Raw genomic sequence first — 144,179 nt, forward strand, 5'->3', positions numbered from 1 at the left:
GACGAGTAAACCACTCCATGGCTTCCCCACTTAAACTCTCACCGAAATGTGCCATCAACAATTCATCTTTCCCGCAAACACTTCTCATTTCACTGCAATAACCCCTTAGATGGGATCCTGGATCTCCACGTCCATCATACAAATCAAACTTTGGCATCTTAAACCCAGCGGGCAACTGGACGCCGGGAAACAAGCACAAGTCTTTGTAAGACACGCTCATCTGGCTCCCTATCCCTTGCATGTTTCTTAAAGACTGCTCTAAGATTTTCACCTTCTTGGATATCTCATCTTGATCCACCGTCTTAGCAGGCTTTTCAGTTTCACCGAGAGGCTCAAAATGAGGAGTGTGAGAGTATGGATCCGAGACCTTGAAAGTTGGTTCTGGAGCATAGTGTTGGGCATCAGGGATTTTGAACACAGTCTCGCTAGAAGATCGAGGAAAGGTAGCTGGTGGATGAGCTACAAAACCATGAGTGATAAAAGGAGCGCGATATGAGGTGGTTCTGGGGGGTGGAGTGTGAAAAGGTTGTGGGAATATATCTTGGACTTGTGACAGTGACAGAATGGTGAAAAGGCTTTTAGACTAAGTTAATGGGAACTGATGGTGGAGGACGCCCAATAATCTAGGCTTGGTATATTTCGACCATCTGTCCTTTCAACCTTAAGACCTCTTCTTTCAACTCAGATTCTGATTCAACAATTCCCTTAGAAGGATCAATAACCCCTGTGTCCAAGTCCTTGCTAGCCATGTCTACCTTGCTCTTTGACCTTGTGTTGTATGGATGAGTTACTTAAAAACCACAAACCAACCACCCTTATGCTCAATGAAGATAACAAAAGGAACAAAATGGGGTCATCCTATTAGCATTAGGGCATTTAACAGCTAAAAATATCACATTGTGTGCAATGCACCTAGCAACAATTAACGGTTCTAGAATGACTTCGAGGGTTACAAGGTCACTTGGCATCATACCACTTTTGTTCATTTCATTCTTCTCTTTTCTTTTCTTTTCTAGCACTTCTTGGCTTGCTCATTTTTTTTCTTCTGATTATCACTCTTTTCTTTCCTTTCATATTTCACGTCCCACAACTTCATCCTCTTTTTTTCCTTTTCTCTTTTTTTGTTTTTTTTTTATTTTTTTTTATTTTTTTGTTTCCTTCTTTTTTTTCCTTATCCTTTTAATAATAAAAAAATAATTCGATCGAATCCTATGTAGGTTTTCTACGTATCATGATGCCACATGAATCAGATCTTTGCGTAGTTTGGAAAAATCGAGAATAGACTAAACAAACTAACGTTCTTTTTTTTCATCTTAATGACTATTCTTATGAGAATAGAGAAATAAAAGAAGTAAATCTTTTTTTTTTTGAATTTTATAGACTTAATGTTCTATAATCTATTCTAAACTCAATCTTAAACGAGCATGTTTTTTTTGAAATAGATACTCTATGAGAAATTATTAAGGAAAAAAAACCCTAGAAGAGAAAAATATTTTTTTATTCTTCTTATTTTAGGAAGGAAATCTAAAGAATAAACCAAATAAAAATATTTTGAATTTTCATTTGATATCCTGAAAAAAGATTTCGAAACAAGCAATGAAAAAGATAAAAAAGTGTTTTTTGATTTCAGTTTTAGATTAGCTAAAGGAGAAACTCTAAAGATAAACAAAAGATAAAGTATGTTTTTTCTTTCTTCTATGTACAATGTCCTAAAGTTCTAGTGAAATAAAAAGAAACATTATTTTTTTTGTTTTATATATATTTCCCAAAGAACCTGAAAAGAAAATATTTTTATTGGATTTCTGGAAATAATATCTTAAGAAAACTTCTAAAGAGGTATTAAAGAAAATTCTCTTCTTTTTTTTTTTCGAATTTATAGTCTTAATACTAAAGGAAATATAAAAGCAATTTTTATTTTGAGTTCTAGATATTAATTTTCTTAAGGAAAACCACCTCAAAAGATTTTTTTTTCTTTCTAGAATTAGTATTCTAAAGAAAACTTCTAACGGAAATATAAAACGCAAAATCTCTTTTTTTGGACTTTTGAGTTATAACATACTTTTCAATTACAAAATAGGAAGTACAATTAAAAAAGACTCGACATTACTGTACAAAACTAGAAGGTAAAAGACGACATAAAAAGAAAAACAGACTCAAAACATAAAAAATAAATTTTTTAAAAATCTCCTTAAGCAACTCCTGAATGAACGATCCTGCCTGGACGGTCCCGAGGTGTCTGTCTTGTTCAAATTACGGTAAGTAGATCCACATCTATATGAGAAAACTTAAACCAACACGATGTGAGACAATAACTGTCACGACCAAGATTTTCCACCCTCGAGAGTCGTGATGGCGCCTACTCGTGAAAGCTAAGCAAGCTGCGTAATATATAATAACTACCTCTTTTATTTAGCTTTTTTAACAATTTAAATTAACATGCAATCAACAATGAAATATTAACGATAAATAAATACATGCGGAAGACTTAATCTGATAACTTAGCCAAAACCAGTACGATAATACCAACATACATCTCTACCCAGAATCCGGTGTCACAATATCACGGACCATCTACGAATATTACATGCAAATATCGGGAAAGAAAGGTACAATCTGTCTCTGAAATAAATGAAAATTCAACATAAGGATAGAAGAGAACGCCGGGACTGCTGACGCCTGCAGGACTACCTCGGAATCGCTAACTGGACTGAAGGCAGCCACCTAATGCTACAGTCCAAAAGTTGTCGCTCCGGGATCTGCACATAATGCAAAGTGTAGTATCAGCACAACCGACCCCATGTGCTGGTAAATGCTTGGCCTAACCCCGATGAAGTAGTGACAAGTCTAGGACCAGACTACCAAATAACCCTGTGCAGTTATATAATATGCGGCGAAAAATAAAACAGGAATAGACAAGTAAAGATGGGAGGGGGTACATGCTGGGGGGAAATATCAATAACAACTGTAAATTAAGAGAAAGGCATAAGGACAATTAGATTTCATAGCAAAGCAATAAGGAACTTGTCACCAATCTATAAGCATTTCGTATTATCTATTGTTGCGGCATGCAGCCCGATCCAAAAACATAATAACACTGTTGCGGCGTGCAACCCGATCCAAATATAATATTGTTGCGGCGCACAACCCTATCCAAATATAATATTATTGCGGCGCACAACCCGATCCACATATGCCGTTCTACACCAATCGCAACGAAAGTACCGGCAAGGGATCAATAACGAAACAACACTATCCCGGCAAAGGAATCGACAGTGCAAGTAATTACGTCCCATCAAGGGAAAATCAACTATAACCAAACTTGTTCCAACATCTATCTACCTCAATTAGCACCAATACTCAATATTAAGTAATTCCCGCGAGAATAATCATAATCCTTGCTCAACACAAAGAATCAACAACTTAGGTATTCGTAGGATTTATCAAGAATAAAACAATTTCAATTTAAGACTCACGGTCATGCTTGACAGCAACGTATAGATACTCGTCACCATGCCTATACGTCGTACTCAACAAATAACATGTAGAAAATAGGACACAACTCCTAATCCCTCAAACTAAGGTTAGACCATACAGTTACCTCGAACTTTCACGACCAACTCAAGCCTCAAACACTGCTTTTCCTTTAGAATTTGCCTCCATACAACTCGTATCTAGTCCAAATTGATTTAACAACATCAATAAATGCTAAAGAATTCATACCCAATGCTCAATTAGAGGTTTTCTATCATTTTTCCCAAAAAGTCAAAAATTGTCCCCGGGCCCGCTTGGTCAAAATACGAGGTTCGGACCAAAACCCGATCACCCATTCACCCATGAGCTGGAATATGTACTTAGTTCCAAAATTCGACCCCAAAACGAGGTTTAAATCCCAATTATGCAAAAAGCCCTAACTCTACCCAAATCCCTAATTTTTTACCCTTAAGAACATGATTTAGGCCTAGAAATCTAATGGGTGTTAATGGAAATTGAGGAAAACGAGTCTAAGATTACATACCTATGAATTCGTGGTGAAATTCTCTTTCAAAAATCGCCCAATTTGGAGTTTGGAAGAAGAGGTTATGAAATTTTGGTTTAATCCCGAGTGTGCTGTTTACTGTTTAAAAAATTGCTGGGCAGACCTTCATCGCGTTCGCAATGAGTCTACCGCGTTTGCGAAGAGCAGCCTTCCTCAGGATTACGCGATCGCGAGTCCTATTACGCGTTCGCGAAGGGTTGGCCCCCTTAACCTTCGCGTTCGCGGGCTTGTGGACGCGTTTGCGTAAAGGAACGATTACTTCCCAGACTAGTCCCCCATTTACGCTATGTGTTCACGGGACATGGGTCGCGTTCGCGTAGAGCAAACCCTGCCCATTTTCCCTTTCACGATCGCGTGAAGGGCTTCGCGATCGTGAAGCACAGAAGGACTGTGCATCAGAACTGCAGTTTCTGCAATTTTTCACAAGTTCAAAAAGTTCGAAACCTTCCGAAACTCACCCGAGCCCTCGGGGCTCCAAACCAAACATGCATACTAACTCAAAAATATCATATGAACTTATCCGTGCGATCAAATCGCCAAAATAACCTCTTAAACAACGAATTTAGCATAGAAATCTAAGAAAAATCTCAAAACTTTCAAAGTATCAATTTTCACAACTACAGGTCCGAATCACCTCAAGCGACTTCCGTTTCTTACCAAATTTCATAGACTTATCTTAAATCACATACAAGACCTGTAACGGGCTCTGGAACCAAAATACGAGCCCAATACCATCAAGTTCTAAATGCATTTCATTTTAGAAACTCATAAAGAATTCTTGAAAATAATTTTCTTTAAAAATTCATTTCTTGGGCTTAGGACCATGGAATTCGATTCCGCACATACGCCCATGTCCCATATTTTTCCACGGTCCCTCCAGGATCATCAATTCACGGGTTCGGGTCCGAGTCCGGGTCCGTTTACGTAAAATATTTACCGAAGTCAACTTAAATCCATTTTAAAGTCAAAATTCATCATTTTTCACAAATTTTCACATAATGGTTTTCCAGCTATGCACCCGGACTGTGCACGTAAATCGAGGTGATGCCGAAAGAGGTGTTTAAGGCTTCGAAATGCAGAATTCATTTCTAAAACAAGTGATGAACTTTTGGGCCATCACATTCTCCACCTCTAAAACAACCGTTCGTCCTCGAACGGACATTATAAGGAAGTACCTGAGTCGGGGAAAAGATGGGGATAACGGCTTCGCATATCGGACTCGGACTCCCAGGTTGATGCCTCAGCAAGCTGAACTCTCTACTGAACACACATAGAAGGGAAACTCTTCAATCTCAACTGACGAACCTGCCGGTCTAGAATAGCTACCGGCTCCTCCTCATAAGACAAGTCCTTGTCCAACTGGACAGTGCCGAAATCTAACACGTGGGATGGGTCGCCGTGATATTTCCGAACCATGGACACATGAAACACTGGATGCACGGCTGATAAGCTCGGCGACAACGTAAGTCTGTAAGCCACCTCTCCCACTCGATCAAGAATCTCAAACTGGCCAATGAACCTAGAGCTAAGCTTGCCCTTCTTTCCAAATCTCATCACGCCCTTCATAGGCGACACCCGAAGCAATACCCGCTCACCGACAATGAATGCCAAATCTCGAACCTTACGGTTGGCATAACTCTTTTGCCTAGACTGAGCTATATGAAGCCTATCCTGAATAATCCTAACCTTGTCCAAGGCATCCTGAACCAGATCCGTACCCAACAACCAAGCCTCTCCCGGCTCAAACCACCCAACCGGCAATCGACACCGCCTACCATACAAATTCTCATAAGGAGCCATGTGGATACTCGACTGGTAGCTGTTGTTGTAGGCAAACTCTGCTAAAAGCAAAAACTGATCCCACAGGCCTCCAAAGTCAATGACACAAGCTCGAAGCATATACTCCAAAATCTGAATAGTCCGCTCGGACTGCCCATCCATCTGAGGATGAAATGTTATGCTCAACTCAACCTGTGTGCCCAACTCTCGCTGAACTGCTCTCCAAAAATGTGAAGTAAACTGCGTACCTCGATCCAAAATTATAGGCACGGTCACACCATGAAGATGAACAATCTCCCAGATATAGATCTCAGCTAACCTTTGGGAAGAATATAAGACTGCCACAGGAATGAATTTTTTTAACTTGGTCAGCCTATCAATAATAACCCACACTGCGTCGAACTTCCTCTGAGTCCGTGGGAGTCCAACAATGAAGTCCATAGTAATACACTCCCACTTCCACTCAGGAATCTCAGTCTTCTGGAACAAGCCATCGGGCCTCTGATGCTCGTACTTAACCTGCTGATAGTTCAAACACCGAGACACATGTGCAACAATGTCTTTCTTTATTCTCTGCCACAAAAAATGCTACCTCAAATCTTGATACATCTTAGCGGCGCCCGAATGAATAGAGTACCACATTAGGCACACAAACTCAACCCTATATTCTCAAAACTCCATCACCACCTAAGGTAACCTGCTTGGTACCTCCGTGCTGCACCGTATCTCTAAGGACACAAAAATGGAGATCATCATACTGCCAATCACCGATACGCTCCAATAAAGAAGAACGAGAAACCATGCAAGCTAACACACGGTTGGGCGCAGAAACATCCAACCTCATGAACTAATTGGCTAAAGCCTGAACAACCAATGCAAGCAGTCTCTCACCAACTAGAATATAAGCAAGACTGCCCATACTAGTTTACTTCCTACTCAAAGCATCAACCACTACATTAGCCTTTCCCGGATGATATAAGATGGTGATATCATAGTCTTTTAACATCTCCAACCACCTTCTCTGCCTCAAATTCAACTCCTTCTACTTGAACAAGTACTGCAGACTCTTGTGATCCATGAACACCTCACATGCCACACCATACAGATAATTCCTCCAAATCTTCAACGCGTGAACAATGGCTACCAACTCCAAATCATGAATCAGTTCTCATGAATCTTCAACTGCCGCGAAGCATAGACGATGACCTTGCCATCCTGCATCAACACCGCACCAAGTCCAATACGAGACGCATCACAATAAACTGTATAAGGCCCTGAACCTGTAGGCAAAACCAACACTAGTGCCGTAGTCAAAGCTGTCTTGAGCTTCTGAAAGCTCGCCTCATACTCATCCGACCATCTAAACTGGACACCCTTCTGGGTAAACCGGGTCATTGAGGCTGCAATCGACGAAAACCCCTCCACAAACCGATGATAGTAGCCTGCCAAACTCAAAAAACTCTGGATCTCTGTAGGTGATGCTAGTCTAGGCCAGTTCTTGACTGCCTCAATCTTCTTCGGATCAACCTGAATACCTTCTGCGGATACAACATGACCCAGGAGTGCAACTGAACTCAACCAGAACTCACGCTTTCAAAACTTGGCATACAAATGACTATCCCTCAGAGTCTGAAAAACCACACTAAGATGTTGCTCGTGCTCCTTCCGGCTACAGGAATAGATCAAAATATCATCAATGAAGACTATCACGAAAAAATCAAAGTAAGGCCTGAACACTCGGTTCATCAGATCCATAAAAGCTACTAGGGCATTTGTCAACTCGAATAATATCACCAAGAACTAATAATGCCCGTACCGAGTGAGGAAAGCTGTCTTAGGGACATTGGATGCCCTAATCCTCAGCTAATGGTAGCCAGATCTCAAGTCAATCTTTGAATATACCTTGGCACCCTGAAGCTGATCAAACAAATTATCAATCCTCGACAACGGATACATATTCTTGATTGTAATCTTGTTCAACTGCCGGTAGTCAATACACATTCTCATCGATCCATCCTTCTTCTTAACAAACAACACTGACGCACCCCAAGGCAAAACACTAGGTCTAATGAACCCTTTTTCAACCAAGTCCTACAACTGCTCCTTTTACTCAGGCGAGGCCATACGATACGGCAGGATAGAAATGGGCTGAGTGCCCGGAGCCAAATCAATGCAAAAGTCAATATCCCTGTCGGGTGGCATACCCAGCAGGTCTGAAGGAAATATCTCAGGGAACTCATGAACAACCGGCACATAATCAATAGGAAGAACCTCGACACTAGAATCACAAACATATGCCAAATAGGCCAAACACCCCTTCTCGACCATACGCCGAGCCTTCACATAAGAGATGAAACTACAGGTAGAATGACCAGGAGTCCCTATCCACTCCAAACGAGATAAACTTGGCAAGGCTAAGGTCACAGTCTTGGCATGACAGTCCAAGATAGTATGGGTAAGGTGATAACCAGTCCATCCCCAGTATGATATCAAAATCAACCATGTCCAGAAGTAACAAATCTATACGAGTCTCAAGACCCCCAATCACAACTATACAAGAACAATGGACTCAATCTACCACAATAGAATCACCTACCGGTGTAGACACATATACAGGAGCACTCAAAGAACCACTAGGCATGACCAGATACGATGCAAAATAAGATGATACATAGGAGTAAGTAGACCATGGATGAAATAAAACTGAAGCATCTCTGCCACAAACCAGAACACTACTTATGATAACTGCATCGGAAGTCTCAGCCTCAGGCCTGGATGGAAGAGCATAACATCGGGGCTGGGCCCCACCACCCTAGACTACATCTCTAGGATGGCCTGCAGCTGGCTGGCCTCCACCTCTAGCGGTCTGAGCTCCACCTCTAACACATCTACCTCCACCTCTAGCACCTCTACCCCCACCCTTAGATGGCGAAGCGGGCGGCAGAACACCTGGTGCCTGAACCATAACCCGAGAAACCTACTACTGCAACTGAGTATCCACCAATCTCGAACAAGACCTCCGGATATGACCATACTCAAAACACTCAAAGCATCCACCTAAGTGTTGCGGTTAAGGAAACTAAGATTGACCCTGGCGACCTAAATGACCACCCCGAAAACTCTGGAGCGATGGTGCACTGATAGGAGCTGGTAGTGCACTATAGGGTTGTTGATCAAAATACTACGTATGAGAACTACTGTCACCTGAAGCACCATGAGAAACCTAAAGGGCTGACTGAAAAGGCCTAGAAGGATGGACTCTACCATACAAATCTCTGCCTCCAGACGAGGTACCACTGAATCGGCCTGAATGACGAGGCATCTTGCGGGACCCCTGACTACATCCCTCTGATAGAACCATTTCAACTCTCCTGGCCACATTGGCCAACTCCTAGAAAGAAATCTCACTCCTAGTCTCCTTGGCCATCTGAAGTCGAATAGGCTGGATAAGTCCCTCAATGAACCTCCTCACCCTCTCTCTCTCGGTGGGAAGTATGCTAAGAGCATGACGGGCCAAGTTGATGAATCTGGTCTCATATTGAGTAACAGTCATAGAACCCTACTGGAGATGCTCAAACTGCCTCCAATAGATATCTCTCTGAGTAATAGGGAGAAACTTCTCCAAAAATAGCTGAGTAAACTGCTCCCAAGTCAAAGCTGGCGATCCGGCTGGTCTACCCAAACAATAATCTCTCCACCAAATCTTGGCAGATCTAGATAAGCGAAAAGTAGCAAAATCGGCCCCATTGGTCTCCACTATCCCCATGTTCCTGAGAACCTCATGACAGTTGTCTAGAAAATCCTAGGGATCCTCAGAAGATGCACTACTGAAAGTAGTAGGGAAGAGCTTGGTGAACCTGTCCAATCTCCACAAAGCATCGGCAGACATAGCTGCTCCCTCACTGGTTTGAGCTACCACACCCGGCTGAACTGCTCCAGTTGGCTGAGTTGCTGGAGTCTGAAACTGGGGAGCTATCTTCTCTGGAGTGCGAGTAGTAGGAGACTGGGCTCCTCTTCCATCCTGAGAGATGGCTGGTGCTACAGGAAGCAAGCCTGCCTGGGTAACACTCTCCATAAGTTCCACTAGTTGGACTAGAGCATCCTGAAGTACTGGGGTAGCAATAAACCCCTGTAGAACCTGAGATGGGCCCACCAGAACTGTCTGGGCCAGAATCATAATCAAAGTCAACCTTAGACTCCGCCACTGGTGCTGCTGCTCTGGGCTGAGCTCTGCCCCTACCTCGGTCTCTAGCACAGCCTCGGACTCGCCCTCTGCCCTTCGTGGGAGCTGCTGTTGAGGGATCAGGCTGCTGATCGGTGGATGAGGAAGCGCGTGTTCTCGCCATCTGCGAAAGAACAGAGTAGAAATTCAATTAGCATTGAGAAATCAAACCGCATGACAGGAAAGAATAAATGTGAAGTTTTTCCTAACTCTGTAGCCTCTAGGGTATAAATACAGATCTCTCCGTACCGATCCCTCAAACTCTACTAAGCTTGTCCGTGAATTGTGAGACCTATGTAACCTAGAGCTCTGATACCAACTTGTCACGACCCGAATTTCCCACCCTCGGGAGTCATGATGGCGCCTACTCTTGAAAGTTAAGCAAGCCGCGTAATATAGAATCACTACCTCTTTTATTTAGCCTTTTTAACAATTTAAATTAACATGCGATCAACAATAAAATATTAACGATAAATGAATACATGCAGAAGACTTAATCTGATAATTTAGCCAAACCAGTACGACAATACTAACATACTACCCGAAATCCGGTGTCACAATATCACAGATCATTTAAGAATACTACATACAAATGTCTGGAAAGAAAGGTACAATCTGTCTCTGAAATAAATGAAAACAGAACATAAGGATAGAAGAGAACGCCAGGCCTACGGACGCCTGCAGGACTACGTCGGGATCTCTAACTGGACTGAAGGAAGCCACCCAATACTACGGTCCAAAAGCTGTCGCTCCGGGATCTGCACATAGTGCAGAGTGTAGTATCTGCACAACCTACCCCATGTGCTGGTAAGTGCCTGGCCTAACCCCGGTGAAGTAGTGAGGAGGCTAGGACCATACTACCAAATACCCTTATGCAGTTATATAATATGCAGCGTAAAATAAAATAGGAATAGACAAGTAAAGATGAGAGGGGGTACATGCTGGGGGGAAATATCAATACCAATAGTAAATTAAGAGAAAGTCATAAGGACAATTTAGATTTCATAACAAAGCAATAAGGAACTCGTCAGCAATCTATAAGCACTTAGTATTTTCTATTGTTGCGGCGCGCAACCCGATCCAAAATTATAATAACACTGTTGCAGCGTGCAACCCGATCCATATCATTTATCACTGTTGCGACGTGCAACCCGATCCAAATATAATATTGTTGCTACGCGCAACCCGATCCAAATATAATATTGTTGCAGCGCGCAACCCAATACACATATACCGTTCTACACCAATCGCAACGAAAATCCCGGCAAGGGATCAATAAAGAAACAACACTATCCTGGTAAGGGAATTGACAGTATAAGTAATTATGTCCCGGCAAGGGAAAATCAGCTATAACAAAACTTGTTCTAACATTTAACTACCTCAATTAGCACCAATACTCAATCTTAGGTAATTCCCACGAGAATAATCATAATCCTTGCTCAACAGAGAGAATCAACAAATTAGGCATTCGTAAGATTTATCAAGAATAAAACAATTTCAATTTAAGACTCACGGTCATGCTTGACACCAACGTATAGATACTCGTCACCATGCCTATACGTCGTACTCAACAAATAACATGTAGCAAATAGGATACAACTCCTAATCCCTCAAGCTAAGGTTAGACCAAATACTTCCTCGAACTTCCACGACCAACTCAAGCCTCAAACACCGCTTTTCCTTTAGAATTTGCCTCAAACAACTCGTATATAGTCCAAATTGATTTAACAACATCAATAAATGCTAAAGAATTCATACCTAATGCTCAATTATAGGTTTTCTATCATTTTTCCCAAAAAGTCAAAAATCGACCCCGGGCCCGCTTGGTCAAAACACGAGGTTCGGACCAAAACCCGATCACCCATTCAACCATTCACCCACTCCAACCCCAAAATGAGGTTTAAACCCCAATTATGCAAAAAGCCCTAACTCTACCCAAATCCCTAATTTTCTACCCATAAGAACATGATTTAGGCCTAGAAATCTAATGGGTATTAATGGAAATTGAAGAAAATGAGTCTAAGATTACCTAACTATATATTTGTGGTGAAGTTCTCTTTCAAAAATCGCCCAATCTGGAGTTTGGAAGAAGAAGTTATTAAATTTTGGTTTAATCCCGAGTGTGCTGTTTACTATTTAAAAATCGTTGGGTAGACCTTTAGCGCGTTCGCGAAGAGTAGCCTTCCTTAGGCTTACGCGATCGTGGGTCCTATTACGCGTTCGCGAAGGGTTGGCCACCCTGACCTTCGCATTCGTGGGCCTGTGCATGCGTTCATGTAGAGGAACAATTACTTCCCAGACCAGCCCCCTATTTATGCCATGCGTTCGCAGGACATGGGTCGCGTTCACGTAGAGTAACCCCCAGTGCTCCGCGTTCGCGATCCTTACCTCGCTTTCGCATTGAACAAAAACCACTCCTGCCCATTTTCCCTTTCGCGATCACACGAAGGGATTTGCGATCGCGAAGCACAGAAGGACTGTGCATCAGAACAACAGTTTATGCAATTTTTCACAAGTTCAAAACCTTCCGAAACCCATCCGAAACTCACCCGAGCCCTTGGGGCTCCAAACCAAACATGCATACTAACTCAAAAACATCATATGAACTTATCTGTGCGATCAAATCTCCAAAATAACCTCTTAAACAACGAATATAGCATATAAATCTAAGAAAAATCTCAAATCTTTCAAAGTATCAATTTTCACAACTACGGTTCCGAATCACCTCAAGAGACTTCCGTTCCTTATCAAATTTCACTGGCTTTTCTTAAATCACAAATAAGACCTGTACCGGGCTCCGAAACCAAAATACGGGTCCGATACCATCAAGTTCTAAACGCATTTCATTTCTAAAACTCATAAAAAATTCCAGAAAACAATATTCTTTAAAAATTCATTTCTCGGGCTTGGGACCTTGGAATTCGATTTCGGGCGCACGCCCAAGTCTCATATTTTTCCACAGACCCTCCGAGGCCGTCAAATGACGTGTCCAGGTCCATTTACCCAAAATGTTGACCGAAGTCCACTTAAATACATTTTAAAGTCAAAATTTATCATTTTTCACAGATTTTCACATAATGATTTTCTGGCTATGCGCCCGAACTATGCACGCAAATCTAGGTGATGCCGAAAGAGGTTTTAATGCCTTGGAATGCATATAGAGGCTATTTTTGCAAAATGACTTATGTAGACAAAAGGTGGCTAGAAATGCAAGATTTGGCTATGACCCCGCGAAGCCAAAAAACCTAAGTGTACGCGGCCAAATCAGAGGACTTGATTTCTCATTGTCAAGTCATTTCGGAAGAATGCCTCGAGACCCCAAGGACGGGAAGCCACGACCGAGTTCCCGACCTCGGGGCTCGTCGAGGCCCGACTCAGAGAAGATGGAGATCGAAGCCAAGACAGAAGGGGAAGCTCCCAAGGCACACGGCTAAGTCTGACAGGGTCGGCCTATCCAGAGCCTATGCTGAGGCATAGCGTCAAGCCGTCCCATCTCCATGCTTTGTAATTAATGGCCATGTGCTTGTAGCTGAGTTCCCCTCCTATATAATGGGGACTCACGCTACCTTGTAATAGACCGGTGTTGCTCCATTTCTCCACAAGTGCAATAATATACCCCTCTCTCTCTTTTCTTCCCAACTTATTCATTCTTACTAGCCCGAGGTTAATATCCATCACTTTCTTACATGTTCTTCATCACATAAGCTCAGTATCGGCCGTAAAGAGCCTTGTTTAATTATATCTTCAATTGTTATCCCATTCCGGACTATCCCCGATAGCTTGAATTTGACCCTGATTTTGACCCCGAGGTCCCCCATCGACCAGACCTACATCTGGGTAGCAGGCCCCCCGGTTCGATACTATCTCGTTTTAGCTTGCATTTCATCGTTAAACTCCATATTATTAGCATCAGCTGCTCTAATAACTAGCTCGGGAATAGATCACGTATTTTTAGACTCCCATTTACAAATTTAATTGTTGCTACCATTTTTACGGTCAACATTTTAGCGCCCACCGTGGGGCTAAAAATAATAATGATTATTTTTTTGTTAGTTTCATTGCACAAACGCACATTATCTTTCACACTTTTTGTTGCCCAAGATCCTTTGATTTCAGGTCAAAATGTTCGACTCGGTAAATGGAGTCAAGAACAACAACATCGAAAATCACAGGAAAAATAGTGTGGCTGTCCCAGCTGCCGGAGCACCACTATAGAATCCCTATAATGCGCCTGAACTGATTCTAGCGGACGTGGACTGACAGAACGCATAGCAAGTCGGCGAAACTTCTCACACCAACAGGAGCATACATCACAACGACCAACAGGAAGCTCAAAAAACCCGGCCCGGGAAGAACATGAAGTTAGTCTTCATGACATTTTTTGAAATATTGCAGGTACAGTAGTTGGCTACCACTCAAGTGTAGAGCCATCCGGGGATCCCCAACACAGTAGCATCGAGAATGGTTCACTGTGCCGAACGAATACATAAAAGATCAAATAACAACGGATAGATAACAAACCCCGCCATAACGAAGACACTGGATGATCTCTCCAAGAGAATCAAGTCAAGTTCATGGAGGCTCACGCAACAGCTCTCTCCCGGGGAAGCGGTCCCGGAACCCGCCTCACAGAAATACGGAACTCCGGAACTCCCTAGGTGCGATAGGACCTCAGATCCCAGCGAGCGCACCATCGCTTACACGTGTGCAAAGAACGATAACGACATTCAAGATGATGAGTTCGAGCCCATCCCATTGAAAAAGTTCGAGGAAACACTCTCAAGAGAAACCATAATGTGGCGTGATCTCACGAACTCACTTACCGCGCTAGCAGATTCCTCCGAAGAAGCATATGCCGCCACCATCAAAGCTGTAACGGAAGAGCCCGACACATCGAAGGCATAACAAAGAAAGAATGAAATACCACAGGGAGTCGCGCCTCATTTCCTGATAGGACGAATGAGATCTCTCCCGGTTTCGGATGACTGGGCAACCCAAGCCTTCGCCCATAGTTTAAACGAAGCATGTCTGATGACTCCGGGTCATGTCAAACGAAGCTTAACCAGATACCCAGCCAAGACCTGGTCGGATGCCCGTACCTGGCACCTGCCACGAATCAGGGCCACGGACAACCGCCCGGGAGCCTCTACGGGTCCGGTATACCCAAGCAGGATCCTAGTAAAGAGACTAATGCCAAACAGATGGAGGTACCATCCATGCGCCGCGAATGGGAGGAACGCCACAAGATGCAACCTACCTCGCAACGGTAGGGAAGTAGTTCGAGGGCAACGTCCTCGAGGAACCTTCAGTGGAACCGGATCTGACGAGGCACAACCGGCAGAGGAACCCCGCTCAGCGGAGTACAATTTCAACATTGTCATGCCGAACATCGTGATCACCATAAGCAAAACCAGGGACGCTGAACGACTCAGGCCTATTCAACCAAAAACCTTTCAAAAGAACCACAACCCAGCATAGGAACCACAGGGCGCGCGCGGCTGAGGGATCAAAAATGGCCACCAGCTCAGAACGACTACAGCCGTGCTGCTAAGTAAAAATCACTGCCAAATACAATCAAGCGGTCAAGCTCGAATCTAGCTCCAATGAAGGAAGGCAACCGGGAAGAATGAAGCAAACAAGCCATGACGTATTACCGCGATAGTGAAAGAGCGGTGACACCTTTCGAGGACTCATAAAATAAAAAGTGAAAATGTTCACCGTCAGGGAAAAACGGGCCAAGGGAAATATTTCGGAGGAAACCCTTACAACCAGGGAAAAGGGCACTAAGACTCCGCCCCGGCATCACACTAACGCATTGCCAACCCTCTCCCTCATTTGATTTATCTTAAATAAAACATGTGTTCATGAATTTAGGTGGTTCGGTCACGCACAAAAACGACGTTGGACCAAAGTCAGTGGGGCGGTCCGGACTAACAGACCAAATAGTTTCCGCATCCCGAATCCCTGGTGAATTCCAAATGACAAATTGCCTCAAAGACCATTCTCTTGATACATCCTGTCTGAGCTCGGGCTGCAACATCGATCTTTTTACCATCAGAGGAGGCGTGAAACACTGACGTCTTATTTAGGCGACCGTCAGAACACCAACCGGAGATAGCGTCGGCCCTATTTCGCCAAAAGTATGAAACCCCTCGCTAGGGGCAGGACTAAAATAAGTCGACAAAAAGCAATACACGACAAGAGGAAATTCTTCACCATCTGGCGCGTTGCCGGCATCAATGCCCCCACCCTCGAAAGGATCAAAGGGTAAGCAAACCGCATCTTCAGCCAAGCATGATAAGACACAGCGGGGGTCTGTAATAAGACTCATGCCTTGAAAGAGTAGGAACATACCAAATCTCAAAACATCGCCTACACATCCTACGGTGAGGAAGAACTGCTTTACTCCCTTGTTATTTTGTCACTAACCTGTATGCAGCAATTGGCCAGGATATTCAAAGGTTCTAACTCTACCTGAAGATCCCTAGGCTCTGAAAAAGGGCCCGTTGCGCTTTTCCCCTTATTTGAACTTCCGCCCCTAAGAGGGCCTCGTCAGCAGGATTATTAGCAGAGCAGCGTACCCCTAGGAGAATCTAATAAGATCGATGGCCTTCTTCTACAGTCCAACAACGAGAGGTGATCTTCTTCTAAGGGCACCGTCCCTTCAAGAGGACCTAGAAACGACAGACTAAGTCTCGATAGTGAATTATGTACTAGATCAAATAGTCTGAAAAGCCGAGCCCGCAAGAGCCGAGCTCACGACAATGAAACAATGTATGTCTACACCAAGCAATAAAAGGATATCTTTTCAATATCTTATTCTCCAAACAAGGAAATTTCAAGTATACTCCCGACAGGGGCCCGTCCACCAAATGCAACCCGAAATACTCGGAGACTTAACATCAACAATTTGGCACTCGCACAACCCTAGGGTCGGAACTCCGGGCTCATAGAGCCCTACAAGGCAACTCCGAGCTCACAAAAAGCGGTCTTCATGCTTAAGCAAATTCGATGACTCGGAGACTGTCATTAATCGCCATGCGCTGGAAAACCCAAAACTGTAAGACCCCTAGCGGGCAGACTTGGCGTAACCAGATCTATCCTACATTACAACAAAAAATGTAAGACATCAACAGGCATGGCAAACGGTAAGAGCTCAACAAGCATGAAAACCCCAAAGTTCAGGCTATACGTCACATTTGTAAGAGTACTGAAAGGGCATACCCTCGGTGTAGACGCTTGAACTATCACTCGGGATCAAAATGGCTCCGGCCAAACACATATGACTACGGTCAAAATGGCTGATATAGCCAAACTAATGCAACTCGGGGATTCCAGACTGCCGGTAAACAAAATCGCAGGCCACTACTTCGAATATACTTCGAAAAGAACAAGTTAAAACAGGCTTTCCTCAACAGACAAAAACGAGCTTCGACCATGTCGGCTCCAAATCACAAAGGCTTCGACATACTCAGCCTACGAGCTATAAACTTCCGAGGTGCTCTAAACATCACCGATAATGACTTCAAATCGAGGTTCTTCTAGAACCGACGATGGGTCAGGCAAAACTATTTCAAAAGACCTTAACGAGCGGAAAACAAAGCCTACAAAAAATCACATAGGCAAAAATAGCATAAGAGCCATTGTCGCCAGCTAAGCCAGCCACCGGGCCACACATTAAAAAGTCTCTACGATCAAACAGCGTAAGAGCCATCATCGCCATCTAAAAAATTGACAACTTGAGGATTAAAATGAGCTCGAATTGTAACCCGATTCGGAGACCGGATAAAAAATAGTTAACTATGCAAGCCTCCGGGCCACATATTGAAAGGTCTCAATGACCAAAATAGTGTAAAAGGCACTATTGCCGGTCTGAAAAAACCCGAGAGTCAATTGAACCTCGAGTCATAATGCGACTCGGAGACTGGACCCGAAATGGTTAAACTACAATATGCCTAAGGGCATGGCATAAATGCCACTATTTCCAGCCGAGTGAGCCTCCGGGCCACCCACCTGTAAGGTCACTTCGATCCGAAGCATAAAAGACCATCGCCGTCCGCCCATGCAGGCAGGATAAAACTTGAGGGTCAATTTAAACCTCGAATCGCAACACGACTTGGGGATTGAACCCAAAATAGTCGAAACAGCAAATGCCCTGTCACAACCCAAACTGATGGGCCGTGATGGGAACCTGATACCTTACTCAACCGAGTACCAATGTAACGTATATTTCTTATTGCATCATTATATACACGTGACATACGGGCCTAATAGGCCAACAAAATCATTTATAAACTCAAAACATAGGCCGACAAGGCCATACAATCTTTCACGTATAAGAGTCTACAAGCCTCTAAGAATACATAAATGTCATAAAGGTTGGGACAGAGTCCCGCCACACCAAACAATACACATCTAAATCATACTAACCAAACGAGCAACTCCGAAGCAAATAGAGCACACCGACATCTTCCGTTGAGCTGATAGCCTACTTGGAGGGCTCTCGACCTGTCTATCGGGACCTGCGGGCATGAAACGCAGCGTCCCCAGGCAAAAGGGACGTCAGTACGAATAATGTACCGAGTATGTAAGGCACATAAATAAATACATAAGAGACATGGAAGACATATAGAGTACATGACTCAACCTGTAAGTATGAATAACTTTGTAGATCATAAATTACTTTTAGCATCATGCATGTGTGCATGAATGTCATGTCGTGCATAGGTACATGTTTCATAACATCATCAACATCTGAGGGCATTCCATTATATCATACCGGCCATTGTGGGCAAAATCATCATCGTATACCAGCTGATCAGGTGGTGGTGCGTATATAACGCCATAACCTTTCCCATATCCCATATACATATATTTACATATATACGCGTATATAACACCATTTGAGTACATACATATATATGCATATATAACGCCGTTTGAATCATATTTCAACCACTGTGGGCAACATCATCATCATATACCAACAGATCAGGTGGTGATGCGTATATAACGTCGTAACCTTTTCCATATCCCAAATACATATATTTACATATATACGCGTATGGGTCAGTGCACATGAATGCAGTGCATAAAAAGTACATCAATAAAATCATTCGGATTGTCATAAGACCATTTTGCCTCTGAGTAATATCATAAAGTAAACTCTTTTCAACTTTCGTATTTTTCTGAGACCCATGAACAGATGATAAGACATTATAACACACGGAAATTCAGGAACACATATATCTCTAATACTTCTATGAATAGAGTCATTCATGGAATTTGTGCATTTGCACGTTCCGTTCGTATCGTATGGATCATGCCAAAAGAAAGAAGGGATAGCCTTAACATACCTGGAGTAGGAAAAACTCCGTATGGCTTCATGCTTGTTGAGATACTGAGCAAATTTCGTTCATTCTGTTCTTTGAAATTTCCAAATCAAGAAAGAATTGCTTTCTTGCTTGTTTGAATTATAACGTTACTGTTGTCATTTCCATAAGGAAATGTAACAAGACTTTGGATAGTCATTTGTTCCCTTCAAGCCTAGGTTGCCACCTAGGCATAAGTGACTATTTAGTCACTTCTTGGTTTGTGGCTCTCTGCCACGTGGTAGGGGAGGGTTAATTATTAATTTATTATCCACTTTTTAGTTAACTGGGTAATGTCCTGTTACTCGGTAATTAATCAATTACCCGTATAAATTTAAAAAAATTACCACAAATTACTTAAAATTCTATTTATTTTCAAAATACTTCATATATACTTTATATATTATACTACCGTGGTCACATGGCACCTTGCATGATACTAGTTTATAATTATCGGGTATTATCGCTTGACCCGTATTTTATTTCAAGTTGACTACTTTCAACGAAACGCGTTTTCTCTAATCCATGTACCCTCTTATTCTTCATAACACTTATTTATTGCCTGCTATAAATAGTGTAAGTACGTTAACGTCAAGATGATCTCATTCCCGATATTACATCGGTTAACTGAAAATGAAATTTTAACGTACAATACTTTAGGGTGCAATATCGTTGTAACTTAATACTGTGAAACGTGACATCACCGTAATATAATACTGCGGGACGTGACATCTCACTTCCGGGATCTCATTAATTTATTTATCGCGTATTTTCATGTACGAAAATATGGGGTGTAACATGCCCCCAAAGTCAAGAAATGGGAACAATTACTACCTGCCTGCACGTGCATAGATGATTTAAAGGCAGGAAAGCTCGGGTCAAAGCCTGACTCGGAGATTAAGCCTAAATACTAGGGCAAAGCGCGGAGGCCCCAACACCCGTTCACGTCAAGGATCGCACTTAAGATCCCCCGGGCCTGTCCGATCAGTTCTAGACCTACGAGAATCCCGTCAAACACTAAAACTAGCTTGCCTGGTCAAAAGCAATAACAAAAAAGAGATGCGGAAGAAATAAAGCTTCAAGTTTCCTCTTATCATACATACGCAAAGAAAAAAAACAGAAGGGCGCACTCTCCATCTACAAACATGCTCTGCATCTATCAAATACAAAGCGACAAAACTGTGAAATCTATGCTCTGCTCTAAAGGGCTACAGCTTGCCAGGTTCGCTCTTCGCCTCATCAGCAAGAAGTGACTGCGCGTCACGCTCGTCCGCCCTTGCTCGAGCCAATTCCTCTAAGAGAACGAAGCCCCTCACACTGATCTCCTCGAGTAATTCTCTTCGAGATCTGCAACGAACATATTCCTTGATCCTCTTCTCCCGGTTGAGGGCTTGCTTTAGCTAAGCTTGAGCGTCTGCAGCATTTTTCATATGAATTGCCATCTCCTGATCAGCCTTGGTTCGGCTTAGTGCCGCTTCAGCCCGGGCAACAAGTATCTCAGTCTTGATCTTCGAGAGGTTAGATTCAAGTTTCCCGATCATATTCGCTTGAACTTTGGCATTATTACGAGCCAAGCGGAGTTGGGCTTCGAAGGCGGGGACCTTGGCCGAGGCGCCTGTCTCCTCTAAAGTTTGAGCTTGCACCTGAGCCCTTAGCTCACCACAGGCAGTCCTGACGCGGTCGATGTCGCCCTTGAGATACTCCAAATCCTCTGTCTTTTTCTGCAGCTAATATGACAAAAAGAGGGTTAACCTTAAGGGCCAAAGAGAGGAAAGCACGAGTAGCAAAAGGTTACCTGCTCCATCAAATAGCTCTTGTAATTCGAGCTCTGGTACGCCTCATCTCGCTAGTGGAACAACTCGACCTCCTTCTCCTCACTAAGGAGCCTAAGGGACTCGCCATCACCTAGAATTTTCTGAAGCCTAGCCCCTTGACGGAGTGACTCGGACATAAGCCTATCACAGGCCTGCACAAGGAAAGCTCAATAGGGGGAGAAAGATGCGGAATATAGGAAAACTGTGCCTAAACCCACCACAAAGTGAAGCCGACGGACTTCCTTGAAGTCAGAATATACTTCTATTGATCTCGCCTCTTCGGCCCCAGAATAACCGACCTCGGGCAAAGCATATTCACTCGGAGGAACCGCCGCCCAGAAATCTGATACTTCGGGAGCAACAGACTTGGACGATGCCCTCTCCTCGGAAACACGGGCCCGTTCAGCACCACTAAAAGAACCATCGTATCGCAGTTGCCGATCCCTCTTATCGCCATCGTCCCCAGGCTCGGGGACCGACGACTCTTTCCCCTCTTCGGAAGAGCACTGTCTCATCCCAAGGAACTAACCGATATTTGCAAGCAGCGAATCCAGTACAAATGAAAGGGGAAAACGTTACCTCAAATATACGAAGGCCAAGGCAAAGGTAGCATGCGCACATACCTTGTTATTTTTCTCTCCATCTGATACGAAGCACAACTCGCCACCGACGCTCATCATAGGTCGAATGAGTCACCAGCCTCCAGACCCAACCGGGCAGGTCAAAGACTTCGCCCAGCGTCCATGAAGTTGCTGCAACAAGGGAAAAACACTATTATTCAACTGGTTTCGCTATGGGTAAAATCTGAAAAGAACCAGACGCTTTACTCACATGCATAATTCCACCCTTCGGGAAATGGCGAAAGTTCCATGGGGATAATGTCGACCGTCTGGACCCGGATAAACCAACCAGCCCACTCTTGATCCCCATCCTCTTCATCGTCAACTACAAAAAGCATGGACGAATAACACCTCAGGGTTAGCAGGCCCTGGTGATGAAAGGGCCGGTATAGCCTGACGAGATGGTTAAGCGTGAATTCAAGCCCGGACTTCTCCCCAAAGAACCTCATCATCATCACCACTCACCAAAATAATGGATGTATCTTCGCCAAAGTAACCCGATACTTCAAGCAAAAATCAAGCACAACCCTATCAAGGGGACCAAACGCGAAAGGATATAGGTATACGCTTAAGAATCCATCAATAGAGTCCGTGATTCTCTCATCCGGGGGAAGCACCTGCAGCGCGATCCCCTCGCTCCATCCGCAGTACTTTCCCACCATCTCCAGATGTTCCCCTCTTATCAACGACGCCGTCTTCAGAGCGAACTCCTGCAGTTCCTGAGCACCGGGAATAACACTCCCCACTCCCTGCCGGGCCGGCCCCGAAGTGGCTGCCATGACTATGGTAAAACTAATAGATCAGATCAAGGGCGTGCACCAACACTTTTCGCGCCTGAAGAAATGACGAACCCTATGCCAAAGCGGAAGAGCATCTATCTAAAAATAGTGAGGTCTTGTGAAGAAGCCAAAGCCACCCCACATATATGCGACAAGCAGCAATGACTCGCCAACCCAGAGTGAGCCCCAAGAAACCTATAGCTTCGATGGAGATCGACGGGGTGATACCAGGTCCCGAATGGATCCTCCGATGAGAAGCCAAGATTCGAGGAATTGTCCGTACTATCTCCAATATCAAGGCAACGCTCTACCCCGAGGATCCCCGCCAAAGAGAAATTGTACTTCGGGATGCCTTTGATGCCATCACTTAACGCGGGGCAGTACCCAATGTCATGATTCCCTTTCCAATAAAGAATAATAAACACAAGAAGCTCCGATCACGAAAGCTCCACGAAGGTCTGAGGCAGTGCCTGAGTACGGGCAACTCCTCAGCAGAAGTCTATCCTATACATTCTAAAAGGGGATATCTACATCAAGATCAAAAGGGACCCCCAGGTACCTAAAGTTGACCTTCATTCAGGATAACATCCTTGAAGGCCCCGAAATTCGGCATATTATCTCCATATAACTCGGAGGGCCCCGACATCTCGGACCTATCAGATCAATCTAGGATTGGTCCGAGGCACGACGGTGGGTTCAAAAGAGATCCATGTCGATCGACAGAGAATTGGAAAGAACGCTCACGCCCAAGTTAAATGTCAACGGTCAACAATAAAGGAAGACATTCGAAAAGCCTCGAAGGGCACAGGAGCATGCAATAACAACGCAAAGGTCAAAAGCAAAAGTCAATGGAGTATATTCATATTCATGAAGATCCACGTACAATAGCCCTCGAGGTGTGAGGCCCTGTGAAAATTTCCACTCTAAACTCGAAAGCTCGTAGTGGCAATCAGGATCATATGTTAGAGATGCATAAAAAGTCAAGAAATAATATTTTCCAGAAAAGTGCGATTCTGCGGTCGAGAATGCGGTCGCATATCAGGTATGCAGACCGCAAAGTGAGTCAGTGTGTTGGTTATGCGATCGCATAACCGATATGCGGACCACATAGTTGTCGCATAATTCCTTTGGGATTTTGTAAGGGGCAGTTCTGCGGTGCATTATGCGACTGCAGAACAGGTATGTGGACAGCATTTCTGCCGCATACCCAGACAGTGTGTTCAAGTTTTGGGGAGCATTTTTGCGGTCCATTATGCGGACCGCATGTCAACTTTGCGATCGCAGATCTGACTCGGGGCTCCTATTTTCTAATTTTTAAAACCCGACCCCATCCCATTAAAAACACCCCAATAGACCATTTTTCTATTATTTTTCACGACCTAGAGAGAGAGAGGGAGTTCTAGGGTGAGAAGGAGTAATCTTCATCAAAGTTCTTTCTAAACCCTTGCCCCAAATCCTTGAAGATTGTTAATTGAAGTTACTAGGTCTTCATCCTAAGAGGTAAGAACTGTACCCTCATCAATAATTTCAAAATTTCAGTTAAAATAGGTAATTAGCAAGTGGGTACAAGGGTATAAGGCTAGTAATTTTGCATGCACAAGAGATAATGGGGCATGGGGAGGATGAGAACTAAAGAGACAACAACTGGGGTATAATATTAAAGAAATTTCTTTCAAAATGGGGCCTAAGATCACAATCCACCTTTGATGTTTGATGATATGCTCAAACGAGCTAGAATCTTAATCTCGTCACTAATTCTTGGTTCAATTGCAATTCTTACACAATAGATTGAAGTGCTAAGAGTCCCGAAATTTTATAAGAATTAGGAGAAAGATTTATTAAGGTATGTATGGCTAAAACCCCATCTATTAGAAATTGAGCTTCATCGGTATTTGTGTGAATATGGTAAGGTTAAAGTTGAATTGTTGCATTGAGTGTTATTTTACATAAATTGGTGTTGTAACCTTATATGCGTGAAAGATGTGTCTCAACATGATAAACTTGCTATCTTGATAACTTGAAAGGGGAAAAAGATATGAATTATGTAGTGAAATGCTTAGACCTTAAATTTAGATCGAAGTTGCATTGTTGTGTTATCTATGTGAAGTCTTATCTATGGTTACAATTTAAATTGTTATTGTGTGCACCTACTGCCCTAAATGGCAAAACTAATATTGAAATTGGGAACGATGTAAAATGCGGTCTAGTGCCAAGAATGATATGATAAGTTGTGGCCTCAAGTGCCTATGAGATGATATATGTGAAACAAATTGATTAATGAGAAGGGAACAATGCCTTGGTAAGGCAGCCTAGCCGATCGGGCCGAGATCGGACTCCACTCGAGATAGCGGGGGTATTGTGAACGAATTCCGGAAAGGAAATTGAGATTGTGATTGAAAAATATGCCTCAAATGAGGCGGCCTAGCTAATCGGGTCGAGATCGGACTCCGCTCAAGATAGCAGTGGTATTGTGAACAATGATGAATAGTGTGAAATGCCCCAAACTAAAAGCTAAGTAAAAATGATGTGGAAGTTGTATGATTATTTTATTTGATAATGTGGTGATCGTTTAAATTTTGAGTTATACTTGTGATTTCTTATTCTTGTATGAAAGTTCTTTCTAACTAGATGGTGCTTAGTTATACATACTATCACTATTCCATGGTACTAACGTCCATTTTGCCGGGGGCGCTACATTTAAATGAATGTAGGTGGCTCCATTGTAGATAGTGCGCATCGCGGGTAGCGGAGTACCTTCTTCTTGAAGTCTTGGTGAGCCCCTTTCTCCTTCAAGGGGTTATATTGCACATCTTTTGTTGTAGACTTCTACTTTTGAGGTATAGCCGGGGCCTTGTTGCCGGCATTATCATAACTTGTCTTTTCATCCTTAGAGGCCCCGTAGACATATGTGTGGGTTATGTACGGGCATTGGATGGGTCCACGAACTATGATGTAATTCTAATTCTTGCTTTTCTAAAGTCTACTTGTATGGAATCTTGGAACTTATCGACGATCTAGTGTTATGATTTAAAATTAACTAATGGTGTAGAATGTAGTATCTTTCCTCGTCTAAATAAATGAATGGAAGTATGGTTTCCTTAATCGTATCGAGTTGGGTAGGAAGTGTTTGATAAGGGTTGCTCAGTTGGGTTTTTCTCGATTGAGCGCCGGTCGCACCTCCCGAGGTTGGGGCGTGACAAACTTAGTATCAAAGTCTAAGGTTTTAAAGTGTCCTAGGATGTCTCGGAGCCGTGTCTAGTAGTGTCCTTGTTATCGGTGTGTAGTCGACCACATCTATAAGTTGGAGGATACTTGGGCATTTAGGAATAACACCATTCTTTGATATTCTAGATCGTGCGGTGAAACTGTTCCCACACTAATTAGTGCATTGTTCTATCTTTTCGTAAATGGAACCTAAGAAGAAAGCGGGAATTGGCCAAGAAGCCAATGCCACCACAGGAGTGGTTGATGAATGACTACTTTATCCTACAGGTGTTGGTAGTCACCCTGCTATCACTCTGCCTAATTCTTCTATTCTAGAGAAGACTACCCCAATTCCCACACCTGTGGAGGGTACCACTATCCCTCCCATTGAAACCTATGTCCCGCCTCTAGCCCCAGTATCCGGTTCTGGTATTTCTGATGGAGATGTTAGGGGAGCTATTCAGATGTTGACTTAGCTAGTGGCCTCTCAGGCACATAGGTCAAATGTTCCGCCCAGTTCATCCAGCCAGCGAGGGGATTCTACTAGTTCTATGGTGAACATATTTCTTCAGTTAGACCCTCCAGTGTTTTGAGGTGCCAATCCAGAAGAAGACCATCAGGATTTGATTGATGAGATACACAAGACCCTCAGGGTTATGCGTGCAACTGAGAGGGAGGGAGTAGAGTTAGCTGCCTACTGCCTGAAAGGGGTGGCCTATTCATGGTTTGAGTTATGGGAAGATTCCCGTGGGGAGGGGAGCTCTCCGACGAGGTGGAGCGAGTTTGCCGATACATTTATAGATCATTTTCTGCCTGCCGAGACAAGAGCAGCCCGTGCGGAAGAGTTTGAAAATTTGAAGCAGGGTAACAAAAGTGTGTGGGATTACCACATGGAGTTGCCCACCTGTCCAAATATGCTATTCATATGTTGCCCATAATGGAGGCCAGGGTGCACCGATTTGTTCAGGGCCTTAATTCTTTGACTATTAATGAGGCTTCTATAGTTGCATTGAATTCTGACATGAATTATGGGAAGATGGTGGCATTTGCTCAGGCCACAGAGAATCGTAAATTGAAGAACAGAATGGAGAGAGAGGGTAACAGCAAGGCCCGGTCTACGGGCACCATGGGAGGGTCACTAGGTGGGAGAAGATCAGCTTTCAGGGGAGGATCATCAGGGCCCTTCTAGTCTGTTGCACAGTTTTTAGCCAGTGCACCACCATTAGGGCCCAGCCAGCAGCAATGGAGTCATTTCAGGCCCGGTCAGGGCAACAGGGGATCCCATCAGCGGGGTTGGTCAGGAGAGAGGTTCCAGCAGCAGCAGAGGTCCCCGTGCCCCAGGTGCGGGAAGATGCACTCGGGGATTTGCTACATGAAGTTGCCCGTATGTTATGGATATGGGATGAGGGGTCATATTCAGAGGCATTTTCATGTGTCCCGCCAGGGAGTTAGGGGCACAACACAGCCAGCCAGCCCAGCAACTGCTACATCTTCAGCCCCCTCTCCAGCTCGAGGTACCCCAGCACCCGCAGGGCGTGGTGCACAGAGTTTAGGAGGACCCATCCGGTTCTATGCTATGAGTGGTCGCCAGACTGCAAAGACTTCTCCAGATGTTGTTACAGGCATTCCGAATGTTCAATCCCATGATGTATATGCACTTATTGACCCCGGTTCCACCCTGTCCTATGTTACTCCTTTTGTTGCTATGGAATTCGGGATAGAACCAAAGCAGCTTCATGAACCATTCTCGGTGTCTACTCTGGTTGGTGAGTCAATTTTGGCTACCCGAGTTTATAGAAGTTGTGTTGTCATGGTGTGTGGTAAGGATACCAGGGCCGATCTTATTGATGTGAGAATGGTAGATTTTGATGTAATAATGGGGATGAATTGGATTTATTCATGTTTTGCCAAGCTTGATTGCCGGACTAGAACCATGAGGCTTGAATTTCCTGATGAGCCCGTTATTGAATGGAAGGGTGATAATGTAGTGCCTAGAGGTCAGTTTATTTCCTACCTTAAGGCCGCGAAGATGATCAAGAAGGGGTGTATCTATCATCTAGTTCAGGTTACGGATGTCGATCCTGAGGCGCTTAGCCTTGAGTCTGTACCGGTTGTGAATGGAGTTTTCGAACGTCTTTCCAGATGAGCTCCCTAGGATTCCACCAGATAGGGAGATTGATTTTGGGATTTATGTGTTGCCAAGCACGCAGCCTATATCAATTCCACCCTACAGAATTGCACCGACAGAACTGAAAGAGCTAAAGCAACCATTGAAGGATTTTCTAGAAAAGGGTTTCATTCGGCCGAGCGTATCACCATGGGGCGCACTGGTCTTGTTTGTAAGGAAGAAAGATGGGTTGTTGCGGATGTGTATTAACTATCGACAACTCAAAAAAGTCACAATCAAAAATAAATACCCTCTACCAAGAATAGATGACTTGTTTGATTAACTGCAAGGTGCTACGTGTTTCTCAAAGATTGACTTGCGGTCCGGGTATCATCAATTGAAGATAAGGGAGCAGGATATTCCAAAGTCGGCTTTCAGAACTCGGTATGGGCAGTTTGAATTTATTGTGATGTCCTCTGGGCTAAAAAATGCCCCGGCAGCTTTCATGGATCTTATGAATCGAGTCTTCAAGCCTTTCCTAGACTCCTTTATGATTGTATTAATTGACGATATTCTTGTGTATTCCCGAAGTCTGGAGGACCATGCTGACCATCTCAGGGCAGTTTTGCAGACTCTTCAGCAACATCAATTGTATGCAAAATTTTCAAAATGTGAATTTTGTCTTAAATCTGTCGCGTTCTTGGGTCATGTTGTCTGAGGGTAAGGAATTATGGTTGATCCTCAAAAGATTGCAGTAGTGAAGAATTGGCCTAGGCCTACCACTCCAACATAGATTCGCAGTTTCTTGGGTTTGGCTGGGTACTACAGGAGATTTGTGGAAGGGTTTTCTACTCTTGCCTCTCCATTGACTAAATTGACTCGGAAAGCGGTTAAGTTCTAGTGGTCAGACGCTTGTGATAAGAGCTTCCAAGAATTGAAATCAAGATTGACTACAACACAGTACTAACCCTGCCAGAGGGTATATAGGGATTTGTGGTGTATTGCGATGCTTCCATGATTGGGCTCAGGTACGTGTTAATGCAGCACGACAAGGTAATAGCCTACGCTTCTAGGCAACTCATGAATCATGAAAAGAACTATCCAACTCATGACTTAGAGCTTGCGACAGTGGTGTTTGCACAAAAGATTTAGCGACATTATCTATATGGGGTCTATGTGGATATATTCACGGACCACAAGAGCCTTCAATATATTTTCAAGAAGAAGGAGTTGAATCTGAGGCAAAGAAGATGGCTAGAGTTACCCAAGGATTATGACATTGATATTCTCTATCACCCGAGAGAGGCTAATGTTGTGGCAGACGCTCGTAGTCGAAAATCTATGGGAAGTTTGGCTCATTTGGAGGCATGTTAGAGACCGTTAGCCAGGGAGGTTTACCAGTTGGCTAGTTTGGGAGTTCGCCTTGCAAACTCTAATGAAGGAGGGGTAATTGTACAAAATAGGTCTGAATCATTGCTTGTGGCGGAGGTGAAAGAAAAGCAATTCAATGATCCATTATTAGCACAACTGAAAGAGGGGATTGACAAACACAAGACCATAGCTTTTTCCCTTGACACAGATGATGGTACCCTACGATACCAAGACTGCCTATGTGTTCCTGATATTGACGATCTTCGGGGAAGGACCATAGCAGAAGCTCACACTTCCAGGTGTTCCGTGCACCCAGGTTCTACAAAAATGTACCATGATCTCAAGGAAATTTATTGGTGGAACAACAGGAAGAAGGATGTGGCAGACTTTACAGCAAAATGTCTAAATTGTCAGCAAGTGAAGGCCGAACATCAAAGGCCCGGTGGATTGGCTCAACGCATATGAATTCTGATGTGGAAATGGGAGATGATTAACATAGATTTCTTGATAGGGTTGTCATATACTCTGCGCAAGTTTGACTCAATTTGGGTAATCGTGGATCGACTCACGAAATTTGCGCACTTCTTGCCAGTCAAATCTACTGACACAACGGAACAATATGCTCAGTTGTATATCAAAGAAATAGTTAGGTTGCATGGTACTCCAGTCTCAATCATTTTTTATCGAAGGGCTCAGTTCACAACCAACTTTTGGAAGAAATTTCAGCATGGTTTTGGCACGCAGGTAAATCTTAGCACAACGTTTCACCCCCAGACTGATGGGCAAGCAGAACGGACAATTCAGACACTTGAGGATATGTTGCGTGCTTGTACTCTTGTTTTCAAAGGTAGATGGGATGATAATTTGCCACTCATAGAGTTTGCTTATAACAATAGCTTCCACACTAGTGTTTAGATGGCACCATTTGAGGCACTGTATGGTAGAAGATATAGGTCTCCCATTGGGTGGTTCGAGGTTGGAGAAGCTGAATTGATAGGGCCAGACCTTGTGCACCAGTCCATGGAGAATGTCAAAATTATTAAGGAAAGGTTGAAAACTTCTCAGAGTCACCAAAAGTCTTATTCGGACATTCGTCGCAGGGATTTGGAGTTCAAAGAAGGTGATTGGGTATTCTTGAAGGTTCCCCCATGAAAGGTATCATGCAATTTGGAAAGAAAGGAAAATTGAGCCCAAGGTATGTAGGACCGTACAGGATTGTCCACTGGATTTGTCAGGTGGCACACAAGCTTCAGTTTCCAACGAGATGTCATTGGTACATCTTGTCTTTCATGTGTCTATGTTAACGAAGGTAGTGGGAGATCCATCCTCTATCATGCCAATTGAAACTATTGAGGTTAATGAAGAGCTGTCGTATGAAGAAGTTCTAGCTGCCATTCTTGATAGGCATGTTCGGAAATTGATAAATAAGGAAATTGCATCCGTGAAAGTGTTATGGCAGAACCAGCAAGCTGAGGAAGCCATTTGGGAAGCCGATGATGAAATTAAAAAGAAGTACCCACACTTGTTTGCATAGCTATGTAATGGTTTTCATGCGTTTGGTCCCTGTGAACTCTGTATCCTTGATTTGATCTATGTAAAAGTGTTATGTTTTGTTTTGGTTATATATATGTTGCCTATGCGGCCATGGTTAGTATTGTACAAGTTATACTATGCCTACATGATGTGTACCTGCCATTAGGATGTGTTTTTGGGCTCTCTAACAGGTGGATAAGGCCTAGATACAAAGGAAACTCTGGTGAAATTTTTGAAAATTCAGGGAGTTAGCCAAATTTGGAGACCAATAGTATGTTTAGATTTTAAAAAGCAGAAGGTTGCATAAAGATTGCTAATGAGTGAACCTTGACCCTAATTCGAGGATAAATGATCTTATGTGGGGGCTTTTGTGAGGCCCCGTGAAAATTTCCACTCTAAACCCAAAAGCTCGTAGTGGCAATCAGGATCATGTGTTAGAGATGCATAAAATTCTTCGCGGCGAGCAAGCTCACCGCGGTTCGGACCCTTTAGAATGTGGTCGCATACCAGGTATGCGGACCGCATAGTCGTCGCAAAGTGAGTCAGTGTGTTGGTCAAATTTGAGGTCAACTATGCGGTCAATTAGACGCTCCACTCACGTGCATAATTCCACCCTTCGGGAAATGGCGAAAGTTCCATGGGGATAATGTCGACCGTCTGGACCCGGATAAACCAACCAGCCCACTCTTGATCCCCATCCTCTTCATAGTCAAGTACAAAAAGCATGCACGAATAACACCTCAGGGTTAGCAGGCCCTGGTGATGAAAGGGCCGGTATAGCCTGACGAGATGGTTAAGCATGAATTCAAGCCTGGCCTTCTCCCCAAAGAACCTCATCATCATCACCACTCACCAAAATAATGGATGTATCTTCGCCAAAGTAACCCGATACTTCAAGCAAAAATAAGGCACAACCCTATCAAGGGGACCAAACGCGAAAGGGTATAGGTATACGCTCAAGAATCCATTAGTAGAGTCCGTGATACTCTCATTCGGGGGAAGCACCTATAGCGCGATCCCCTCGCTCCATCCGCAGTACTTTCTCACCATATCCAAATGTTCCCCTCTTATCAAAGACGCCGTCTTCAGAGCGAACTCACCTACTCGGAGTGAGCCTCGAGAAACCTACAGCTTCGATGCAGATCGATGAGGTGACACCCGATCCCGAAAGCATCCTCCGACGAGAAGATAAGATTTGAGGAATACTCCGTATTATCTCCAATCTCAAGGCAGCGCTCTACCCCGAGGATCCCCGCCAAAGAGAAGTTGAACTTCAGGAAGCCTTCGATACCATCACTTAACGTAGGGCAGTACCCGATCTCATGATTCCCTTTCTAATAAAAAAGAATAAACACAAGAAGTTCCGATCACGAAAGCTCCACGAAGGTCCGAGGCAGTGCCTGAGTACGAGCAACTCCTCAGCCGAAGTCTATCCTATACGTTGTAAAAGGGGATATCTACATCAAGATCAAAAGGGACCCCCAGGTACCTAAAGCTGACCTTCATTCAGGATAACATCCTCGAAGGCCCCGAAATTCGGCGTATTATCTCCATATAACTCGGAGGGCCCCGGCAGCCCGCACCTATCAGATCAATCCAGGATTGGTCTGAGGCACGACGATGGGTTCAAAAGAGATCCATGTCGATCGACAGAGGATCGGAAATAACGCTCACGCCCAAGTTAAATGTCATCGGTCAACAATAAAGGAAGACATTCGAAAAGCCTCGAAGGGCACAGGATCATGCAATAACAAATCAAAGGTCGAAAGCAGAAGTCGATGGAGTATATTAATATTCATGAAGATCCACGTACAACAACCCTCATGGTGTGAGGCCTCATGAAAATTTCTACTCTAAACCCGAAAGCTCGTAGTGGCAATCAGGATCATGTGTTAGAGATGCATAAAAAATCAAGAAATAATGTTTTCCAGAAAAGTGCGATTCTGCGGTCGAGAATTCGGTCGCATATCAGGTATGCAGACCGTATAGTTTCCGCAAAGTGAGTCAGTGTGTTGGAAAATTTGAGGTCAACTATACGGTCAATTATCCGATCGCATAACCGATACGCGGACCGCATAGTCGTCGAATAGTTCCCTTGGGATTTTGTAAGGGGCAGTTCTACGGTGCATTATGCTACCGCAGAACGGGTATGCAGACCGCATTTCTGCCGCATACCCAGACAGTGTGTTCAGGTTTTGGGGAGCATTTTTGCGGTCCATTATGCGGACCACATGTCAACTTTGCGATTGCAAATGTGATCACAGATCTGACTCGGGGCTCCTATTTTCTAATTTTTAAACCCGACCCCATCCCATTAAAAACACCCCAATAAACCATTTTTCTATTATTTTTCACGACCTAGAGAGAGAGGGAGTTCTAGGGTGAGAAGGAGTAATCTTAATCAAAATTCTCTCTAAACCATTGCCCCAAATCCTTGAAGATTGTCAATTGAAGATACTAGGTCTTCATCCTAAGAGGTAAGAACTGTACCCTCATCAATAATTTCAAAATTTCTGTTAAAATCGGTAATTAGCAAGTGGGTACATGGGTATAAGGCTTGTAATTTCGCATGCAAAGAGATAATGGGGCATGGGGAGGATGAGAACTAAAGAGACAACAATTGGGGTATAATATTAAAGAAATTTCTTTCAAAAAGGGGCCTAAAATCACAATGCACCTTTGATGTTTGATGATATGCTCAAACGAGTTAGAATCTTAATCTTGTCACTAATTCTTGGTTCAATTGCAATTCTTACACAATATACTAAAGTGCTAAGAGTCCCAAAATTTTATAAGAATTAGGGGAAAGCTTTATAGAGGTATGTATGGCTAAAACCCCGTCTTTTAGAATTTGAGCTTCATCGGTGTTTGTGTGAATATGGTAAGGTTAAAGTTGAATTATTGCATTGAGTGTTATTTTACATAAGTTGGTGTTGTAACCTTATATGTGTGAAAGATGTGTCTCAACATGATCAACGTGCTATCTTGAAAACTTGAAAGGGGCAAAAGATATGAATTATGTAGTGAAATGCTTAGATCTTAAATTTAGATCGAAGTTGCATTGTTGTGCCATCTACATGAAGTCTTATCTATGCTTAAAATTTAAATTGTTCGTGTGTGCACCTACTGTTCTAAATGGCAAAACTAATATTGAAATTGGGAACGATGTAAAATGCGGCCTAGTGCCCAGAATGATATGATAAGTTGTGGCCCCAAGTGCTTATGAGATGATATATGTGAAACGAATTGATTAATGAGAAGGGAACAATGCCTTGGTAAGGTGGCCTAGCTGATCGGGCCGAGATCAGACTCCACTCGAGATAGCGGGGGTATTGTGAACGAATTCCGGAAAGGAAATTGAGATTGTGATTGAAAAATATGCCTCAAATGAGGCGGCCTAGCTGATCGGGTCGAGATCGGACTCCGCTCAAGATAGCGGTAGTATTGTGAACATGATGAATAATGTGAAATGCCCCAAACTAAAAGCTAAGTAAAAATGATGTGGAAGTTGTATGATTCTTTTATTTGATAATGTGGTGATCGTTTAATGCTTGAGTTACAGTTGTGATTTCTTATTCTTGTATGAAATTTCTTTCTAACTAGATGGTGTTTAGTTATACATACTAGTACGATTCCATGGTACTAACGTCCCTTTTGCGGGGGGCGCTACATTTTTAAATGAATGTAGGTGGCTCCATTGCAGATAGTGCGGATCGTGCGTAGCGGAGTACCTTCTTCTTGAAGTCTTGGTGAGCCCCTTTCTCCTTAAAGGGGTTATATTACACATCTTTCTTTGTAGACTTCTACCTTTGAGGTATAGTCGGGGCCTTGTTGCCGGCATTGTCATAACTTGTCTTTTCATCCTTAGAGTCTCCGTAGACATATGTGTGGGTTATGTACGGGCATTGGATGGGTCCACGAACTATGATGCAATTCTAATTCTCACTTTTCTGAATTGTACTTGTATGGAATCTTGGAACTTATTGACAGTCTAATGTTGTGATTTAAAATGAACTAACGGTGTAGAATGCACTATCTTCCCTCATCTAAATAAATGAATGAAAGCATGGTTTCCTTAATCGTATCGAATTGGGTAGGAAGTGTTTGATAAGGCTTGCTTAGTTGGGTTTTTCTCGATTGAGAACCGGTCGTGCCTCCCGAGGTTGGGGTGTGACACTAGGGGTCATTACATACAATTACAAAAGACTACGGAGGATCTCTACGCATAAAAGAAGAGACAAAGGCACGCACACACAAAGTAAAAGCACGAAGACCGGTCCCCCTTCGAAGGCCCGCGACAGGTGCCTCCAGACGCACATCCTTGAAAGTTTCATCCCAACCTTCCACACTGATATCCCCAAGGGACAAGGTGAGTGATAGGGAGGGATGAAAAAACGCCATAGTTTTCTAAAGCTCGAGGACCCTCTTTGTCCAGAGGAACCTCGGAGAGACATCGGTCCGAAAAACCCTCGGTCCCGATTGCACGACTACTTAGGATCCACATCATGGAACGTATAGCCATGCGAGCCCCCAACTCGGACCAGAGCACCACGTCGAGCCGGGGCATGAAGGTGAGCAGCGGTGTATAATTCGAGCCCCCTTTTGAGCAGCGGTGCATAATCCAAACGACTGTCTACATGAGGAGGAAACTGACTTCCCGTACATTATAATCTTGGGCCAATAGAAGCAACAAAGGCCAGCATATTGACGACCACAACAATAGCGAGACAACGCTATTATGCTCGACAAATGGATGTCCCGACAAAGGGCCACAACACGATCTGAGGGAGCTCCCCCAAACGGCCTTGAGGCCACGAGCCCCAAACATGATGTTCAAGGATAGAAGAAGATGATAAGAAGGAATAGGAAAACAAGCCAATGAAGGAACTGGGATAGGAAAAATGACACCAAAACACACCCATTTATAGGGGATTACGACACGGTCGTCGAGCCTTTGAAAGATTGACGGATGGACGCAGTTAATGCATCCTTGGAAAACCAAATCGATGGCGGTACCTTCACCTTGGAGAGCAGGAATCGAGAGTGCATTGGATGAAGTCGAAAATACACGAGCCCATGGATGCCCGATTATCATAAAACGCATGCTAGGAGTCGCATCATTAGTATGACGTCGCAGTAAGAAGCCCAAGGAGTCAAATGACAGAATCATTTCCCATCACTTTGTTATGGGAAACGTGGAGACTATCTATACGCAGCAAAATCAGAGGACTTGATTTCTCGATGCCAAGTCATTTCGGAAGAACGCTTCGAGATGCCGAGGACGGGAAGCCACGACCGAGTTCCCGACCTTGGGGCTCGTCGAGGCCCGACTCAAAGAAGACGGAGATCAAAAAGAGGACAGAAGGGGAAGCTCCCAAGGCACAAGGCTAAGTCTGACAGGGCCGGCCTATCCAGAGCCTATGCTGAGGCATCGCGTCAAGCCGTCCCATCTCCATACTTTGTAATTAATACCCATGTGCTTGTAGCCGATTCCCCCCAACATAAAGGAGACTCACGCTACCTTGTAACAAACTGATGTTGCTCCATTTCTCTACAAGTGCAATAATATACCTCTCTCTCTCTCTTTTCTTTCCAATTTATTCGTTCTCACTGGCCCGAGGTTACCTTAATATCCATCACTTTCTTACTTGTTCTTCATCACATAAGCTCAGTATCGGTCGTAAAGAGTCTTGTTTAATTATATCTTAAACTGTTATCTCATTCCCGACTATCCCCGATAGCTTGAATTTGACCCTGACTTTGACCCCGAGGTCCCCCATCGACCAGACCTACATCCGGGTAGCAGGCCCCCCGGTTCGATTATTATCTTGTTTTAGCTTACATTTCATCTTTAAACTCCATATTATAAACATCAACTGCTCTAACAACTAGCTCGGGAATAGATCACGTATTTTTAGAATCCCATTTACAAATTTAATTGTTGTTACCATTTTCAAGGTAAACACTAAGACTTACTAGGAAGACCGGACCCTATGTGGGATGCCTACGTATCCCGCCCCGAGAAACAAGAATCAAGTTCACGTAGTTCGGGAAGATCGGATACGGTAAAAATTAACAAATAATTTAAAGAAAATATATTTTTGTCTCTCTCTTTTAAAAAAAAAATGATGAAACATGTAAACTCTTTTTGGGTTTTCTTTTGCCTTTTTTTTTTATATTCTTCTTTCTTGGAAAATGATGGGAAAGTGCAAACTATTTTTGGATTTTTCATTTTTTGTCTTTTTGTTTCTTAAAAGAAATGTGAAAGAAAAACATAACTGAACCCTACTTGCTTCATTTTTATACTTCAACCTCGTTTCTTTCTCATTTACCCTCAAAACCCATTGGTCCGCTAAATGACCCCTTTTACCCTTGAAGATTGCAACATGTAGCACATTAGGATGCATCAGGATGGTCTTTTATTTTTGGGTAAACTTGTCCTAGATGGACCCAACCCCTGTGTTGAGTCCCCTAAGTCAAATGCACGTGATGCAAACAAACGTTCCTAATAGGGATCCGGCATGGGGCCATGTTATTCTAGGTTTAAAACCTGGGTGTATTGTTCTAGACCTGGTATACCCGAGCAGACAACTCGAGCCGACGGGGGGCTACGTACCGGGAACCAAAAGGCCATTCGGCTTTGTAACTTGTCCGAACCTCTTTCAAATTAAGGTATGACACTAACAGAAAAGAAGTCACGCCAGCGTGCACTTCCCCGAGATGGAAAGAGAAAAGTTTCGCAGCAGTTTATATACAATTTAAATCATATCAAATTGGTAAAAAGCAGCATTTAACACATTAGGCATAAACATGTAATACAAATCAGATAATAAAGAAAAGCCAATTATAAAAACTATATAAGCTTGAATTCTGAACCCTGAACGAAAAGTTCTGGGTTCTTTTCCCCAGCAGAGTCGCCAGAGCTATTACACGTCCTTTTTCTACTGCTGGAAGGGAGTATAAGGGAGTTTTTTTCCAATTTAAGTGACAATAATCGAAATGAGATTATTTATTCAAATTCAGAGTCGCTACTTGGGATAATTTATGGTGTACCAAGTCACCAGTTTAAAATCCCGAATCGAGGAAGTTTGACTCTGTTTTACAATCCGCGTAACACAGAAATCCGGGTAAGGAATTCTGTTAACCTGAGAGAAGGTGTTAGGCATTCCCGGGTTCTGTGGTTTTAGCATGGTCGCTCAACTATTATTATTTGCCTAATTATCTGATTAATTACATCTTTGAGACCTATGTGCATTTTTATCCCTTTTAAACCACTTTTAATAATTTATGGAAATATTTTGGAACAAGTTACGATTGTCATAGACTTGTTTGTTTGGTACACATTGCGAATCGTGTCACGGGAACCGTACCCACGACCTACAATATGTTTAATTATTAACAAGATTAAATTGTGGTCGGGTCACATAAATGTACCCCCGTATTTTAAAATTATGTACCACAACTACGTCACGGGAACCGTACCCATAGCTATGACACTTTACTTAATTAACGCGCCTAAAGCAAACTACGAGAATTCAAGGAGTTTTTCTACATTAGTTAAGATAATTAATATGAGGGCCATAGATTAGGTGATTCAATTGTGTGAATGGAACGCCTCAGTTTCTTTCAAAGGAAACGCATTCAAATTAAACGAACTAGGATATCTACACTTAAAACTAATGTAAAATTAGAAATCACAACTACACCACGGAAGACGTACCCGTAGTTGTGATGATTTAGTTAGTGCCTAAGGCAAACTATGAAATGCTCATGTTTAATTCATGACTAAGTTTAAGATATCGCGATGCCTATTGAATTATGACTACATCTAATATAACATTTTTGAGATATCAAATCCACTAACTTGGATTGTAGAAAGAAATGGGACAACTTTTATTAAGTCCTTTAGCATAAGGGCCCAAACACAAAGAACTCGTTGAACAGTAATGTAAACCATGGGAATAGCGTGATACAATAGGGCCAAGCTAGCTAGAACCTAAGCATTATACATTAACCAATTTTCAATTAATTTACAAACTATAGCAAGAGGATCAAACAACAGCGTAGCAACTGATAACAAAATTGCCATGCATACCACATTGCTAACTTTAACGAGATACTATAGCTTTTGCACCTTTAGTCCTACTTTAACCTTTTCATAATTTTTCTTCACCACCAAGATATACAACGTCATGCTTCTGTTTATGTCAACATAACACACATACGTATTAAAGCAGAAAGAATGATATTGACATATTTATAACCCATAATTGTGTTCATTTTTATTTTTTACGGAATTTCATAACCTCACAGCTGTACCAATTTCATGAGTGAGTGTTAAAGAACCAGTAGATTTTTCTTAAACTAAGAGGACCTAAAGAATGAGATAAAACCCTTTTCATAAGACTGGATGAAATAGCGATAACCAAACTCCAGACATCATTCCCAAACTCGCCATATCAAAGACTCAAATGAATCCAACATAGGCCCAAAACCAAAATCACAGTGTACATACAGTTGGTTCAGACATCTAACACCTTTCGTAAGATTCTTAACACAAACAAAATTCAAATCCTAAAATTCATGTGTTAAATGACAACTTTTATACTCTAACACAGATTTACATCTACTGACTAATAGAAGGAGAGATATAAAAATTAATAGAACTTAGGAACCAATTTTTGAAAAATCGATAACTAATCACATCAGCTTTAACACATGCATTGTCACATTCACTTCAAATTCCAGAGATTTAAAGGAGTACCTGGATACAACAAAACAAAAACCAAAAATGTATTTGAAAATCAGCTTATAGCAACAAAGCAATAACAAGTCTAGCAGCAAAGACAACAGTAATCATCAACTCAATAGCCTCAATATCAAGCCATATTTCAGCTTAGAAAAACCAGAAAAATCCAAAGAAAGACCACTTCTAAACTTTTTAGCCAAAGAAAGAAATCAAGCTCAAAACTAGAGTAGTTTTTTTTTTGGAAAAATTTTCAGCCCTTTTCTCTTTTTGTAATCCTCCCAATCTTTTACCTATAAATCAATAAAATGAGCTTCTTATAGGAGGGCTTTAGGGCAGTAGAACTTAATTTTATTTAATCCCTTTTAACCTTCAAATTTATTCTTTTTACTACCTTGGACCCCAAAACAGCTGAGCTGTATTTTTTCTTTTGCATTAAGCCCCCTCCTTATCCTCTAGAATCTTTTGTTGTTATAACAGAAACATTTTTTCAAAGAGAAACCCCCAAACTAACCCCTGACAGCCCTGCATATACTTCCTAAACTAGTACCAAATTGGGTCATGTGACCCAAAACTCAAAACCAAACCAGTGGGCTTTATACTACACAAGCCAGAAATAAGAAAAAATCCAAAATACCTAACATTAAACCAATATTAAGCCCTCAAGACTAGCTGGTTCATTAAACAAACCAAAAGTCAAATTGAACAATGAAATCTGTAATCGACCATGAACTAAAACATGCTAAAAATGATTTAACACAACTGACTAATTAAAAAGTGACTAAAACTCGCTTGATAAGCGTTCTAAACTATCATGCAAACAAAAACTAATTCAGAAGAAGAGAAATAAAGAAATAAAAATAGAAGAGAAAACAAAAACAAAATAAAAACAGAAACAATGAGTAGAGGTCAAGGATTTACCGATTGAATCTAGCAAAACGACCAAGAGAACAAGGAGGAGGACTGGCCAGGCTTCAAGATTCATCCAAAGGGCTTGAAGTTGACCCAAATGATTACTCCAGTCAAGAGTAACTTATTTGGGCAAACATCCAGCCAAAACGAGCAAAACTTCAAGAAAATCACAAAACTCAGAAATTAGGTCAAACCTTTAGATCCGGGATTTGACGAGTTCCAAGGATTATTTGGGGAAATTGTTAGGGGATTTGAGTTTGGAGAGGCCTGGTGATTATAGGGTGTGAGCTTGGGGTCGATTGGGGTTGTGCCGCCGGCAGGTGGGGTTTGGGAATTTGGGGCGGCTAGGTCAGCTAGGGTTTGGGTGAGGGAGACGAAATGGGAGTTCAAAATTTTGTGTGTGTGTGGGGGGGAGGGGACCGGTTAGGACATTCTTATATTTAATGGAAGGGTAGTTCCCATCCGTCCGATTAAACAAAATCAACGGATGCGATTTCATGACCCTGAAAACAGTGTCCTTTGGTGTAGGGTGGGGCTGGCTGGATCGGAGTAAGGTTTGGGCCTGGATCAGAGAAGATTTGTGTCTAGCCTGGCCCAATTTCGAGTCTAAAATAGGCTTCTTTTTCAATTACCCGTTTCCTTTTGCTCTTGTTTTATTTTTCATTTTTCTTTTTCTTTTAATTAATTAAAAATCTAAGTTAATTTCCTGAATTAATTTGAATTGTAAAATTAAGCTAATTATCTAACTATAATATTTATAAAAATGTGTTGATCCTAAAATTAAAAGAGAAAATTAATAATCCAAAATTTAAAAGCTAAGAATGTAAAAGCGAGCCATTTTTGGTGATTTTTATTTTTAATAAAATAATTAATTAATTTATCCTAAAAGGCGAACACAAAATCTAAATGCAATGCATGGTATTTTTCATGATTTTAATAAAAGTAAACATGCAAAAAATGCAAACAATTAACAAAAAATCCTACAAAAATCCTATGAAATTGCAAACAATTGGGAAAAATTCATTTCTTTAATTTGTAGGAGTATTTCATATAGGGCAAAAATCACGTGATCACATGACTAAGGTTTTATTTTTGAGTAAATGACCTCGGAATCGGAATTTGAAGGTTTGAACCGGTGCGTATGATTACTTTGCACTTGGGCATACGTCTGAATTGGGTTTTAGATGACCGGGAGCATTTCAGCGCCTATTGTGAAAAGTTGGCATTTTGGAAAAATTTCATAAATTTGCTTTGAAGTGTATTTTAATGTTATTGATGTCTCGTTTGGAATTTCGAGCATGGGAATAGCTCCGTATGATGATTCTGGACTTAGGAGCACGTCTGGATGTACATGTGAGGTCCGAAGGTCATTTTGGGGTCATTTGGCAAAAGTCGGAAGTTGGAGGTTTTTGGAAGTTTGACGGGGAGTGAACTTTTTGATATCAGGATCAGATTCTGATTCCGGAAGTTAGAGTAGGTCCGTAATGTCAAATGTGACTTGTGTAAAAAATTTGAGGTCAATTGGTCGTGACTTGGTAGGTTTCGGCATCAGATGCGGAAGTTAGAAGTTCAATAGTTTATTAGGCTTGAATCGATCTACAATTCATAGTTTTGATGTTATTTGGTATGATTTGAAGCCTCTACATGTGCGTGTTATGTTGTGGAGCGGGTCGGTATGATTGGACGGGGTCCCGAGGGCCTTGGGTGTGTTTCAGATGTGTTTTGGTTGTATCGTGCTCTTATTTGATGTTTCAACGTTGTTTATTTTGACATAAAGTGTACCATATTGAGATAATGACCTTTTATTTGGTATTGCATTGAATCATTAGATCCGTATCGTAATTATGGAGTCATAGCAACAAGAATTATCGAATTCTGATGTCGTATGAGATAGTTATTCCCATTTTCGTGTGGGCAAAGATTGCCTATTTTTGGTGCGGACTTTTTTCTCCACAAATGCGAGGGTGGTCCCGCGAATGCGAAGAAGGAAATTTGGGTTGACCGGTCAATGCGAAGAATTGCTCTACGCGAACGCGAGGAAGAAAAATTGCCTGGACAGTGTTTTAAACCGAAAATTTTAGTATTTTTGGCATATCTTGAGTTCCAGAGCTCCATTTGTGGTGATTTTTACGGCGTCGTTCTCATCTCAACAAGGGGGTAAATATATGACCTTTATTTTGATGTTTCTCCATGATAATTTCCATTGGTTATTATTTTTTTCCGTGTTTGGATTTTAGAAATTGGGAATTTGAGTCCAGAGTTAAGAAATGGTAAATCCTTGATTTGAGGGTCGATTAATGGACAAAATTGGATGATTTTTTGGATATAGACCATATGATTTTGTAAAGACCTGTAAAATTCTTAACCAAAACTCGGGATTTTGTGATGCCGAGTTGGATTCTCGCGTTATTTTAGAGGTTGGAGAAGCCGAGCTAATAGGACCATACCTTGTGCATCAAGTGATGGAAAATGTTAAAATTATAAAAGAGCGGTTGAAACTGCTCAGAGTCGTCAGAAATCCTATTCGGATGTTCCTTGTAGAGATTTGGAGTTCAAGGAAGATGATTGGGTGTTCGTGAAGGTATCCCCCATGAAAGGGATCATGCGGGTTGGAAAGAAGGGGAAATTGAGTCCGAGGTATGTCGGGCCATATAGAATTATTCAAATGATAGGTCAGGTAGCGTACAAGCTTGAGTTGCCACCTGAAATGTCATTTGTGCACCCGATATTTCATGTGTCCATGTTGAAGAAGGTAGTTGGAGATTTGTCCGCTATTGTGCTGGTTGAGACCACTGAGGTTACTGAAGAATTGTCATATGAAGAGATACCGGTTGCTATTCTTGACAGACAGGTCCGAAAGTTGAGGAACAAAGAAATTGCATACGTAAAGGTATTATGAAAAAACTAGCAAGTCGAAGAAGCTACTTGGGAAGCCGAGAATGAAATGAAATTGAAGTACCACCATCTGTTTGAATAACCATGTAATAGATCTATGAAGTTGTTTCCCCTAAATTTTGTGTTACTTGTTCAACTAATACAAAAATATTCCTTTCTAGTTATATGTCCTTCACGAGGCCTCAGTTGGTGTTGTTTTGCATTCTATCGCATTATTTGATCATATATATGTTGTTAAGATGTGTTTCGGGGGCTCTCTAGCAGATGGATAGGCCTAAATATAAAGGAAACTCTAGCAAAATTTTTAAAAACATTTAAAATTTAGAAAAGTTTGGGCTGATGGTATATGGTATAACTAAACCTAAGTGAACCTTGACCCTCATTCGAGGACGAATGACCTTAAGTGGAGTAGGATGTAAAGACCCGTAAAATTCGTAGCCAAAATGCGAGATTTCGTGGTGCCGAGTTGGATTGAACAGTACCCTAAGGACTTAGAGGAAAATGTTTCTTAAAAAGAATGCTTTTCTGTGGCCCATTATGTGGCCGCATAATTACTCTGCGGATCGCATAATGGCCGCAGAGTGAAACAGAAAGTTGGCCAATTTTGAGGCTAGTTATGCGGCCTAATTGTGCGATTGCCTAATCGCTATCTGGGCCGTATGTTGATCGCATATCTGCCTTGAATTTTTGTGAAGGGAAGTTCTGCGGTGCATTGTGCGACCACAAAACAGATATGCAAAGCGCATATTGGTCGCATACTCAGTCAGAAAACATAACTTCCTGAGGCCCTTTCTACGGTCACTTTGCGGGCCGCATCGGGGCACCCATTTTCTTAATTTAAAACCCGACCCCCATTCCGTTAAAACACCCCCTAGGCCATTTTGAGCATATTTTCTCTAATAATTAGAGAAATAGAGGAGGATCAAAGAGAGGGGAAGGGGTCTCCATCAATTGCTCATCAAATCCTAGCCTAAACATCTTGAAGATTAACAAACAAGGCACCTAGGTCTCCCTTCCAAGAGGTAAGCTTCTATCACCCAAGCTCTCAATTCCATATGGTAGCTAAAATGGACCATTAGTGAGGTAATTCATGGGGATTAGGGTGGTTACCTTGCATGCATGTGATCCTAAGGTATGATGGGGAGTGATAAAACAAAGATAGGAAAGAATGGGTAATGGGTTGGGGGAATCTTCCACTAAAAGGGATCACGAGACCCTAACAAACACATAATGTTTGATATAATGCTCAAGTGAGATAGGGGTATGATCAATTTCCTAATAATGAGTTCAATTGTGCTACATTGGTAAACAAATTGAAGGTGCTAAAGGTTCTGGAACTTGTCATAGGAACTAGGGAAAGACTCAATTAAGTTATGTATGACTAACCCTCTTCTTCTGAGAAGTGAACTCTTTGTGTCCGAATGATTGGCGTGAGTTCCGAGTTGATCATACTAGATTGATTTCCTTAATGTGTTCAGTTGAAAGATTTATGATCCATATTTGTTCTAAGTGTTTACCCTGAAATCATGCTATTTGAAAATGTGATTATGTTCTCCAAGCTTTTTCTTTCCTTATGTGCGAATGCCTTATATGATAGCATTTATTGATATGGATGATGACGTTATTTGAACAAATAAAAATGGAAAGACTTGAATTATAAAATGTGTCCAAGTTCCAAGAACTACTTAATAAATGGGGGTGTATGTACCATGTAATGGAAGATGGAAAAAAATCTGAATTAAATGAATATTTGAAAGAGGTTATGTCCAAAAAAAGGCCAATTCAAAAGAGGTTATGTCCCAAGTGATATGGCTTAGCCTATCGGGCCGAGATCAGACGCTATGCTATTCACATGGTGGCATTTATGTTGGATTTCTAATTATCATTGTGAATTTGGATATGTCTCACTTGGGATGGTTTAACTGGTCGGGCCGAGACCGGACTTCATGTAAAAACACGATGGCATTATGGGTTGTGTCACTTGGCACTAAAGATTATGAACCTAAAGAGATGGAAAGAATGAATCGAAACGATCTGATCCTTGTTTGGTATTTCCTTGTAATCATGTGAAGTATTTATTGCTTATCATAACTACCTTCTATTTGTTTCACTGTTCATCCTACTAAGAATTGTGTTTGCCTTACATACTAGTACTATTCGACAGTACTAACGCCCCTTTTGCTGGGGGCGCTACATCTTTGAATGGATGTAGGTGGTTCCATCGCAGATAGCGCCGATCGCAGATAGTGGTGCTTTCTTTCTATCCTCACAGCAGTCTTGGTGATCCCCCATTTCTCTCGGGGGTTATGTAGTTCTTCTTTTGTATAAATTTCCTCATTTGAGGTATAGTCGGGGCCTTGTTGCCGGCCTATTCCAGTTGGTCTTTCTTATTATTAGAGGCTCCATAGACGTTTATGTGGGTCATGTATGGGTGTCGGGGTGGTAATCGGATCACATTGTACTTTGAAACTCTTCTCCACTAGATTGTCAACTGTATGTAATTTTGGGAACTTATCCATGGAATATTGTGTTTAAGTAAAATGAACTAGCAACGTTTACATATTTGTAAAACTGATATCTCCCTTGAATAACAAATGGTGATGCATTTCCTTTTTGGATTATGAATGAGTCGGATAGGAAAGGCTGGATAGGCTTTCTCGACCGGGTTCACTCGATTGTACGTTGGTCGCACTACTCGAGGTTGGGGCATGAAGGAACAACTGAAGGAATTGCTAGAGAAGGGTTTCATCCGACCGAGTGTGTCGCCTTGGGGCGCACCGATTCTCTTTGTCAAAAATAAAGATGGGTCACTACGGATGTGTATTGACTACCGGTAATTCAACAAATTCACAATAAAAAATAAGTACCCATTGATGATATCATTGTATATTCACGAAGTTGAGAGGATCACGCCGACCACCTCAGGGCAGTTCTGCAGACTCTATATCAACACCAATTTTATGCAAAGTTCTCGAAATGTGAATTTTTGCTTGAAGTTGCTACATTTCTAGTGCTTGTCGTATCCGGAGAAGGAATTACGGTTGACCCTCAAAAGATTGCAGTGGTAAAGGATTGGCCTAGACCGACCACTCCAACAGAGATTCACAAATTCTTGGGTTTGGCCGGGTATTATAGGAGGTTTGTGGAGGGGTTCTCCGCTCTTGCATTTCCATTGACCAAGTTGATGCAGAAAGCGGTCAAGTTCCAGTGGTCCGATGCTTGTGAAAGGAGTTTCCGGGAATTGAAGTAAAGATTGACTTCGGCGCCGGTGTTGGCCCTGCCAGATGGTACATAGGGGTTTGTGGTGTATTGTGATGCTTAAAGGATTGGTCTTGGGTGTGTATTAATGCAACATGGTAAGGTTATAGCTTATGCTTCAAGGCAACTTAAGAATCATGAAAAGAACTACTCAGCTCACGACTTAGAACTTGCAGCGGTGGTTTTTTTATTGAAAATATGGCGTCATTATTTGTGTGGAGTCCCTGTAGATGTATTCACGGACCACAAGAGTCTTCAATACATTTTCAAACAGAAGGAATTGAACTTGAGGCAAAGAAGGTGGCTTGAGTTTCTCAAGGATTATGACATCGACATTCTATATCATCGAGGGAAAGCTAATGTGGTGGGGGACGCTCTTAGTCAGAAATCTATGGGTAGTTTGGCTCACTTAGATGTAGGTCAAAGGCCCTTGGCCCGGGAGGTTCACCAATTGGCCAGTTTGGGAGTTTATGTTATGGTCTCTAGCGAAGGGGGAGTGATTGTGCGGAACAGGGCGGAATCATCTCTTATGGTGGAGATCAAGGAAAAGCAATACAACGATCCAATATCCGTACAACTGAAGGAAGGGATTCATATACATAAGACTACGGCTTTTTCTCTTGGCATCGATGATGGTACATTACGATATCAGGGGCGTCTATGTGTTCCAAACGAGGATGGTCTTCAGGAAAGAATCATGGCAGAAGCTCACATTTCTAGATATTCCATGCACCCAGGTTCTACGAAAATGTATCATGACCTCAAGGAAGTTTATTGGTGGAATGACATGAAGAGGGGCATAACGGACTATGTGGCAAAATTTTCAAACTACCAATAAGTGAAGGCTGAGCATCAAAGGCCCGGTAGGTTAGCGAAGAGTATAAAAATTCCAATGTTTTAATGGGAAATGATCAATATGGATTTTTTGGTGGGGTTACTGCGCACTCCAAGTAAGTTTGACTCAATTTAGGGGATCGTGGTTCATCTCACAAAATTAGCACAGTTCTTATCCAGGAAATAGTCAGGCTTCATGACACTCCCATTTCCATCAATTCCGATCGAGGGGCCCAGTTCACAGCTAATTTCTGGAAGAAATTTCTGCATGGTTTGGGTACGTAGGTAAATCTCAGCACAACTTTCCATCCACAGAATGACGGGAAAGCAGAGCGGACTATTTAGATGCTTGAGGACATGTTGCGAGCTTGTGTGCTTGACTTCAAGGGTAGCTGGGATGATCATTTGCCACTTATAGAATTTGCTTATAACAACAGCTTTCATGCCAGTATTCAGATGGCGCCGTTTGAGGCCTTGTATGGTAGAAGATGTAGGCCACTGATTGGGTGGTTCGAGGTTGGAGAAGCAAAGCTAATAGGACCAGACCTTGGGCATCAAGCTATGGAAAAGGTTAAAATTATAAAAGAACGGTCGAAAACTGCTCAGAGTCATCAGAAACCCTATTCGGATGTTCGTCGTAGAGATTTGGAGTTCAAGGAAGATGATTGGGTGTTCTTGAAGGTATACCCCATGAAGGGGATCATGCGGTTTGGAAATAAGGGGAAATTGAGTTCGAGGTATGTCGGGCCATATAGAATCATTCAACGGATAGGTCAGGTAGCGTTCAAGCTTGAGCTTCCACCTGAAATGTCACTAGTGCACCCGATATTTCATGTGTCCATGTTGAAGAAGGTTGTTAGAGATTCGTCCGCTATTGTGCCGGTTGAGACCATTGAGGATAGTGAAGAATTGTCATATGAAGAGATCTCTATTGCTATTCTTGACAGACAGGTCCGAAATTTGAGAAACAAAGAAATTGCATCCGTAAATGTATTATGGTGAAACTACCAAGTTGAAGAAGCTACTTGGGAAGCCGAGAATGAAATGAAAGAGAAGTACCCCCATCTATTTGAATAACCATGTAATAGTTCCATGAAGTTGTTTCCCATAAATTTTGTGTTACTTGTGCTAATATAAAGACATTCTTTTCTAGTTAAATGTCCTTCATGAGGCCTCAGTTGGTGTTGTTTTCCGTTCTGTCGCATTATTTGATCATATATGTTGTTAAGATGTGTTTCGGGGGCTCTCTGGCAGGTGGATAGGCCTAATTTCAAAGGAAACTCTAGCAAAATTTTCAAAAACATTCGGAAGTTAGGCAAGTTTGGACTGATGGTATATGATATAACTAAACCTAAGTGAACCTTGGCCCCCATTCGAGACGAATGACCTTAAGTGGGGGTGGATGTAAAGACCCGTAAAATTCTTAACCAAAACTCAAGATTTCATGGTACCGAGTTGGATTGAATAGTACCCTAAGGACTTAGAGGAAAATGTATCTCAAAAAGAACACGTTTCTGCGGCCCATTATGCGTCCGCATAATCATTCTACAGATCGCATAATGGCCGCAGTATGAAATAGAAAGTTGGCCAATTTTGAGGCCAGTTGTGCGGCCCAATTGTGCGATCGCATAATCGTTATGTGGGTTGCATGTTGATCGCATATTTGCCTAGAATTTTTGTGAAGGGAAGTTCTATGGTGTAGTATGCGACCGTAGAATAGATATGCGGACCGCATATCGGTCTCATACTCTGTCAGAAAACTTAATTTCCTGAGTCTCTTTCTACGGTAACTTTGCGGGCCGCATAACCAAACCTATGTCGGGGAACCTATTTTATTAATTTAAAACCCGACCCCTATTCCGTTAAATACCACCCTTTGGCCATTTTAACATATTTTCTCTGATAATTAGAGTAAGAGAGGAGGATCAAAGAGAGGGGAATGGGTCTCCATCAATTGTTCATGAAATCCTAGCCTAACCATCTTGAATATTAACAAACAAGGCACCTAGGTCTCCCTTCCAAGAGGTATCACCTAAGCTCTCAATTCCATATTGTATCTAAAATGGACCATTAGTGAGGTAATTCATGGGGATTAGTGTATTTGCCTTGCATGCATGTGATCCTAAGGTATGAGGGGGGAGTGCTAAAACAAAGATAGGAAAGAATGGGGAATAGGTTGGGGGAATCTTCCACTAAAAAGGGGACATGAGACCTTAACAAACACATAATATTTGATATAATGCTCAAGTGATCTAGGGCTATGATCAATTTCCTAATAATGGCTTCAATTTTGCTACATTGTTAAATAGATTGAAGGTGCTAAAGGTTCCGGAACTTGTCGCAGGAATTAGGGAAAGACTCAATTAAGGTATGTATGGCTAACGCTCTTCCTCTTAGAATTGAATTCTTGGTGTCCGAATAATTGGCGTGAGTTCCGAGTTGATTATACTAGATTGATTGCCTTAATGTGTTGGGTTGAAAGATTTATGCTCCATATTTGTTCTATGTGTTTACCCTGAAATCATGCTATTTGAAAATGTGATTATGTTCTCCAAGCTTTTTCTTTCCTTTTGTGTGTATGCCTTATATGATAGCATTTATTGACATGGATGATGACGTTATTTGAAAAAATAAAAAGTGAAAGACTTGAATTATAAAATATGTCCAAGTGCCAAGAACTACTTAATAAATGGGTCTGTATGTACCATGTAATGGAAGATGGAAAGAAATGTGAATTAAATGAATATTTGAAAGAGGTTATGTCCCAAGTGAGATGACTTAGCCGTTCGGGCCGAGATCGGACGCCATGTTGTACACATGGTGGTATTTATGTTGGATTTCTGATTATCATTGTGAATTTGGATATGTCACACGTGGGATGGTTTAGCCAGTCGGGCCGAGACCGGACTTCATGTAAAAACATGGTGGCATTATGGGTTGTGGCACTTGGCACTAAAGATTATAAACCTAAAGAGATGGAAGGAATGAATCGAAACGATCTGATCCTTGTTTGGTGTTTCCTTATAATCATATGAAGTAATTATTGCTTATCATAACTACCTTCTATTTGTTTCACTGTTCATCCTATTAAGAATTGTGTTTGCCTTACATACTAGTACTATTCGACAGTACTAACGCCCCTTTGCTGGGGGCGCTACATCTTTGAATGGATGTAGGTGGTTCCATCGCAGATAGCGCCGATCGCAGATAGTCGTGCTTTCTTTCTATCCTTACAGCAGTCTTGGTGATCCCCCATTTCTCTCGGGGGTTACGTAGTTCTTCTTTTGTATAAATTTCCACATTTGAGGTATAGTCGGGGCCTTATTGCCGGCCTAGTCCAGTTGGTCTTTCTTATCCTTAGAGGCTCTGTAGACGTTAATGTGGGCCATGTATGGGTGTCGGGGTGGTCATTGGCTCACATTGTACTTTGAAACTCTTCTCCATTAGATTGTCAACTGTATGTACTGTTGGGAACTTATCCATGGAATATTGTGTTTAAGTAAAATGAACAAGCAATGTTTACATATTTGTAAAACTGATATCTCCCTTGATTAACAAATGGTGATGCATTTCCTTTTTGGATTATGAATGAGTCGGGTAGGAAAGGCTGGATAAGCTTGCTCGACCTTGTTCACTCGGTTGTGCGTCGGTCGTGCTCTCTTGCTTATTAAATTTTTTTAATTCGCATTACTACTTGAGACTAGACGGACGTAGAGTGATAGACTTGCTATACTAGAGATTTGATGAGTTTCATGATTAGCCGCAGAATAATTGTACTCCTCTTATGAATTTCACCTGCGTTATGCGTTCTCATCGAAAGGTTTCCTCAAAGCTCCTTATAACTCACATGTTCCTTCGTAAGTGGGGTTAAGGACCCGTCAAATCTTCTGATTCTAATGGGATCAGGCCATTCGCCTCGGCAAGATAGATACATCTATGATTTGTGTCGTTTGATCCTCGGTAGTGCAAAAATTATGATGGGATTGGGCCGTTCTCCTCGGCAAGATTATGTACCACACTCTCATGGGAGCGGGCCATTCGCCTCTGCAGAATAATAGATGTATCTATGGTTCGTGTCGTTCGACCCTCGGCAATGAACAAATTATGATGGGATCGGGCTGTACGCCTCTGCATTTTTATAAATTACTCTCATGGAAATCGTGCGTAATATCTGACAAGAAGTCAGTGTATCTATGAGTCTTCCTAATTTTAATTATAACAACCTATCTGGTGAGGTCCATTATATATATATATATATATATATATATATATATATATATATATATATATATATATATATATATATATATATATATATATATATATATATATGCTACGGTTGAGGAGGTAATTGATAATTGAGAGCTTGAGTTTACTATTCAGAGGAGGATCATATCACGTATTTATACTTTTTTAATTTGTTTATTTGCTCTGCCCCGTAACTGTTTACTTCTTACTGTATCTATCTTATTGGACCACTAGTAAGTGTCGATGTCGACCCCTCGTCACTAATTCCTTGGGGTTAGGCTAGATACTTACTGGGTACGCGTTGATTTATATACTCATGCTACACATTTTTGTGCAGGTACATATATGTCTGGTAATATTTTGGGCGCAAAGGCGCAGCTATTGCGGGGACTTACCATTAGCTGCAATTCATGTTATGATCTGCATCCTGTAGAGTCTCCATCAAAGCTATTTGTACTCTCCTGTCTAATTTTTATCTCAAACAGATGTTGTATTTCATTTTATTTCCTAGTTGACACCGGGTTTTAGGGGTACTTGGGTTGTCATTTATTGTAGTTGTAAAAATTATGATTTCAAAAATACTAAAATGAGTAATTAATTTAAACATTCATTGTTGGCTTGCCTGACAGCGATGTTAGGCGCCATCACAACCTCTAGGGGATTTTGGGTAGTGACATTGATGATTTATTTAATCAGCTTCATGGTGCTAGGGTATTCTCGATGATTAATTTGAGATCAGGATATCATCAGTTCAAGATCCGGATGTCAGATATTCCGAAGACGGTTTTCAGGAACCGCTATGGTCACTATGAATTTCTGGTGATGACTTAGGCTGACCAATGGCCCATCAACTTTTATGCACTTGATGAACATTGTATTTCACCTCTATCTTGATTCCTTCATCATAGTTTTAATTGATGATGAATTGGAATATTCAAAGAAAGGACTTTTTGAAAAACAAAAAATAATCCAGAAACGATACAATTCATCCAAAAACCGGGGTGTCACTGAGTACATGAGCGTCTAAACCAGAATACAGTCCACTACAGTGTCTAGAGAATAAAGATCGAAATACAAATAGAGATAAAGGAGAGTCAAGGCCCACGAATGCCATGCAGCTACCTCGATCGTCTATGATGCCTCAATGATCAGCTGCCTCTGTGACCAGAAGCGCCTCGATCCGCATACGAGGTACAGAGAGTAACGTGAGTACATCTAACTTAGTAAGTAAGAAGTCCAACCTTTGGACTGAAGGTAGTGATGGACTCAACCGGTATGGATAAATTAGAAATAACTGTGCAGAAACGTAGGCATGCTTTCAAATTATACAAGCAACTAAAAACATTAAAGTAAAGCAGATCCGAAAAATGTAAAAAATATAAATCTTCTATCTCTACATGCCAATGCACATGTTGTATGTGATGCACCATGCTATCAACCTCATATGCTCACGTTCTCAAATGCTCAACCACTCGGGACTGTATATGGCCCATACTTCCTAGAGAAGATCGATCCCGGAATACATATATCACTAACCATAAGTCACCTAGTACCGAGGAAGGTGAATGCAGCCCTGTGGAGAAGATCCATCTCCAGGTACCAAGTACTTCGGACAATATCCACGTCCAGGGAAGATCCATCTCCCAATAATATCAACCACATTCAGTGGGGGATGTTTACAGACTACGGAGGGGCTCCTACAACACAAGCACTATTACAAATCAGTAGAACCGCTATGGTGTGCAGCCCAATACCATAATTGTCACTCATAATTAGGCTCTCGGTCTCACTCAGTCATCAATCTCTCCAGTCTCACTCACTTATGGGGTCACAATGTCATGAAAACTAGCCCGAAAATAATAATATGATGCATCAATAAATAACAATAAAGACTGCGATGAGATATGAAATGAATGAACATGACTAAGTATGAAATATCAATAAAATCAGTAAGACAACAGCAAGAAATGACCACTATGGGTCCCAACAGTACCGGCATAAAGCCTAAACATGATATCTAGCATGAGTGACAGTTCAATTACTTTATCACATGATGAAAACACGGATATCAACAAGATAGAACCACTATACGGTGCCATGGAGTGAACCAGGTCACAATTCTCACGGTGCACGCCCGCACGCCCGTCACTTGGCATGTGCGTCACCTCAATACCAATCACATAACACATAATTTGGGGTTTCGAACCCTCTAGAACCATGTTCGAAAGTGTTACTTACCTTAATCCGAGCAAAACTCTACTCCAAAATGCCCTTGTCTCTAAAATCGGTCTCCAAACGTCCCGAATCTAGCCACAACTAGTACAATACAATCAATATATAGGCTAAAGGGATCAATTCCCCAAGAAAAGTACAAAATAATAGCCAAAAATCTGAAATTGGCTCAAACCTGGCACTCGAGCCTACCACGACCCGAACTGATGGGCCGCGACAGGCACCTGGTACCTTACTCAACTGATTACCAACATAATGTATCCTTTCATGTCATACTATCATATATAACTTAGTCGGAAGGCTACTGTGAGATAAATACAACAAGCGATACCAACTTATACATAAGACATACCAGCCTATAAGGCCAAAATAACCACTCGTATACTAAACATAGGCCGACAAGGCCATACAATCTTTTACGTACATGACATCTATCTACAAGCCTCCAAGAATACATAATTTTATAAAGGTCGGGATAGATTCCCTCCATACCAAACAATACATGTCTAAATCATACTAACCAAACAAGCAACTCCAAAGCAAATGGAGCACACCAACATCTTCCGCTGAGCTGATAGCCTACTTGGAGGGCTCTTGACCTGTTTATCGGGACCTGGGGGCATGAAACGCAGCGTCCCCAGGCAAAAGGGACTTCAATACATATAATGTACCGAGTATGTAAGGCACATAAATAAATACATAATAGACGTGGAAGGGATATAGAATAAATGTCCCAACCTGTGGATAACCTTGTAATTCATTAAATAATTATAATGTCATGCATATGTGTATTAATGTCATGTTGTGCATAAGTACATGTTTCATAACATCATCAGGCCTCTGAGGGCATCCCATAATATCATCTCGGCTACTGTGGGAAAAATCATCAACGTATACCAGTTGATCATGTGGTGGTGCGTAGTAAACTTTTTCCATATCACATATGCATATTATATACATATATATGCGTATATAACGCCATCTGGTCAGGGGTCAATGTAAATAAATGCAATGTATGAGAAGTACGTCAATAAAATTTCTCGGAATGTCATAAGACCCATGAACAAATGATAGAATAATATGACACAACGAGAATCAAGAACATAAGCAGCTCTAACATTTCTATGAATAGAGTCATTTATGGAAGTTGTGCATTTTCTCGTTTCATTTGTATCATATGGATCATGCCAAAAAGAAAGAAGGAATAACATTAACATACCTGGAGTAGTAGAGAAATATATGTATGATATTTTTGAAAAAGGTTGCACCGTACTCCCCTTAGAATTGCAAAATTTCACATTGCTAATTGTGCTAAGAAGCCTCGTCGGATTTTGGTTAGGAAATCACGTTGTCAAAGTAGTAATCTGATTGAAGTGTTTTGAGAATGAATTTGATTGAAAGCCTTTAAAAATTGGCTAACGCTCCCTCCCCCACTTCTGACGTAAGTCCTTGATATGGAAAACATTTTGAATGTAAAACTTTACATCAGTTTTATATTAGCCTTTGATATGTAAGACTTCACATTAGTTTGTCACCTCACAAGAAATGACTCTTAATCATTTCTTTAGGGTGTGGCTTGCTGCCACGTGGGGATGGGGTGGGAAGGTTTAATCTTTATCCAGTTATTTGTTAATTAATCTTTAATTAGTTATTTGTTATTTGTTAATCTTTATCCAGTTACCCACATGATTAAGAATTGTCTCAAATTACTTAAAATTCTACTTATTTTTAATATATATATATATATATATATATATATATATATATATATATATATATATATATATATATATATATATCATATTATCATGATCATATAGTACCTTGTATGACACTATTCCATAAATATTGGATATTAATGCTCGGCCCGTATTTTATCCTAACATGCCAAATTTGGACGAAAATTCATTTTCTTTGATTTCCTTCCCCTCTTACCTTCACAAATTTACTCATCACTTGTTTGAAATAGCATAGTCCTTATAATCTCCAAATAATCTTTTCCTTGGACTGACGTCAATTACCTTACGACAAATTCAATGTACAATACTACAGGGTGCAACATCGTCATAATTTAATACTACGAAGCGTACCATCATCGTAATGTAATAATACGGGACATAACATCATCGTATTATAATACTACAGGATATAATATCAATGTAATATTGCGGGGCATAACATTACTCCCCCCTCCCCCCCCCCCCGAAATATTCGTCCTCGAATATTGACAGATGCTCTTATCATTTTCATAACTTATAGCTCTTGTGAATACCTTAATACTCTCCTTGTCATTTAAGCAGTTGTTCTCTAAATACGGAATAAGGCCATGGCCTTCCCCCTTTAGACATCGTTCCCACGCTATGACTTGTGATCGAATTCCTTTCAATCTCGCTATTGTTGCTACCTTCTATTATGCAACCTCTATGATACTGATCTTGTATGTGTGCCTATGCGACTTTTCTCTCCTTTTCCTTCAGCTTTTAGCCAATCTTTAGGCCTTACTTTGTAAAAATATACAAGGTTTAATAGGATGCCTCTCTAGGCATCTATGGGTGTACTGAAGATCTTCACTCGGTACTTTGTAGTACTTGCGAATATGGCTATATCTTATTTTATAGACATGATTATCCATTTGTATGGCTGCATCTACGTAGGTCATACTATACCATAGTTCTTACTTTGATTTATCGTTACTGAGGTCTGCAACCAACTCCAGGTTACTCTCGTTGCTTATCCTTAAAACTGATGGTCTAATATCATATCATACTGTTGAACTTTTATCCATCTATTGTTGATTCACCTAAATGTTGATCCATCATTTACCACTGATAACTTAATCTCTTATGTAACACCGCCACTAGGGCTCGCGTCCCATCGGGGGCATATGAGGTAATTAGATTGATCCACCTAGCGGTGATACTATACTTCCATACCCGTACTTTATAGCATCCCAATGTGACTCACCCTATTTGGGTATTTTAGTCCCTTACGATTCATGAAATCATCTTCGAGTCATTACTCAATCGAAAGCCCAAAAGTCATCCTTTATCCATCACAATCACACCCTTATTCTACTACCAGGGCAAAGTTCCATATCTTCTAAATGCTATACTGAGCTTTCTATTACTTAGAGGAAACATCAGCTCCCTTGTTTTCATGGGCTTAATCCCGGGGACTTATCCATTTTCGTCATCTTCTCAGTTTCCCCTTTCTTATTCTAACTCCCGTCTTTCCAAAACCTTGTCATTCTATCATACTTTAGCTTGCGACCGGTTTTCTTGTGTTTTTCTGGAACATCGAGACATCACATCATCTCTAACTCTTCTTTTACTTTCTAATTAGACTATCGGTACTTAGAAACCATAGGCTGTAAGGTATGCCACTAACAACACTGCTATCATTCCTGGATACTGAATCCCCTAGCTTCTAGCCCCTTATCTGTAGTATGGACTATTCATAACCTTCTGTATTTGAGTATCTTGTAAGTTTTTCACCTTTTCCTTACTTACCTTAAAATATTACCTCACATTATTCTATATCTTTCATAACCTCTGTTTACCGTAAAAATGGTAACAACAATTAAATTTGTAAATGGGATTCTAAAAATACATGATCTATTCCCGAGCTAGTTTTTAGAGCAGTTGATGCTAAGAATGTTAAGTTTAACGATGGTGCTCGAGTTAAAAAGAGGCAGTAACCAAACCAAAGGGGGGCTGTTGCTTGGGTGCATAGATGGTCGATGGGACCTTGGCGTCATCGTTAGTATCGATCTCGATCTATCGGGGGCAGTTGGGAATGGGGTAACAGAGAGGTATATGATCAAGCAAGTCTCTATATTACCAATATTGAGCAAAGTAGTGAAGAACAAATAAGAGAATGATAAATGCTAAAGTGGCCTCGGGGCAGTGAGAGAGAACAACTTAGAAGAAAAGAGAGAGAGAGATATTATTGCACTTGTGGAGAGAATGGAGCAACATTAGCCCTTTACAAGGTAGGGCGAGTCCCCTTTATATAGGAGGGGAGATTTGGCTACAAGCAAGTGGAGATTAATTACAAAGTACGACAATGGGATGGCTTGACTTGATACCTCAACATAGGCTCCGGAAAGGCTGGGCCTGTCAGATGTAGACATGTGCCTAGGGGGCTTCCCCCTCTGTCCTGACTTCATTCTTTGTTTCCTTCGAGTCGATCTTCGACGAGCCCCGAGGCCGAGAACTCGGCCGTGGCTTCCCGCTCTCGGGGTCCCGGGGCATGTTTCCGAAATGTCTTGACAACGAGAAATCAAGTCTTCTGATTTCGCCACATATAGATAGTCTCTGCGTTTCCCATAACGAAGTGATGGGAAATTATTCTGACACTTGACTCCTCGAGCTTCTTGCCGTGATGCCATATCGATGATGTGACCCCTGGCGTAAGCTTTGCGGTGATTGGACATCCACGGGCTCGTGCTTTTCGACCTCATTCATTGCACTCCTTGATTCTTGCTTCCTAAGGTGTAGGTACCACCATCGGTTCGGTTTTCCGTGTATGCATTAACTACGCCCGCCGGTCAGTCTTCCAAAGCCTTGATGACCGTGTCGTAATCCCCTATAAATGGGGGTGCCTTGGCTTTGTTTTTCCTATCCTAGTGCCTTTGTTGGCTTACTCGCCCATCTCTTCTTTACCGTCTTCTTTCACCTTTGAATATCATGCTGGGGGCTCATGACCTTAAGGTCGTTTGGAGGAGTTCCCTTAGACTATATTATGGCCTTCTGCCAGGGCTTCCCTTCGTCGAGCATAAACGTGTTGTCCCGCTATTGCTATGGTCGTCGGTATGCTAGCCCTTGCTGCTGCTGGCCCGAGGTGATGAGGTACGGGGAGTTGGTTCCTCCCTTATGTAGATAGGTGTTTGGATTATGCACCGCTGCTCTAAAGGGGGCTCGGATTATACATCGTTGCTCACCTTCATACCCCGGCTAGACGTGGTGCTCTACTCTGAGTTGGGGGCTTGCACGGCTAGATGTCCCGTGAAGTGGATTCAAAGTAGGCGGGAAAGCAGGACCGAGGATTGTTCGGTCTGATGTCTCTCCGAGGCTTCCTTGGACAAACAAGGTCCTCGAGCTTCGGAGAGCTATGGCATTTTTTCATCCCTCCCTGCCACTCGCCTTGCCCCTTGGGGATATCAGTGTGGAATGTTGGGATGGAACTTCCAAGGAGGATTTCTCGGAGGTGCCTATTGTGGACTTTCGAAGGTGGGTTGGTCTTTGGGCTTTCACCTTGCGTGTGCATCCCTTTGTCTCTTCTTTTAGGCATAGAGATCCCCCGTTGGCTATTGTAATTGTATGTAATGTCCCCTCGAGGGTTGCTTGTACACAAATTTTTATGAATAAGAATATACTTTGCTGACTTCTGCTTTCTTTACTTTGATTTATTTTTGTATGCTCTCATACCCTTCGAGGCTCTTTGAATGCCTTCTTTTACTCGTTGACTGCTGATATCTAACTTGAGCGCAAACGTTCACTCTGGTCTTCTGCTGATCGACATGGCTCTCCTCCGAACCCATCGTCGTGCTTCAGACCAATCTTGGATTGCTCTGATAGGTCCAGGCTATCGAGGCCCTCCGAGTTTTTTGGAGATCATGTGTCAAATTTCGGGGCCTTTGGGAATGTTATCCTGGATGAAGGTTGTCTTCGGGTACCCCAGGGTCCCTATTGATCTTGATGTAGATAACCCTTTCAGAATGTATAGGATTGACTTTTGCTGAGGAGTTTACTTGTATTTGGGAGCTTCCTCGGACCTTCGTGGATCTTTCGCGATCGGAGCTTCCTATGTTTATTCATCTTTTCAGAAAGAGGGGATCACGAGACCAGGTCCTTGCCTTGCGTCGAGTGTCGGCGTATAAAGCTTACCGAGGTCCGACTTCTTTGGGCCGGGTGTTCTTGATGTAGAGTGCTGCCTCAAGCTTGGAGACAATATGAATGGCCCCTCGAGTCTTGACTCCTCGTTGAAGGGTTCTTTATGGATCGGATATCGATCCGTCGATCTGTTTCGAAGTTGTTGTCTTCCTGGGGCTTGCCTCGGCCAGGCGAATCGTCACTGCTTCTCGCATATATGTGGGGCGACTTCAGCTCCTTTGCAAGACTTCACTATTTTTAGATAGTCGCCTTTCTGCTTTGGCACGAGTTACTTCATCACTTTAGGTGCAAAAAGTATTGGTGCGCGCCCTTGCCTTGACTTGTTAGTTTCACCATAGTCATGGAAACCACTTCGGGGCCGATTCGGCAGGGGACAAGGGGCGTTGCTCCTGATCCTCAGGAACCGAGGGATTTTGTTCTGGAGACAACTTCCTTGATAATAAAGGAACACAGGGAGATGGCGAGGAGGTACTGCAGGTGGAGCGAGGGGATAAAACTACATGTGCTTTCCCTAGATGAGGGCATCGCGTACTCCACTGATGGATTTTTGAGTGTATACCTATACCCTTTCGCATTTGGCCACCTGATAGGGTTGTGCTTGATTTTTGCTCGAAGTATCGTGTTACCCTGGCACAGATTCATCTGCCATTTTGGCGAACGACGTTGATGATGAGATTCTTCGCGGAGAAAGCTAGGCTTGAATTCACGCTTGACCATCTTGTCAGGCAATATCGACCCTTTCATCATTGAGGCCTGCTAGCTCTGAGGTGTTGTTCGTCCACACCCTTTGTTATTGATGACGAGGAAGGCAAGGATCAAGAGTGGGCTAGTTGGTTTATCCGGGTCCGGAAGACCGATATTATCCCTGTGGAGTTTTTGCCATTTCCTGAAGGGTGGAATCATGCACGTGAGTGAGGCGTTTGGCTGGGCGCGGAGGTTGGTGACCCATTCGTCATGTGACGAGCACAGGTGGCGAGCTATGCTTCGTACCAGACGGGGAGCGCAATACCAAGGTATGTGCGTATGCTGCCTTTTCCTTCGTATACCCAAGGTAACACTTTCCCCTTTCAATTGCACTGACTTCACCATTTGCAGATATCGGGCGGTTCCTTGGGATGAGGCAATGTTTTTCTGAAGAGGGGAAGGGATCGTTGGCCTTCAGGCCGAGGGACGACGACAATAAGAGGGATCGGCAGCCGTGGTGCGACGGAGACTTTAGCAGTGTTGGTCGGGCTCACATTTCTGAGGAAGGGGCGTCGACCGAGTTTGCAGCTCCCGGAGTGCCTGAATCTCGACCGTCAGTTCCTTTGATCGATCATGCCGTGCCCGAGGACGTTTCTTCTGAGGCTGCATGGGCATGATCAACAGGAGTGTGCTCTGACTTTGAGGAAGTCCGTCAGCTTCACTTTGTGGTGAGTTTATGCACAGTTTCCCTGTATCTCGTGTCCTCCTCCCTCTATTGAACCTTTCTTGTGCAGGCCTGTTATAGGCTTAGGTTTGAGCTGCTTCGTCAAGGGGCCAAGCTTCAGAATATTCTGGATGAGGGCGAATCCCTTAGGCTTCTTAGCAAGGAGAAGGAAGTTGAGCTGCAACATTAGCGATATGAGGCATACCGGAGCTCAAACTATGAGAGCTATTTGATGGAGCAGGTAACTTCCTGTAGTACGTGCTTCGCTCCTTTCTAACCTTAAAGCTAACTCTATTTTGCCGTATCAGTTGCAGAAAAAGGCGGAGGCCTTGAAGTACCTCAAAGTCAACGTCAACCGTGTCAGAGTTTCTTGAGAGGAGCTAAGGGCCCTGCCTTTGAGGTCCAACATATCTTGACTTATGACAACGCCAAAATTCAAGCGGATATGATTGGGAAAATTGAATCTGATCTCTCGAATGTTGGAGCCGAGATAATTGATGCCCGGGCAAAAGCAGCATTAAGCTGAACCAAGGCTTATCGTGAGATTGAAATTCGTAGGAAAGATGCTACTGATGCCTAAACTGAGCTGAAGCGAGCCCTCGACCAGGAGAAGAGGATCCAGGAATATGTTCGCTGTAGATACCGGAGAGAGGTACTCGAGGAGGTCGGTGCAAGGGAATTCATTCTCTCGGAGGAGTTGGATCGAGCAAGGGCGGACGAGCGTGACACTCGGTCACTTCTTGTTGATGCTGTGGAGGGCAAATTTGACAAGCCGTAGCCCTTTTAGTGCGGAGTGTGATTTTTCCGCTTTATCGTTTTGTTTCTGATATATGCAGGATATGCCTGTAGATGGAGAATGCGCTTTTTAGCTCATGTAATATATAAGAAGAAACTTGAAGCTTTATTTCTCTTGTACCTTTTTTCTATTGTCACTTTTGATGGGGCAGGCTGGTTTTGGTATTTGGCGAGATCTTCATAGGTCCGAAACTGATTGAACAGATCCGGGGGCCCTTAAGCGTGATTCTTGACGTGAGCAAGTGCTAGGGCCTCCGTGCTTGGCCCGGCTATTTAGGCTTAGTTTCTGAGTCGGGCTCCGACTCGAGCCTTCTTGTCCTCAAATTTTTTGTGCATGTGCGGGCAAGTAGTAGTCATTTATATCTCTTGCCATTGGGAATTTTCCGTTCCAACTGTTTTGGGTCCGGTCTCCGAGTCGCATTGTGACTCGAACTTCAATTGACCCTCAAGCTCTTTCCTGCCTCCATGGGCGAATGATGATGGCCCTTTGTGCTCTAGGTCGAAGTGACCGTATGGGCGCATGGCCTGGAGGATTACTCGACCGGCGACAGTGGCACTTATGCCATACCCTTAGGCATATTGCAGCTTTCGGGTCCAGTCCCCGAGTCACGCTGCGATTCGAGCGGTAATCGACCCTTGAATTTCCTTGATTTCCTGGTCGGCAATAGTGGCACTTATGTCGTGCCCTTAGGCATATGCAATTTCTGGGTCCAGTCATTGAGTCGCATTGCGATTTGTGCTGTAATCGACCCTTAAATTTCCTTGATTTCCTGGCCGCCGATAGTGGCACTTATGACGTGCCCTTAGGCATATTACAATTTTCGAGTCCAGTGTCTGAGTCGCATTGCAATTTGAGATGTAATCGACCCTTAAATTCCCTTGAGTTTCTGGCTGGCGACATTGGCACTTCTGCCGTTTGATCGTTAAGACCTTTTTAGTATATGGCCCGGAGGCTTGCATAGTTAACTATTTTGGATCCGGTCTCCAAATCGGGATAAGATTCTAGCTCATTTTAATCCTCAAGTTGTTAAGATATTTAGGTGGCGATAATGGCTCTTACGTTGTTTGGTCGTAGAGACCCTTCAATATGAGGCCCATAGGCTTGTTTAGCTGGCGACGATGGCTCTTACGCTGTTTATGCCCGTGGGGTTTTTTGTAGGATTTGTTTCCGCTCGTTAAGGTCTTTCTGTAGTATTTTTGCCTGACCCATAATCGGTTCCAAAAGAACCTCGATTTCAAGTCGTTGTCGCCGAAGTTTCGAGGACCTCGTAAGGTTCATAGCTCATAGGTCGAGTCGATCAACGCTCTTGCATTTTGGAGCTGACATGGTCGGAGCTAGTTTTTGCCTATTGAAGGAAGCCTATTTTAACTGGTTCTTTCCGAAGTATATTCAGAGTAGTGGCTTGTGATTTTTAGCGATAGTCGGGCATCCTCGAGCCGCATTATTTTGGTTGTAACAGCCGTTTTGACCGTAGTCATATGCGTTTGGCCGTAGACATTTTTGATCCCAAGTGAGAGCTTAGGCGTCTACGTTGAGGGTATTCCCTTTAGGGATTCTTACAAATGCGACGTATAGCCTAAACTTCGGGATTTTCATGCATGTTGAGGTCTTATAGTTTGTCATGCCTATTGAGGTCTTACAGTTTGTCATACTTATTGAGGTCTTACAGTTTGTTTGTCATGTAGAATAGAACTGGTTACACTGAGGCTGCCTGCTAGGGGTCTTATAGTTTTGGGTTTTCCAGTTGTATGGCGATCAACGACAGTCTCCGAGTCATCGAGTTTGTTTAAGCTTGAAGACAGCTTCTTGTGAGCTCGGAGTTACCTTATAGGGGCTTGATGAGCCTGGAGTTCTGACCCTGGGGTCGTGTGGGCGCTGAATTGTTTAAGTCTCCGAGTATCTCGGGACGTATTTGGCGGAGAGGCCTTCACCGTGAATATGCCGAAATAGCCTTTTTCGAAGTATGAAATGCCGAAAAGGTATTCTTTATTGCTTGGCATAAATATATGGTGCAAATACATGTTATCCCATTGTTGTGAGCTCGGCCCGCAGGGGCGCTGCTCCTCTGATCATCTAATCCGTTTACATGATTCCGTTCTGAAACTTAGCTCGCCATTTATTGGCCTTTCCTGGGGGATGGTGTCCCTAAGAGAAGGTCATCGCACATCGTCTGACTGTAGAAGAAAGGACTGCGATCTCGTTGGATCCCTTTCTAGGGAGTATGATGCACTGCTAATAATCTTGCTGGCGGGACCGTCTTTAGGTTGGAAGCCCACTCGGAGATCCGGGGCCTGTACAGGATCTCCGAATAGAGTTCAGAACTTCTGAATGCCTCGGTTGATTGCTTGCATATAGGTTACTAAAAGAAAAGAAACAACAAAGGACGAGAGATGTTCTTCCTTGCTGCGGGATGTGTAGGTGACGTTTCGAGTCGTGAGCCCTAATACGGCCTTCTGCTATGTTCAACCAGGCTTGGCCGAAGATGTGGTTCTGCTTACACTTTAATCCCTTCGAGGGCGGAGGCATTGATGCCGACAATGGGTCATGTGGTGAGGGATTTCATCTCGTTGCATGTAGCTCCTTGTCGAATGGTTTAGTCTCACCTTTGTTTGAGAGTTTCATCCCTTTTGGCAAAGTGGGGTCGAAGCCACCCCCGGGCGGTGTGCCCGTTGTCATCTAAATAAAACGTTTGTGTCTTGCGGGCTAGGCGTTCCAGCCCGAGCTCAGGCGGGCTGTATAGAGGGAGAGACCTTCCTGATCATTGTGGTGATCGGCATTTAGAATCCATCAAAGATTCGAGGTGTGGGTGTGATTTTGTTCGTTAGTCCGAACTGCCCTATTAGCTTTGGCCTGACATCGTCGGTATAATTGATCGAACCACCTGTATTCATGAAACATGTTTTATTTGAAATAGGTCAAATGAAGGAAGGGGTTACCAACGCGTTAATACGAGTCCAAGGTGAAATCTCGGCGTCTCTTTCCTTGGATGTAAGGGTGTCCTTCGGGTATATTCCCCGGACCCGTCGTTTCCCAGGGATGAGCAATTTCACTTTACACTTTATGGATCTTTGAAGGGTGCCGCCGCCCCTTTACCGTCTTGGCAATACGTCGTGACTTGTTAGCTTCATTTTTCCCGATCTCCTTCCTCCCTTGGAGCTGGACTCAAGCCTGACCGCTCGATGATACTTGGTTGCGATCTCTATCGAATAGTATGGTTGTCGTTCTTTTGAGCCGGTGACCCCAAGCGCGCCCTGCGGCTCCTACGCCGAGCCATATTTTTCTTGAAGGGGTTTTGGTCGAATAGGTGTGAGACGACTGGCGTTCCTGGTTTCGCTTATGGTGATCACGATGTTTGGTATAACAACGCTGAAATCGTACTCGGCTGGGTAGGGTTTCCCTGCCAGTTGTGCCTTGGTGAATCTGGTTCCATTGGAGGTTCCTCGAGGGTTCTGTCCTCGGGCTATTTCCCTATTGTTGTGAGATAAGTTGCATATCGAGTCGTTCCTTCCATTCGCAGCGCACGGATGATACCTCCATCTATTTGGCATCAGCTTCTTTGTCGGTAGTCTGCTTGGATATACTAAACTCGTGGAGGTTCCCAGATGGTTGTCCACGGGAGACAGTTGCTGTAAGAGCTTCCATGAACCTGATTCGATCCTTTTGAAGAGATTCCTAAGCATCCTCACTGCGGTGGGGTCGGCTACCGATCCGTCGCTACTTGATCTCTCGGGTACTGGCTCGACGTAAGGAAACGTTTCCGGTGCTACTACGTTGGGAGTCTCCGGGCGACTTTGCAGCCGGGCGATAGCCAACTGTCGTGCCTGCAACATTTCGAAAATAACATGAAGACTAACTTCATGTTCTACCCAGGCCGGGTTTTTTGAACTTCCTGTTAGTCAACACGTTGTATGCTATCATTGGTGCGCGAGGCTTCGTTGACCTGTTGCACGCCTTGAAAGCTCGCATCCGGTTAAATCGATCCAAATGCGTTATCGGGGTCCTACGGTGTCGCACCAACCTCTGGACCAGCCATACTGTCTTTGCTGTGACTTTCGGGGTAGTCGTTCTTGATTTGCTTACCGAGCTGGCCGTTATCCTGAAATCAAAAGATCTTGGGCAAGAAAAAGTGCGAAAGATAACGTGCATTTGTGTGAAAAAAACCAGCAAGAAAATAATCACTATTATTTTTAGCCCCACGGTGGGCACCAAACTGTTTACCGTGAAAATGATAACAACAATTAAATTTGTAAATGGGATTCTAAAAATACGTGATCTATTCCTGAGCTAGTTTTTAGAGTAGTTGATGCTAAGAATGTTAAGTTTAATGATTGAGCTCGAGTTAAAAAGAGGCAATAACCAAACCGAAGGGGGGTTGTTGCCCGGGTGTGTAGATGGTCGATGGGACCTCGGGGTCGGCGTTAGTATCGATCTCGAACTATCGGGGGTAGTCGGGAATGGGGTAACATGTAGGGATATGATCAAGCAAGGCTCTATGTTACCAATATTGAGCAAAGTAGTGAAGAACAAATAAGAGAATGATAAATGCTAAATCGGCCTCGGGCCAGTGAGAGCGAACAACTTAGAAGAAAAGGGAAAGAGAGATATTATTGCATTTGTGGAGAGAATGGAGCAACATCAGCCCTTTACAATGTAGGGCTAGTCCCCTTTATATAGGAGGGGAGACTCAGCTACAAGAAAGTGGAGATTAATTACAAAGTACGGCGATGGGATGGCTTGATATGATGCCTCATCATAGGCTCCGAATAGGCCGGGCCTGTCAGACGTAGCCATGTGCCTAGGGGGCTTCCCCCTCTGTCCTGACTTTGTTCTTCGTTTCCTTCGAGTCAGGCTTCGACGAGCCCCGAGGCCGAGAACTCGGTCGCGGCCTCCCACCCTTGGGGTCCCGGGGCATGTTTCTGAAATGTCTTGATAGCAAGAAATCAAGTCTTCTGATTTCGCCGCTTATAAACTCCCTTCCACATAGGTATAATTTACCTTCACAACCTGAGGCTCTGTTGTAATACTTGTACCTTTGGTCCATACACAATCTGGTGGGAGCTTCATACTGACTTCTTATGAGGCTGGTACTCTTTAGTTGGCTTTATCGTAGAGCCGTTATAAAATATGGATATTGTACTATCTCTCATATACCTATGTTATTTAAGAGTGATCATGAGGTCTATAATTCTCTTGATCCACTTTTTTTTTTATTTGGTGAATGTAACTCTTGAGTTTCATTTTTTTTTCTGATCAACCTTTTTGTAGGCTTCAGCTATCTTCCGATATGCGGCTCCTGGTATTAGTTGTTACTTTAGCCTTTCATAGGCACTGAGGGATGTTCATGATACAATCCATTAACAATTCAATCCTTCGTCTATGACCTAGGCTCAATTCTTTCTTTTAACTTATACCAGAATCTTCTACGGATGTATATGCTGCAGGTATAAAACTCCGAACTCTTAAGTGCGTTCATAACATCATCAACTCGAGATCATTGATCGAATAATTCCTTTCGTTTCTTCTCAACTTTCTTTTACGTAAGCTATTATTTTTCCTGGTCTTTCAACCCCATTGTTGAGTGCATACTTTCTTCCTTTTGTTTATCAGTCCTATTTTTGTATAATTTAGACTGTGTAGTTGTATTTATACTCTAAAAGATGCTAGTGAGTTGTGACACCCCGGTTTGGGCTGTGTCAGGATGGTTTCTTCTATTGTCATCGTTATTTTCCGCAAATAATGCCTATTATATCATGTTTAGAACTGTTTATGATATTTAACTGTTTAAAAGAAATGTTCCGTTTTGGTCTGGCTGTCCTTTTCTTCACGAGAGGCGACATCGCGATCGGGTTCGGGAATTGGGTCGTGACAAGTTGGTATCAGAGCCTAGGTTACATAGGTCTCACGAGTCATGAGCAGGTTTAGTAGAGTCTCGCGGATCGGTACGGAGATGTCTGTATTTATCCTCGAGAGGCTGCAGAACCTTTAGGAAAACATCACATTCTTGAATTCTTATCGTGCGTCCTTGATTCATCTTGAAAAGTAACACTTGAAATTCCTTCCACGTGTTCGCATGTGCGCATGAGCACCTAGTATCAGATGTGCCTTGATGGCTTGTGATCCCTCGATCGAGATGCGAGATGCAATCTCTGTGAGTTGATGTTGGGCCAGTCTAGAGGACTTGAGGCTGGATCTTTGCCTATGGCTTGAGCACCGAGGTGCTGATTGTGTGAGCAAGTGTTTTGAACTTATACGTTTGTTATTGCCCCTATTGGTGTGAATGACAGCTGGGTAGCTACGTGATGAGTATGTTAGTACTGCGAGATGTATCTATATGACTCGGAAGTGGAGAGGAAGGTCTGCTGGATGATAGATGAGCCATTAAGTGTTTGATTTCCATTGTAATTGGAGGTGTAGCCCCGAGTTATGGGCGCATGAAGAATCTTTTCATGTCTCCTAGTTGGAGTGAAGTAAATTTCATGTTGCGGTATGAGTTCAGACTCAGGAAGATTAAGCGACTGTGTAATGTGTATGACGGTGGAAGGTATACAGAAATGTTATATTGAGGCGAAACAGGCAGGTTTTCTCCTATGGTGTTCTGAGATTGTGTGATCCTTAGGTTGTCTGTTAGAAGATCTCATTCACAAGTGAAACATATGTGTTGAAATTTAAATTTGGGTCACTTAATAGAGTGGGCTTAACTGCTACGAGAGTGAATGCGAGATTTGCATAGAGTTAAAGTACCCGATGGTCGACGTTTTAAGAGCTTATGAAGGACTGAGTCTAATCTCATTATGGTATTATGGAAGCAATAAAGTATATGCGTTATTAGTTATGGTGCGTGTTTCGATCAATGGCTTTGAGCCAAGTGGGGGGAGTCCGCTATTGAATAGTTGATTGCATGGTTATGTGCTCTAATGGTTCCAGTTTGAGGCGTATTTGCGAATCAGTTATGGCTCGAGTAAAGGAAATTTCAATAAAGGTTATGTTATGCCTTAAGGGTGTACGAGAATCGGGGAATGAATTGAGTTGTGGTTGGTAAGGAATGCTCGGTGCATGGGGCAGGAAGTTGCTTGGTTTTATTGAAATGAGGTCACATTTTGCAGTGTTGGAGTGCAAATGAAGCACAGGTTGTTCGGTTTATTTAATCAACCTAACTGCGGTTTGAGTAGAGTGGATGCCTCTAGAGAATGGTCCTATTGTGTTCAACATTTTACATGAATAATTGGAGGCTTTCAAGTTGTACTTATGGATAGAAACTGAGTTTTCCTTGGAAGACGTCAAGACTTGTGGTGTTTTCTATATTAATTGTGGGATTCTATGTATTAATATTAGGAGGTAACGGATTTAGATCCGTAGAAAGTTCTTCAGATCGAAGTATTTCGAATGTAGTGCTTTTGGGAATAATTAAGAAAGAATATCAAGTTGTAGATGAATTAGAAGGAAATTTAGATAGATGGGGTAGCTTTATAGTAGACCGAATCGGTATGGTAAGGATATGATTAATTCTTGGTGTGTGTTCGAGGTAATAAGTTCTTTCAGGTATTTTGCGGCGATGCTCTTAGGTTTTGATGGCTTGCTTAGCTTGGTTGAGTTAGAAGGATTCAGTCCTAACATGTCTGATTTGTGCAAAGGGAACTCAGAGAGTTCTTGATGGTTTCCACCACAGTTAGAGAGGTATATTTTTCCTATTGGCGTGATGAGCATGGCATATATAGTGGTTCTCTTCTAGATGGAATCAATGGGGAGTTCTTGGTTAGTGGAATGCATAGTTGCTTGTGATTCGGAAGGGATATAAAGTTCTCATGGTTATCCTATGAGGGTACGGGTTATGCGGTATGTTGTGAAGGATTGAGAATCGCGTGTGTAAGGTTACAGTTCAATTCTGAGCGGAAAGTCATAGAAATTCTTAGGCAACACGGGCAATTTCAGATGATTTGAGAAATGATCTTCGGATGATTAAAGAAATGGTAATGCTAACTGAGGTGATTTGGCGAGGGTGTATGTTTTAGGAAAAGGGCAATGTGATTAAGTTGAGGGCACTTCGGTAGTATTACGGCACTTTCTGGATAGATTGATTGCTGATATTCGAGTCTGCTTGGTGGCACAGAAGAATTTTAGAGTATCTCTCATTAAATGATTGGGTATAAAAGGTGTAGCATATATGTGGACGGCGAAATTGGGACCGGATATGGTTATTCATGGGCCATGTGGATTTGGAGACGGAAGTTCTTATATTCAGGCTATGTTGTAGTTGTGGATCATGTGTATCGGTACTGTTTAGCGACTATCAGGATTTGGAGACCCGGGCAGATATTTTGTGGCTTGGTAGATTATATCTTGGATGTGATATTGGGTTCAGACTGGTTGTCTCCGTGTTACGTTATTCTGGGCTATTGTGCTTGGGGCTATGCCGAAAATGCCACGGGTTGGGTGGCGAGGTGTGTCGGATTATGTTCTAGTAGAGTGGTTTATATTTCAATGACCCAACGGACGGCTAGGAAGGATTGCCTTTCTTAATTGAGACTTCGTGATGTATGTCAGTGTAGAGGATTCTACCACTAATTCAGTTCCGGTGTTGAGGGACTCTCCAAATGTGTTTCTTGTGGTCGGGCATGTCGCCGGGCAGGGTTGTTGATTTCGGTATTGACTTGGTGCCGGACACCGCATCGTATGGCTCCGGCAGGAGTAATAGTAGTGGGAGGAGCAGCTTCAGGCTTTCTGTATAAGGAGTTCGTTGGTAGGCCAATGTGGATGCATGTTCTAGTGGAGTCGGCTTAGTTGGCCCCAAACTGTATTGTTGAGGGACAGGTTGATGCGACCGTTATTGAGCTTTCTAGTGATCTGGGAGATCTATGAGTTGCCTTCCTATGATGCGAGACGTTATGATTTTTGGGTTATGGGCACATATGGTGCGGTTCTATTGGGGTTGATAATGGAAGTTGAGCAGGGAAAAGTAATTGGGTGTTGCTCGGTGAATGGCGTATCGGTTATGTCCTATCAGGTTTGCGTGGTATATGTTATTTGTTTCATTGTCAAATTGTGCGTGATTGTCGATTTCGAGCATAGTGGCTTGAGGTGTTCCATGTGGAACAGTGGTTGGATAGAATCATGCATTGCAACGAAGATTCTGTGGAGGCATGATCCTTCAGGTTAGATTCGTGTGTTCTATTTCGATGATGTGAGATGGGTCCTCAGCCTTGTGTTGCAATGGACTTGGTGAGCTTGAGGTACAACTCTTTCATTTAAGTCATTTTCATGATTTGAGTAGGTTTGGACCGTTGCTTATTGTTATTTGTATTATGCAATTCGTGGCTTAGGCCTCTATTGACGTGTCATGTTACCAGAGTGGCGTGTTGGATTAGGGGAGATTGCCGAGAGCATTAATGAATAAGAACGGATTTGATTTTAGCTTGTTGGAAGGATAATATCAAGGTTCGGTTCGGAAATTGCTGTGGTATTAGCCAAAAAGGATGCGGCTTCATGAATTGTTGATCTGGGAAAATGGTTATGGCTTACCACATTTTTTGTGATCATTGGCAGTATATGAAAGTGTTGGGGTGAGGCTTTAGTTGATAAAAGTTTTTCTATTGGTATTCGGGTGTTGTGTGCAACTGCTGTAATTAGAAGTTATCACTACGAGTGTTTAAGTCATGTGGTATATCAAATGATTGCATCTGAGATTGCAAGTATGGGTAATTACAGCTTTTTCGGACTTATTCTGTATGTAGATATGAGATTCTGATCTTGTGAATGATTTCAGAAGTGGAAATGTGGTTCTAAGGCTTATGGGTTAAATTGGGTTGTGAAATTTCAATTACTGTGTGTTATCGGACCTATATGAGATAGGGTAACGTGGGATCAACCCCGGGAATATACATGGTAAGGTTATTCAGCGATTGGTTGGCTTTTAGAACAACTCTGGGCACGTTCGCGGACGAACGCATGTTTAAGTGGGGGAGGATGTAACGACCCGACCGGTCGTTTTGAGCTTTTGCACTTCGCTCGCCAGTTCTCGGGCATGACTTACCCCGTGTGGTATATTATGACTTATGTAAATTGTTGGTGTTGGGTTTCAGGTTAATTAGAATGAATTTGGAAGAACAGTCTCAGTTGAAAGCTTAAAATTTGAAAGGTTTGACCAAGATTTGACTTATGTGTATTTGATCTCGGATTGAAATTTTTATGATTTGGTTAGCTCCGTTAGGTTATTTGGGACTTAGGAGTGTGATCGGAATGCATTTTGGAAGTCCGTGGAAGGTTTAGGCTTGGATTGGCGAAATTAAGATTTTGGCGCTTTCCGGTTGATAGGTGAGATTTTGATATAAAGGTCGGAATGAAATTCTGAGAGTTGCAGTAGCTTCGTTGTGTCATTTGGGACGTGTGTGCAAAATTTCAGGTCATTCGGACGAGATTTGATAGACTTTTTGAGCGAAAGCATAATTTAAGAGTTCTTGGAGTTCTTAGGCTTGGATCCTATGTTAAATTGGTGATTGGATGTTGTTGTGAGCATTCCGAAGTTTTGAGCAAGTTTGAACGATGTCATGGGATGTGTTGGTACAATTGGTTTGAAGTTCCGGGAGTTCCGGGTAGGTTCCGGGATGTTTTAGTGCAAAACTCATAGTCGTAGCGGGTCCACAGGGGTTGCAGGCCCCGAAACACACTCACGCGGTTCGCACAAAAATGAGTGCTCCCGCGGTGAGTGCTGTACGGACCGCACAAAACGGCCGCGGCCGTGGTAGGCGTCACGCGGAGCGCACAAAAGTGGGCGCGGCCGCAGTGAAGAACCTTCCCGCTGATCCTACTTCGGAAGCTCATATCTTTTGATCTACAAGAAATTTTGAGGTGATTCAAAAACAAAAGTTGTAGTTCTTCGTATTTAGTTTCCAGAAAGGTAAATATATCTCAATTTGGATATCTGTAGCGAAAAGTATGGTCAAAATACTAATGTCTGTCACTACAAAGGAAGGCCTGTGCGGCCGCGGTTGTTTTTGCGCGGACCGCACTGGCTAGCGCGGACCGCGGTCGATTTGATGCAGCCTACGGTGGATAAAATCTGAGGGGTACTCTATAAATACGAGGTTTTGGGTTTTATTTGATATTTTGACTTAGAGAGCTCGGATTTTGGCGATTTTTCAAAGGTTTTTCCAGAAATTCATCGGGGTAAGTGATTCTAACTCAGATTTGGCTAGAGTACATGAATCTATGATTAAATTCATCATTTAATCTGTGATTTGGAATGGAGTTTGGGAAGAAAATGGTGAAACCTTTCAAAAATGCAAAATGATGATTTGGAGGGCCAAATGGTATTAGAATTGGATAATTTTCGTATGGTTAGACTCGTGAGAGCATAAGGATTGTAGTTTTGTTAATTTTGTCAAATTTTGAGACGTGGGCCCGGGGCTCGGGTTTGGTAATTTCGGGAATCGTGCCCTTTATTGATTGTTTTCGCTTGAGCTTTGTTCCCTCAGCATATTGTGATGTATTCGTTCTGATTTTGGATAGATTCGACGCACGTGGAGGCCGATTTGAGGGGCAAAGGCGTCGCGATCTAGAGATTTCGCCGGTTCGAGGTGAGTAATGATTGTAAATGATATCTTGAGGGTTTGAAACCCCGGATTTGCACATCATAGTGCTGTATTGAGGTAAGACACGCGCTGGATGACGAGCGTGGGGTCTTTTACTATCGGGGATTGTAACTTGGTCCGTCCCGATTGATGATTTTACCGCGTATTTAACTAAAAATTAATTGTTATCATCATTATTTGGGCTGAATGTCATCTTTGGGCTTAGTGCCAGCTATTTGAACCCTTCAGGGATTGTTGTTTGATATTTCCTTACTGTTTGATTATATAGTTAAACTCAGTCATGTTATTTTCTAATGTTTTCAAAACTCAGCCATGTTTACTCTGCTCTAATACTTGAAATGGTATTTTAAATAATATTTTAGGCTGAGCATCATGTTTTACTGTTGCCCGAGGGGCTTATGTGAATTTTGACTGAGTAAGGCCGAGAGCCTGTATTGTGAGGATACTCTTGGATCGGGCTGCACGCCGCAGCAGTAAGATACTGATTTATACGAGGTTGAGGGCCTATATTTGATGCCACGAGATGGCTTGATATTGCGCTTGGGCCATCAGGGGCCCCTCCCGGAGTCTGCACACCCCTAGTGAGCGTCGTCGACGATAAATGGATCGGGCTACACGCTGCAGCGATATATGGATTGGGCTGCATGTCGCAGCGGTGCTGGTACTGTTCTATGTGTTTACTTTATTTCATTTCTTCCATTACCTGTTGTTGTGCTACTTCATGTGATATCTATCTGATTGCCTGGCATTATCCGTTAATTGAGTGTTGCGCCCGAGGGGCGGATTTCCGTGTTTATCTGCACTATTTGTTTTGCATTCATTTGCATAACTGTTGATAAAGTCATTTTCAAAAGAGGTTTGAACTGAGATAAGATATTTCTAAAGATTTCACAGCTTCACTATTTTTCTCAAAGGGTTTTTCACTACCTCTCTACAGGATGTTGGTTGCCTTACGTGATTTCTTACTGCTCAGTTGTTATTTACCTTTATTACTCACTGAGTTGGAGTACTCACTTTACTCCCTACACCTTGTGTGCAGATGCAGGTATTTAAACACCCAATAGCGGGTTTTGAGCTGATCGAATGCTAAGTTATCGGAGTTTAGCAAGGTGACCGCCAGTGTTCGCGGCACCGCATTTCTTGCTTTTGTTTATCAGTCCTATTTTTGTATAATTCAGACTGTGTAGTTGTATATATACTCTAAAAGATGCTCGTGACTTGTGACACCCCGGTTTGGGCTGTGTCGGGTTGGTTTCTTCTATTGTCATCGTTATTTTCCGCAAATTATGGCTATTATATCATGTTTAGAATTGTTTATGATATTTAACTGTTTAAAAGAAATGTTCCGTTTTGGTCTGGGTGGCCTTGTCTTCACGAGAGGCACCATCGCGACCGGGTTCGGGAATTGGGTCGTGACAAAATCAAAAAATCAAAAAAAGTTATTTCCTTTCTTCTTTTAAAGCATTTCTTTCAAAAATTCCAACAAAAAAAAGTTAGTTTATTTACTCCAATTTCGATCTTCCCGAACTACGAAAGATCTAATTCATGCGGCGTCATGATACGTAAGCAATCCTCATCGGATTCGATCATAGCCATAAAATTAACTGAGTGAAGAAATAAATTGAAAAAAAAGAAACAAACTTTGAGTGAAAAAAAAGAGTGAAAAAAGAGAGTGACAAAAATAAAAGAGTGACAAAAAAAGAGAAGAAAAGAGAGTGCCAAAAATAAAAGAACGACAGAAACGAAACAAAAAAATTAAGAGTGATTAAGATAGGCAGAAATAAAAGAAAAGGGGTACATACTGAAAGGGTTAACTAAGGCCGGGATAAAACATGCAACCGTTCAAACACATGGTAGAAACATTTAACCGTTTAGGTGCATTGTATCCAAACGTGCTATTTCCTATCTGTTAAGCGTCTCAAAACTAACAAGGTTGTTCAATGTGCAAACTAGTCGGGTTTTGGTGGTTGATTTTGTTGATAGTCTAGCCTCCCCTCCTTCACAAGATCCAAAGGCACAGATGGCCTCCATAAGCAATCTATCAATCATCGGTCCTGAGGATAGCCCGACATCGGCTATTCTGCAGGTAGAATCAGCAGTTACTGAAGAGAATAAGATGTTGCGTCTCCGCATATTGAAAATGTGGGACGCCTACTCTAATGGTAGGGAACTGGCAAGTGCAATCCCTGGGTTCCCTAAGTTGATCCGTCAGTCAAGTGAGGTTACCAACGCCCTGTGCCTAACCCGCTCATCCCATGCGGGCACCTCTAATGTCGTTCAATGATCCTGACATGCCTTCTGTGGTTCACCCCCAGGTGCCAGTTTCCTGGGCACCTCTAATATTGTTCTCTATAGCACCAGTCGACATCAGAACACAACTAACTTTACCACGGCTGTATGTTGAGCCTCCAATGTTCACCTTTTAGGGTCCACAACTTCAATCAGAAATAACATATGTGACCCCGTACTCTTTCACTCAACCTCCGCAATATGATATCTCGGGGGAGAAAGAAAAGGTTGTTAAAAATCTCGAGCAAGGGGAAATGGCTCGGAAGATAAAGAGCCTAGAACAAAGCCTGAAAAGCATGCAAGGTCCGAGTGGCCAAAAGAGCTTCTCATACTCTGACCTCTGTATGTTTCCCCATGTCCACTTGCCAGTTGGCTTCAAGATGCCAAAATCTGAAAAGTACAATGAACACGGAGACCTAGTCGCTCATCTGAAACGATATTGTAACCAGTTGAGGGGTGCTGGTGAAAAAGAGGAGCTGCTAATGGCCTATTTTGGGGAAAGCCTCACCGGAATTGCTTCTGAGTGGTATACGGATCAAGACATTACCCATTGGCACGTGTGGGACGATATGGCCGGAGATTTTGTTCGCCAGTTCTAGTATATCATGGACATCGCTCCCGACAAAAACTCTTTTGAAAAAGAAAATCACGGAAAGCTTTCGTGAATATGCAGTCAAACGGTGTGAGCAAGCTGCCAGGGTAAAGCCTCCAATGGATGAAATTGAAATAGTCACGTTCTTTCTATTGGCCCAAGAGGCGGACTACTTCTAGAACATGATGTCCGCTATGGGTAAGCCATTTGCAGAGGCTATCAAAATTGGGAAAATGGTTGAAAATGGTTTAAAAATAGGTCGAATCTTGAGTCATGTTACTTTTAAAGCCACATCATAGGCTGCTCAGAATGGTTTGCAGGGTTTGATGAACAACAATGGGAGTGGGGACAGAGCGATGATGGCTTCAAGCTCGAGGGGGGCCCGCAGGTTACTCAACCAATCATATGTGCCTCCTATGTTCCCTCCACACTATTGTCTCTTTCAAGATGATGCTTATGTCGTGGAACCACCTCTTTATGCGGTGATGAACGCGCAAACTTACACACGACCTCAACATCATACACAGAACCGAGTTCCACCTCCTATAAATGCCTATCCTTAACAAGCTCTATATAATCCTCAACCAGATGTTCCCCAGTACAATCCTCGCCCAAGAGAGCCTTTTAGAAAGAATCAGTTCACCCGTATTGGTGAATCGTATTCAAGCTTGTTCCAAAAGCTAGTCAAGCTAGATCTATTTCAGCCAGTGGCCCCGAACCGGCCGAACACCGAGTCCCCCTCGCACCGAGATTATGATATATGTGAATACCACTATGGAGCAGTGGGGCACAGTACCAAGGACTGTTGGACCTTTAAAGGGCAAGTGAAGTTTTGATTGAAGCTGAAATAATCATTTTTCGGGATGAATAAGCTCCTGATGTGATGAACAATTTATTGCATGCCCACAATATCGGGCCAATAGTCGGAATGATTTGTGAAGTTGAGGAATTTGATCCGGCACTGAAGGCCATTGCAGCCATTGCCGGGACAGAAGAAAAGCCAAAAATGGTCGTCAAGCATAAAAGTTCCCCATCAGACGGGAGTCTCGGTAGCCAGTCTTGCTATCCTTTTTGTATCCGGATTATCTCAAGGTGTGATCCGGATGTTTGACTTTATTGTCTTACTTTCCGTTGTAAACCCTTTTATCTTAAAAAATTGAAAAAATAAAAGAAAAATAAAAAAAATCAAATAAAATTAATATTTCATTGTCCAGGAATGTCTCTTTTCGTAATCTTGTCGTTTTCCTTATTCTCTTTTTAGTTCTGTTAAATGAAGATTTCAATAACATGACACGCTTGCAGACTTCATGCCCAGACCCTAAGACGCTGTCAAACATAGAAATAATGAATCAAGAATTAGATTGCAATGAAGATAATTTTAAGGAAATAAAACAATGATTCAGGACATCTAAAGGAACATTGGTTCCATATTGGAAAGGTCCATACATTACAACAAGAGTACTACCAGAAGAGTGCATTGTATTTGGGACACATAGAAGGAAATGTACCTGAAACAATTATCAATACAAATACAGTCAAAACAACTGTCAATGCAAATGCAGTCAAAAGGTATTATGTTGGATCCTCTATATAGCATTAATGTTTCTCTAGTAGGGATGAAGAATGCTTTCTTTCTCACTGTCCAAATATTTAACCCTTTGCAAACCCTTTGAGCCGGTTACTCTTCTTTGATTACCCTCTTTTGAACCTGAAAATATAATTGAAAAAAAAAACTTAATTAAAAAATGAAATGAAAAATGAAGAAAAAAAATGAAAATGAAAAAAAAGAAGAAAAGAAAGATACAAAAGAAAAGGGAGAAGAAAAAACAAAGATAATGAAAAAAATGATGAAAAAGAGAGGAAAAAGGAAAGGAAAAAGAAACAGAAAAACAAAAGAAAAACAGAAGCAAAGTTCCCTAAAGTACGTTCGACTTGCTTCTGAAAGGATACGTAGGCAGCCTCTTTGGGGTTCAGTCACACCAAAATAAAAATCCAAATTACCCTAAAAGTGAAACTGGGGAAGATATTATAATGGTTCGACGATGATCCCGCCCAAAAGGTTCCAAAGTTGTTACTCAATCCAAATCCTTTTTTACCCAAACGCTGTTCAAGTCCTTTCGATCAATGGTGATAATGCTCAGGGACCGAAGAATACAATTACTTGGATCTGATACAGACAAAATAAGAGAAAGAAAATGAGAGAGTCTTATTGGTGAAAACCCACACGGGCACCGTGAGGCGACAATAAGCAAAGAAATCAAAATGAGAGTCTTGTTAGTAAAAACCCACACGGGCACTATAAGGCGATGGTGAGAAGAGAAATGAGAAAGGTCAGCTCGTGAAAACCCGCAAAGGTTACCCTTTATCGAAAAGAGGATCCTTACAATCATCGGCACCGATAGAGTCCTGCCAAGGTTTCTCGATTTTGAGGCAAAGGTTATGATGAATTTATGAGAGTCAGACGGTTTACACAGATCAGGCATCCAGTCCAAAAGGCATGTCATGTTCATTGAGGTCCGCATGTATTCCAGATAAGTCCTTCTTTTCTTTCCCCGAAAGGGACACTTCTTGTTTTTAACTCATTCTCTATTCCATTTTTTGTTTTCTTTGAATCCCTTTCGGTCTAATCTAATCCGAAACTAAGACAAAGAAAGGATGGTAAGACTAATTTACAAGATTCTCATTTGATACAAGCTAATATGCAAAAAGGCACCCAGCCTCGTCAGGGGCATAAGTCGGCCTCGACTGGCCATGGCGGCCGATGCTTTGAAATCAAAACTCTTGGAAGGAGAAAATCAAATTGAAGTTCCTATACATGCAAATGAAGTTGAAAAGGTTGAGTCCCACGTGGCCAACCATCTCGGTAAAAGTTTGAAAAGACAAGGTACCCAAATGATCTGAAATTAAAGTTGGAAGAAAGAAGCCAGAATGAAAGGCCTACGAAGGCGAAATATAGTTGGAAAATGTTAAGTCTCACGCGACTAGCCGTCGCGACAAAGTTTGAGGAGCCAAAAGTCCCCCAATGCTCCAAAGTTTTTTTTTAAAAAAAAAGAAAAAAAAAAGAAGTCAGAAGGGAAAGGCCTACGAAGGCAAAATAAAGTCGAAAAGGTTGAGTTCCACATCCCTTTCTTGTAAAAACTTCAACACGACATTCTTTCCCTTTTAGCTCTCCTTGCTTCATTCATCGGATCTTCGGTTTGCTCCACGTCCTCTCTCTACTAGGGACGAGAGTCACACTAAGGTAATATTTATTCCATCCAGGCTTTCAATGCCTATCTTTGTAGTGATTATATCTAGCCATACTATTTTAGAGTACAACATCTGAGTATCTCATGTGGAGATGTATTAGCACATTTGAAATATTCTTAGAAAATGTCAACTGACCCAAACAATTCATCCATATTTTGAGTTATTCTAACCCCAGCCGGATCCTAATATCCGGTCCTCCTCTTATACTACTTCTGTTAACCCCTATAGGGCGTAACTGGAATGAGTGTGACCAATTGTATATACCTCTGTTACTATTGAAGGTAAGTCAATATTCTTATATTTCTCTACCTGATTTTAAAATACCGATAATCTTCATTAACTAGGTACCTCGTACCCTTTTTTGACCTTGCTTCTGTTAATTGCTAGAACTTATGTCTACTTTATGATTCTCCTTTTCCCTTTTTCGTTTCTGTTTACCGTGAAAATGGTAATGACAATTAAAGTTGTAAAATGGAATTCTAAAAATACGTGATCTATTTTTATGCTAGTTGTTAGAGTGGTTGATGCTAAGAGTATGAAGTTTGATGATGAGATGCAAGCTAAAATGGAGCAGTAATCAAACTGACGGGCTCGCTACCCGAGCCTTGGATTGGTCGATGAAGAACCTCGGGGTCGATATTTGGCTCTAACTCGAGCTATCAAGGGTAACCGGGGAAGGGATAATAGTTAGAATACAATTAAAGAAGGCTCTTTATGGCCAATACCAAGCAATAAATGAAGAACAAGTATGAAAGCAATAAATGCAAAGAGTAGCGTCGAGCTAGTTAGAGCGAGTAAGTGAGAGAGAAGAAACAGAGAGAGAGATATTATTGATCTTTTGGAGAATAGTTGGAGCAACATCAACCCCTTACAAAGTAGTGTGGGTTCCCTTTATATAGGAGGGAAATCCGATTATAGTACAACATACATTAATTGTAAAATCATGGATATGGGATGGCTAGACATGATGCCTCGACATAGGCTCAGGGTAGGCCGGTTTTGTCAGACTTAGCCGCATGCCGTGAGATTTTCCCCCTTTGCTCTAGCCTCGATCTTTGTCTTCTTTGCGTCGGGCCTTGACTAGCCCCGAGGGAGGGGACTTGGTCGCAACTCCACATCCACGAGGTCTCGAGACACTCTCCCGAAATTGCTTGATAGCGAGAAAATAAGCCATCTGATTTCGCCGTATACAAATAGTCTCTGCGTTTGCTAGAATGAAGTAATGGGAATTATTCTGACACCTAACTCCATGAGCTTTTTGCAGTGATGTCATACCAATGATGCAACCTATGGCGCGATCTTTTGCGACAATTGGGATTTCCCATGGACTTGTGTATTTGACATTATTCAATGCACTGTCGATTCACATTTTCCAAGATGAATGCACCACCATCGATTTGGTTTTTCAAGAACACAGCAATTGCGTCCGCCGATCAATCTTCCAAATCCTCGATGACCGTGTCGTTACCGCCTATAAATGGGGGTGTTTTGGCATTGTTTTCTAACCAAGTACCTTCATCTGCTCATTTTCCCATTTCTTCTTGTCATCTTCCTCCATCCTTGAACATCATGTTTGGGGCTCGTGGCCTCAAGGCCGTTTGGCAGAGCTCCCGTAGGCTGTGTTGCGGCCAGTTGCCGGAGCTTCCATTTGTTGAGCACGACCATGCCGTCTGGTAGTTGTTGTGGTTGCTGTTATGTCTACTATTGCTGCCCTTGTTTGCTTGAGATGATGACATACGGGGCTCAACTTTCCTTGCTCGCGAAGAGCTCTTCGGATTATATACCGCTGCTCAAAAGGGGGCTTAGATTATACACCACTGCTCACCTTCATACCCCGGCTCGACGTGGAGCTCTGCCCCGAGCTAGTATCTTGCATAGCTAAATGTTCCAAGAAGTTGAATCTGAGTAGCCGTGCAAGCGAGGCCAAGGCTCGCCCGCTCCGCTGTCTCTCTGAGGTTTTCTTAGCTAGCAAGGGTCCTTGAACTTTGGAGAGCTATGGCAATTTTTTATCCCTCTCCATCCTTTGGGGATATCAGTGTGGAAGGACGGGATGAGTCTTTTGAGGACGCGTGCCCAGAGGTGCTTGTTGCAGGAGACAGACCTTCGAGAGTAGACCATTCTCCAGGTTTTTATCACGCGTGTGCACCCTTCTGCTTCTCCCCTTTTTTGTAAAGATCCTCTATAGGCTTTTGTGATCACATGAGAGGGCCCCTCGAAGGCTGTTGTACATGAATATTCATGAATATAAAGATAATTCCTTGATTCCTGTTTTTTATACTTGCCCTATTGTTGTATGTTCTTGTGTGCTTCGAGGTTTTTGAATGTTTTCCTTTGTTGTCGACAGCTTATATCTAACCGGATGCGAGCATTCTTTCCGATCTTTTACTGATTGGCATGGCTCTTTTCTGAGCCCATTATCGTATCTCGGACCAAGCCTGAATTGCTCCGATATATTTGGGTTGTCGGGCCCTTCGAGTTGCATGGAGATAGTACACTGAGTTTCGATGTTTTTGAGAGCAGTATCCTGAGTGAAGGTCAGCTTTGGGTACCTGGGGGTCTACTTTGAACCTGATGTACATAGCCTTTTAAAGCGTAGTGGATAGACTTCTGTTGAGGGGTTGCCCATATTTAGGCGAGCCTTTAGCCCTCCTTGAGTCTTCATGGGCGGGGCTTTAGGTGCTTACTTTTCCTTTTAAAAAGGGAAACCACAAGATTGGGTATCGCCTAGAGTTCTATGATGGCGCTGAAGGCTACCCGAAGCCTGACTTCTTTTTGATAGAGGTCCTCGAGGTTGGGTACCACCTCCGGGCTGGAGATGATATAGGTGGCTCCTAGAAGCCTACCTTCTTGTCTATGGAGGTCTCGGAGGTTGGGTACCACCCCGGGATCTATATCGAGGTTGGCCTCTCGGGGCTTACTCTGGATAGGCGAATCATTGCTGTTTCCCACATATATGCAGGGCTAATTTTGCTTCTTTGGAAGATCTCATTATTTTAGATAGCTATCCTTCCGCCTTGGCATTGGGTCCTTCGTTTCTTCAGGCGCAAAAAGTGTTGGAGCACGTCCCTGCTTTAGTTTGTCAATTCTACCATAGCCATGGCAGCTACTTCGGGGTCGTCCCGGCAGAGAGGGAGAGTTCCACTCCTAGTGTTCAGGATCCACGGGAGTTCACTCTAAAGGCTATACATTTGATAAGAGAGGAACATCTGGAGATGGTGAGGAGATAATACGGATGGGGCGAGGGGATAGCGCTGCAGGTGCTTTCCCCTGATGAGAGTATTACAGATTCTGCTGATGGATTCTTGAACGTATACCTATACCCTTTCGCATTAGTTCCCCTTGATAGGGTCATGCTTGATTTTTGCCTAAAGTATCGGGTTACTTTGGCGTAGATACATCCGTCGTTCTGGCGAGTGGTACTGACGATGAGGTTTTTTGCGGAGAAGGCTAGGTTTGAATTGACGCTTAGCCACCTCATCGGGCTGTACCGGCCCTTTCATCATTGAGGTCTGTTAACCTTGCAGTGCCGTTCGTCCACGCCCTTTGTTGTCGATGATAAGGATCAAGAGTGGGTCAGTCGATTTGTCTGGGTTCGGGCGGTTGACATAATCCCCGCATAGTTCATGCCATTTCTCGAGGGATGGAATTACGCGTGTGAGTGAAGTGTCTCAAGCTTTCTTAGATTTGCTTATAGCGAAAACCAGTGGAGCAATTGTATTTCCTCCTCTTCTACAACAACTTCATGGACACCAGGCGAAGTTCCCGATCTTCCTGGTTGGGTTCGGAGGTTGGCGACCCATTCAATTTGCGACGAACGTAGGTGGTGAGCTGTGTCCCATGGCAGATGGGAAGCTAAATACCAATGTATGCGTGTACGCTGCTTTCACCTTGGTCTTCATTTATTCGAGATGATATTTTCCATTTCTACTGGATTTGCCGTCATAGGTATCGGGTGTTCCTCCGGAGAGGGAGAAGAGTTGTCAGCCTCCGAGCCAAGGGACGATAGTGGTGAAGGGAACTTACACTCACAGCGTGATGGAGCTTTTAGGGGGGCTAAATGAGCCCGTGTCTTTAAGGAGAGGACATCACCTGAGCCTGCTGTTCCCGGAGTATTTGTTTCCGGAACGGTAGTTCCTCCGAGTGAATATGCCTCGACCAAGATTGGTTTTTCTAGGGCCAAAGGGGCTGGACAAACAGGAGTGTGCTCGGCCTTCGAGGAGGTCCGCCGGCTTCACTTCATGGTGAGTTTCAGCGTAGTCCTTCTATTTTTCACGTCTTCTTTTCTTTATGGAATTTTTCTTCTGTAGGCAATTGATAGGCTTAGGTCTGAGCTGCTCCATCATGGGGCTAGGCTTCGGAAAGCTCTGGATGAGGGTGAGTCCCTTAGGCTCCTTAGCGAAGAGAAGGAGGTTGAGTTGATGCACTCGTGATATGAGGCATACTGGAGCTCAAATTATGAGAGTTATTTGATGGAGTAGGTAACCTTTCGTAGTATGCGTTTCCCCATTTTGACCCTTAAGGTTAATCCCCTTTCCTATCTTAGTTGCAGAAAAATACGGAGGCTTTCGAGTACCTTATGGGCGAAGCCGACCGAGTTAGGAATGCTTGTGGAGAATTGAGGGCTCAGGTGCAGGCTAAAGCTTTAGAGGAGAGGGGTGCCTTGGATAAGGTTCCCGCCTTCGAGGACCAACTCCTCTTGGGTCGTGACAATGCTTCAGTTCAAGCGGATATGATCGCGAAGCTTGAGTTTGATCTCTCGAAGGTCAGGACTGAGATAATCGATGCTCGGGATGAAGCAACATTGAGTTAGACCAAGGCTGATTAGGAGACATCGATTAATTTGAAGGACGCTATCGATGCCCAAGCCGAGTTGATGCGATCCCTCGATCGTGAGAAGAGGATCGAGGAATATGTTTGCTGCAGATCCCAAGAGAGGTACTCAAAGAGATCGACGCTGGGGGTTTCATTCCCTTGGAGGAGTTAGCACGTGTGAGGTCGGATGACCGTGATGCTCAGTCACTTCTTGTCGATGTCACAGAGAGCGAAGCTAGGGTTCGTAGGCCGTAATCTTCCGGAGCGGAGCGTAGATTTCGCTATTTTACCATTTTGTATTTGTCATTCGCAGAGCATGTTTGTATATGGAGTTATATCTCTTTTGTGTCTTTTTTTGCATTGCTTTCAACCACGTGGGCTGGTTTTGGTGTTTGGAAGGAGCCCCATGGATCCAAAGCTCATTAGACAGGCCCAGAGACTCTTTCATGCTTGGTCAAGTGCGATTTTTGACGTGAGTAGGCGTTAAAGCTTTCGTGCTTTGCCCAGCTATTTTGGGTTTAGTATCCGAGTCAGGCTTTGACTCGAACATACCTGACCTTCAATCTCCTGTGCTTCCACGGGAGGACGGTAATGGTTCTAACGCCTTGCCCTTGGGAATTTGTATTTTAACTGTTTTTGGGTTCAGTCTCTGAGTCGTATTGCGACGCGAGCTTTATTTGACCCTCAAGTTTTTTCGTGCCTGCATGGGCGGATGAAGATGGCTCTTACACCTTTGGTTGAAGCGACCTTTTAAGTGTGTGGCCCTGAGGCTCGCTTGGCTTGCGAAAATGGCACTTACGTTGTGCCCTTAGGAATGTGTAGTTAACTATTCTGGATCCGGTCTGCAAATCGGGTCACAACTTGAGCTCATTTTAATCCTCAAGTTTTTAATTTTCAAGCTGGCGACAGTGGCTCTTACACTGTTGGTTGTTGCGACCTTTTAGGTATGCGGCCCTGAGGCTCGTGAAGCTGGCGATGATGGCTCTTACTCCGTGCCCTTAGGCATGTATAGTTAACTATTTTGGATCCGATCTTCGAGTCGGGTCACAACTCGAGCTCATTTTAATCCTCAAGTTTTCAATTTTCTTTAGTTGGTGGCAGTGCCTTTTACGCTTTTGGTCGTTGAGACCTTTTAGTGTGCGGCCCAAAAGGTAGGCTTTGTTTTCCTCTGGTTAAGGTCTTTTTGAAATAATTTTGCCTGACCTATCGTTAGTTCGAGAAGAACCTCAATTTCAAGTAATTAGCGGCGATGTTCGAGCACCTCGGAAGGTTTAGCTCGTAGGCTGAGTAGCTCGAAGCCTTGTGATTTGGAGTTAACATGGTCAAAGCTCGTTTGCCTGTTGAGGGAAGCCTGTTTTAATTGGTTCTTTTCGAAGTAGATTCGAAGTAGTGGCCTGCGATTTTGTTAGCGATGGTCGTGCGTCCCCAAGTTGCGTTAATTTGGTTGGTGCAGCCATTTTGACCGTAGTTATATGTGTTTGGCCGGAGCCATTTTTGATCCCGAGTGATAGTTTAGGTGTCTACACCGAGGGTATACCCTTTCAAGAATCTTACAAATGCGACATATAGCCTAAACTTCGGGATTGAGTTTTATGCCTGTAGTAAGGTCTTACAAAATTTTCATGCTTGTTGAGGTCTTATAGTTTTTCATGCCTGCTGAGGTCTTACAGTTTTTCATGTCTGTTGAGGTCTTACAGTATTTGTTACTATGTAAAATAGATCTGGCTAGACCGAGTCTACCTGCTCGGGGTCTTACAGCCTCGGGTTTTCTAGTGTATGGCGATTCGCGACAGTATCCGAGTCATCGAGTTTGCTTAGACTCGAAGGTCGTTATTCGTGAGCTCGGAATTACCTTGTTGGGGCCTTATGAGCCCGGAGTTCCGACCCTAGGGTCGTGCGGGTGCCAAATTGTTGACGCAAAGTCTCCGAGTATTTCAGGACGTATCCGGTGGAGGTTATCCATGTTTTGAGCATGCCAAAATTTTCTCTTTTGGAGTACGAGATGTTGAAAGATATTCTTTAATTGCTTGGCGTAAATACATGTTGTTTTGTTGTCGTGAGCTTGGACCGTGTGGGCATGGTTCCTTTGACCGTTTGGCCCGGTATATGATTTCCCACTGGGACCTCGTTTGTCCTTTCCCGGTATGTGGTTGATCGCAAAGAGAGTCTGGTAGGCCTGTTGAATGCTCCTTAGGAGACACGTTGCTCCGCTAAGAACCTTGATAGTGAGACCGTCTTCGGGGCGGAAGTCCGGCCAAGGTGAAAGAGTGCGACGGGTGCCGTTAAGGCCTTGGGATCTTCAGGTAGAGTTAGCACTTCCGAGTGCCTTGGTCGGGTATCTACATACAGTTTAGTACAAAATAACAAAGGGGGAGGTAGTTTTACTTTACCACGGGATGAGCAGGCGACATTCCGGGGTTCGATATGTCCCTGCTGTTTTGGAGCGAGGAATCTAGTGCAACCCTCCGTTGTGTTTAATCAAGCTTGGCCAAATATGTGGTTCGCTTACCCTTTGACTCTTTCGAGAGTGGAGATATCGGTGTCGGCTCCACGTTTCGTACCGCAAACATTTTCTTTGTTGCATGTCGTTCCCCGCACGCGGTTTCAATTCCGTCCTCTGTTGGGGGTTTCATTCTTTGGCGAAGGGGGGGGGAGGTACTGTTTTCATGCGATGTATGCACGGCCGCCTGAATAAAGAAGTTATAAATCGAGGCTAGAGTCAAATGGGGAACTCCCCAGGCACACGACTAAGTCTGACAAAGCCGACCTACCCAGAACTTATGCCAAGGCATCATGTCTAGCCCTCCCATCCCACTTCCTTTACAATTAATGTATTTTGTACTATAACAGAATTCCTTTTCTATATAAAGGGGATCCCCATGACTTTGTAAAGGGCGGTTGTTGCTCCAACCATTCTATATAAGATCAATAAGAACTCTCTCTCTCTCTCTCTCTCTCTCTCTCTCTCTCTTTTCTCTAACTTGCTCGCTCGAGGCTACCTCTTTCATCTATAGCTTTCATACTTGTTCCTCATTTATTGCTTGATATTGGCCATAAAGAGCCTTCTTTAGTTCTATTCTAACTATTATTCCCTTCCTGGTTACCACCGATAGCTTGAGCTCGAGCCCAGGCATCGACCTCGAGGCCCCTCATCGAGTAGCCCGAGGCCCGTACTGCTAGATCTTCGGTTTGATTTCAACCCCATTTTAGTTTGTATTTCATTGTCAAACATCACATATCTAGCATCTACTGCCTTAATAACTAGCATAAAAATAGATCACGTATTTTTTGAGTGCCATCAAAAATTTAATTGTTATTACCAATTTCACGGTAAACACTAAATTTGAACGAAAATTCATTTTCTTTGACTTGCTTCCCCTCTTACCCTCACGAATTTACTCATCACTTGTTTGAAATAGCATAATCCTTATAATCTCAAAATAATCTTTTCCTTGGACTAATGTCAATTACCTTATGGCAAATTCAATGTACAATACTACAGGGTAGACATCATCGTAATTTAATACTACGAAGTGTAACATCATTGTAATATAGTAATGCAAGGCGTAACATCATCGTAATATAATAATGCAGGACATAATATCAACATAATATTGCGGTGCGCAATAGGGCCCACGTCTCGAAATACGACAATCATCACAACAGCCGAAAGACGATCCACTGACGAGTCTAGCCATACCAATTTTACTCAAATGCAATAAGAAAATCCCATTCAAAAGCTAAAAAATCTAACTCAAGAACTCTTCCTCTTTTTCCCCAATTTTCCACCACAACTCACAAATTAGATGTTGAAATTAAAGGAATAATCATGGAATTTAGCCAAAACCAAGTAAGAATCACTTACCCCAATCAACTCCACAAAAATCACTTTAAGAATCGCTCAAATCCATGGTCTCTAGATCAATATATGAATTAATGGGTTTAAACCCTCGTTTTGAAATTTAATATTGTTGCCCAGATTTTCCTTCTTCGCGGATGTGTTTTACCTCTCGCGTTCGCGTAGACCAATTCGCCCACGTCTCAACTTAACCCTTCGCGAACGTGGCCCATGCCTTGTGAACACGTAGACCAAGGACCTGAGGACCCCAGCTGCCTCAACATCTCTTCGCGAACGCAACACCACTCCCGTGTTCGCGATGTACATTCAGACCATACCTTCGCATTCGCATCCTCTTCATCACGAATGCAAAGAACAAAATCTTCCACCTCACAAACACCCTTCACGAATGCAAGGCTCCTCTCGCGAATGCATAAGAGGAAATCAGAAAACACAGCAACAGACATCAACCATCAAACAAAGTCCAAAAATGACCTGTTAACCACCATAAACTCACCGAGGCCCGCGAGACCTCAACCAAACATACCATCAAGTACCAAAACATCATACGAACTTATTTGAACCCTCAAATCACCTCAAACAGCATCAAAACACGAATTACACACGGATTCAAGCCTAATGAACTTTGAAATTTTTAAATTCTACAAACGACGTCAATACCTATCAAATCACGTTTGATCGAAGAACCTAATCCCACTTATGGAAATCCAATACGATCCCGATATCAAAAAGTCCACTACCGTACAAACTTTTCAAAATTCCAACTTTTGACATTTAAATCCTAATTCTACTATGGACCTCCAAATTACAATCAGGATGCGCTCCTAGGTCCAAAATCACCTAATGGAGCTAACGGAACCATCAAAATTCAAATCCGAGGTTGTTTACCCATAAGTCAACATCCGGTCAACTTTTCCAACTTAAGCTTTCAAATAAGAGACTAAGTGTCTCAATTCATTATAAAATCACTCCGGACCCGAACCAACTAACTCGGCAAGTCATAATACAATTGTAGAATACAGAACGGACAGAAATTGGAGGAACGGGGCTACAACTCTCGAAATGACCGGCCGGTTTGTTATATCCTCCCTCTTTTAAACAAACGTTCATCCTCGAACGGGTCTAGAAACATACATGGAGTCGCAAATAAGTGTGGATATCTGCTCTGAATATCTCGCTTGGTCTCCCATGTAGCCTTCTCCACGGGCTAACCTCTCCACTCCACTTTTACTGAAGCTATATCCTTTGACCTCAACTTTCAAACTTGCCGCTCAATAGCCACCGACTCCATATTATAAGTTAAATCACCATCAAACTGAACCGTGCTAAAATCCAAAACATGAGATGGATCGCCGATATACCTCTGGAGCATAGAAACATGAAATACTAGGTGCACACTCAACAAGTTGGTGGCAAGGCAAGCATGTAAGCCACCTCCCCAATCCTCTGAACTACCTCAAAAGTCATAATGAACCGAGGGCTCAACATGCCCTTATTCGGAAACCTCATAACACTCTTCATGGGTGAAACCTTCATTAGAACCTTCTCCCCAACCATGTTAGACATATCATGAACCTTCCTGTCGGCATAAGTCTTTTGTCTTGACTGCACCGTGCGATGCCGCTCTTGAATCAATTTAACCTTGTTCAAAGCATCCTGAACCATGTCAGTACCCAGTAGCCTAGCCTCACCTGACTCAAACCAACCCATCATAGATATACACCGCCTCCAAAATAAAGTCGCATACGGAACCATCTGAATACTCGACTAATAATTGTTGTTGTAAGCAAACTCTACGAGCGGCAAAAATTGGTCCGATGAACCACTAAAATTAATGACACAAGCGCGTAACATGTCCTCCAATATCTAAATAGTGCGCTCGGACTGTCCGTCTGTCTGAGGGTAAGATGTTGTGCTCAACTCGACCTAAGTGTCCAACTCTCGCTGCACTGCTCTCCAAAACTGCAATGTAAATTGCCTGCCTCTGTCTGAAATGATGGAAACTGACACACTATGAAGGTGAACAATCTCTCGGATGTAAATCTCAGCTAATCAATATGAAGAATAGGCAGTACTCACAGGAATGAAGTGCATAGACTTGGTTAGCTGATCCACAATCACCAAAATAGCATCGAACTTCCTCAAAGTCCGTGGGAGCGCAACTACAAAATCCATGGTGATCTGCTCCCACTTCCACTCTGGAATCTCTATCCTTTGAAGCAATCCACCCGGTCTCTGATGCTCATAATTTACCTGCTGACAGTTGAGACACCAAACTACAAACCCAACTATATCCCTCTTCATTCTCCTCCACCAATAGTGCTTCCTCATGTCCTGGTACATCTTCGCGACACCCGGATGGATATAATACCGCGAGCTGTGGGCTCCTCAAGAATCAACTCCTGTAGCCTATCTACATTGGGCACAAATAGCTGCTCTGCATCCTCAACACCCCATCATATCCAATGGTCACATCTCTGGCATAATCCTGCTAAACCTTGTGCTCCAAAATATCCAATATCACGAACTGGTTGGCCAAGTCCTAAACATCAGCTACCAGAGGTCTTTCACCAATTAGAATGCATGCAAGACTACCCATACTCACTACCTTCCTACTCAAAACATCGGCTACCACATTGGATTTCCGGATGATACATAATAGAAATATCATAGTCCGTTATCAGCTCCAACCATCTCCGCCGCCTCAAATTGAGATCATTCTATTTGAACAAGTGTTGGAGGCTACGATGATCAGTAAATACCTCAAAAACCATAGAGATAGTGCCTCCAAATCGTCAACGCATAAACAATGGCGGCTAACTCCAAATCATGAACAAGGTAGTTCTTCTCATGCGACTTCAACTGGTGCGAAGCATAAGCAATTACTCTATTCTCCTGCATCAAAACACACCCAATACCGATCCTAGAATCATCACAATATACTGTATAAGAACCAGAAACTGATGGTAGAACTAGAACTAGAGTTGTGGTCAAGGTACTCTTAAGCTTCTAAAATCTCTCCTCACACTCATCCAACAACCTGAAAGGAGCACCCTTTTCGGTCAATTTGGTTAAGGACGACGCAATAGATGAGAAACCTTGCACGAACCAATGGTAATAACTAGCCAAACTAAGAAATATCCAAATCTTTGTAGCCGAGGACGGTCTAGGCCAACTCTGAACCACCTCTATCTTCTTCGGATCCACCTGAATACCCTTACTAGACACCACGTGCTCCAAGAATGCCACTGAACTAAGCCAAAAAACACATATGGAGAACTTGGCATAAAGCTTCTCCTCCCTCAATCGTTGCAACACAATCCGCAAATACTAGGCATGTTCTTCCTAGCTATGGGAGTACACCAGGATATCATCAATGAATACAATAACAAAAAAGTTGAGGTAAGGCTGAAATACACTACTCATCAGATGCATGGAACTTATAATGACCATAACGGGGCCTGAAAGCTATCTTAAGAATGTCCATGTCCCGAATCATTAACTGGTGATACCTAACCTCAAATGAATCTTGGGGATCACTCTCGCTCCCTGAAGAAAGTCAAATAGATCATCAATACACATCAAAAGATACTTGTTCTTGATTGCGACTTTGTTCAACTACATATAATCAATGCACATTCTCATAGATCCATCCTTCTTATTTACGAACAGAATCGGTATACCCTAAGGTGACACGCTAAGCCCAATAAACCCCTTCTCAAGGAGCTATTGAAGTTGCTTCTTCAACTATTTCAACTCAGCTGGTGCCATATGCTATGGAGGAATAGAAATGGGCTGAGTACCCGGCACCAAGTCAATACCAAAATCAATGTCCCTATTAGGCGGCATGCTCAACAGGTTTGCAGGATTCACATCCGGAAAATCTCGCACCACCGGAACATAATCAATAGTAGGGGTATCTACACTAACATCCCTCACAAAGGCCAAATAAGAGGGACAACCCTTCCTGGCCTTCAAGTATGTAATCACTCTACTAGGAATATATTCCAAAGAACCTCACCACTCAATCCGTGGCAACCTCGACATCGCTAGCATCACAGTCTTAACGTCACAGTCCAAAATAGCACGACATGGAGAAAACTAATCCATGCCCAACATCACATAGAAATCAACCATTATAAGCTGCAAGAGGTTAACTCTAGTCTCCAATCCCCCCAATAGTCACTACACACTACCGATACATACGGTCCACAATAATAGTATTGCCCACCGGTGTAGATTTATGAATAGATGAAACTAAACTCACGGGGAATATCTAGATAGTGAGAAAAATACGATAATACATACGAATAGGTGGAACCAGGGTCAAATAATACAAAATCATCTCAATGACATATTGAGACAATACTTGTGATCACTGTGTCTAAAGCAATAACATCTGGTCTAGTAGGGAGTATATAGAAACGGGCCTAACTACCACCTGATCGGCCTCCCCCTTTAGGGAGACCCCTAGATGACTAAGCTCCACCCCAAGCTAGCTAGTCGAGTTGTGATGTAACTGGTGCTGAAGGAGAAGGATGACTCCTCTGCCGAAATATACCTCCTAAAAGGCAGGGAAAATGCCTCTAGATATGACCCAAATTACAATACTCAAATCAACCTCTCCCTGCAAATGGTGGTGGGAACTGAAGGGAGCCCTGAGCATTGGGATAACTACTAGAAGGCCCTGATATAGATGAATCCTGAACTGATGGTGCATGACACGAACTTTGAGCTGGAAGGGCACTGAGAGATGAGTGACTCGATGATAATTGTGAGAACTATGGCTAGATGATGCACCACGGTGAACTGGACGAGTTGTCTGAGCATACCTATAGGGACGACCCCTACCGTGATGGAACTGACCTCCAGAAGGAACACAACCAAAACTACCTGATCAACGAGAACTCTTAGCCGCCCAAACCAACCATATCTGTCGAGTAATGTCAACAACCTCATCAAAAGTAGCACCAAACACCCTATCCCTAGTCATAAGCAGCCATAGCTGAAATGTGAGGCTATCAATGAAGCTCCCGATCCTTTCCCTATCAGCGGGAACCAACCAAACCGCATGATGGGCTAACTTAGAGAACCTCATCTCATACTATATCATAGTCATATCATCCTGACGCAACTGCTCGAACTGCCTGTGCATCTCCTCTTTGCGGGACTTCAACACATACTTCTCCAAGAATAGAATGGAGAACTCCTGCCATGTATGCGGCACTGCACCAATCGGCCTACTCCTCTTATAAGCCTCCCACCAGATGAAGGTAGCTCTAGTAAACTGAAAAGTAGTGAAGGAGACCACACTGGTCTCCAGAATACCTAATGTATGGAGGATCCTCTGACATTTGTCCAAGAAACCGTAGGAATCCTCCGACTCTGCCTCACTGAATGATGGAGGCTGAAGTCTACCAAACCTCTCTAGTCTCCGCTACTCATCATCAATCATAGCAGAACCACATGGGCCTGAGCAGCTGGCACTAGTTGGGCTAGTAGTGCACCCAATGTCTGGTGTCCCTGCATCACTTGCTCGGGTGTACGGGTGGTGGTAGTCTGAGTACCTCCTCCAGCCTCAGAAATGCTTACTGCGGCCGGAATAGAGACCGCTTGAGCAAGACTAGTGCACACAATCAGAATATGAGCTAAGGCCTCCTGAAGGCCTAGAATCACAATGGGCATGTGCGGTGCCTGAGCTGGCCCCACCGGCACATCCATAACTGGGACCTGCTCCTGAATTGGGGTAGTTGGTGGATCTGCAGGTGCTGCCCTAGCTATTGTGAAAGCTGCACCTCTGCCCCTACCGCGACCCCTACCGCGACCTCGGCCTCTCGCGGCCTTGGCTAGTGGTACTGGTGGCTGTCTATCCTAACCGATAGTACGAGTCCTCACTATCTATGAGAGACTAGAATAACAGAAGTTTATTTACCAGAATCAATAGATTCGCATGACAAGAATTCAAGAATGTGATGTTTCCTAAGCGTTCTGTAGCCTCTTGAAGATAAGTACAAACGTCTCCGTATCGATCCGCAAGACTTTACTAAACCCGCTCATTATTCATGAGACCTATGTAACCTAGGCTTTGATACTAAATTTTCACAACCCAAAATCAACCGTCGTGATGGCACCTATCGTGGAACTAGGCTAGCCTCTACTTAACAACTCAACACATTGAAAATTTTTAAAAATAAAGATGGAAGCAATTAATATTAAAGAGAAGCCTTATGGAAAAATAGAAAATAATCCAATACGATAAAATTCATCCTAAAATCGGGGTGTCTCTGAGTACATGAGCATCTAAACTAGAATACAGTCCACTACAATGTCAAGATAATAAAAGCTGAAGTACAAATAGAGATAAGGAAGGAGTGTCAAGGCCCGCGAATGCCATGCAGGTGCCTCTACCGTCTCCAAACTCTGATGCCGCAATAAACTGCTACCACTATGACCAGAAGAGCTAGGATCTGCATACGTGGTGCAGGGAGTAACGTAAGTAAATCCGACTTTGTAAGTAACAAGTCCAATCTTTGGACTAAAGGGTAGTGATGAACTCAACCGGTATAGATAAAATAGAATTATTTGTGCAGAAATATAGGCATGCATTCAAATTAAATAGGCAACTCGAAAAAATAAAGTAGAATAGATCCGAACAATGTAAAGAATATAAATATTGTATCTCTACATACTAATGCACATGTTGTATGTGATGCACCATGCTATCAGCCTCATGTGTTCACACTCTCAAATGCTCAACCACTCGGTACTGTATATGGCCAATACTGCCCAGGGAAGATCCATCCCGAAATACATACATCACTGACCATAAGTCATCCAGTAGCGAGGAAGGTTAATCCAGCCCTGTTGAGAAGATCCGTCTCCCGGTATCAAGTACTTCGGACAAGATCCATGTCCAGGGATGATCCATCCCTCAATAATATTAACCGCGCTCTGGGGGTGTGTACAGACTCTGGAGGGGATCCTACAGCCCTAACAGTATCACAAATCAAAATAACTGTTGCGGCGTACAGCCCGATCCTATAACTATCACTCATAATCAATCTCTTCAGTCTCACTCACGGGCTCACAATGTCATGAAAACTAGCTTGAAATAATGATATGATGTATCAATAATTAACAACCGAGATTGAGATATGATATGAATGCATGAACATAACTGAGTACGAAATATCAATTAAATCAGGGAGTTGACAGCAAGAAACGACCACTATGGTCCCAACAGTACCGGAAATAAGCCTAAACATGATATCTAGCATGATCTATAGTTTAATTACTTTATCGCATGATGAAAACATGGATCTCAACAAGATAGATGTTTACCTTAAAAATGGTAATTACAAGTAAATTTGATTTTGTGGTCCTAAAAATATGTGATGTATTTTTGTGCTAGTTGTTAGGTAATAGATTCTAAGTATGAGTTAGGAAAGTAAAGTAAGAGTAAAGAGAAGCATTATTATCCAAACCAAACAGCCGTGGATCGAGGCCTCGGGCTGGCTTAAGCAGGGCATCGGGGTCGAGCTAAATGCTTGACTGGGGCCGATCGATGGGGGACTAACAGTCATAAGAGCCTTGATGATGGATCTTTATGATCAATGATGAGTAATAAATAAAGAACAATCAATGAAACATAATAAATGTAAGCAATAAATCAAAGGAAAGATAATAGAGAGTGTTTAAGTTAGAGAGCAGAGAATGTTCTTGTTCTTGTATTGAATATCATGTGTGCAAAAAATAACAAGGGTCCCCTTTATATAGGATGGGGAATCCCAATATAGTACATGTGTGTTTATTACAAAGATTTGCAGCTCGTACAACTATTTAATGTCACGGTAAGGGCTTTCACTATTCTTATAGACCTGGTCAGCTCTAACCACTTGCCTTGGGAATCTCCCACTCGTTCATCATAGCCATCGATTTGTAATGCCCTGAGGTCGAGTTGTTCCTCGAGCCTTATGGTTCATCCAACCTCGAGCTGTGCCTCGGCCCATTTGGCAACAAGCTATGGGCTTTTAGCCGTATACTAATAGTCCCCACACTTCTTAGAAAAAAATGATAAGAAATGATCTTGGATTCTTGCCTCTTTGATACTCCCATTATGGCATCAGTTCATTAGCGCATTAAATGTCGTGACTCAAAGGCTGCGGAAAGGTCGCTATCAACATGATTATCGAGAAGCCCACAAATAGTCATTGGTTCGACCTTTCCGCTCTTCAAACATCGCATAAATGGCTTCGATAAATACTTCAGTTGGTTTTGCCATTTACACTTTTACAACATCAAGTTTTTAGGGCTAAGTTCACAATATTCTGCATCCATATTCTTCTTGTGCTTGTTGTGAGCACATGATTTCTTCATCATCTTCCTTAGAAACCTTTTTTTATAATTATGGCTAGAACCTCTAGAGTGATACCTCAGAAAGAGGGTGCCGCTTTTTCATCACGCACGTCCAACGGCAAAACAAAAATACCTTTGGGTATTGAGCAATGTACCCCTGACCACTTCGATACAGTCTCTGATTTTACCATCGAAAATGCCCCTTCTACCCCAGGCCAATGCCATCCCATGTCTCGGTATATCAACGTGGTGACCGACACACAGAGAGTAAAGAAAGACTGCCGATGGGGGGCGAGAGTTCAAGTAGAGATCCTCAAGCCTGAGGAAAGCATAGTAGACCACAAAGCTAGCTTCCTCAACGTATATACATATCCATTCACTCTAGGTCTCGTAGATCCTTCTTCCCCGAATATAGATTCGGTGAATCTTGACTTTTGTCGTGAGTATGGAGTGACACTCGGTAAAATATATCATTCTCTTTGGCGGATCAGTTACATGCTCCGATACTTCTCCAACCAGGTCGAGGGAATGACCTTCACCCTCGATCACTTGGTTAGATTGTACATCCCTCGTCTCTTCCGGGGTTTGATCAAGCTTCATCCTCGATCCGCAAAGACGTTCTTTTCGAGCATCGATGAGGACAAGGACTGGGGGTGGATGAGCCTATTTATTTGAGTAAGGACATCGGACATCATCTCGGCTAATAGGATGCCATTCCCAGAGGAATGGAACATGAAGCATAAGTGTCCCTACCTCGATCACGTTTTATTGCCCCTTTCCAAAATGACCTTTTTTGACTATGCAGACTCCGTTTGGTACCCCAGCGCGGTTCAGAACCTTTTGGGATGGATCAGACAATTAGACTTAGCTTTTCTTTACAATGAATGTGCTTGGCGTGATTTGGCCAGAACGTGGTGGCAGGATAAGAACCATGGTATGTTTTTTATTCTAATCTTTACCAGGTTCCTTAAGAGTATTCTTCGTGATGGTGAGTTGGATACATCATACTTATGTAGGCCTTGGGGAGGGCGTGTTAATGAGACCATCTCACCATGGTGAAGAAGGGACATCGAAACCCAGCAAGGGTAACAAGAGGAAGAAGGAGGCGTTAGCCGAGTCTCCCAAATTAGAAAAACCCAAAGTTCATAGGCCTCGACCCATGCCACGGACTCAGCATCGGCTGCTGTGGCAATTTCCCATATTGAGGACGAAGGTGATGATGATGATGATCTCCATTTGGTATAAAGGGCAAGACAGGGTGCAGATGCTCCATATGCTATTGGGCGCAATGTCGCCGAGTTGGGGATGGCCGATGTGGACCTAACCCGTATTGAGGAGACCCTCGAGGAGGGTTCAGGCATAGTCCCCGAGCATCAAATCGGACACGGTACAGCCCATACCGATGAAACCTCGTCTGGCAATTTCGGAGTGCTTGAACCCGAAGTTTCTCGGGGTCGAGACAAAACCCTTACAAAAATTGATGCCCTGAGTGGTTTTAAATTGGGCCCTTTTTTCATCTAGGGAAATTAGGGTTGCCCAGGATACGGGTACCGCCAATTGTCGTGCCCCTTTTTTTCCCTCTGCAGAGAGAGGTTCGGGATTCGACATCCCATGGGGTGTGATAACTCATTTCATTTTGGGAATTGTGTATTTGAAGGTCGCCACCTAAGGAGTTAAGGTGCGTTAGAATACCTTGAGTAATTACTCATGGATTAGTTTGCATTACCAGAGATTTAGGGTAAGGGCTCGAAATAACCTTGAGGAGAATGTGTTAGGCACCACTCTTGGTCCACAACTGTGGGTCCCAACCAAACTTAAATTTACAAATAAGTCCATTACAAATAAATAGTTGAATCAAATACTTTGCAAGTAAAGCATGTTGGATAACTCTAGTAATAAGATAAAGATTTTTTGAACAAGTTGTATAACGCAAAGGTTAAAAAAAGGAATTTTTTAAAAAGGAGGAGTCCTAGGTTGGTTAACCAATAGGATCACCCCACACAATGTCCGGTAAACACTCCTCAGTGAGGGGCTACACGTGACATTAGCGCGTAGTCATCATATCCCATATCTACCCTTCACATCCCCTTAGTGGTCATTTAAAGCGAGTGTTTGGTCAGCGATCTCTATTGCGTGTTGTTACCCGTCCCTTCTTAATGGTCCTAGAGGGATTTAGGACCTCTACCTATAGGTGGTTCTAGACAGACCCCTACGGTTTTAGAGGTGAAAATTCTAAGGCGACGGGCAAAACAACTAGGACTTTAACACATAAGATAAAAGGGAGCAAATAGAGGCTCAAAGTTTCCTCCTCAAACAAGGCACATATACAGCACGACTCAAGTACAATTAAGTCTTTTTATTAAATAGAATCCTAAGGGAGGATATCTAGGTGAATATGCAGAAAACAAGCAACTTATTTTTAGACTCAAAAGTAAGGACCCTAACATTTGCCTATTGGCTTTTAAAGCCTGTTAAGATCAGAAAGACACTTAATCACAGAAACAGCTTCAGAATTGCAAGTTTTGAAAAAATGCCCTATAGGCTGGCCTACGCAGAACACTAATAACTACGTCTTATAGTGAAACAAGGCAAGTTTTAAGACGGACTTTAAATACCTATAGGCCCATTGTCTAATGATAAAATGAGGTAGTTTTGAAAGAACTTGTTTTAGGAAATATACTACTTAATTAAACCAATTTAGAAGTGAACTAAACTCGAACTGGATTGAGTTATTTAAACTAAAGTTAGGCGAGATCCATAGGCAAGATCTGATATTGTTCCCTATAGGCATGATATCTAAGTTTAAAACTGATTTTAAAGACTTGCAGGCATAGAAACATACATAAACACTTGCTATAACAAAATCCAGATTAAATCCTATAGGCATGGCATCTATTTATTGGGTTGATTTTAAGACCTGCAAATATGATTTATTTTATAAAATTATTTGAATCCTGTAGGCATGATTTCTAACATGGTGAGATAAATGTGACAAGATTAAAAGTCCTATAAGCATGATTTCTACTTGGTAAGGCAATCATATTAGAATGTAAAGTCCTATAAGGATGATTTCTACTTGGTGAGGCAATCAGATTAGAATGTAAAGTCCTATAAGCATGGTTTTTACCTGTATTACCCCATAAATATATAACTACCCATCCCTTTAACTAATGACCCCAATATTTGTTTACATATTATTACAGGCCATACGAATGAATTACATAAGTAAATAAAAAGTAAGAAGTTATTCTATAGGGGGCCTACAGTTAGGCCCAGGTTTCCAAAGCCTCCAATAGCCTCAAATGCCTCAATTTCATAGACAAAATCATAGTCTAGGTGCATCAAAGTTCCCAAAGGATCTCAAGGATCCCGTGCAGTGCTTACACCTAGACTTGATAACCAAAATAGAATAAGTGCAGTGTGGAAAGGCCAGACTCTGTATGATAGAGTTTAGAGGGTTCTCAAGAGGACCCCAAAGCACTACACATACTGGAGGAGGCAGAAATTATTGACTTAGGAGTAGACTGAAAGTTCTTGACGCAAGTTGAAAAGTTTTAGTGGAAAAACTGTATTAACAGGAAATTTGTTTGAAAATAATTTAGTAAAAAACAACAGAGACAGTTTGAAAAGAGATTGGAGTAGTGAACAACAGTACAACACCTTTAAGACAGGTTCATACACAGCCATGAGTCACAGAACCAAAACAAGTTTAGTAATCACAAAAATGGGTCAAGTGATTTGGGGATACAGATAACACTTGATTGTATAACAAGCAAAAATCTTGGGAATTTGTACAAACATGCTCAAAAATAGCTGACCAGACATAGTCACAAAACTAGACATGAAAAACAAACTTACATTTAGGGGTGATAGGGATTTGGGGATTCATGGAGCATATGATGGTAAGCACATAACAGGTAGAGATAATTGGTATAGACATGCTCAAAAACAACACAGAGGGGTAATACACTGATCCTAAAGAAGGGATGTACATAACATGCTAATAACATATCAACTACAAGTTTACAGCAAAACCATAGGTAGAAGCAAACTAGAAACAGAATGAACTGAAGCAATAAAAGAATCATATTGTTGTTGAAACTTTGAATTGAAACTAGAACATACTAGTAAAGAAGACAGTAAGCAAAGTGAAAGAGCAGGAGAACACAATGGTTAGCCTTGGCTTGTAGCCGGCTAACTTAGAGTAGTAGCAAGTAGCACAAAAAGGAGCAGAAAGTTTTAAGTGTGTGTGAGAGAGAGAGTTTTGAACCAAGAGTGTTCGTGTGTTTGTGTTAATAAGAGAGGATGTATATATAGTTTGAAAGTAGGTAGCAAATAAGGTAAAAATCAAAGCTCATTAGTAATTATGTGGACTCAGAATCAATCAGTCATGAAATGAAGGTAAGTACTCCCTTTAATTAAGGGAATTAGCTCAAACGATAAGCACAAGTTATAAATAAGGAAAGAAATCAATGTATGACTAATAAAGAAAGATTCAAATTTAGTGAGTATAGGGTAGACAATTAGGGCTAAGTTCAGAAAACTCCCATTAAGGAAATAGTTCAATAATAATAAAGTACCACAACAAACAAGGTAGGTGAATCAGTTAATTTGAACAGATGAGGTAGAAATTTAGGGTTTAAAGGAAGATCATTCAATCAAACCATAAAATAAGGAATCCATAATCAATCAAGAGGAAGTCATGATTCAGTACTCAGCATATAAATAGAGCAAGAGCAACCAAACATACAGGTTAAACAATATCGATAGAAAGAGGAAAGTCTTGAACAATGAAGATGAACATAATCGCATAGATGTGGTCTAAGAACTCAGTAAAAACATATTCAAGGAAAGGTAACCACAGAAACTTAAACAAAAATCGATTAGTCGTGCTAACACACATAATTAAACAAAGAAACATCTGGAAAAACTTAGGGGTTTTAACATAGGCGAGTTGAAAAAACAGTAAAATCATAGAATCAGTCGAAATATGCAAGAAATAGAAGTTTAAACATAAAGAATCAGTTTAAACAAGGTTTTAGAAGAAGTTCCGAAAATCCTAATATTAGAAGAAGGTGAAAACAACTTGAAACCAATGATTCTTGTAAAAGAAATTCAAGAACAGTGTAAAACATAAAAGGAAAAGACTCAAATCGTTTAAAAATCGTATACATCTAGGAGATGTAAGCAAAAATTAGGATTTCAAAAGAAACCTAAGTAGAGATGAGAGAACCTATTTAGAAATCCAAAGATCATAATAAATACAGTGTGATTTTGCTCGAAATCACACCGGAGTAGCAAAGAACAGCCAAACAGCAAACCCTAGATACAAGTCGGTGTGGCCCAGGGCCCTTGAAGGCCTCAGAGAAGATGAGCATGGCAATAGAGGAGCCATTGGAGGCTTAGGAGTTAAAGGGAGATCACCGGAGAAGACCGGAGAAGACCGGAGAAGAAGGTAGGCACTTGAAAGGAGCTAGGATTAGGTTGGGTGGTTGAGAGAAGAGAGGAGAGGAGAGAATATAGAGGCGACGGTCTCTGAGTTATGGGCTAGGTTTAGGGGTCGTTTGGGATAAAAAAGGAAGGAACGAATAAGGGTCGTTGATCTAAAAGATCAACGGCCAAGATTTGATGGGTCCTGGGTCGGGTTGGCAGGTTTAGGGTCTGGGTCGGGTAGTTTGGTTAGAAATTGGGCTGGGGTTGGGTTTAGTTTAGGCTATAATTGAAATATAAATCTGGCTATGTTTTAAATAGCCTACTTTCCCCACATAATATATAATAAATAATAAATAATTTTTGGAAAGTAATTTATGTACCAAAATGGTTTAAAATAGATTTTTAACATTTTAAAAATATAGAAGATCAATTTTATGCATATAAACATAATTATATACTAATGGGGCTAATATTGCAATTACATGCAATTTAGCTTTAAAAATACAAAATGCAATTATTAAAATGCAAAAAAAATATTTTAACCATATATTTTGGCATAAATATAGAAATTAAAATGAATAAATTATTACAACAATAATTTGGGGGATAATTATTGGGGATTTTATGAATAAGCGGGAAGGAAATAAATCAGTTTAAATCCTTAAAATTATGGAAAAAATTATAAAAACCTTGTGAATGCATATATATGCTATTTTGAAAGCATTTATGCATATATAAAAAATATAAGGAAAAATTGGGTATCAACAAGTACCCCTCTTTACCCAGGAAGGATGAAAGAGTTTTCGGGTAAAGAAATGATGGCCAATTTTGACAGGACGGGACGCTTTAAAAGACAGAGGCCGAACTCCAATCTTCGAGTTGCCTACATATCCATGGTTTTACAGGAATCAAGCCATGTGTAGTCCTGGATTCATCCACAGAGTATGCCGATGAAATTACTGTGAGAACGAACACGCGATGCGGAAACGGCTATGGTGAGCGGTTAAAGCTCGGGACAACTGGAGGGAACTGGAGCGAGACTACTCTTACTATGATAGCGGCTGCTTACTAGTTACCTGCAGACAAAATATGCTACAAGCATGTATTTGCGAAGAACTAAACATAATGCAAATTCCCTTTGGACTATGAAGGTTGTCTTCAGACGGCCAGGGATGGCGTCCTTAGACCATGATGTCCTGGGCCATAAATTGTTTAATAAGGGACTCACAGGCCATGAAATGTTGTTCTCGGTCCATGAAAATGGTGCCTCTGAACCATGACACCTTTAAATAATGGTGTGCTAATTTGTGTGATCCTCAAGCCATGGCATGGTGAATTCCGACTGTGAGGATGATGCCTATAGACTATGATTCCTTCGGATAGATTGGTGATACTTCAGCCCCTGATGTGTAATAGTCATGATGTTATTAAGACAATGATTAGTCTTGTGAAATGGAGGGCAGAGCTTAGCCCGATTGGAAAGCAAATAGATAGTAAAATAGAGCAATATCTGTGCAAAAGGGACAGTGCTTAGTCCCATGCGAATGTGGAGGCAATGATTAGCCTTATACAAGTACAGAGGCAAAGATTAATCTCATATAGGTGTGGAGTCAAGGATTAGACTCATGCAAGTAAGGAGACAGGGATTAGCCTCATGCATGTAAGGAGTCAAGGATTAGACTCATGCAAATAGGGAGGCAAGGATTAGCCTCATGCAAATAGGGAGTCAAGGATTAGACTCATGCAAGTGGGGAGTCAAGGATTAGACTCATGCAAATAGGGAGGCAGAGATTAGCCTCATGCGAATAGGGAGGCAAGGATGAGCCTCATGCAAATGTGAAGGTAGGGATTATCCTCATGCGAATAGGGAGGCAGGGATTAGCCTCATGCAGATGGAGAGGCAAGGATTAGCCTCGTGCAAATATGGAGTCAGGGATTAGACTCATGCAAATAGGGAGGCAAGGATTAGACTCATGCAAATGTGGAGTCAAGGATTAGGCTCATGCAAGTAGGGAGGCAGGGATTAGCCTCATGCAATTAGGGAGGCAAGGATTAGCCTCATGCAGATGTAGAGTCAGGGATTAGAATCATGCAAATAGGGAGGCAAATATTAGCCTCATGCAAATGTGGGGGCAAGGATTAGCCTCATGTAGATAGAGAGTCAAGGATTAGTCTCATACAAGTATGGAGGCAAGGATTAGCCTCATGCATATATGGAGGCGGGGGGGACATGGATTAGTCCCATGCAAAGAGCGAATAGTAGGTAAGAGTAGTGTATTTCTTAGCTGGAGATGTATTCTATGTCTGATGTCTTGATACATAGAGAATTATCTTTGTGTACACATGTTTTGCGAGTGCTATAATTACGTCAAATGAGCCTGCGTTTAAAGAAAAATTGTAAGTTTGGTGAGGGGAGGTTGGTTCTTGCTTCATCTGCCAGCCTTGCTCTGCTTCGTTCTGAACGCCTTTCGAGTTCCCCTGGGTGACACCTGACTATTATGAAAATAGAGTTTTCGAAAATATGCAATATTTGAAAATAAGAGTTGTTTTAGAAGCGTATTGATATATCAAGTCAAACGTAGTTCAATTACATCAAATGAGGAAAATAAGCATAGTATCTCTTGACTGCGTCTGAATTGATTAATTTTGGCCAGACTTCTCTATCCATTTCTGCAAGTATGAGTGCTCCACCTGTTAGTACTCTGTGAACCATGTATGGACATTGCCAGTTGGGAAAGAATTTCCCGTTGGCTTCATCTTGATGTGGGAAAATTTTCTTCAATACCAGTTGCCCTGGTTCAAACTGTCTTGGTTTGACCCTTTTGTTGAAAGCTCTGGACATTATATTTTGATAAAGATGGTCATGACACACTGCATTCATTCTCTTTCCATCGATAAGGGAGAATTGTTCATAGCGACTCCTTATCCACTCCGCATCGCTGAGTTCAACTTCCTGTATGTCTTAAAGAAGGAATTTCCACCTCGACTGGGATGACAACCTCGGTACCATAGACCAACATGTAGGGAGTTGCCCCGGTTGATGTGCGAATCATGTTGCGGTATCCCAATAGAGCAAAGGGTAACTTCTCATGCCATTGTTTGTGATTCTCTACCATTTTCCTTAGTATCTTCTTAATGTTTTTGTTGGCGTCTTCTATGGCTCCATTTATCTGAGATTTGTAGGCTGTAAAATTCTTGTGCTTGATTTTGAAAGTTTCACACATAGCTTTTATCAGATCACTATTGAGATTGGCATCATTATCAGTAATAATGGACTCGAGAACTCTTAATCGGCAAACAATACGATCCTTGACAAAATTTGCGACAACTTTCTTGCTTACAGCTTTGTATGATGCAGCCTCTACCCATTTTGTGAAGTAATCAAAGGCTACCAGAATGAACCTGTGTCCTTTTGAGGTAGTGGGCTCAATCGGACCAATAACATACATTCCCCAAGCGGCGAATGGCCAAGTTGAGCTTGTTGCATTGAGCTCGTTTGGCAGCACTTTTATCATATCGGCGTGTACTTGACATTGAAAACATTTGCGGACATACTGAATGCAATCCGTCTCTCTGGTCATCCAAAAGTAACCTGCCCTAAGTATCTTCTTAATCAAGACGAAACCATTTATGTGTGGACCACAAGTCCCAGCATGTACATCCTCAAGTATCTTAGAAGCTTCCTTCGCATTGACACATCTTAGCATCCCAGATCGGGGGTTCTTCTATACAGGTTTCTTCCACTGTGGAAGACGTGATTGGACAATCTCCGGAGTATGCGTTCCTGAGTTGGTTTGCATGCTCCGGATATTCTTCCTTTGATAAATACTCCTTGATATCATGGAACCAAGGCTTTCCATTTGTTTCTTCTTCAATATGAGCAAAGTATGCCGGCTGATTATGGATCCTCACCAGAGTGGGATCAATATAATTCTTATCTGGATGTTGTATCATGGATGACAAGGTGGCCAATGCATCGTCAAACTCATTCTAAATTCTGGGCGCATGTCGGAATTCTATCTTCGTAAACCTTTTTCTCAATTCCTGTACATGGTGTAGATATGGCAATATCTTAGAATTCTTGGTGGCCCACTCTCCTTGTACCTGGTGCATAAGCTAATCTGAATCACCGATTACCAATAGCTCCCGAATGTTCATGTCGACTGCCATGTTGAGCCCTAGTATGCAGGCTTCATATTCTGCCATATTGTTGGTGTAGGGAAATCTATGTTTAGCAGATATTGGATAATGCCGATCCATTTCTGATACAAAAACTTCTCCAATGCCTATTCTTTTGAAATTTGCGACCCCGTCAAAGAACATCCTCCAACCATCATATGCTTCAGTAATGCCTTCTCCTACAAATGATACTTCTTCATCAGGAAAATATGTTTTCAAGGGCTCGTATTTTCCTCCCACCAAATTTTCAGCAAGGTTATCTGCCAACGCTTGTACCTTGACTGCTTTTTGATTTACATAGATGCTATTGAACTCACTTAGAAGTATTTTCCACCTAGTAGTCATGGGTTTCTGAAATATGTTCTTCAGAGGATCCATCTTGGATATGAGGTATGTAGTGTAGGCATAGAAGTAATGCCTCAATTTCGGGGTTGTCCAGGTCAAAACACAACATGTGCGTTCAAGCAAAGAGTACCATGCTTAATAAGGTGTAAACTTCTTATTCAAGTAATATATGGCTTGCTCCTTTCTTTATGTCTCGCCATGTTATCCCAGAACACATACGAAGGCTCCATCCAACACAGATAGATATCGTAGCAAAGGTCGTCCTAGTTCTGGCGGGACTAGAACTGGTGGTATGGACAAATATTCCTTGATCTTGTCAAAATCTTTCTAACAATCCTCTGTCTAGCTTTTTTCAGCATCTTTCCCCAGCATCTTGAAGATGGGTTCACATATGACTGTGGATTGTGCTATGAAGCGACTGATGTAGTTGAGACATCCTAGGAAGCTCATCACGTCCTTTTTGCTCTTAGGTGGTGGTAACTCCTGAATAGCCTTGACTTTAGATAGATCCAGCTCAATACCTCGACGACTGACGATGAATCCCAATAACTTTCCTGCATGAACCCCGAATGTGCACTTTGCGGGGTTCAATTTCAAATTTTACCTCGTGAGTCTGTCAAAGAACTTTCTCAGGTCCGCTATGTGATCTGCAGCCCTTTTGGATTTGATAATGATGTCATCCACATACACCTCTATTTCTTTATGGATCATGTCATGGAAGATAGTTGTCATGGCTCTCATGTAAGTGGCCCCAACATTCTTCTGACCGAATATAATCATCTTGTAACAGTATACACCCCAAGGTGTAATAAAAGCTGTCTTCTCTGCATCTTTTTTATCCATCCAAATCTTGTGATAGCCCGCGAAGCAATCTACAAAAAATTGGAGTTCGTTCTTAGTACAGTTGTCGATCAAAATGTGTATATTTGCTAGTGGGAAGTCATCCTTGGGACTTTCTCTATTTAAATCTCGATAGTCAACACATACCCTGACCTTCCCATCTTTCTTTGGAACTGGCACGATGTTAGATAATCGGGTTGGATATTCAACAACCCTGAGAACCTTGGTTTTGATCTGCTTGGTAATTTCCTCCTTGATTTTCAGACTCATGTCTAGTTTGAATTTTCTAAGTTTTTGCTTGACAGGCAGACACATGGGATTAGTAGGCACCTTGTGAGCTACTATGGAAGTGCTCAAACCAGTAATGTCATCATATGACCATGCGAAGATGTCCTCATATTCTTTTAGGAAAAAAATGTACTCTTCCTTTTCTGTTGGCGACAAGTGAATGCTGATGGGGATCTCTTTGACGATCTTGGCGTCTCCCAAATCTACTACTTCTGTTTCATCCAGGTTGGACTTGGGATTATTCTCAAAATTTTCAACCTCCCTGACAATTACCTCAAGTATCTCGTCTTCTTCCTCTGAATCACTATTCTCTTGTTGTGTTGCCTCATTACATGTCACAGTCACTGGTTCATCAAAAAAAGTAATAATTGCGTTGTGGAAAGAAAAAATGTAAAGATAGTAGTGAATAATAAAGAGCAAATTCATTTGATTAAAACTTGAGAAATTGTTCAGACAAAGCACGGCTCAATGAATCGAGCATTTATTTTGAAACAAGTAAAGATTAAAATGAAACTACAGGAAATTTTAAATGCCTAAAACGGCTATAGAATATATCTTGCCAAGCTACCCAGAGACTCGGTGGCCTCGGGATAGTGTGGCGGTCAAGTTTCTGAGAACAACTCCCTTCACCACAGTCTAAATAGTGAGGCCTTCTTCTTCATCCTCCACAACAATGGCATCGCAGTTTATGTCCTCATCTTCCAAGAACAAATTCTTCAACCCAGCTAGTGCTTCTTCTTCCGCAGTCCCCCATATTGTGTCAGCCTAGTGGAAAGCTTATTCCAAATGGGGCACTGGCTTCTCAAGAGTGTATTATGGTCCACGCCATAGAGGCGACCAATCATTGTAGTCTTGCCATGTATACTGGTATCCGAGCCCAAAAGTGGTACCATGATTTTTCAGCTGTATTGGCTTGGTGATACCTTGGAGGTTCTTTCCCAACCCTTTGCCGGGTTCATATCCAGACCATGCTAGTATGCTTTGTATTTTGTTACTCCACCACTTATCCTTCTCGACGGCATTGACCCATTCAATGTGATGATAGGTTTCCCCTCCTAGCCTTCTTCTATGTCTAATGGCTGGGATGGTTTGACTAGTATAGATGGGGTTACTCCCATCTTCGTTGATGATCACCTCCTGACGGTTCCATTCGAATTTCACAGATTGATGTAGTGTGGAAGGCACGCCTCCAGTAGCATGGATTCATGGTCAGCCCAATAGAAGATTGTATGAGGCTGGTATGTCAAGCACTTGGAATTCAATGTCGAACCAACTTGGCCCCATCTACAAGCAAAGGTTTATTTCCCCGATCGTGCCCCTCTAGGACCTATCAAAGGCCTTCACATTCATGTTTCCTACTCGTATCTTGTGGAAACCTTTGTCCAATCTCGTCAGAGTATCCAATGGACAAATATTTCGGTTTGAACCTCCATCAACCAGGACCCTGGCAATGAATTTGTCTTCAAATTGCACTGTAATATGCAACGCCCGATTGTCATTCAAACCTTTGGGCGGTAGCTCATCTTCATGGAAGATAATCTTATGGCTCTACAACACTTGACCGACCATGTTTGCCATTTCTCCACCATTAATTATATTGGGTACATATGCCACGCTTGGTACATTTATCAAATCGTTCTTGTGTGCCTATAAATTCTGCAATAGTGACAGGATAGATATCTGAGCAGGGACTTTGTTTAGATGGTCAATAATAGAGTATTCGTTTGCCTGTACTTACCTTCACAGGTCATCTGGCCCAGTCTCAATGATAGGCTGCCTAGTAGTGGCCTCCTTACTCGAACGTCCCGGGTGTTCAGGTGTATAGACTCTTCCAGTTTTACTCATCCCTTGTGTAGCGTCGAATTCCTCTATCTTAGTCTTCGCTTTTCATCAAGCCTAAGCAACATAATACCAGGGTATTGCTTTTGAGTTGAATGGGGGTGTGCTTGATACCGTCACGGTGAAAGGTGTGGCCACCTCTACTTCAAATGGAGCGGAGGCGGCTGTGGGCAGAGCCACTTTACTTCGAATGGAACTGATGCCTTTACCTCAACATCAATAGGTGCCTGAGTTTGAACCACAATAGGAGTAAGTGTGACTACAACCTTAAAGTCATCGCCTTCTCGAATAAGCCCGATTGACCACTCAGGGTCCCATTCCTTTTTGGTTTCTATAACATGTACACCATTACCTTTGTGATCAGGGAGGGGATTGGTGCAGACATTAGGTACGGCTTCCTTTGCTTGTATGACCTTGTTTTCAATGAGCGTCTGGATCTTATCCTTCAATGTTCGGCATTCATCAGTGGTGTGCCCTTTCATACCAGAATGGTATGCACAAGTTTTGTTCAGATTGACCCATTGGGATAGATTTTCTAGTGCAACAGTGGGAACATGAGTGGTGTAACCTGCGGCTTTCAACCTTTCATACAGTTGGTCAATGGGATCATTAATGGTGGTGTGCTGTCTAGGTGGATTGCGGTCGACGTTGGGTTTTGGTCTTAGATAATTTTGGTGAGCTGGTGGTGATTGGAAGTGGGATGGTTGGGAATTTGAGGGGTGATGGATAGTTGTTGTCTAGGAATATCTAGGAGATGAGGGCTGATATGTAGGTGGTGATGCTTGGTATGTAGGTGGGGGTGTTTGATATGTGGGTGGACGTGTTTGGTATGTGGGAAGAGGTGCTTGATATGTGGGAGCATGTGTTTGATATGTAACTGGAGATTTTGGGCCCTGAGCCACGATTACTGCCCCAATATCTCCGTTCTTCGATTGCCACCTGCTTGTAGTGCCTTATTTGTGGCCTGCAGCACCTCAAAATTCGTTACCATCCCGCTCTTGATGATATCAAAGAATTTGTGATTTTCGATGACCATCAGTCTCTCATAATATTGTGGATCCCGTGCCCTGACGAAGAATTTATTCATTTGTTCTTCATCTAAAGAGGACCTGACCTTGGCTGCTTCCGACCTCCAACGAGTAGTGTACTCACGGAAAGTCTCAGTAGGTTTCTTCTTAAGATTCTGGATGTAGAAGACATCCAGTGCATTCTCTGTGTTAAACCTGAACCAGTCTATGAACTCCGACACCATGCTTACCCAATTAGCCCATTTATTGGGATTCTAGATGATATACCAAGACAAAGCGTCCCTAGTAAGGCTCCTCATAAAGAGCTCATCCAGATCTTTTCATCTTTCCCGACCCTGACAAGCTTGTCACAGTAAGTCCTTAGATGAACCCTGGGATTACCCATACCATCAAACGTTTCAAACTTGGGAGATTTGTACCCCTCTAGTAGTTCGACATCCGGCTGTATGCACAGGTCTTCATAGTTTAAACCACTTATTCCTTTGTCGCATTCAACACCTTGAACTCGACTCGTTAGCTTATTGAGTTCTTCAACCATGTTCTTAATGTGCAGGTCCTTCTCAGAAGGTTCCGGTGCACAGGAGGTTTGTTGGGTAGAATAGGGTATAGTTTCCACATATATGTGGGTGCCAGGGACTTGGGTATAGTGATGGTCATTGGTAGAGTTATGGGGATCGGGAATGAGTAGTGGTGTATTTTAGGGAGTGTGGTAAGTGGTGGTTGGTGGGTACTGAATTGGTTGATGATGATGTTGTGGTGGAGTTGGTATTGGCAGCGGATTGATATTTTGGGGTGGATTCGCGTATTGATTTGGTGCCGTAAGATTTTGTGGTTGTTGGTTTTGTCTGTTCTGAGGAGGTGTTGGGTTCTTTGTGTTTTGCTAGTGGATATCAGGGACATTGAGGGTGAGTGATAGGTTTGCCAAGTTGCGGACCTGCTCAAGTTCTCCCTGCAGTTCTAGTATCTTTTGCTCCAGTATCAAAACCAGATCATTCAGGGCCGGAGTACTACGACCATCTGAAGTCTCTGTGTTCTTAATATTTTCCTTTCAGATTCCACTTAGGTTGTCCATCTTTGATTTTCCTTTGCCCTTCGTGTTGCTTGGAGGAGGAGGAGGTGGACGGCCTCTAGATCTGGTATGATATGCTGACGAGGACAGTATGAGTGAACCAACCTAAGGGGATGGGAATAATAATAAAAATAAGCAAAAACAGAAAGGTAACAAGTCAGTGAGGATTCAGAAACGTTTGCAGTATTTAAACATATATTGTGAAATGTAAACTCGTGTCTTAATTTGGGAGACTCGTTGTGCCTGAGGTAGGCCTAACGACAAATAAACTTGGAGAACTTTTAATTCCAATAACTTCTTCATCTCATAATATAAAAAATAGTCGAACCCAAAACGACACTAAGATAATAAGATAAGTCACTAGTTGGCACTTGGCCTTATTACATTTTAGGAAAAGAAAGTAAATTTAGCCTATTCGGTCACAGAAGGACCTTCCCCAGATTCGATCTTCTGGACTCCATCATATAGATCCCCCTGCTCGCGCAGTCCCAGCAGCAAGTAGGCCCTGACCAGATGTCCTCCTTCAGCTCCCTCAGCATTCTGGCAATTTTCAATCCTCTTTATGACTTTTCCTTCCAGCTCCACTATTCCTCGCTCCAGATATTCCAGTTTCCTATTAGAAGTGATTGCCATCTCTTTCCACTCCTCGATCAACCTCACGTTCCTCTCATGTATTTCCCGATGCTCATTCTCAAAGTCGTGGCCCCTATTGCGCAACCTGTTGTATTTGACTTGAGCTTAAGCTTTCTCGTCTATGAATCTGTTTCCTCAACCAGTCCCTGGTGTCACCATTCCTTTCAGATTGTCCTCCAACCATGCCAGGTAGAGAGGCTCGCACCCTCCATGATACCTGTCTGGCTCAACAATGCTTTTATCCACAATGATTTTGCAGTGCCACATGTGCTGAGCTTCGCACTTGTAGGGGATGTTGTCATATTAGAAGTCTGCCCTGAAATGACTCATTTTGACAACCCTTGGTACAACCTATTTTCTACCTTCTTGCCTCATAACCCGCATAGGGACGTATGGATATATCCCTCTCAACTCGATCAGCACCAAGTGCGGAGTATCCCTGGACCTGATAATAAAATTGTCTGTTGGAAACCATTCAACCATCCACTACACATGTTCCTCAGTCAGATTGTCAAAAGAACTCTACCTATTCTCTGGTGCTTTCCGACTGAGCAAATATGTCTGGAATGTAGGTCATCTGCTTAGGGTGATAGAACACATTATGGCCGTTCCAAGCCCTTCGTGGAAATTCTTGGCGATAACGACCCTTTTTGAAATGCTCCAACAACCATAACTGTAGCAACAAATTACAACCCTCGAAATTCTTGACCCCTCTTTGACAGCGGTCCAGAACCCTCTAGATGTCAGCTATGATCATGGGGACTATGGTATATGTCTGTCCATTAATCTCTTCCATAAAAGTCTTGGTGACCATGGCCAACCTAGTGTGGATTCTTCCCTTTTTATTGGGAACACCATCAGGCCTAGGAAGCACACAATGAACACAAACACTCTGCGGTGGATGTGACCCAGAGAAGTGAGAGAGATCTCATCATGGTAAGTGCGGAAAGACTTTCTATGGCCATACCTCTCGTATAGGTATTCGAAAGCTATGTAGGAGTCCTTCAAACATACTAGGTCGACATTCTTCTTCAGCCCCATCATCTTTAAAAATCCCCTGCCCGTAAGCTTTTCTAGTACCAATAGCCCGGAACTGTCCCAAGTAAATCCTGCAAGTCCTCCTATTTCCTCTTGAAGCGGTGTCATTTCTATGTGACCGAAACGAAACACAACCATTTCACTATCCTAGAATAAAGTGGCAGCTTCGATCTATTTGTTGTTTGGCACAATATTCAGCAAGAAAGGTAGGTTACCCAGGTACTTTTTCACATGTTTCTTGTCACTTGAGGAGAGGTCCTCCCACCAATCTAGCAACAATGGTGGGATGTTGCTAACCATATCAAATCTGGGGACCTCGTGCCTCATTTTCTGCTAAACAAAAGGGTTAGACCTTACCCCCACCGATCTCAACTATTTATACATTAATGCATAGAATGTGGTTGCGTCCAGTGGGATTATAGAATACCCGATGGACTTTGGATAAGGCTTATCTTAAAGGATCATTATTTGGACAAAATAACTTATCCTGACTAGGTTTGACCATGATGCATGCACAATTTAACCCGAGTAAGGTTTCTATGGGGTTTTGGACTGGTACCCTCAAGCGAAAAACTCGAGGGGGAAGGCACGGAAGCATCGACTGCACCACTGATCAACTGGTTTTACGGCAAATAGGTCTTTCCGGATTTAAGGGTAGTAAATAGGAAGAGCGCAACCACTCATTAAAGCGTTTCTATAGGATTTGATACGCACGAGTGGAATATGATGCGGAGCATGATTTATGCAGCAATTAACAACATGTAGCTAAGTATTTTCACGTCAGAAAAAAAAAATACAACATTTAAATAATTGAAAGACAGTCACAGAAAAAGTAAAACAAAGAGACAAGTCAGTTTCAGGATAAATAAGAAATCATAAAGGCTTGAAAAATAGAAGTTAAATTCAAAAAAGGGAGAAGGGTATGGGATAAAGCATGGTTGGACTATTTAGTAAAAGACAAGTTCGTTTTCGTAAGAGCCTAAAAGATATCCCCAGCAAAGTCGCCATACTTTCGCGCCCCATTTTTTCTCTCCACGGAAAGAGGTCCGGGTTTCGACATTCCATGGGGTGTGATAACTCATTTCTTTTTAGGAATTGGATATTTGAAGAGTCGCCACCTAATGAGTTATTGTGCGTTAGGGCACCTAGAGTAATTAACTCATAGATTGGTTTGCATTACCAGAGACTTAGGGTAAGGGCTAGAAATAACCTCGAGGGGAAGGTGTTAGGCACCACTCTTGGCCCACAACTATGGGTCCCGACCGAACATATATTTACAAATTAGTCCATTACAAATAAACAGTTGAATCAAATAGGTTGCAAGTAAAGCATGTTGGATAACTCGAGTAATAAGATAAAGATTTTTTGAACAAGTTGTATAAAACAATGGTTAAAAAAGGAATTTTGGAAAAAGCAGGAGTCCTAGGTTGGTTAGCCTATAGGATCACCCCACACAATGTCCAGCAAACACTCCTCGGTCAGGGGCTACATGTGACATTAGTGCGTAGTAATCATATCCCATATCTACCCTTCCCATCCCCTTAGTGGTCATGCAAAGCGAGTGTTTTGTTAGCGATCTCTATTGTGTGTTGTTACCCGTCCCTTCTTAATGGTCCTGGAGGATTTAGGACCTCTACCTATAGGTGGTTCTAGACAAACCCCTAATGTTTTAAAGGTAAAAATTCTAAGGCAATAGGTAAAACAATTAGGACTTTAACACATAAGATAAAAGGAGCAAATAAAGGCACAAAGTTTCCTCCTCGAACAAGGCACATAAGCAGCACGACTCAAACACAATTAAGGGTTTTTTATTAAACAATATCCTAAGGTAGGATATCTAGGTGAATATGCAGAAAACAAGCAACTTATTTTTAGACTCAGAAGTAAGGACCCTAACAGTTGCATATTGGTTTTTAAAGTGTGTTAAGATTAGAAAGACACTAAGTCACAGAAACAGCTTCAGAATTGCAAGTTTTAAAAAAAGCCCTACAGTCTGGCCTATGCAGAACACAGATAACTACGTCTTATAGTGAAACAAGGCAAGTTTTAAGACAGACTTTTAATAACTATAAGCATGTTGTCTAATGATAAAATGAGGTAGTTTTGAAAGAACTTGTTTCAGGAAATATACCACTTAATTAAACCAATTCAGAAGTGAACTAAACATGAATCGAATTGAGTTATTTAAACTAAAGTTAGGCGAGATCCATATGCAAGATCTGATATTATTCCCTATAGGCAGGATATCTAAGTTTAATACTGATTTTACAGACTTGCAGACATAGAAACATACATACCCACTTGTTATAACAGAATCTAGCTTAAATCCTATAGGCATGGCATCTATTTGTTAGGCTGATTTTAAGACCTGCAGACATGATTTCTATTACGGAATTATTTGAAACTTATAGGCATAATATCTAACATGGTGAGATAAAGGTTACAAGATGTAAAGTCCTATAAGCATGATTTCTACTTGGTAAGGCAATCAGATTAGAATGTAAAGTCCTATAAGCATGATTTCTACTTGGTGAGGCAATCAGATTAGTATGTAAAGTCCTAGAAGCATGATTTCTACCTGTATTACCCCATAAACATGTAGCTACCAACCCCTTACACTAATTACCCCAATATTTGTTTACAAGTTATTATAGGCCATATGAATGAATTACATATTTATATAAAAAGTAAGAAGTTATTCTATAGGGGAGCAACAGTTCAGCCTAGGTTTCCAAAGCCTTAAATAGCCTCAAATGCCTTAATTCCATAGACAAAATCATAGTCTAGGTGCATCAATGTTCCCTAAGGATCTCAAGGATCCCGAGCAGTACTTACACCTAGACTTGGTAACCAAAATTGAATAAGTGCAGTGTGGAAAGGCCAGCCTTAGTATTCTAGAGTTCAGACGACTCTCAAGTGGATCCCAAGGCAGTACACATACTGGAGGGGGCAGAACTTATTAACTTAGGAGTAGAGTGAAAGTACTTGACACAAGTTGAAAAGTTTTAGTGGAAAAATTTATTAAAAGGAAATTTGTTTGAAAATAATTTAGTAAAAAACAATAGAGATAGTTTGAATCGAGATTGGACTAGTGAACAACAGTACAACACCTTTAAGACAGGTTCATACACAACCAGGAGTCACAGAACCAAAACAAGTTCAGTAGTCACAAACAGGGGTGAAGGAATTTGGGGATACATAGAACACTTGATTCTATAACAAGCAAAAGTCTTGGGAATTGGTACAAACATGCTCAGAAATAGCTTACCAGACGTAGTCACAAAACTAGACATGAAGAACAAACTTACATACAGGGGTGTTAGGGATTTGGGGATTCATGGAGCATATGATGGTAAGCACATAACAAGTAGAGATAATTGGTATAGACATGCTCAGAAACAACACAGAGGGGTAATACACTGATCCTAAAGAAGGGATGTACATAACATGCTATTAACATATCAACTACAAGTTTCACAACAAAACCATAGATAGAAGCAAACTAGAAATAGAATGAACTGAAGCAATAAAAGAATCATATTGTTGTTGGAACTTTGAATTGAAACTAGAACATACCAGTAAAGAAGACAGTAAGCAAAGTGAAAGAGCAGGAGAACACAATGGCTAGCCTTGGCTTGCAGCCGACTAACTTAGAGTAGTAGCAAGTAGCATAAAAGGGAGCATAAAGTTTTAAGTGTGTGTGAGAGAGAGAGTTTTGAACCAAGAGTGTTTGTGTGTTTATGTTAATAAGAGAGGGTGTATATATAGTTTGAAAGCAGGTAGCAAATAAGGTAAAAATCAAAGTTCATCAGTAATTATGGGGACTCAGAATCAATCAGTCATGAAGTCAAGGTAAGTACTCCCTTTAATTAAGGGAATTAACTCAAACGGTAAGAACAAGTGATATATAAGGAAAGAAATCAGTGTATGACTAATAAAGAAAGATTCAAATTTAGTAAGTATAGGGTAGAAAATTAGGGCTAAGTTCAGAAAACTCCCATCAAGGAAATAGTTTAGTATGAATAAAGTACCACAACAGACAAGGTAGGTGAATCAGTTAATTTGAATAGACGAGGTAGAAATTTAGGGTTTCAAGGAAGATCTTTTAATAAAACCATAAAATAAGGAATCCAGAATCAATCAAGAGGAAGTCATGATTCAGTAATCAGCATATAAATAGAGTAAGAGCAACCAAATATGCAGGTTAAATAATATCGATAGAAAAAGGCAAGTCTTGAACAATCAAGATGAACATAATCGCATAGAGGTAGTATAAGTTAGGCTAAGAACTCAATAAGAACATATTCAAGGCAATGTAACCACAGAAACTTAAACAAGAATCAAGTAGTCATGATAACACACAGAATCAAACAAAGAAAAATCTAGAAAAAATTAGGGCTTTGACATAGGTGTGTTGAAAAAGCAGTAAAATCATAGAATCAGTCGAAATACGCAAGAAATAGAAGTTTAAACATAAATAATCAGTTTAAACAAAGTTTTAGAAGAAGTTCCGAAAACCCTAATTTTAGAAGAAGGTGAAAAAAACTTGAAATCATTGATTCTTGTAAAAGAGATTCAAGAACAGTGTAAAACATCAAAGGAACAGACTCAAATCGTTTAAAAATCATATAGATCTAGGAGATGTAAGCAAAAATTAGGGTTTCAAAAGAAACCCAAGTAGAGATGAAAGAACCTGTTTAGAAACCCAAAGATCGTAACAAATACAATGTGATTTTGCTCAAAATTACACCGAAGTAGCCAAGAAAAGCTAACAACAAACTCTAGATACAAGTCGGCGTGGCCTAGGTCCCTTGAATGCCTCAGAAAAGATGATCATGGAAATAGAGGAGCCATTGGAGGCTTAGGAGTTAAAGGGAGATCATCAGAGAAGACTGGAGAAGAAGGTAGGCAGTTGAAAGGAGCTAGGGTTAGGTTTTCTGGTTGAGAGAAGAAAGGAGATGAGAGAATACTGAGGCGGTGGTCTCTGAGTTATGGTCTAGGGTTAGGGTTCGTTTGGGATAAAAAGGAAGGAACAAATAAGGGTCGTTGATCTGAAAGATCGACTGCTAGGATTTCACGGGTCTTGGGTCGGGTAGGCGGGTTTAGGGTCTGGGTCAGATAGTTTGGTTAGAAATTGGCTTGGGGTTGGGTTTTATTTAGGCTATAGTTGAAATGCAAATCTGGCTATGTTTTAAATAGCTGATTTTCCCCATATTAATTTATAATAAATGATAAATAATTTATGGAAAGTAATTTTATGTACCAAGATGGTTTAAAACAGATTTTAAACATTTAAAAAATATAGGAGATCAATTTTATGCATATAAACGTAATTATATACTAATGCGGCTAATATTGCAATTACATGCAATTTAGCTTTAAAAATACAAAATGCAATAATAAAAATACATAAAAAATATTTTCACCATATTTTGGCATAAATATAGAAATTTAATTACTAAATTATCAAAACAATAATTTGGGTGATAATTATTGGGGATTTTATGAATAAAAGTGAAGGAAATAAATCAGTTTAAATCCTTAAAATTATGGGAAAAATTATAAAAACCTTGTGAATGCTTATATATGCATATATATGCTATTTTGAAAGTATTTATGCATATATTAAAAATATAGGGAAAAATTGGGTGTCAACACCGGTGTGGGGGCCTCTCATGGAGAGGAAGTTATGCTCTTGCACTACTTCGCCGGCATCGAACGCAGACCTCGATGCCCCCGTCGCTCTTGAGGAGGTCAAGAAGCGTCAACAATAGGTAATATTCTTGACATACCATTTGCGCTTCAATCTTTTCCCTTGTCTTTTCAACTTTTCTGCTTTTGTTGTAGGTGAAGAAGTTGTATGACCATGCCTTCTCTAAGCTCCAAGACGAGCTTTCATGCCGTGAGAAGGAACACGAGAAGCTTACCTTGAGCTAAATAAGTCGGAGGATTCCTCTAACCGAAAGGAAAATGAGTTGGGTGAGCTTCGGGCAAGCCTGGAGGGGGTGCACCAGGAACAGACTAGGTTTGTCGAGTAGGTAGCACGGCATTCGTGCGTTCATCTTTTACATTCTTATAACTTGATCCTTACTATCTTGTTTCATATTTGCAGATTGGGTAAAAGGATTCCCTGGTGGGGCAACTTCGGGAAGAGGTTGAGACCAAGTACACGGAGATCCTCGAGCTAAAAGAGGCATAATGAGATCGTGACCTCGAAGAGAGATCTTTTTCGGAGAGAGTTGTCCTTGACCTAGGATCTTCTTCGAAGTGCTCAGAAGGAGGTCACTACATTATCTGCAGCCAAGGCTGGGGCTGATCCACTTCCCCAAAAGTGATAATGGCCTAGTCAGAATTAATTGGCCTTTAGAGTAGGCGAACAGTCGATGCTTGCCCTATATATGATCTTGCTTTCCTCTTATTTGAGGACTTTGCTACTTTGATCATCTATCCTTCTTGTAGAGTTTTTCTTCCTTGCATAAGTTCTTTCACTATCTTAATTCAAAGCTTTCACCTAAATTTTCATTTCCCTATTCTCATTTCACTATAGTTATTGATGCTACGCTAAAATCTGTTCACTAAGAAGAGGAGAGTTCCGCCTCTGCTTCTCGCTTGGTCGGTGGTACACTGCCCGCGTTTGGTGAGCTAACCTCGAGGTGCTTTGTCTCGAGGAGGAATTTTACGTTAGAGAGACCATCCAATGTTCAGAGCCACTAGGAGCATGTATCGAGGTTCATCTCATCAATAAGAGAGGAACACCTCGGGGCGGTCAACAGAGACTACGGATGGGGAGAAAAGGTCGTACTGCAGGTCCCTTCTATGGAAGAGAGTATCATGGCATATGTAGAGGGATTTTTGAGCGTATACACGTACCCCTTTATATTGGGACCCCTCGATAGAATCGTGCTCGAATTTTGCAGAAGATATCGGGTTACCCTAGCACAGGTTCATCAGTCATGTTAGAGGATAGTGTTGATGATAAGGTACTTTGCGGATAAAGCCGGGCTCGAGTTCACCCTCGTCCATCTTATCAGGTTCTACCGACCCTTGCATTACCGAGGCTTGATCACTCTACGACGTCGATCAAACCGGCCCTTTATTGCTAGTACTAAAGAAAATGGGAACCGAGGATGGATGAGTTGATTTGTCCTAGTGTGGACTATCAATATTATCCCTATAGAGTTTCTACTATTTCCTGAGAAATGGAATTTCACACGTAATTGGTACACTTGTGATTTTATCATTTTTGTTCATGGTGGAGGTAGACTCTGTAAAGATATTTTCCTCCCCTTATCTCCAGTAATCCCATATCTGCCAAACGAGGTCCCCGACCTGGCGGATTGGACTTGGAAACTAGCAGCTTGCTCGACCTATGATGAGCGCAAGCGGCAAAATATGTCCAAAGGTAGATGGGAGGCCAAACACCACGGTACGTGCTGTGTGGTTTATTTCCTTCGAAAGTTACTTTCTTTTATGTGTATTAACTCCGTTACCACAGACATTAGAGAATATTTTATGGTGAGACTGTGCACCCTTGGAGAGGAGGAAGGATTGTCGGCTTCGGGGCCGAGGAGTGATAACAAACAGAAGGAATCTTCGAATGAAGAAGATGATCATAGCGAGGCAAGCCCTGCTCGGAGGCTCAAAGGGGATGTATCAGCTGAGCTTGCAACACCCGAGTCTTCTAGCCTCGGAAGAATGGCTCCTCCTTTACTGCCATCTTCTTTTCCCGTCAAAGGTACTTAGAGGGATACAAGTGTTCTTCATCTCCCGTCGAAGGTACTTCGAGGGATTTTTTATGTCAGGGGCTGCCTAAATCAAGCCGGGTCTCGAGCAACCATGTCCTTACCAATATTGGTTCAACTGGGGTCGGTGATACCAGGCCAGTAGATGCACACTCAACCTCCAAGGAGGCTCAGTGGCTCTGTTTTGTGGTGAGCTTTTGTTGACTTTGTTGGTTTTTTAATTTTGCATTTTCATTTTCTCATTGAGCTTCTTTTTCGTAGGCATTTGGTAAGCTCAAATCCGAGTTACTCCGCCGTGAAGCCAAGCTACAGAAATCCTTGGACAAGGAGAAATTGCTCAGGCTTCTTTGTGATAAAAGGGGAAAGGATTTGAGACACGTTCGGTATGAGATGAATCGAAGCCTGAACTATGAAGGCCACCTCGAGAAATAAGTAACCTTTGTTTCGAGGGGATGTGTGCTTCTTCTCCTATCATTGGAGATTAAAATTTTTATATTTCAGTTGCAGAGAAAGGTGGAGGACCTGGAATGCCTTTGGGGCAAAGTTGGCTAGGCCAGGTATGAGTGTGATGAGGTAAAGGCTAATATAGATGCCCATGTTGCGCCTAAGAAGAATGCTTTGGCGAAGGCTTCTACCCTCGAAGTGCAACTCCGAAATGCTCGTGAAAATAGCTTGGTCCAGACGAGCAAGATTGTAAGTCTCGGGTTTGACCTTTTCAAGATGAAGGCTGAGGTTGTGGACGCCCAGGCTGAAGATGAAGAGATTCGGGCCAAGGCTGATAAGAAAGTGGCCGTCTATTTAAAAGATATTGCCGACGCTCGAGCTGAGTTGAGAGGGGCTTCCAATCGGGAGAGCTGAAACAATGAATATGCATGGTAAAAATCCCGAAGGGAAACCCTCAAGGAGATCCACACTAGGGGCTTCGATCTCTTGGAATAGATAGAGCACACCAAAGCAGATGAATACGACGCCAGGTTCCTCGCCTCCGATGCCGAAGATAATAAGGAAGAGGCCGATGGGGCCGTAGTCCCCGAGAGGAAAATAAGCTAGGCTTTATCTTTCTGATTCTGTGTATGATGCTCTTAGAGAACATTTATAAATGAAGCTTGGTATTTTCTCACATATACATATGAAAGAAGCTTTCTGGTTTTCTCCTTGATGTTCTAAACATCAATACCACACAAGAGGGGGGGGGGAGTGATTTGTGTGGTACCCAATTTTTGCTCTAGAAGAACATGGTTCTTTTAGGTGTTCTAACTACTACTGTTTGCGGAATAAAAAGTACATAAAATAAATAACACAGAGATTTTTATGTGGAAAACATCTGGCTCAAAAGGTGAAAAAATCACGACCTACTACTCAGTAGGATTTTAAAGTTCCACTAAAATCACTGAGCCAAAATAGTATTTACAAAAACACTTTGTAAACCTAAGGATTAACTCTAATCCCGTTGTGTCACACAGCCTTAACTGCTGGGACAATTTCAAGTTAGCTTATAACTTGAACACTCAAAGTACCTAATACATTGCTTCTATGAAATCTGAAATGTACAACTTTAAACCACCTGCTACAATTCAACTAGAATAAGAAAAAACACAGTGGAACTGATTCTTCTATTTCGTTCAAGTAGCTTCAAGAGTGCACACTCAAATTTCACATAAATTGCTTGTAAAATCGCCTTGCTCTTTTGCTTTCAATTTAGTTTAACTTCTGCATTTGTGCAATGCCTGTAAAAGATAACAATCACTGTCATTTAATAGGTTAGAAATCAGAGTTTGGTTGGGACTCAATTTCTGATCTTTTATCGTAGTTGAGTCCTTGAAGATATCAAACTCTAACACTCTCTTTATCCGGATTGTGGTGTCTTCATATAAGGAGACTTTCTCCCCTTATCCAATATGCAACTTTTTCGATCAGATCAGGAGTTATTGCTACTTGATCAATAGGACTTATCTCCTTCACGTGCATCTCACATGTGTAGGTTGATCATGACAGTGCTTCACAAGATGGACTTGGTCTATGACTGAGTTCATTTGTTATTCTTCAAAACTTCACCTGTTCTTGGGCCAACGAATTCCCCCTTTTTGATGATGAAAAACTCTGTGCTTTTTACTGATAAGAAACCTGTAAGAACTCAGCTTAACCATCAATACAAAACTTAGAAAATTTTCTGTTCATCAAGGACCAGGTTAATTAGGTTATAAATATCACTTATTTCAAAATATGTGTAAAGCACAATATCTCTTCCCCCTTTTGGCATCATCGAAAAGTTGCATACTTAGTGTGAATTCCAGATTTTAATAAGTACTCATGGCCACTGGGGTAACTGCAAGTGCAATCATGGTGTAATCATCAGTAATCAAACAAACATATTTAAACTATCAAGGTCAGAATAATCAATGAATAAGAGAAAACAACAGTTGTCATTGAGAGACATATGTTGCCACTAACAATCCACAAAAAGAATGAAAAACATCCAAACCATGAGCAAAAAAATAGAAAACTCCCTAATCTGGGTCATTGAGGGGTACTAGAACTAGGTCAGGAGATAGAAATTAGGAGTCCTAAGGCTTGGAGGAACTGGAGGGTTGAGTTTGGAGAAGATAGCATGTTCTGAAGAATTCCATCATTCTTCTCCTTTTCTTTTGCAATCTCAATTTTGAGACCATCCCTCTAGCTTCCACTTCAACCACACAAGCCTTGAGCCTAGCAATTTCAGTATCCTTAGCTGCACATTCCTGAACCAAAGTCCTAACCTTGTTGTTGATGGGTGTCCTCAAGGATAAACCAGGTTCAACTGGGATGGCATTGATTGGATAGTCAGAAGCAAGAAGAGTTTTGATGCCAAAGTGTTCTTTGCTCGAGGCCATTTACCATTTCTTCAGAGGCACATTGAGCATGTCCAAAACTGTGGTTAGTTTGAAGTCATATGGGGTAGCATGAGCATTGGAACCATTTATGACCATGTCTAGCAGTTTGGCTATAAGGGCAGGCTAGTTGATTTGCTTTCCTCTCTCCAGGCATTCCATAAAAACCAGATCCATGTAGTTGGCAGTGTGCCTTCTCTACTGTCTTGGCAATAAGCACTTGTTGACAAACTCAAACACCACCTTGTGCTGAGGCCTCATCTCACTTTTCTGCACAGCTCTAGCTTCATTCACATTCTCTGAATCATAGAAACTTTTGGTGATTTCAAGGTATGGCCACCTTCGCCTAGTATAGTCATCAAACCCTTCAGAGGGTATGCCCAGAATCTTTCCCAGTTTCATAGCATCAAACTGCACTTGAACTCCCTTTACCTGGCTACTAACAACTCCATCCTTAACAACAGCATTTGCCATAAATTCAACCAACTCATTTCTAGCTATCATACCTTCCATCTGAAAGACCATGTCCTTCCATCCCTGAGCAGCCGAAGAGTCTACCAATCTCATAATCCCTGGTTCCACCAGGTCCTTCAACAATCTACCTTTTAAGATTTTTCTTCTTCCAAAAATGGCAAGCTTATCCTGCTCCTTCTCAAATTCATCTTCTTATTATTCTTCTCCACTCCAATCATCATTATCACAAACTTTGTTTTGTTTATCTTTCACTGCAGATGTTTTCCTCTTGGCGAGTGTGGGTTCAACAACTACATGCACAGAGGAGGACTTCTTGGAGGAAGTCTTGGGTTTCTTAGGCTTGGGTGTAGGAACCTCCACTGTTGTACACCTCTCTTGATGGACCAGTTCCATCTCTTCTTCCTCAATAGCCTCTGAGGATTCTGCAACCTTTCCCTTTCCCTTTCCCTTTCCCTTTCCCTTATCCTTTTTTCTTTTTCTTGCTTTCTTCTAAACCCTTTTGTAGATCTGCTTCACTTTGTTTTACCCTGCTTCTTGTGGCTCTACCCCTAGGCACTGAAGAGGCAGTAGGTGTTGGGGATGAGGCTTTTCTTTTCTTGGATGGCTTGGGAACATTTGGGGCTTTTGGTGCAGTAGCTTTGTGTTTCTTTGGGTCATAACTTGCCCCAATCTTTTTCAGTAAGTAAGCCAGGGTTTCTTTAGTCGATGAAACAGGTTTATCTCTTTGTTTGCTTAGATGAACCAACCCCTCAACTTCTTCCCCAGAACCACTTCCCCCTGACTTCATTCCACTCTCATCCAACCTATCTTGTGCAACCCCACATATAGCAAGAACTGCTCCCTTCCCTTTTCCCCTCTCTTCACCACATGCACCTTCTCTCTCTCTCTCTTTCTTTTTTAGACTTCTTTTTACCTCCACTCCTACTCATCTCAGGCAACTCAACATCCCTAATGGGTCCGACCAGAACAAACCTAGTTTCTAAGTTCTTAACCACAAAAGAACTTACCTCAGAAGGAGATTCTTGAGTCTTTTTAGAGCCAGAAGACCTATGTACATCTCTCTCAGTCGCGAATTGAAAGGATTCTGACTCAGAGCTACAATCGGACTTTGGAGCAGGGCTTTCTTTAACTTGCCTAGCTTTAAACCTTTCATTTAAAACCTACCTCAGAGCCCCAGATGCTACAGTTTTTCTAGCATGAATTTTCTGCCTTCGAAACCTAGGTTTTGTAGATGCACTGGGTGGAGTAGATGAGGATGAATTTGAGGGAGATGGTGGTGGAGGAGTGCCAGGATGCTCTTGTGGGTTAGACATGATTCTTTATTTCTTGAGAGAATTTGGGAATTTTGGAGAAGAGGGCAATTAGAAATTAAGAGGAATTTTTGACGGTTTTAGAATTATGAAGAAACTGGAGATGTGGTGTGTATTTAAAATGAATTAGACATTAAGTAAGTAACGACAACTTTTTCAGGGGTCAAATAGAAGTCTAATCAAACTGAAATTCCAGAATTTTAATGATATATTTGGCTTCCCTAGATATTAGGCAAAAATTACGATTTAGAGTTCTAGATGGACGGAACTGGTTCAATGCTCAACGGATAGAATTTTCTAGGAATTTGACAAGTATAGGACTTCTGCTCATGACTGAATTATTAATTTTTCTAATTGTACAGAGTTTAGAAAACATACTTGAGCTTTCATATGAACCCATGCTGATGAACCAGGTTCTTCATATAGAACTCTCTTGAACATGCTTCAAATACTATAATAGAGAAAATGTTGTAAGAGATCAGTGAGTCATATATACACAAGTCACAGGAGTATATTAATTAATGTATGAAGCAGAGTAAGAATTAATCTAGATATTTACACAGGTTCAGAATTCCTAGCCAAAAAAATAATTTTCTTCATTGTGCATTCTGAGCTGGACCTATTAGGTGATCTTAATCATCACTAATTCCAACTTGTTACTTTCAAAATTTTCTCTACTCAGTACTTTAGTGATGATGTCAGCAATTTGCTTATCAGTAGCACAGAATTCTATAGAGATTAATCCTTTTGTCATAGTTATCTCTTAAGAAGTGGTGTCTAACATCTATGTGCTTAGTCCTCTTATGATGAACAAGGTTCTTTGTCATACTTATAGCACTAGTGTTATCACAGAATATAGTAATGCAACCAACTTCAATGCCAAAATCTACCAGCTGCTATTTGATCCATAACAATTGAGCACAACAAGATGCAGCAACAACATATTCAGCCTCAATAGTGGATAAGGCCACTGAATTTTGCTTTTTAGTGGCCTGGGATACAAGACATGAACCAAGAAAGTGAGCCATACCTCAGGTGCTCTTCCTATCCAGTAGGAAACCTACACAATAAGCATGAGCATATCCTAGTAGATTGAAATTACTACCTTTGGGGTACCAAAGACACAAATCAGTGGTGCCTTTCAGATATCTTAGTTTCCTCTTGACAGCAGTCAAGTGAGACTCTTTTGGATTTTCCTGAAACCGAGCACAAAGCCCTACACTGAAAACAATGTCAGGTCTGCTGGCAGTAAGATACAAGAGAGAACCTATACAACTTTTGATCAACTGATGAACCAGGTTCATCAATGTCTAATTTAGTGACAGTTGCAATGGGTGTATCTATTTCTTTTAATTCTTCCATTTTAAACTTTTTGATAAGCTCTTTTGCATACTTCTACTGATGGATCATGGTTCCATTAGGACTTTGTTTGATCTGCAAGTCTAAGAAGAAGTTAAGCTCACCCATCATACTCATTTCAAACTCACTCCCCATTAATTTTGCAAAGTCTTTACTTAGCTTATCAGTGGTGGCCCCAAAGATTATGTCATCAACATATAATTGTACCACAAGGAGATCCTTACCTTTTTCCTTTAAGAATAAGATACTGTCAATTTTACCTCTTTTGTAACCATGCTCCAGTAGGAATTTGGACAGTCGTTCATACCATGCTCTTGGGGCCTGCTTGAGTCCATAGAGAGCTTTGTCTAACTTGTACACATGCTCAGGACATTCTTTGCTCTCAAACCCTGAAGGTTGTTTTACAAACACTTTTTCTTTCAGATAGCCATTTAGGAAGGCACTTTTGACATCCATCTTATGAAGAGTGAATTCCATTTGTGCTGCAAATGCTATGAGGAGTCTGATTGCCTTTAGTCTTGTAACTGGAGAAAAAGTCTCATCATAATCTATGCCCTCCTCTTGGTTGTAACCATGGACCACCAGTCTTTCCTTGTTTCTTGTAACTATTCTATCTTCATCAAGTTTGTTTCTGAAGACCCATTTTGTACCAATAACTGATCTGTCCTTGGGTCTTGGAACTAGATGCCAAACTTGACTTCTCTCGAAATGACTGAGTTCATTTTGCATTGCATTCACCCAATCTGCATCCTGCAAAGCCTCAACAACATTTTTAGGTTAAATAAGAGATAAAAATGCATCAAAAGCATACAAATTCTTTAATTGTGATCTAGTTTTGACTCCAGATGTTGGATCAATGATAATGTTCTCAATAGGATGAGAACTTTGATACTTGTGAGGTTTCACAACCAACTGGTTTCTGCTAGATGTTTCTCCCATGTTTTGTTACTGAGGAACAAGGTCAGGAACAGGTTCTTTTAGGGGATTTATTTTAATTCCTCTTTGATCAGTTCCCCCTATCAGGTTGCCCTAGATGGAAGAACCCGTTCCATTACTTGTTCCTTCTTTTTGTGCCACTTTGACTTGTGCTGGGGCTTTAGTCAAATCATTTACCAATCCAATGGCTTCATCTTCATGTTCTTGTCTCTCAGAAAGAATGATAGTTTTATCAAATACTACATGTACACTTTCTTCTACACACAAAGTTCTTTTATTAAGCACTTTATATGCTTTGCTATGCGAAGAATATCCCAAGAATACCCCCTCATAACTTATGGGATAAAACTTACCTAGGGAGTCTTTTCCATTATTGTGCAAAAAGCACTTGCATCCAAATGCCCTAAGATGGGATATATTAGGTTTTCTCCCTTTAAGTAACTTATATGGAGTCTTCTCTACAAGAGGTCTAGTCATGCATCTATTGATAATGTAACATTCAATGTTTATAGCCTCTGCCCAGAAGCTATGGGGCAGTTTACTAGAAAGAAGCTTAGTCCTAGCCATGTCTTCTAGAGTCCTGTTCTTTTTTTAAACTACTCCATTTTGTTGAGGGGTCCTAAGGGCATAGAGGTTATGAACTATACCATTTTCATCACAATATTCAGCAAACTTAGCATTTTCAAATTCAGTTCCATGATCCGACCTGATTGATGCAAGTTGATTTCCTAATTGTTTTTGAGTTTTTCTAACAAAGGCAGTGAACATGTCAAATGCTTCATGTTTAGATGTTAGAAATAGTACCTAGATAAATATAGAATAATCATCAACAAGTACCATTACATATTTCTTTCCTCATCTACTCATGGTTCTCATTGGACCACAAAGATCCATATGGACCAGTTCCAATGACTTGGTTGTGCTTACCATTTTCTTGCTTTTGAAAGATGATCTTACCTTTTTCCTCCTTGCAAAGGCCTCACAAACTTTGTCTTCTTTGAACTTGATGTTGGGTAACCCTATCAGCAAGTCCTTAGAAACCAATTTGTTTAGCAAATTCAGACTGTCATGACCAAGTCTTTTGTGCCATAGGAGGGGATCATTATGCAGCACACTTAGGCAGGTTAGTTCATTTTCTGAGAGAGTAGACAAATCTACAATGTAAATATTGTTAACATTTTTTCCCTGCAAAATAATCTTGTCAGTGGCAAGGTTAATCACAAAGCATTTAGTAGAGGTGGATGCTACAAGGTTACCTTTGTCACATAGTTGTGACAAATTGATCAGGCTATATTTCAAGTCATCTATCAAGTAAACATTCTTAATGGAGTGAGAGTCCGTCTTACCTACCTTTCTAACCCCAATGATCTCACCTTTCTTCCCATTTCCAAAGGATACATTGTCAAGTGAAAGGAACTGGTTCTTGCTTCCAGTCATATGTTTTGAGCAACCACTATCCATGTACCATATTTGGCTGCTTCCCTTCATTTGGACCTGCAAAAAGAAATCAGGGGTTAGTCTTAGGAACCCAAACTAGTTTGGATCCCTTTATATGGGCAAAGGGATAAATCAGATTCCTTCTAGTCCACCCAGGCAGCCTATTTTTTTCCTGAACAAAAGTTTTGTTCTTTTGACTAGCCTTTTATTTCGCATTACATTCGATTTTGTTCTCAGAAAGAGTGAGGTACTTGCTTTTAGGATACCACTTAGGTGCTTGAGTCCCATAACCAAGTCCTCTTTTGTTTCTACTGTGATGTTCTTGTAGCCAGGAGAGTGCATTAGAAGCCTTGTTCCATTTACAAGTTCTATGTAGTTCTTGTTTTACCCTCCTTAGATCTTCTTTTAATACTCTTATCTGTTCATCTTTCCTATACAGCTCATCCTTCATTTTTCCTAAGTTTTCTTCTTGGGTGAGATGTGTGTGATCAGCTTTCTTTCTGTTCCTAGTTTCAGCTTTATGTTCTCAGACCTAAGTTCTAGGACACTAGTGTTAAGTTCAAGAACTTGGTTCTTCAACTCAGTATTTTCACTTTCACTCTCATTATCCCTAGACTCTAGATATTTGCACTTGGCTTTTAGGATCATACATTCCCTGGCTCTTCCTTCTCATTGTTAATTATCTCAGACTCATCAATGAAGTCTATCAGTAGCTCAGACAACCTTTCTTTAGACAGGAATTTAATCTTTTCTTTGAGATGAAGAATACTTACCTCTTGTTAATCATCTGATTCTCCGATGCCCATAAGTGCTTGTTCATCTCCAGCTTCATATTCTGAGTCCTCATCTGATGTTTCTCCCCAGGCAACAACCATAGCCTTTGTTGATCCTTTGTTCCTTTTTGGTTGAACCTATTCCTTCTTCCTGTTCCTTCGTTCAGCCCTTTCATTCTTCCACTCAATTCCCATTGAGGGCAATTCTTGATCATGTGATCAGTCTTACCACACTTGTAGCAACCCTCATTGGTCTGTTTCTCAATAGCCCTTGGTTTGTTGAAGGTTGTACCTCTTGAAGAACCATTTCCTCTCATCAGGTACTTTTTGAAATCTCTTGTGATCATAGCCATTTCATCATCCATCATATCTGAACCTTCAGCAATTATGAGAGCCAAACTTCTTTCCTTCTTTGGTGCATCCATTTTCATGGTTTGCCTTCTTAGTTCATAGGGAGTAAGGTTTCCAATTAGTTCATCTAGCTTGAGGGTAGCAATGTTCTTTGATTCCTGAATAATAGTGATTTTGCTTTCCAAGAGACTGGCAGAACCCTTGTCAAAATCTTCTCAACTTTGTCTTCTTCAAGAATAATCCTTCCAAGAGACTTAAGTTCATTTTTAGTGTGGTAAACCTTGTATACACCTCTTGGATGGTTTCTCCTTCCTTCATGATGAAATTCTCATACTGAGAATACAACAATGTTCCTCTGAACCTCTTCACTTGAGGTGTTCCTTCATGAGCCACTTGCAAAGTGTCCCAGATTTCATTGGCAGTGGTACATCATTGAATTCTACTGTACTCATCTGGACCTAGTCCATATACAAGCCATTTCTTGGCCTTGGCATTCTTCTCCCACTTCTTCAGGTCTTCAGCAGTGCAGTCAGCTCTTGTCGTTGGCACTTCCACTCCTTCAGATTTCTTCTTAGTAGTTTCTAGAGGACCATCAGTGACTATGTCCCAGAGTTCATAGTCTTCTCCTATGATGTGATCCCTCATCCTGTTCTTCCACCAAGAATAGTACTGACCATTGAAAAGTGGAGGCCTAGCAGTGGATTTCCCTTCCCAATTCCCAGGTGGCAGACTCATGTTGATCTTTTCCTAAGGTGTTAGCCTCTTCAAGGATTACCCGCTCTAATACCAATTGATGTTCTAAACATCAATACCCCACAAGAGGGGAGGTGATTTGTGTGGTACCCAATTTTTGCTCTAGAAGAACCTGGTTCTTCTAGGTGTTCTAACTATTACTGTTTGCGGAATAAAAATACATAAAATAAAGAACACAGAAATTTTTACGTGGAAAACACCTGGCTCAAAAGGTGAAGAAACCACGACCTACTACTCAGTAGGATTTTCCCAAACTTCCACTAAAATCACTGAGTCAAACATGCATTTACAAAAACACTTTGTAAACCTAAGGATTAACTCTAATCCCGTTGTGGCACATAGCCTCAACTATTGCGACAACTTCAAGTTAGCTTACAAATTGAACAGTCAAAGTACCTAATACAATTGCTTCTATGAAAGCAGAAAGGTACAACTTTAAACCACCTACTACAATTGAACTAGAATAAGAAAAAACACAACGGAACTGGTTCTTCTATCTCGTTCAAGTAGCTTTAGTAGTGCACACTCAAATCTCACATAAATTGCTTGCAAAATTGCCTTACTCTTTTGCTTTCAACTTAGTTTAACTTCTGCGTTTGTGCAATTCTTGTAAAAGAGAACAATCACTGTCAGTTAATAGGTTAGAAATCAGAGTTTGATTGGGACTCAATTTTTGATCTTTTATCATAGTTGAGTCCATGAAGATATCAAACTCTAACACTCTCTTTATTTGGATTGTGGTCTCTTAATATAAGGAGACTTTCTCCCCCTATCCAATATGCAACCTTTTCGATCAGATCGGGAGATATTACTGCTTGATCAGTAGGACTTATCTCCTTCGCGTGCATCTCACATGTGTAGTTTGATCATGACAGTGCTTCACAAGATGGACCTGATCCATGACTGAGTTCATTTGTTATTCTTCAAAACATCACCTATTCTTGGGCCAACACTCCTTTCATGAATTTCTCTATGCTTGAGTATTTCCTTCTTTGTCTTGGATTTTGACGTTTGTCGATGATTAGCCAGGTAGCTGGACTTCGAGGAAAAACCCTTAGGTTTACAAATCGGCCCTGAGGCTTGTTGGGCTGGCCCGTAGGCTCTTACACGTAGAGTCGATACGACCTCTAATATAGGCTGGCGCTTAGGCTCTAACGTGTTGGGTCGGTACAACCTTTAATATAGGCTGGCGCTTAGGCTCTTACGCGTTGGGTCGTTACGACCTCTAATATAGGTTGGTGCTTGGGCTCTTATGCGTTGGGTCAATACAACCTCTAATGTAGGCTTTATTTTGCCTCGTTAAAGACTTTTTCAAGTTTTTGTGTTCGCCCGACTCTTCGACAGTTCGATAAAAACCTCGATTGTGAGCCATTATGTAGCGATAAATGAGCACCTCGGGAGGTTTTACTCGATGACTGAATTGTTTTGAAGCCTATTGTATGGAACTGATATGATCGAAGCTCTTTTGCTTATGCCAAGGGTATCCTAATTAACCGGTTCTTTTCAAAGTATTTTTTAAGTAATTGAAGGCCTATGATTTTATGGCGACAGTTGGGTGTCCCTGAGTCGCGTTAGTTTGGCCGGAGCCTTATGACCGTAGACATTGTGTTTGGCCGTAGTTTTAGTCCCCGAGTGAAGTAGCTTCAACGTCTATTTCGAGGGTATGCCTTTTTAGGGGTCTTACAAGTTCGAATATATAGCCTTAACTTTAAGATCGGGATTATGCCTTTTGTTAGATCTTATAAATTTGAACATGCCTTACTTGAGGTCTTACAGGTTCTTGGTACAAGTATGATTCATTCCTTGCTTAAGGTCTTACAGATTTGGTATTGGCTTATGGAGGTCTTATGAGCTCGAGGTTGCCCGCACGGGGCCCTATGGCCTTGAGTTTTTGATAGCTCGACAGGTGATAGTTGGAGATAGACCCCGAGACATCGAGCGCTTTTTTGGATTTGGAGCCATTCTTTTTAAACCTTGATGTTGCCTCATTGAGGGCTTACGAGTTTGCAGTTCCCGACCCGGAGGTCTTACCGCTTCGAGTTTTTGATGCCTGTCCCCGAGTGTTCTGGAAACTTCTAGCCCTAGAGTCGTTTCTTGTAAAAATAGCATATTTCTTTGAAGCGCGAAGTGTTTTTGGTGGTAAAAGATACTCCTTTGATTACTTGGTACAAGTATACATGTTCTCATCGTCAGGTATTCAATTATTCTATGCGGGCACGGTTTATTCAACCGTTTGGCCGATACGTCATTTTTCTATCGAGACCCTTTTTGATTATCCTTGACTTATTCGAGAAGGTGATATCCCGGGGGGATGCCCCCCAATGTTCGAGGTTGATTGAAGAGAAGCTTTGAATACTTGTTAAGTCCTCCTTAGGTAGCATATAGATGTTGCCTCATTAAAAACCTTCTTGGGATAAAATCCGATCGAAGGAAAAGAGTGCAACGCATGCTTTAAAACCTAAGGTCTTCAAGCTGGAGAGTGCTTCGATTGTTCTAACTGGACTCCTACACATAGGTTAGTGTAAAACGTATATAAAAAGGGAGACGGTTATACCTTAGTAGTGATGGTGCTTTGAGCCTCGATATTCTTCAAATATTTGCTTTGGGGAAGCGGTGCGGTTCTTTGCTAGTTGACTCGGGTATGGTCGAGAATGTAGCTCGTGATTGCTACTTTGTCGTTTGCTTATCCTTTGGCTCCTTCGATGTTGAAGGTGTCATTGTTGGTGCCATGTAGTGCACCGTGATCATCTCTCTCACTGCATGCTGCTCCCCGTATATAGTTTTTATTCCATCCTTCGTTGGAAACTTCTCTCATGTATTGTATCCATGGTGTTCCGAGCAAGGCATTGTACCTCAAGTCTCCTTCGATGACATGAAGCTGGACATTCTGGGTTGTGCCGTCCACGTTGACCGGGAGGGTGATTTCACCTTTTGTTGTTTTGCTCACCATGTTGAATCCGTTGAGGACTGGAGAGGCGTGCACGAACTGGTCGAGCAGTCTGAGCTGCTCCACCACCCTCGACTTGATAATGTTGGCCGAGTACCTGGATCCACAAGCACACACTTAATATGAAATGTAGTCACAAGAAAATAAATTAACAATGCGTCGTTATGAGGCTGAGACAGGGTCTCAATGTTCTTGTCGCTGAATGTGAGAGCGTCCTAGGGTATGTAACCTCGAGTTCGCTTTTCCCTGGTAATGGATATTTTTGTTCTTTTGACAACGGGTTCCTGTGGGATGTCGATTCCTCAAACGATCATGTGGATGACATGTTGTGGCTCATCTGTTTTGTTTTTCCAATTTGCTTCTCTTTCTCGAAACTGATTTTTGTCTCGGTCGCTGAGGAACTCTTAAAGGTGCCATTGTTGATTAGTCGGGCTACTTCTTCTCGAAGCTGTCTGCAATCTTTGATCCTATGGTTGTGCGTACGGTGAAATTCGCACACCAAGATAGGGTTTCATTGTGACGGATCTGATAGTACGGGTCTTGGCCACCTGGTGTCTCTGATCTTACCAATGGCAGATACGATGTCTGAAACATCAATGGTAAAGTTGTACTCAGATAATCGGGGTGGCTCTGTTGGTCCTGTGTGTTTGTCGAATTTGGCTCTGCTCATGAGTTCCTGAGGATTCTGACCTCGATCTGCCCTTCGATCATTTCTGGGTATGTTACTCCTTGGGGCATTTCTTTGATCTTTAGTATATGGTTGGTACCTTTCCTTGTTTGGCTTTGGTTCCTTCGCTAGGAGTCTGCTAGGATATGCTAAGCCAGGATGGGCTCCTAGTTGGTTGCCCTTGACCCTAATCTTCGATTGATATCGGTTGTGGACATCCGACCAAGTCACGACGGGATATTCAACCAAGTTTTGCTTTAGTTGCTTTGAAGCTACCGAGCTTCGTTCGTTCAAACCTTGGGTGAAGACCTGCACTTCCCAGTCATCAGAAACTAGTGGTAATTCCATTCACTCCATTTGGAAGCGAGATACAAACCCCCGCAACATCTCATTTTCTCTTTGGTTGATTTTGAAGATGTCAGATTTTCTTGTAGAAACCTTGATGGCATCGGCATGTGCCTTTATAAAAGTGTCTTCCAGCATGGCGAATGAGTCTATTGAATTCGGGGATAGGTTGTGACACAACATCATGGCCCCTTTTGAAAATGTTTTGTCGCACCCCCTTTTTTCCCTTTTTGCGGGGAAAGTCCGGGTTCCAACATTCATGAGGGGTAATAGCTCATTTAATTTTTGGGAATTTAGCTTTTGTAGAGTCGCCACCTAATGAATTATGGTGCGTTAGGGCACCTAGATTGATTAACTCTTAGATTGGTTTGCATTACCAAAAATTTAGGGTAAGGGCTCAAAATAACCTTTAGGGGAAGGTGTTAGGCACCCCTTTCGGTCCATAACGGTAGGTCCCGACTGAACTTATACTTATGAACTAGTCCATTAACAAATAAATAGTTTAAACACATAATTACAAATAAGACAAGGTTCTCGACATTACACGACTCAAATAATGAGATAAAGGAAAGACTTGAACAAACTGTGTACATATAGAAAAGTAAAGTTTAAGCAAAGGGAATTTGGGAAGGAGGGGTCCTAGTTTTTTTAGCTTACAGGATCACCCCACGCAATGCCCGATAAATGCTCCTCAATGAGGGGCTACACATGACATTAGCGTGTAGTCATCATATCCCTTTTCTACCCATTACCCCACCCCTTAGTGGTTATCAAGCGAGTTTTTATTTAACAAACTCTAAGCTTGCTGCTACCCGTCCCTTCCTTGTGGTCCCGGAGGACTTTAGGACCTCCAAATCTGGGCAGTTCTAGACAACCCCTAAAGTGTTTTAAAAGGAGAAAATTCTAGGCGACAGGCAAGAACACATAGGACTTAACAGATAAATGCAGAAAGAAGCAGTTAAGAGGCCGAGGTTTACCCCCACAAGTAACGCACATAAGCATCATGTCTCAAACACAAACAAGAGCAGTTTTTATTAGAGAAAAGACCTAAACAGTATATCTAAGTGGATGTCAATGCAAAGAAATATGCAACATTGTTTTTTATAAACTTGACAGTAAGGCCCTAATCAATTTTCCTACTGATTTGAAACCTGTAATTCGTTAAGCAGTAAACACAAACGAAAATAGTTCTCCAGTTTTATGTAGGTTGATTACCTAAGGCTTGCCTAGGCATGGGATCATGCATAATAGTTACAGAATCATTAACAGTTCAAGAGTTTTTCTTGCCTAAAGCATGTTAAGAATGCAGGGATTGTTACCAGTTTTATTTGAAACAAGACGATCATATATGAGACTGTTTTTACATCCTTTCATAATCAGTAGCTTAACTAGGAGTGGCTAAGCAAATGCAAACAAAGTGCCTAATACATGATTTTTAAATGCACAGAAACGACAGTTTTTATGACAATGATCTTTAAATTAACTGAATTCCTAAAGCATGATCTCTAAATGCACAAAAGAGTTACAGAAATTTTAAGACATGATTTCAGGATGTGCAGGAGTAACAACTTTTATGCTAATGTTGTTTATTAACCTACAAGATTTCTAAGTGATAAACATGTATTAATGTCAAATGAGATGCTGAAGCAGTATACATGAAACTTAAGAGCATGATATCTAGTGCATAACACGATTTGAATGTATTGGTCTTAAAGTAGGGATTCTAATGCAAGCATAAATAAGGTAAAGCCTATAACATGCTTTATACCCCAATGATATTGATAGAAATATATAACTACCCTCCCCATTTCACTAGTCATCCCCAATATTCGTTTACAAATAATTATTACAGACCAGTTGAATAAATTAGACAAATAGATAAAGGAAAAGAAGAAGTTACACTATAGGGAGCCTGAAGCATGCCCAAATATACCAAACTGTCCATAGCCTCATATGCCAAAGTGTCATAGCCTTTCTTATGTCCGGGTGTGTCAGAGTTCCCTAAGGACCCCAAGGATCCCGGGCAGTGTTCACACCCAGACTTCATAACCAGAACTGAGTAAGTGCAGTGTGGAAGAGCCAGCTCCAGCGCATCAGAGTTTAGAGGGATCTCACAGGGATCCCCAAGGCAGTCACACACTGGAGGGGCAGAACTTAAGTACCTAAGAGTAGAGTGATAGTCCTTGACATAGTTTTAAAAAGGTTTTAATAGGAAAGCAGTATTTGAAAAAGACTCAGTTGAAGTAGTTTTATAAAATAGGAAAATTGTTCAGTAAAATAGTTTTTGATAAGAGTTGTGTAATCAAACAAATAAAAGATCAAACATAGAGCCAAAACAGGTTCAGCAGCACTCAAATAACAACCCTTCACACAGGGGTAATTGGGGCTAGGAACACATAATACACATAAACAAAAGTCTTTATAATTAAGGTGGTGGGTAATAGTGCAAACAGTAAGACATGGATTCAGGGATGCAAATTAGAACATAGTTATAGAATCAGATGTGCTTTAGGGGGTTCATGGGATGGGGGACAGCTAATGATACAACATAGTAAAAATTTTAGAACCAACATAGAATCGGACAACTTAGGGTAACAAAAATTGCTTTGCAAAGAAAGGTTCATACTAGAGACTAAATAGAAAGTAAACCAATATTCAAAAACAGGGTAGAGTAGAATTTAGACAGACTACAAGTCATAAGACATGCTGATCTTAGAAAGGGATAGGACATAACTAATAAGCTAGGTGGAGCAATAGGTCAATTACATGTTGAACAACAAAACAATAGATAGAAACAGATTAGGAATATGATAAACTGAAGCAGTAGGAAACACATTGATTTGAGAGCTTGAATTTAAAATCAGAACATACTAGTAAAGAGAGTAAACACAAGGTGTAGAACAAGAGAGTGTAATAATTAGCCTTGGCTTGCAGCCGGCTAATTTAGTAACAATAGTAAGTAACAAAAGAAAGCAGAAGAGCTTTTGAGTGTATGAGACAGGTGAACTAATGTGAGTTCGTGTGCCTGTAAGACTGTAGAAGAGAGCAATATATATAGTAGTTTGAAAGCTAGGTAAACAAGGTAAGAATCAAAATTGTTCTGTAATTGTAGAACTCAGAGTAAAATCAGTCCAAATCTTCCCTTAATTAAGGGAATTAGTTCAAACGGTAAAGAGCAGGTGATAAGTAAGGAAAGAAATCATACATAGCTGGAGTATAACAAATAAGGAAAGAATTCAAACAATGTAAGTATAGAACAGGTAATTAGGGTGAGGTTCAGATGGTCCTAATTTAGGAAACAATATAAAGAATTAGTAAATAATGTAGTCAACCACATAATAAGGCAAGAATATAATTTAGAAGTCAGAAATCAACATAGTATATCATCACATGAAATCAGTAAAGGGTATCAATCACAAAAAATCAGGGATTCAAATAAAAGTAGTACTGATTAAAGAAAATTAATATAAATTTCTGTGAATAAACAAAAATAGACATAATATAGGCAAGAAGAATCAAGTCAGAAACACTAATAAGCACAATAGGGTAAAATTATGGAGACTCGAAACATATTCATGAAAAATAGATATTCAGACGAATCGAATGAACATATCACCAAAGACAGACTTGGGATTATAACATAGTGTTAAAACTAGGGGTTTAACATAACAAAATGTTATTAAAAAGCATTTTAATAGAAAGTCGTTTAAACATATGAGAATCAAAGAACAACATTAAAAGACCAGGGAAATGTTTTGAAGAAAAGTTCCAGAAACCCTAATGGGAAAATAAAGCGACGCTTTAAGAAATCGAAAGGCTTTTCATAAAACAAACGAAAATAGTTCAGAAAAACCTCAGACCTGTTACAGATCTAAGCGGTACAGGAGAAGAGATTAACGTTTTCTAGAAAAATAACCCAGAAATAGAGAGACCGGCTTAGAAACCCATAGGTTTAGCCAGAAAATAAAAAGATCTTACTCAATCGGGCCATGGTGTCCCAAGAATGGTGAGGACAAGCCCATGGGTGAGTGAACGACCACTGGTCCCTTGAGGACCTTAGGATAGCAAGAGTTCCGGTCATGGGGAGGGGCCATTAAGGCTAGGAGCGGTGGTGAACCACCATAATCAATGGCGAGCAAGCAATGGCGGGTGGAAGCCCTAGTTAGGGCAGAGGGAGCTTAAGAGAGAATGAGAGGAGTGACATAGGGCGAGGATGAGAGAATGGGGGTTTGGGGGGGGTAGGTCGTTTAGGTTAAATTAGGTAAGAACGAATCTGGGCCGTTGATCAAAATTGATCAACGGCTAAGATTAAATCAGATTGGGTCGGGTAGATATAGGAATTGGCCTGAGTATGATTAGGTATTTGGGCTGGTCTAATTAGGCTAAAATTTAAATAGAATAGGCTATTTGTTAAATGCCCAATTCAAATTAGATAAAATAATTTATAAAATAGCTAATAATTATAAAAAAATGAATTTCATGCATAAAGAGTAGTTTAAAATGATTATTTAGTATTTAAGAAATACAAATGACTAATTTTTGGTGAAAAATAGCATAAAATTATATGCATGGGCTATAATTGCAACGTTATTGCAATTATAACCAAAAGGTGCCAAATTGGCTATTTATGTAATAATTTGGCCTCAGTAGGACCATAAACAATAAATTAAATCATGAAATGCTTTTCGAAATCATTTGTGATGCAATTTTAAAATTATTTATAGGAAACAAAATATTGGAAAAATTAATAAAAATGTAGGAAAATACCAATTGCTATTAATGCATGATTTTGAAGGTATATATATAATTTAAAAAATATTTTTTGTTGGAAAAAATTGGGTATCAACAACTGCCGCTCTTTACCCGGAAAGGATGAAGAAGTTGTCGGGTAAAGATATGATGGCCAATTTTGACCGAGCGAGACGATTTGGGAGATTTAGGTCGCGCCCTGGCTTCTAAGCTGCCTACATATCCTTGGTTTTACAGGAATCAGGCTGTATGTAGTTCCAGATCCATCGGCAAAGTATATCGGTGAAATCATCACAAGAACGGACGCAACATCTAGGGATGGGCGGATGAATAGTTTATGGGGGAGATCAGGTTTGATATGGTTGAGGGAACTGGAGCGGGATCTCTCCCGCAGGGATAGCCGTTGCTTGTTGGGTTACCTGCAAATAAGAATGTTACAAGCATATATTGTGCATAAAATTTAAACATGATGCAGGTTCCCATTAGACTATGAAAGCTGTCTTTGGACGGTTAAAGATGACGTCCTTGGACCATGACGTCCTAGGCCATGAATTATTTAGTAAGGGATTCACATGCCATGAAGTGATGTTCTCGGGCTATGGCAAATGGTGCCTCTGAACCATGATGCCTATGAATAATGATATGCAAATTTCAAGGATCCTCAGGCCATGGCATGGTGTCCTTCGGCTATGAGGATGATGCCTTTTGGACTATGACGCCTTTTGATAGATTGGCAATATTTCAGGCTATGATATACAGTAATATGACGTTAGCAAAAGAAGGCTTAATCTTGTGAAATGAAAGACGGAGCTTAGCCTGATTGAAAAGCGAATAGATAGTACTCAAAATAAAGTAATATTTGTGCAAAGAGGGACAACGCTTAGTCCCATGCAGATGTGAGGCAAGGATTAACCTCATGAAGATGAAGACAGGGATTAGCCTCATGCAAATATGGAGGCAATGATTAGCCTCATGCAAGTATGGAGGCAGGCATTAGCCTCATTTAGATATGGAGGCATGGATTAGCCTCATGTACATATGGAGGCAAGGATTAGCCTCATCTAGATATGGAGGCAAGGATTAGCCTCATGCAGATAGGGAGGCAAGGATTAGCCTCATGTAAATATGGAGGAAAGGATTAGCCTCATGCAAATATGGAGGCAAGGATTAGCCTCACGCAAATTTGGAGGCAAGGATTAGCCTCATGCAAATATGGAGGCGGGGATTAGCCTCATGAAAATATGGAGGCGGGGATTAGCCTCATGCAAATATGGAGGCACGGATTAGCCTCATGCAGATATGGAGGAAAGAATTAGCCTCATCCAAATATGGAGGCACGGATTAGCCTCATGCAAATATGGAGGCACGGATTAGCCTCATGCAAATATGGAGGCAGGGATTAGCCTCATATAGATATGGAGGCAGGGATTAGCCTCATGCAGATATGGAGACAGGGATTAGCCTCATGCAAATATGGAGGCAAGTATTAGCCTCATGCAAATATGGAGGCAGGGATTAGCCTCATGTAGATATGGAGGCAGGGATTAGCCTCATGCAGATATGGAGGCAAGGATTAGCCTCATGCAGATAGGGAGGCATGTATTAGCCTCATGCAAATACGGAGGCACGGATTAGCCTTATGCAAATGGATGCAAGGATTAGCCTTACACAAATATTGAGGTAAGGATTAGCCTCATGCAAATATGGAGGCAGGGATTAGCCTCATACAAATATGGAGGGAGGGATTGTTGATACCCAATTTTTTCCTAGGTATTTTTGTACCCAAAATACTTCCAAAATAGCATGTATGTGCATATATAAGCACACCCAAGAGTTTTAGTTTTTTTTTTAATGATTTTTAAACCAATTTACTACCCATTTTAATACCACCAAATCCAATAGTTATTCTAAAAATTATCATTTTTTGGTGAATAACTTATTTCATTCCCGTATTTACACCAAAATATATTTAAGGTGATTTTTGCATATTTTTTACAAATTTATTTGGCATTTTTAAGCTAATTGCATGTAATTGCAATTATAGCCTATTTTACAATTAACAACATTTTATAATTATAAGATCACTTTTAGTATTTTTACATTAATATTTATATGTTATTAATTATTTCAGTGCCTTTAATTTATTTTTAAATCATCTTTTTACTATTTTATAAAATAATAAAAGGGGAGATTGGCTATTTAACAAACATCCCTTATTATTTCAATTCTAGCCAAATTGGCCACACCAACTATAAGATTCAAATGGCCAAATATCCTGATTAAATTAACCCAGCCCAATCCCCAATATAACCCGGTCCAATCTGAGCCACTTATCAAATAAGATCAACGACCCAGATTTAATTCCCTTAATTAAATTCAATTACCCCCCCCCAATCCCTCATTCTCCACAGACGGTCTCTCTCTCTCTATCGTCTCTCCCTCTCCCTTCTCTTTAGAACCTTCTAGTTCTCTCTTCTCCGATGATCTCCACCGTCTTCCCGGCCATCTCCGGCCACCTCCCTTCAACCCCAAGGCTCTGATGGCCCTCTCATCGTCCTGTTCAACACCTCGAAGACCTTTGAGGATAATGGACCATGGCGATTTGAGAACTAGGGTTCCTGGTTCTTCTATATGCGAGTTCTCCGGTGTGATTTCAGGCGAAATCACACCCTATATGTCACGATCTATGAGGTTACGACAGGTTTTTCCCACTTCTATTAGGTTTCCTTTTTTTTTGAAACCCTAACTCTCTCCTGAATCTCTCAAAAACGGTGTCATTTCATGTTATTCTCATGTTTTCCTTTGTGCTCTGTTTATTCTCGAGTTTATTCTGAAAGATCCTTTGCTTTGAACCATTTTTTTTACTTTCTTCGAAATTAGGATTTCTTGGATTTCTTTTTATGCATGCTTCGATTGATTTTCTTTATGATTAAAACATTTTCCTTGTTTATTCTAACCGATTTCTATGCTCTTACTATTTTTTAGTTTGACTCTTCTAAAAACCTTAATTTCTAGAAAATGTTTCTTCATTCGATTATGTGTGTTAGCATGTTTCTTTGCTTCGATTACCTGTGTTAGCCTAATTTCCTTTATCTTGTCTCTATGTGTTAGCATGTTTCCTCGTTTGATTGAGTGTATTAGCCTGATTTTCCTTGCTTTGGTTCTGCCTGCTGGCCTATTTGCTTGATTCTTGTTGATGTTTCATAGTCACCATGCTTCGAATATGTCTTGCTGAATCTTAACTTGTTTTCACTATCTCTGAGTGGTTATGTTTGTTCATCCCTTGTTCCTTCCTAGTTAACTTTGCTCGCTACTTTTGTTCATTTACCTCTATTTATATGTTAAAAATGCAGAATCATGACTTCACATGATTGATTCTGATTTTCCCTGATTGATTGGTAATTTAAAAACTTTCTTAAAAAAAAAACCTAACATTCTACCCGCCCGTTTGAGTTAATTGGTTTTGTTACCTCATTTGTTATAGTACTCTGTTCTTTTAAGCCTTTCCTTAGTTGGAATTTTCCTGAATTTGGTCTTACTTGACTACTCTATGCAATACTGAACCTTGACTCTTTCCTTATTTAATCCTACGCTAATTTTTCCTATTTGCCTTATATGGTGCTGAATCTTTTCGTTTGATTTTGATTCCCTTAATTAATGGGAGTACTTCCTTGATTCTTTGATTAAATGATTCCGAGTTCTTCAATTAACATATTTCCGTGATTTTTACCTTATTTTACCACCTACTTTTGGCTATAAATACCCTAAGTCTTTACAAAAAAACACACAACAGTCTTCTGACTTACACATACCACTGAATACTTTCAAAATCTGCATTCCTTTTGCTCTTTTGCTCTACTGCTGTTCTCTGCTCCTTCTTATTATTAGCCGGCTAAAAGCCAAGGCTAATATACTATTACTTCTTTGTCTTTGCATCCTACTCTTGCTCTTTTACTGGTATGTCTTAACTCAGTTCC

This window comes from Nicotiana tabacum, chromosome 11, assembly GCF_000715075.1.
Source record: "Nicotiana tabacum cultivar K326 chromosome 11, ASM71507v2, whole genome shotgun sequence".
Taxonomy (NCBI): domain Eukaryota; kingdom Viridiplantae; phylum Streptophyta; class Magnoliopsida; order Solanales; family Solanaceae; genus Nicotiana; species Nicotiana tabacum.